Source organism: Coturnix japonica, chromosome 15, assembly GCF_054131305.1.
Source record: "Coturnix japonica strain WE chromosome 15, WE-NBRP24, whole genome shotgun sequence".
Lineage (NCBI taxonomy): Eukaryota > Metazoa > Chordata > Aves > Galliformes > Phasianidae > Coturnix > Coturnix japonica.
The window spans coordinates 14,750,546-14,861,299 of NC_140677.1; the positions used below are offsets into that span (position 1 = coordinate 14,750,546).

At 39.0% G+C, this 110,754-nt stretch overlaps 1 protein-coding gene across 2 annotated transcripts; it reads right to left on the minus strand.

The window, feature by feature from the left end:
- Nucleotides 1–8,794: 8,794 nt before the first annotated feature.
- On the minus strand, nt 8,795–52,733 carry SLC6A1 (solute carrier family 6 member 1). Of its 2 annotated transcripts, none has more exons than XM_015874826.3 (15): nt 52,615–52,733; nt 21,907–22,286; nt 21,024–21,155; nt 20,171–20,271; nt 18,927–19,036; nt 18,675–18,807; nt 17,367–17,501; nt 17,172–17,275; nt 16,724–16,848; nt 15,204–15,316; nt 14,519–14,650; nt 13,892–13,994; nt 13,166–13,266; nt 12,412–12,579; nt 8,795–11,286 (listed from the first exon to the last, which is right to left on the minus strand). In XM_015874826.3, the coding sequence occupies exons 2-15, from the start codon at nt 22,139–22,141 to the stop codon at nt 11,182–11,184; spliced, it is 1,797 nt and encodes a 598-aa protein (XP_015730312.1). In that variant the 5' UTR covers nt 22,142–22,286; nt 52,615–52,733; the 3' UTR covers nt 8,795–11,181. The 2 variants fall into 2 exon arrangements, with proteins under 2 accessions (XP_015730312.1, XP_085373104.1); XM_085516978.1 differs by lacking the exon at nt 52,615–52,733 and adding an exon at nt 50,910–51,124.
- Nucleotides 52,734–110,754: the final 58,021 nt, after the last annotated feature.

The window sequence follows — 110,754 nt, forward strand, 5'->3', positions numbered from 1 at the left end:
AGATGAGACCATGTGATAACATACCTGCATTTTACACTATCTTTTACGCTATCTGAAGCAGTTTCTCTCATAAACAGTTGTAAGAATGGGAACTGTGTCAATTGAGATACCAGAAAAGCAAACATTTAGTCTAGGGTGTATCTTCTAATTTAAAATCAGCCAACAGATCCTGCTGCCTACTAGTTTTCTTTAGCAAATTTAGCTCTCTGTTTGCTCATTAGTGCACTAATTTTGAGTTCTATAAATACACACATTGTTTTTAATCAGTACAAACTTGAATGAAAACATTCCAGGATTCCAACAGATTTTGATAGTTCTGTGATAAAATATCACTGAAAATGAATAATTCACTCATAGGCATAATTAACATTCAATTAGAGCCAAGGAAAACCAATGAGCTGTGCTCTGTGCAAAAATTTAATAGGCATTGCTATTACTTTCCTCTTTTATCTTGCAAGCTTATGATTTGTTTACGATCTTTGAGGCACACAAATATTGGTCTTGTGTTTTGTAAACATTTTTTCTTCTGAATGTGGATATATATTTTGTCTTTCTTCCAAATGTTCTCCTGTACTTGTAAATCAGAGATTCCTCACCTTTGTGCTGTGCTGTTTGGTGCTGCATGTGGCCTGCACATGCCCCCAAAGAAATTTCATAGTGATGGTGACAAGCTAAGCAAGCTTGATGGCAGCAGAGGTGTTGGTGAGAGAATCAGAGGCAGAGACAAAAGCAAGGGACATGGAGCACTGAGACATGCATTTAGTGCTCTTGACAGAGCTGAGTTTTAGCTTTATACCATTTGTTTCTGGGCTGTCTTATGGCCTGAAGCAGCTTTGACTTAAAACAGAACTGCATCAGGTGGGTAACTGCACGTGCACAGTGGCGTTTCTCCTGTCCCATTCCCATTGTGTGCGTAACAAACTGTCAACACCAGGGTTTGTGCCAACAGTGCTGTGAAGCACCCGGGCAAATTACTGCCCTCGGATTCTTGTACACAAGAAGAAATCCTCAGGTGCCTTCTAAATAGCAGTTATGTTGGTTTCAGTGCAAATCTGTAAGTGCTCGTCTTGTCAGCCCCGTGGGCTATGGACAGAAACAGCTGCAACTGCCTGATGCCTGAGGTACCTACAGAGCACAGCACAGCCTGGCGCTGAGTAATGGCTGCGGTTCCCAGCTGCTGCTGAAGTGCAAATTCAGTATGTCCAGCCTGCATTTCTTATTTCATTTATACGTTTTTTAAATACAATAATTCTTCATAGCAACTTTAGTTCTAAAAAAATCCAAAAACGTAGTCTGAATACATTACTTCTTATTATTAAGTACAATTCTGCTAAAAAAATCAAAATCTTGAACTCAAAAGAGGGCATAGATTGATGTCTCTCATCTCTTGAAAGGCTTCCTTTAGCCTGTTAATTTTTTTAATAACCTCATAATGTTTCTTTGAACATAATCTCTCATGTCCCAAGGCAACTGTACTTAATGTTCAGCAGCAAATTGAATTTAACATGTTAAAACCACAGTCTAATCAGGTGTGTGACAGATGGAAGACAGCATAAAACACTCTAAAAGTCACAGCAATGTTTTTAGAATTCAATAATATTAGTCAATATATTTTCTCGTTTGATGGGAGAAGAACGCACACCTAATTTATTTGTAACATTTCTGGTGTGGATTCCTTCTTTGCTTCTCTTTCTCATTTTCCCCAGAAACAAACCATTGTCTATCTTAAAAACTTAAGATATTAACTAGTCTTACCAAACCTCGTGGTGTGTTTTTCAGAGGGGAAGTGGACAGGATGTTTACACTGGGTCCTGGTGTTGAGCATATTTTACTTCTCAGCAAATCAGTAACTCCACACATAGAGCATCTTTCTGGAGGTGGCTAACATCTATGTGGGCTATATTTGATATTTTCTTTACCAGAACTCCTATTGCTTTCTTGAAGCCTTTTTTTCTTTTTTTTCTTTTTCTTTTCTTTTTCTTTTCTTTTTCTTTTCTTTTTCTTTTTCTTTTTCTTTTTCTTTTTCTTTTTCTTTTTCTTTTTCTTTTTCTTTTTCTTTTTCTTTTTCTTTTTCTTTTTCTTTTTCTTTTTCTTTTTTTCCTGTGGATCTGGGCTGGGACTGTCCATCCCAGGCCATAGGGAAACAAGCTGGCCCTCAGACACAAGCTACAGGTTGTGGGCCTCCCCACTTTCCAGCATACGTACTTGTTACAGATTTTAAGGAGACCACATTTTCTTCTTTTTTCTTCTCTTACTTGCATCAGTCACTAAAAAAAATGTACATGGCTCATTTGAAGACTCAGCCAGATTTGGCATTTGTACTTACACTGACAAAATGCTGGCCTGTGCAGAGCATTGGAGGAACATTGTTCTGACAGCCCATTGAGTTTTACATTTCCAAACTTTCCTGGTTAATTTAACATGGACCGCACTCTGCTCCCCATGCCTTCCAACCCCGTGCTGACGCCATGGACCTTGGAGCCACTGGCAGTCAGCACACGTGCCCAAGGAGCAAGCTTCACTGCTGATACCTCTGTGCTAGGGAGCTGTGCTAGTAACAGTGCTAGGAAAAGTGAAAACAAAAAGCCCAGTGAAGGAGGTTTCATATATTTCTCATCCTGGTGCTAAAAGGAGCTTAGTGATGCGCTGATGTTCTGAGAGCAGTGTGATGGTTCAATGGCACTCTTGAGTTTTTATGGTAATGCAAGCTGCTAATGACACTATTCCTACAGCAATCATTTATCTCTGAAAAAAGAAATTATTTCCTGAAAAGCCATCAGTAAATAAAATGACTGATTTTATTTTATATAAAATCAGACCCCAATATAGACCCCATCCACTAGTCCTAGTTTCATAATCTTGGGGAATTCAGTTTCGTGAGATAAAGAAAATCAAAGAGAAATGTGGAAATACAAAATGAGCCTCTGGAGAAGACAGTGAGAGTTACAAAGGAAAATCAGGAGCAGAAAATAAACCATCTCATAAAATATTTAAAGTTAAGTAATACACAGAATGTAAAGAACTAAGAAAAAAACTTTTCTGAGCATACTTGTGGCTGCTTTTTTTTTTTTTTTTTTTAAATTAAAAAAGCAAACAAAAGCAACTCACACAATGTCTCATACTGACAGTTGTATAACTTTCAATGGCAGCGGCTTTACAGCTGCTGCAGAAGCTCCAGTGGAACCACCTGGCAAGCGTGTACTTGGCTAACTCGAGGCACCGGAAGAAATAAAATATAGCACATACTACTGTCAGATCTCAGTTACTGGCAGACTTACCTTAGTGCGTGAGCTGTGCAACATAACACTGCTGAACTGTGGCAGTGATGAGGCAATCTAATAATAGAAACAAAACAATTCAACAGAGGTGATGGAGTAAACGTGTGGTGAGCACAAACCCAGCTGTCACTGTGAGTGCAGCGATAGCCATGAGGAACTATCCCATGTATAAATTGTGACGGAAGGTTCAGCTATGTACAAAACAACTTTTCTTTCTAAGCTTCTTCTCAGCCTGGACTTACTGATCTCAGAATGGGATGTTGGGCTCAATCAATCACTGGGATCGGTTTCAGGAAGCTCAGTGTCTTCAGTGAAAAATAGAATAAAAGGAGTGCTTTGTTTTGTTTGGCTAGTATGAGAGGGTTGAAATGGAATGCTTTTTTAAGTCTAATTGAGTGATTTTTAAGGGGATGTTGACTGGCAACTCCTGTCCCAATACAGCCTGTTAACAGCAGCAGCAACCAGGCTGGGAAAGGTCAGCCCCATCGCCCCTAGACTAGGGGTAAACCTGTGCAAAGATCAGCAGTAAAGGTCATGTGTTGCTGATGTATGACAGTTGGTAAAGAGCAGGTTAAAAATGCTGAGCTCTGTCCCTTTTAGGGCAAAGTCAGTTGCCTACAGTGTGAGCTGGTGTTTCTCTCCAATGTTTGGATTAATTATTTTGGTCATTCATTCAGTGCAGTATTTGCAGTGCAGCGCAGTGAACTGAAATGACCTAGAAATAATTCCCTAACAGAACCTGACGCCCTGGCTCATATCCAGAGATTTACCATTTTACTCATAGAAGATCTTCATCAAAATGCTCCTCAGTCATTTCAGGGCAGCTGCTTCAATTTCTACAATACCAGGTAGCTTTATACACACAAACAAACACTTAGCTGCTCTCTGCTTTGGAGTTCAGTTGAAAAGCTCCCAGAGACCCACACACACTGCCTGGGGAGGCACAGTCCCGGCAGAAGGAACTGCAGCTGTTCTTTGGGAATCCACTCTGGCAACATCAGGACCTAAGGACTGACCACATGCTGCTACTGATGCTGATCACCCCTTGTGCTGCTCTGAAGGGATTGCTCTTTGGGAGGATGGGCTTACAAAGAAATAGATTCCTAGGTGTAGCCAAAAATACCCAGCCTGGAAATCCACTCTTCTGCTCCTCCTTGTTTTTTGGGCCCTGGATGCCTGCTGTCTAGCCTGTTTGCCCCATTGAAACCCTCAGACATTCACTTGGTAGAAGTACCCATGCACTCAGAAACGACCCTTTTTGTGTCGTTGTAATTTGCCTTCTAAAGGGTCACATTCGGAAGTGCCAGTCCGATAACAGAGGAGGAGAGGCTGCTGCCTCCCCTGTGCTGCCAGCCACAGGGTTAGCTGGGTGCACAGTCCTGTCTGCTGTGAGGCTCTGCAGGGCAGAGTCAGGTGTAAAAGGAACTATATGTTCCTTTTGCCATTTTCTACTCAGTGTTCCTTTAAAATGTTTATCAGTGCCTCTTAGCTACTTATCTCTGAAGTCATGTAAGGCAGATATTCTAATAAGACTAAAGTGCCATTGCTAGCAAAACACATTAATTTTTTGTCTCTGTGACAATGCCTCATCCATCTTGTCCTTCTCTAAGGCAGTGTTGGACACATTTAGCACCACCATGTACTTATGACTCACAAATAACTCACCACATTATTTCAGCCTGGTTTAAAATGATAACTAAATATTTGCCACTAATCTTAATGAGATACCATTTACAAACCATGAAAAAAAAAATCAGGTATTAACAAAAAATAGTGAATAGTGTAAGTCCTCCCACATGTGAGTTCAAACTATGTCCATGTCTGTACAGCATGGGGTTGGCAAGTGGGGATTATACATTCCCTTTGCTGTAACCTACTTGGTGAATAATGCTCTTTTAAGGTGAGCTTGTGAGCTGTAAGGCTGCTAGAGCTAATGACCCAGGTGTTTGGTCAGAAAATGGAACAAAATACAAAATACAGACCGGCAGCCCTGAAAATAAAACGGATTTCCTAGAAAATAAAAGAAAGTTTCTCAGCGTCCATAAAATATCAGCAGGAAAGAATGGCCTCAACTTGTCTGTGAGCAGAGGAAGACAAAAAGTGACAGTACTTACATCAACTTGGTAAGAAGACTAAACTCTACACAGCAACTAATATGTTTTGCTTTACCTTCTTTAATTCCTCTGTTTTCTGATTCTTCTGATCTCTCTCTCCCTCTCACTTTTATTTTTACTTCACAAGGAGAGATGAAGTGAGATAGATATAAACTGAGGGAAAAAAAATGGGAAAAAGCTGCATGTAGGTAGAAAAAATGCCTTTCTTATCTGCCTTCTTTCAGACAGGCTCAGTCAGTGCCACTTGTCATGAAGATAATCTTGACTGATGCTCTTCTTCCTTGTCATCATGTCCTGAAGGGCTTCTTAGTCTGCCTGGAAGAGAACTGAATTGCACCTGCCTCTATCACAGCCACTGCACTGTTACTGTGGCTACAGGAGAGGATATGAAGAATTAGTGGAGCTATGGGTGGCGATCCGACGGTAGTGCAACAATTGCTACTGTCCATTCTGGACCATTGCTCCCTTGAGAGCCGTTCACGTTGCAGAAGGGAGAAGTAGGCCAGTTTAGCTTGATCTTTCTGTGTACCAAAGCTGTAGTGAGGCAGGGCATTCAGGTCCAGGAACTGCAGTGCTCACAGCTCTGAGCTCATCAGCCCATATTCCCAGGGGATAAGCTTTTTGCATTGTTGCTTTCCTTATTGAGTCTGTTTGTAGGTAACTGTCAAATGGATTTCAGACTTCTCTTCGTTGTCACCATTTCCTAAAGTGGAAGGGACAAGATGTGACTGTCTGTCTGTTTAACTCCAACCCACTTCTGCTCCTGGCTTGGTCTGATGGCAGCTGCCAAATGTAGCCACAACCATGATGTGGTTTTGGCAGGCTTAGAAGCCTAAGGTAAACCTGAGATTGTATGTGCCTGGATGCATAGCCTTGCGACTGGGCTGTAGCTCCAGGGCTGCCAGCCTGCCTCAGTCCCTCCCCTCTTGAGAACCAACCAACTGTGGCGTTGTGTGATTTTAATAGTTAATTGTAATAATTCTATTTTGGCCTGAACAGAGCAGAACAGAAATAATCAGGCTTAAAACAAACAAAAAACCCAAGAGCAACATAGAGTTATTTTAGAATAAAAGCACACGTAGCTGAACTAATACTCCTGACGAACAAGGACATGGCTTTCTCTCAGGGCATCCTGCAGTCCTGTAGGGAAGATGTGACCTTATTTGCATTCTTCTTGTTGAATTGCTGTTGGGATTTCTGCAGCATGGCAAGAGAAAATTCCTCCGGGAGAGCATGGAAATATCACAGCACTAACACAATATCCTTCAACTAGGTTCCTTTCCTCAGCCACGTTTTGCCCCTTGCATTGCTCTCTGGCCAACCACCCAGCACTAAATGCATCCCCCCAGTCTCTCAAATACAACTCTCATCCTTTTTCTTACAACACAGCCCAAAAGCAGCGGATGACGAATGCAACACATAATGCTGATGAAATAAACTTTAAAGATGGTTTAATTTTTTCCGTGGATTTCAAAACCACTGAAGTTGCTCCTTCCCCCATTTCCAGAAATAAAAATCTGTGATCTGCCTTACATGCTCCTGCCCTTCCTCCCCAGCCTTTTTAAAAAAAGCAGAACAAGGACTGGCCCTTCCCTTGTACTTGCACATTTGAGTGCTCCTTTCCAAGGGCAGCACTTTGAATTTGAAGTTTATGATTTTGGATGCTTCTATCAGAAGCATTTTCAGTTCTAATAATGTTCTCTAAATTGCTTAGACTCTTTCCCAGCATGACATCGTGCTCCAATTTTCTACTTAGATAATTAAATTCAGAGCACAGGAGCATTCAGCCCCTCAGCAGAGGTATCACATTAGACCTAGGTGTAAGACAAACTGCTGTGGAATTCACATGACATTGTCTCTGTTGTCAACCAATAGAGAGAAAAAAAATGGCTTTTGTAGCCACAGCTCTATAGTTGGTTTGACTTTGGCTTTGCTTCAGTCGAGGGTTAGAAATCAGTGAATTCAGGTGCTGCAGCTCTTGCCCCAGTGTCTCAGCAGAAAGGTACCTGATGAAGCGTTATTTAAAGTCCTTTTTATTTTGGCTGGTCAGAGGTCCTGGTCTGCCACCTTCCTACAGGAGCGTTACAGAAGCAGGATACCAGGCAGCACTATTAACTTGAGGTCGCGTCTTCAAAAGCATCAGTTTGAGTTCCACAAAAGCAGGTGAAGAAAAGCCTTTTTGTGGGAGGAATGAATGTTTATCTTCTGCTCCCACCTCCTGTGTTGTCCTGGTGAGGTTGTAGTGTGCAGCTCCAAATTTCTTGACTGCGGCAGACCTTATGGACAGGAATGGATGTAGGCATAGGGTGTAAGTGCTCAGCAGTCCTTCTCCCAGTAGGAAAGGCAGTGGCAAGAGCAGATAGATGCAGGTGTTCCACAAGACTCCCCAGCCCAGCATGCTGTCAGTTGGCCACCTGCAGAGCTCACTATTAAATGCTGCATTTCCTCCAGCGTCATGGTTAAACAGGTTCCGCTCCAGTCTGAAACACACCAGCTACCATTCTGCTTGTAGGAATTTTCATGGTAAACAAGTAACTCTTAAAGCTTGAATCTGATGAGTTATTTATCTAGTTGTACCACATAGCTTCCACTTTTGGTATTTTAGCCATTTTTGTTTCTCCGACTAGCAGCACCTCCAGGCTGGAGATTTGTCTATGCCAGCTGCCCCAATCCCAATCCTGCCTGCCCCTCTCAACCTCATGCATATCCTGTGGAGCATCCAACTTAATCTTCTTGAGACAGCAAGGCAGACACACTGTGTATTCCTACAGACTGTATTCAGAAGTTTTGCAAATGGTAGATTTCTCAGAAAAAGGACAATTTCAAGACTTTTTTCCTTGTTGCCTGTTGGAATAATATACATGGATCTGGATACCCAGACCATAGGTCTTAATTCATCAGAAGTCAAAAACCAGCTGGAATTCTTATCTGCCACATGGAATTTAGCACTTTTGAACATACACTCATATCTTCCAGACAAAAAGGCAAATCTGGCAAGTTTCAAAGTTACCTTTTGTTGGATGAATTGGTAAAATAACCTATACATTTGTTTTGGTTTTGTTGTCAAACTGTAGAGTACTAAATCACAGAGTGTCCCTTTTCAGTTAGAGCCTGGTGAGAGACAGAGATGCAACTCCAAGATAAGTATCACATTGCTTGCTCTTCTGCTACAGACTACGCTTACCGTAATCAGGAACCCTGTTACCTTTTCAGCTTACTGTATAATGCATGCATGAACAAACTGAATTATAGCAATATCATCATGGATTAAATATAAACATTACAAGCTTGATACAGCCTTCCAATATTTGAAAATAATAACCAAAACATTTAGAACTTACCTCAGAGAAAATAATTTAACACTGGTTCATTTTGTCCAATGAAAGATTGCATCATTCTGTATTTAATGTATAATATAACCTTTATTCTTTTTCCTCTAAACTCTTGGAAACTTACATAACAATCGTGCTTTAATTATGACACCATTTATAGACATTTAAAATGCATCTTAATTTATAAATATTTTACATTTGGTCCATAGAACAGGTTGCAATTTACTAAATAATACTGTACTCTTTTAAACAGGCTCTGTATATATTTTTGAATATGTATATATTACATATATATTTTTATATAGAGATAGATTTGCTTGGTGTTCAGATAACTCCTTATTGCAAAAAGCATATATGATCATACAATAATCTTTCTTTCAGGGCAAGTACTACAAAAAGGATACAGCTATTCACAGTTTACACACAGTAGTTCTACAACACTATTTTGTGCTATGTGGTACGTTTGTACAGCTTTTTGCTAAAGAGCAGGTCTGTCAAACATCTGTCAATTGTTTACAATCAAACATTAAATACTGCATTTTTCTTAGGACAACATGGGACTTGATTACATTAAACGATAAAGAGAAAGTTGGAATTTTAATCCTTAGTCTAATGAAATCCACAATTATAATGTGCATGTATCATGTATAATGTGTGTGTAGGATGTATACTTTTCCTCTAAATCCCAAAGACTTACAGGACTCTTGCATTTCAGCTATAGCCATTTAGGATGTAGCTTAGATATCATCATATTTTACAGTTGATCTATGTATGAAACAGATTAGAATCTACTGAACATACTCTGAGATTTTATGATGTAGTTTGAAATACATGTGTATTATATATATATTATTTCTACAATAATGTGCTTGACATTCTGAGAATAATACCTTATTGCAAGAACATGTTTGTCACCTTCAGACAAAAAACAACGAAAAACCCAACATTCACAGTTAACGTTTTTCACGTAGTAGTTCTACATAAATTGTGCTATCTAACATTGTACGTTGCACAAAAAATTGCTGAAAAGCATGTTTCATTGCACAGTTCTGTCACAGTCATTTACAATCAAACATCAAATACTGCATTTTCCATAAACCTTTGTGTCTGTCATATAGCTGCCAAACAAGAAATGCCATACAGGGCTAACTACTGCATTTTCCACATGGAAAAGAACTTCCATTAGCTGAATGGGGTTTTCAGCTATGTGGCAAATGCAGATGGAGCCCGGAGTGGGAAATTTTTATATTACTGAAATAGCTTTCTCTCCTGCCTTCATCACCACAAATAATATGTAAATAAAAATAAAACTGTTTTCAAAGTGCTCGTGATCCATATTTTATAATTTGCTTATTTGAAACCGTTAAAGTTGTTTAATGGATTATAAAGAACAGTTGTGAAATTAAACTCTAAATTAGAATTACAAGGATAAGCTTCAATCTTTAAGCCATTGTTTTGGTTTCTATTTTGGTGGCAATGCAATAATAGCGTGATAATAACAGCATAACAAAAGCTCAAGTACTCTGAGCTTGAATTGCAAATACCCTGTATTTCTCTCTTTTTTTTGTCCTTTTTCTTTTTTCCTGGGAATATTTAAGAGCTCTTAAGAATTGGATGTTACTTCTCATCTTACTAAAAAAAAGGTTAGAAGTCACATTTTTGCCCCTACATCTGTGATTCATGTAGTGCTGCTTCACAGAGATGAGTTCTTTTTCTAAGATAGAGAAAATGCTTTTAAAAAAGAAATTCACAATCTCGTGTGAAAATTATCCTGAAAGGTTAAGAACAGGTAGTGTTTACAGCTATGTTATGCCGCATTACTACATGTAGCCGTATAGTAACTTCATTTGTAATAGGAATGTTAATAAAGGCTATGCCTACTGTGACTCTAAGTTAACTCAAAGAAGTCTCTCCCTGCTCAAATGGCCTTGACTGGAACAAATTTTAAGGGCAGACTTCTTCACTGGAGATCACTTGGTTACAAAATGCATCACTCTTTTGTACAAAACAATTCCAAACTTAATTTCACTCCTGCAAAGTCAGAAATAACAGTCTTGGGATTCAGTGGTAAGAAGTACTGATAAACTACTAAAAATCAGTAGCACAAAACTTCAAATAGTTGTGCTAAAAGGTAGATTAAAAATGTTTTGCGCATCAATTTACAAATTCCAAGATATGCAACTATTGTTCTGAAAGGATAAAAACATTAACAGTCTGTGGATTGCCAGAGAACACAAAATACTGTCAGCATCTGAGCTCGCACAATGGTTGGATCAGACCTATGGCGATTCCCTTATAATGCAGGTGACCTTTTATCTTATTTTTTTTCTTTTTTTCTTTTTTTTTTTTTTTTGCCACTAGAGGTAGGTAATTATATTCTCAGACAAATTTGTGGTCATACTCAACCATATTTTTTGTTTTTCTGGAGTAGGATTTGTACTTTTGTAATACAGAAGTTTAGATGTAGGCTTCTTTGTTTGCAGAGTTGCTCTGTTGTGCCTGATCTGGCCCATTTTCAGGATGACTGATGTCTTCACTTGGCTGAATCATTACTTGGATGCGCTGTTTAAAGAACAACAAAAAACGTGAGGCTGTCAAAAACTGATTCTATGTTTTTTATTTACTTGTTTGTTTTAGACAATCACTGGCCAGATATCAGAGCTAAGATGAAAAAATTCTGTCCGTCTCCCAGAGTCCTAATGAAGAAGTCTCATACATTAAAAAACATTATAAAAAATACTATTGATACTGAGCATGTCACAAAATAGCCCACTATGGTCCAATAAGAAAATCTGCTTATGTTAGGTAAGGTTATTCTTAAACGGCTCACGTACTGGGATTTGAACAAAGACTCTTAAGAGCCCTTTGCTCCGTCAGTTTAGTGGAATGGGAGAAAAACCAGTCACCTGCCTTGCTCTGTTGGTGAGAACATTTGTCAATGCTCTCAAAAGTTGAAAATAATTCAAATGTTTTCAAAAATGGAACCTTAATCTACAGGAAGACTGAACTGAAGAACTTTTACTTTGGTCTTTTACAATCCTGGCAAGGAAGGAATTATTGATATAAGGGCAACAATTCTCCATTTACACAAAAACATTTCCATGAGATTAAGATAAAGATACTGAATAAGTAGGAGTAAGAAAAAGCATACATCAGTAATAACAGAAAACGTTTTACAGAAATCTCTGAAGGATTGCTAAGTCTTCTAAAATTTTCTGGAGAGAAATATTTGGATACAGGTCTGAGCAACTCATGAGCCATTACCCATCAATTCTGCTTACAATCATCTGTCTCTTTGCAAGGATGGCTCTGTCAGTTGATTTTAGAATATTCCAGAAATACTGACAAAATCATTTTGACACACAGTCATGGAGGACAGAGTAGTGTGTTTCAACTGCTGAAGTGTCTCCTATACACAGAATGAGACTATTGCCTGGGGAGAAAGAACTAAGGATGCACACACTTCAAAAAATTAAGGAGGTCAATTGACAATTAAAGAGCGTACTGGTCAGTAACCCTGTTAGCATTTCACACTGTCAGCAGCACGTCCCTGAGGATCTTAAGATGGATTTAAGCTATAAGAAGCCTTTGTCACATGGGAAGCATCACCTCCTTTTTAACAGATGGAAACAGTATGCATAGGTTTTGCAAGATTCAGTCACGCAGACAGGAAAACGAGATACTTACCTGTTTCAAAGAGCCTTTCAGGGTAAGAAACATATATGCCATATAGCCTGGTATCAGCACCATAGAAGACAAAGCCATGAACCAGCCAACCCCTTGGCCCCATTTTGGAAAAACATAACTTCCCATTGTGAGAGGAGTCATTTGGACAGCACTGAAGATAAATACTCCCTGTAAAATAGAGCAGGGATGCGAAAGGGAGAGAGAAGATTTGGATGAGTATTTCATGTTCATGTTCAGATGTTTTTCTGGATTGACTTGTTTCTACATCCAGGCACAGAGAAAAGGGCTCCTTAGTTCCTGGATATAGTGTAGCAGGCACTAGATTGTTGCCTGCAGGTCAGTCTTCCAGATAGACACATCAGGAAACAGACAGATGTCAGCAGGGTGTAACTAACTGATTCCTTGCTTGCTTATTCTCAAGTTTGCAAATTTGTAAATATCTGAATTGTAATTCTGCAACTATTAAGTTTCTGGTTTATGCTACATTTCTTATTGTTTCAGTACAGCTCCATTGCACAGGTCAGCAATGGACTCCTGTATTACAAAGGTTTCTTAAAGCCTTCTTCCCTCAGTGCACAGGCTTCCTCTAAAGACAAGGGGCTTTGCCTATTGCCTTCAATGGAATTGCTCACATCCTTAAGTAAAGGATGAGGTCAAGCCTAGTATGAAACTATGGGGGATGGCAATGACAATAGAAAGTACATAGTTCACCCTGTTTATCCCTTAAACCATATAATAAAAGTTTGTTTCTTACTGCCACAATGATTGGAGTAAAAAATGACCAGCAGAGTTTCCACCAGATGCAGGGTCTGTATCCCACCATCTCTTGGATGTTGTCATAAAATCTATTAACACCTAGATATAAAAATAAGAAACAACATAGAAAAATATCACATAACTGATTCAGTTGAAAGCTCAATGCTTTTGAGAGAGACTGGCACAAATAAAGCAGTATATTTGGAAGCTCTATACAGACCTCAATCAACATAACATTTCACCTTCTGTAATGGAAAATAAGCGTGCAAACTCATAAGAACCAAAGTAATTTTTCCCCTCATTTTTAATGCCACAATTAATCTACTACCATTTAAATTGTTCCATTGTAAAGATAGAGTAATCTGAATATTCTGAATATTTTAAAGCAATTATGCAAGACAGATTTAACCAAGGAGCCCGCCTCTCCCTCCAAGATCCTAAAGTATCATCCAGAATCACTTCTGGAAAAGAAACATTAGAAGGTAGATGAGACCCAAGCCATTACACAGAGAGGGAAACAAAAGTAAATGAAAAGAGATGTCACTTAGTGTCACTGAAACACCTGGCATCCAATCACTTTAATTAGGGTGTCTTAAAGAGGCAGGAGTACCTCATGCCAGCCACCTTCGAGTCCTCACTAGAGTTATATTTACAGAATGCAAGGCCAGTTTTAATTCCAGCCTCAAATGTGGAAAAAAAACAAAAAACAAACAAACTTGTTTACCATAGCACCAAGATATGGAGATGCACTCAAAGAATACAAGGAACAAGAGACTCATCCCACTGGCAGAGTAGTAGTCAAAAAGCTTAAACACATAGATTCCACCCTAAAACACATAAGAAGGAAGTGTTAGAGTAAGTATTAAGGACTCCAATCTCAAGTTGGATTAAAATACAAGCTGAAAACCAACAGTGGAGCACAGGTTACAATGTAAATTAATTAATTTCAACAGCTTAGAAGTCTGCTAATGCATGAGGTCAATACTGACAAGAATTAGATTAGTGCTAGAATTCAATTAACTGGTTTGATTTCACTTCACTCCTTTTTGTTCAATAATTCAGTCACTTCCCTCAATCTGTCTGCAATCTACTATATCACAGGGAGCAATGGAGAACATCTCTGGTTACCACTTCCTGAACTGTAAGAGGGATTGTGGATACGTGTATTTTCTTCTCACACAAACTGCTCAGCAGACCTCACTGTATCCAGGGCAAACAGAAAACGTACCCCTGCAAGATGATATCCTCTTCCTGAAGCCTTTCCAATGATTCTAGGTGAGAATGGCAGAGGAGGGAAATAAAGCAGATATGGTACAGCAGAAATAAGAACACATTCTTCTACTGAACGTACCTGAGTAATGTTGGACAGCCCTATCAGATAGGAAACAATGCACACAACAGCAATGAAGATTTCCCTTCGGTTGCGCAATAGCTTTGGAAATTCATCCACCAAAGCTGTTATGAATCCTTCGACAGTGCAGAACTGCAAGTAAATTTAGAAATAACATATAATGTGATGCACTGCAACTGCAGGATTGGGTTTAGGGGAGGAGTTTTTAATAACACTCATCATTGGCCTAAGGCCGCATCCATTAAATGATAAAGGAAAATTCATTTGACTTCAGAGGAAGCAGTGCTTCTGAATATCCTTGTTTCTGTCTGAAACGATCTATGCAAAAAGATTTCCAGCTTGAAAAGCATTCAGAATTCTAAAGTATGACCTATAGCATGTGCTTAACACGATAAAGTGCTCTTTCTTGTGATGGAAGCCTGCAGTTGGAGGCTTTGGTCCACAGATCCGACAAAAGCCTAGACTTCTATTATTTACTTACATATATGAAACACAATAGACTCAAAAAGTCTGGTCAGATTCATGCTTTGGAGTAAAGACTAGAGACACGAGATTGATTCTAAAATGTTAAAAGCAGTGCACCAATAACAGCCAGCAATGCAGAAAGCACAGAGCAAAGTCAACACTGTACCATATGGCTGCAGAAAATTCATCTTATTATTAATAATTTTTACACCAATATTACCTGACTGTCAATTCCAAGCATCAGCAACATGGAGAAGAAGAGTATTGCCCACAAAGGAGAAATTGGTAACTGTGTCACTGCTTCTGGATAAGCTAAAAATGCCAGTCCAGGACCTGGTAGGAGAAAAAGGATAGAACGTGTCAGTGCGGTTGACTGGGTTCTGGGATTATCAACTCCTGTTGATACATAGGTTTCTCTGAATGACTTAGTCATGGATGCAGCATCTGTCCAGTGATTTCAGCGTAAATGGTGTTCGTTGTGCAATCACTGCACACATCTTGCATTACAAAACAACCGAAAAAAAAAAAAAAGACAACAAAACCCAAAAAACCCAGACTAACCAAGGAAAATGCTAGATAAAGTTCAGAAGTCGCCTCTACAGTGAACAGGGAGTGTTATCCTTAGCTAGGAATATATCTTCAGTTAAGGACCAGCTTTCTCTTCCTCTGAAGTAATGACTGATAGCTTTAATCTTCTGCTCTACATCAAGTCAGTCAGAGGAGAAACAGAAATGGAGAAGACACTTAGAATAAAAAATTCTTTCGTAACATCTCATCTAAATCTCCCCTCATTTAGTTTAAAAAACAGTGACAACAATGTATGCCACAACATTTTTTTGCTATTTTTTAATTTTTTAAATGAAGACTATTTTTGGTGCTTAAATTCTCTAATTTCCTAAGAGAATATTTCATCAGTGATATTTGTTTGCTAGTATAATAATACACGTTTTGTCCACCAGACTTCCAAACAAGCTTTCTGTTATCAGAACCCTCCTTGTGGCCAAAAGTGCTAAATGAGTATTTGGTACACCAGCTGGGTGAAGGTAACCATCTGCTCTGCTTCTGTAAGCTTCTTCATCTGGAAGAAAGGCAAAGATTCTGTATACTTTGCAGTTCTATCCATAGATCTATTGTACCACCCTACATAAAATTACTTTTCTAATAAAGGGTCCCATAAAATTGGCTCATAGCTGTAGTTTAAACAGTGACAGACTGATCTGCCTTAAAGGGTCTGACCTCAAGAAAGAGAAGAAGGAATTTAAAAACCTAACCAAATTTGAGAATATCTGGTCCTAAAAATGTCGACCATAATTCCTCCTTTCAGATTGTTTTTAAGAATTTCAGTAGCAAGAGGCTCTTAATCTGATATCACAGCCAAGCACTCAAACAGCTAACTGTGCTGCCATCTCTTATAAATGCAATCCCTGTAAGCATATTCATTAGTATTCACTGCATCAACCCAGTATGCTTTCTGGCTGACCACTCTCCAGCACTGAAGCTTTGCAAGCACTGAAGGCAGGCAGCCTGGTAAATGTGAAATGATTTTGCTGGTGATGCCTCAAGAGGTTTTGAACACTGGTTGCAAGAGGAAGAGCGTTAAATGCTACTGAAATCACAGGGAGCAGAGGAATGCTTTGAAGGAGAGATTTTAAACAAACTTGTGAAGCAGTTGGGATGCACTATAAAAACAAAAAAATAACTGATGTCTCTGAAGGACATAGAGAAAAATATATTATATACCTGATGCTGCAACATCTGCAATGGGCCTCTTTGTGACATTAGCCATGAATCCAACAATGGAGAAGATGACAAAGCCTGCAAACATGCTTGTGCATGAGTTTATGCAGCACACTATGATGGAGTCCCTGAAATAAAGATAAGGTGTTTTAAGCAGCAAGTAAAGTAATGCTAATGCTCAGCGTATTACCATTTCATACTTTGGAAAGGTTTTGTGGATACATTTCATGATTTTAGATTTCCTAGCATGGGTTCCGTTTCACCCTGGACAAGTCATATCTCTCTCACCAGTGTAAACACAGTTCTACATCTCATTCCTATGTAGGTATAACATTTAATATTTATTTCAGAGATTATATGTTAATTCAAAGATATAGGACCAAGAAAGACAGAATCCAACTCCACTTGAGAGAGAAAAGTGCCACTGCAATATGTGCAGTCATCTGCTTACCTGTAAACATTATTGTGGAAAGGGTTGTAACTTCCAAGGGCAATCAGAGAACCAAGACCCAAGCCATAGGAGAAGAAAATCTGTGTGGCAGCATCCAGCCAAACCTGATGGCAAAAAATATTTTTTTAATTTCTTTAACGTCTGGAAGGTGGAAGACGGTAGTGAAACTTCTGTTTACAAAGACTAGATATTTACCTCAGAGTCTGAAAGCTTACTGAAGTTGGGAGTTATATAGAACAAAATGCCTTCCTTTGCTCCAGGCAGTGTAACACCACGGAAGAACAAGATAAGCAGCATAACATAGGGATAAGTAGCAGAGAAATACACCACCTGATTTGAAGAAGAAAAGTCATTTTAAGTGTGAAAAAAAGAATCATCTATTTATTTAGACATTTGTTCCAAAAAAAAATACAGTAGCAGCAGGTAAAGCTGAAGCATTTATCAATCACAGAATCAATTGTAGAATCATTAAGGTTGCGGAAGACCACAAAGATCATCTAGTCTAACTGCCAACCCACTAAACCATGTCCCTTCATGCCACATCTAACAGCATCATTCAATCATCAGATGCCACACAATGTCTGACACCATGCAGACATCATCCCATGTTTATAACGGCCAAGGAAAAGCCTAGAGTGCAAAGGGTAGAGCCTAATGCTGAACATCCTAAACACTGTGTCCTCACTTCAGGCACCTGTTGCCAACTTTCCAGGGTGGTCTGGAAGCCTTCTGCACCAGGGGCTTGTGCTGCTCTTTCTTGTGTTCAACAAGGAAGTTCCACAAACCACAAGACCCATGGCTTCAGTACTCCTACTCTGCATGTAAAATATCATCATTTTATTTCTCAAACAGCTACTTGAACATTTTTAACATTCTCATTTCATCTTTATAACTGCCCTTTAGTGTCCAGCTCTCAAATGCTGTTACTGTTTCATTCCTGGAGAAAGTTCTCCCACAACAAACTTCCTTTAATTCAGTTTTGTACTTACAAACCGATCAGACTCCAAGAAGTATAGCATACAAGCATGCCTGTGGCCAGAACCATGTCAGGCTCTTGTTCAACGTAAGGAGGGAAAAGGTCTGGCATATACTTTCAACAGTTACATATCCAAGTCCATCAAGAGTCATTTAATAAATATATACTTGTTACTGAAGCCAAAACACTGCATCCTGACTCTACTACAATCCAAATTAGCTAGAATATTCTCTTCAGGAGCAGGCAGACAGATATTTAGGCATTTTTCTACCTGGCAAAGATAGGAAGTCTGTAAATGAACACCCTAACCAAGATGGTCAGAGCAAGCTGTGGAGGAACAAGGCCTTTCAAAAAAAATAAATAAAAATTTTGCGCTATGAATTCAAATAGGACAGAAATGCAGTGTTTAACAGAACTGTCCCAGAAAACTGTCCAGTGTGTCTTACCTCATAAATTTTCAAAATATTCAAGTAAAATAAATATTTTTAATAAAAGCATATTTACAGTATATATTTTTTTAATCTTACCTTTCCAGTCCAGCCCACCCCCTTCCAGATACAAAAATAAACCAGAATCCAGGCAATTGCCAGAGTAATTGCTAGCGGCCATCGGATCTGCCCTGGTTTTTCCAATCCATCAGTCATTTGGTGCATGTTGCGTCTAGAAAAAGCAAGCAGAAAGGTGTATTTGACAATCAGTTCAGAAGACGGCATATGAAACATAACGAGCTAATTCTTGCATATGCACAGAAATGGCATAGAGAAACATTCTCAGCTTACTCCCAGAATTCAACCACAGCACTCGTCATGTTGGTGGTGTTTGCTAAGGTATAATTGGAGAAGCAGCGGTCAGTGTTCCATGGGTTCTCACAGTGCTTCCAAGGAAGAGTCTATTTACAAAAGAGAACAAGAGAAAATCCTAAACAGTCAAGCAATTTTTAAGTAAGCATTACCCCAAATATCTCATTTTACAAAAAAGGAATAGAGAACTAATACACTTTGACTTCTGCAATGCACTCATCCCCGAGTCTGCCACATAAGTTACTTAATTTGATATCAATTACATGAATCAGACGTGAAAATATTTCCTCCTTTCTTTACTATACCTGCTGAAATGCTTTGGAGTTGGCTATGTCTCTCAGCATGTTAGAGTACACTGAGCATGCTACAAGAAACAAGAGCAGCGCAAAGGACCTCCAGGAGGTCCAGTTACTCTAGTTGCATTACACGTAATAAAAATATCATGATTTCTTATCGGAGTAAAATTATCTCCTTTGGCCAAGGAACCATTAGCAAAATGGACACATAGAAAACAAAATGTACATTACATCGTAATCTTTCTGAAATTCTAATAGACAAAGTCTATTTACACGTGTTATGTAATAGAATGAGTCTGATATAAATACAACAGATTTTCTTGGGGTGGCCAATCTTGGTAAACATTTCTCACATTTTAAAAAAAGAAAAACAAAAACCAGAAGAAAACACATACACAAAAACCTAACCTTTTACACACTAGAATTTTTCTCAGAGGAATGACTGGTTGCCTCTTTGTTGAAAGACAAGGTGATACTAGCACTCTTGTTAGCATTGCCAGGACTAGCAGTCACAAGCCTGAGCACAGATTCTCTGCATCTGCCTGGTAGAGAAGAAAGCAGGCATGCTTGTGATTGAATGGCAGACAGGTAATAATGTGAAACTAAAAGGGCACACATGAAAGACTTGCGGCTCTGAAGATCAGGATCAGAAAATTTAAACAAATAAGTAAGAACAGGAAGCCTAAGGCTCCAAAACAAGCCTTTATTGTGTTTCCCCATTCACATTCAGTTTTCTATTCTGTATTTCTCATGAAAGAAAAAAAGAGAACTTTAAAAAGTATGTCTTGAATAAAAAAAAATCTTATCCTACTGATTTTTATGCATTTTGTGTAATCTCTCACCTTCACAGTGAGATAGTTCAATCAACTAACTACATCAATTTGCTTTCCCTTGAACAAAATCTCTCCACCTCTACCCAATACTTACAGTTGTAAAGGAATTATACAGGTAATAAAGGGCCCATGAAATAATCACAATGTAGTAAATATTTAGCCAAAAGGAAAGGACTGCAGCAGCTAGTCCCACACCTGTCAAAGAAGAAACAAAAGAAGGTAACTTTCTGTAATGGTCGTACAAGTATCTGAAACAGCAGTACCAGGGCAAATTCTGGCACACAAATTGTGTACTAATTTATAACTTAGTCTATAACTTGCTCCTTTTTTACTCCACAAGCCAATTCAGGAGCTCTCAAGCATCAAATGATTTAGAATTAGTGGATGGAAAGCATGGTATGCAAGGCTTGTGGGTCCGTACAGAACCTAGACTAAAATCTTAAGGTTCTAGCACCAAGAAAACCAACCAGCTGAAAATCTAAGCAGGGAATGAATTTTATGCAGTTCTTTTATGCAGTTCAGACTGGAATTGCTAACTTTGAAGAGTCTGGCCTTTGCATTTCAGTACAAAACAAAAGGAGATACAAACCTTCATGACCTGGAATAGAAACTTGGTTAGAAATAGAAAAATGCTGTGAACTGAGGAACCTGTTTTTTTTCTTTACCTGCTCAGACAGGTCGCCAGATTTTGAACCATCATTGTATGTTCCTAACAAAAATGAGTTTTTAAATTTCACAAAATCAGTCTGTTGATGCCCTAATTTGAACAGGAAACGAATAATATCCTAGCCTGTTTCAAAATTGCCAGTTACACCTCATAAAATCAGGAGCTGCTGTAAAATATGACAAATTAAGTAAAAACGTTAATTAATTAAGTAAGAAATGTCCATGCCACTTCATGCAACGTGGAAAAAGAAGAACAGAAAGAAATACAAATTAAATTGTACCTTTGAACATTGGAGCAAGCTTCCACACTCCAAGGCCTCCTATGGATGTGTATTGACCAAGGGAACACTCCAGAAGAAACAGTGGCACTCCAGCAAAAATTAGAGTTAGGAAATAGGGAATCAGGAATGCACCTAAAAAGAAAAAAGAAAAAGCTTATTACAGAACAGAAAGCCACTACTGTTTCTAGTTTTTCCATCCCTATTAGATCTGAAAAAGAAACACACATTTTTTTCCGCTGAGGTGTAGCTTGCTAAAATAGCTAGTGAGAAGCTATGCTCTGAACCAGTATCTCAAGAGGTTTTGCTAAGTGGAAAAATGTCTCTCCCCATCATGTAAACACTTTCTATTTAAGTAAAAACAAAATACAAAGGACCATGCATTTTGTTTTCTTCATCTATAAGAGCAGCACACATACGGTATAAAGGCTTTAACCAGGACTGGCTGCTTTCCAGCTGAAGCCAGCCTTTGATGATAAGCTCTGAGTAAGAGTTACAAGCCTTATGCAATCCTCTCAAACACTCAATCCAAAAGAGGGTTCTGAAGGGTTGGAGGGGAACGTGCTTCAATTCTTCTCTAATACTTTATGGTCTTTTATAAGCACTTGCCAGTGAGACATTAGAATAAACTCAAGGGCACAGCAGACTTCAAAGCAGAGCGCCCTGCTCTGAGAAGCTTCCAACCCTCATGATCTAGTTTAAAGCAAAGCAAAAAAAAAAAAAAAAAAAGAAAAAACAACAAACAAACAAAAACCCAACAACCCTAAAAGCACACATACAGAGATGGAAACAGAAAACTCTATTGAACCATATTGCTAATAATTTTTATGGTGAATACTAACATGCAGTCATATAAAAAGTTGTACAAAATAGAGAGCAAGCATACCTCCACCATTCTTGCCACAGAGGTATGGAAATCGCCACACATTCCCTAAACCAATGGCATAACCTACACAGGACATAAGAAAGTCAAATTTTCCTTTCCAGGTATCTCGGTCTGGAAGATCCGTCTTCTTCTTCTGCACTTTTACTACCAAAGTTTTAGGCTTGTCATTGGTGATCGAAGCATCAACTTCTGTGGAGATCTGTCCATCGGCCACTTTCGTTCCATTTGTTGCCATGTCTCGGGGCTTGGCGGGGGAGGCTCTGGTGGCCGCCGGACGAGGGACTTCAGCTCCGGTCCACGTGGACAGCAGCTTTGCGGCTCACTGTGGCCCGGCCGTGTGTCAGCCCTGGGCAGCGGGCGGTATGCAGCTCTGGGATGCTCTGCAAGGCACAAGAGGGGCACTCAGTAGGGCCCTACCAACAGCTGCTGCACTGGGCATTGCTTCCCACTGAGTCAGTGGGAAGAGATTGGAGCAAATGCTGTTCTCGAAACAAATGCCAAGCCACCATTACTTATTTTTCATTTCCATATAGTCTGCAGGAACTACAGTCCCTGAGTCTACAGATAATTAATTCTAATATGCCCCTAATGTGTTCTTTCAACTTCATAGGGTCAAACACATATCGCTCTTCCTAGTGAAATAGAGTCAGTGATGAGTTTTCTCTTTAACAGCTCAAAATTTTTACACTGAAAGCATTCATTTAATCATCCTGCATTAAAAAGCTAGAGGATAATTCCCATGAGCATAAAGTTCCATTAAGCATAGGCAGGTGCTACTATGGTTATGGTCATCAATGAATACCTACAAATAACAGAGAGTTGTAAAGGTTAGGAACTATGCATGTTTCTCTAAACACCTTAATATGAGATCCTCCCAAAGGGATTAAAAAATAAACCAGATTAAGCAACAGAGCTTAATATTGGATAATGACGTTGGGTCTTCTATGTGGTTATAATTAGTCATTAATTAAATACAATGTTCTACTAAGTTTAATATGTATGTGCTTCAGTACAAGACTGTAATAAGCACACCTCAGTTTAGTAATTCTTTCACCTGCCAGTACTGCAACTACGCAATTTTTGAAGTTTAAATAAGGGAAAAATCAAGGAAGCAAATGTGCATTAAGCAAAAGAACACAAGGTATTCCAATCAGCTCAGAAGTATGTGTAGGCTTCCGTTTCATTAAGACAAAAACACAGTGAGCTACTCTGTTGTTGCATGTCTACCATATGCCCATGCATGAGAGGTTTCTTTAGGCAGTCCCCCTTTCTCAGCTCCTTTTACCATTTGGCAGTCATCACTCCTCAAAACAGACACTTCAGCAAATGAAATACCTTCCTGTGTGAAGCTCCATGTTATGGCAACGCTGGACATAAGCGCCTGCAAAGATTAACTTTTATTTATAGATTTACGGAAAGGTAGATCAAGACTATTAGTCATTCACTTCTAATAGTAAATTATGTCAAAAAGAAAAATAAATGACACAAAGGATTTCCCACTAAAAGTGTTTTTCTTCAACTTCCCATTTCAGATTGCTGTATTAAAACGCTTCTTACTCCTCCACAAACACAAGGACATACCTGGCAATTAAAAAGGACTTCAGTTGGAAGCTGAGGAGGAATCACCTGTTACATTTGCTGGGGTGAGGATCATGCTTATAAACTTCCTCTCTGTTCTACATTAAGATTGATTGCAAAGGCGGAAAATTACTACAAGTATTTTCCTATCCTCACAAGTCCTTCTGTGTATAGACATCTTTCCCTTCCCTTTCCCGTAGGCTTAGTTTTCCATATTTGTATGCAAGCTTATCTAATTTTGCATACCAAATGCCATTTCTGTCTACAGTCTAGGTTATTCTTAACATCTACTTGTCAGGAAACTTCCTTCTTGTGAGATACGGTTGGCACTACATCTCTATCATAGATAAAAGGTACCCATATCTGAGATGATGAAGTAGAAAAGGCTCCTATTTCAGAACTGCCATCTTGAGGTGAGGGAGAACGTGAGATGCCAACCCATATCTCATCCCCCAACTCCCTCAGATTGATCCATGCTCTTAAAGAGAATGACATCATGCCTACAATAAAAAAAGGGCTATGACTGATCAGAGCTTAGCTTCTCAAAGTTCTCAAAAATAGGACAGAATTAATCCAAGCAAATGTCAGAACTGCCAGCACAGAGCTCTTTACCCGAGTTAGTTGCTTCAGGCTTCCCTTGTGCCCAGAGAAGGCCCTCGTGTCAGCAAGGTCCATCTGACCTAAGCATGAGTTCTCCACACTGATTATAGAGCCAGGGCACATAGCTGACGCACATCTGCACAGCAAGTGTTTCCAGCTGGGTGAGCTGAAACCCATCCTTGCTAACCAAGTCTTAATCTCAGCTGCAGCATGTAGCAGACTGATGAAGCATTCAGAGCAGTAATTGCAATTACATCCCCTCAAAAAGTACCACAGAGTATGATTCTCCCACAAGTAATTCACCAAATCCTGAACCGCACCCTTCAATGCAAAAACTTAAGTCCATGCTTACTGGCTTTATAATTGATTTCTGCTACACCTCAATCAGAAAAGCAAAAACAACTGCTCACAGAAAGTTTGAGCAATTCTGGTAGCCATTCAGAAGCCCAACAACCTTCACATAAGGCAACACAGACCAACATTTTATGGACAAAACTGTGTTTCCGTTCTGAGGCTGGATTGAGATCGCATTGCAATTTTGACCTTCCCACCCAAGTTTGTAAGATTAAGGCACAACCTCTGGAGCACAAACAAATGCGCGGCTAGCCAGCACCACCTACTGATAAAGATGCAGAACTGAAAGTGTTTCTTTCTGGCCAAAAGAGGCTGCTAAAGTCATCAGGGTGTTCTAGTACTTTTGTAAACCGGTCTCATAGATCTTTATTTATTTGGCACTTAATTTGTACTCAGCATCAGCAGGAGATCCCAAATATTGGAGAAAGCTGCATGTTGACGAGTAGAAAAAAATACCACCCCAAAGAAAACCAACCAACCAACAACAAAACTGCAAAAAGAAAACTCAAAGAACAGTATGTGTGTGTGTTGTTTATGGTTGATAATGCGGGAGAAGTGTTGGAGGAAACTCATCCTTACACTGGCCCTCCAGGTTATGGAAAATAACCTCCCCCAAGCCTAAGAAATAATAAATTACAACAAAAGTAGTAGCCCCTGGTCTACAATGTACCCTCACCACCCACTTTTATATATGGTAGTTCTCCACAAAGTATGAGCTGCATACAACAATCCAGAACAAGAGTGGGTGACAAAGATACTTGGCACACACCCTCTGATTAATTGGGCATTCTCTCACATCATTGGGATTGGAATTTAAAATGAGTTTAACATGGAATGGCACAGAAATATTCTTACGTAAGCCCTGTGGCTCAGCTTGGTCAAAAGGAAAGACAAATTGCAATTGTCAGCCAGCAGAGCAGGTAGGACACTCGCAATTCAGCATTTCAGTTTGTGGGAAGAAGCTGGAGAGATCCTTTAAATAAGTCAGCCTTTGCTCCCGCAGCACCTCTGTGCCAACACTGAGTGTACTAGGAAGGGTATGGTAGCTTCCCACCACATTCCTCAATGCACAATAGAGCTTCCTTGACTTCAGTTACTAAGGTTGCTCAGCCAAGAGGAGAAAGCTCTCTAAAATAGGGATTTAGATACCACGTGGTTGTCCCGCATCACCACCGCATTAGAGAAGAATGAGTCAAGAGAGCCAAGCACACATAACAGCCAAGGTAATAAGCACAGCCAGGGAAACCAGAACAAAGAGAGTGCCACTTCATTAATAAAAGCATTTTTCTCTCTTCTGGCCTGGTTAAAATTGGATTTGAAAAGTTTAGAACTGGTTGCATAAAATCAAAGTCCACAGCAATATTCCTATCATCTTTCACAAGTGATATCAAAAGGCAAAAAAGGAACAGTGCAGAAGCTGTGCAGCAGGAAACTGCCATTCCTACAGAACCTGTAACCTCTGCCTCATTCAAAGTGGAGCACCCCCTCCCCTCCAATCCATTGTGCTCCTCCTTCCCCAGAGCGCAGCAGCTCTGAGGGCTCCACACAAGGCAAGATTACAGCAGCTCCATACAATAAATTCTGAAGAAACACCATTATATAAAGTGCCACATCACTTTCATAAAACTTGGAAGGTATTATTGCTCTGACCTTAACGGGACTCCAGTTGAGCCCATTTCTGCCAAGAGTTACTTTCACTTACATTTCTATTTGTATTGGTCAGTCAAGTCAAGAGAACACCACACATACTAAGTTTCATAGCAAAACAGTTCATGTCAGCAGTGTCCTGGAGGGTATGAAATGGGTCTGAAATACAGAAAGCGCTGTTCTTATTGGGAAGAAATTTTTCCTTTATGGGCAATTTTTATTTACATGTAAGCATGTAAATAAAAACAAACAAGAAACAAAATGGACTATTATTAATAATTAATAGTAATTATTAATAATAATTAAATAGTTTCCTAAAAATACTGCTCCATCTGCTCTTTGGTTGTGCAAGTACTTCTACAGCACTTACCCAACTCTCATTGGACATTTGAGGTCACCCGAGGATACAGGCCAGTGGTCAGGCACTCCATGTATATCTTTGACTTAATCTCGATCCCAAACCACAAGTATTTACTCTTCAAGCCCAACTTCAGTTCAGCACTGAGAAGAGCTTCATTTTCAGAGCATACAGAACTCCCCAATGTGAAATTCAATCTTAGTGTAGTAGATAATAAGATCTAATTTGCATAGAAAGCTTATCTGTCATATAGCCTCACTATCAGAATGTGTAATGGAGAGATCCTTAAGCAGATATATATCCCTTAATCCTTCACAAAAATGCCTCCCATTTCTTTCTGAAGTGAGTAACCAACAACAAATGAAGAATCATGAGAAGCATAATGCATAACAAAGTGCTTTTTGATGAGGAGAGGTGAGGGACTTCTTAAAAAATGATATTTTTCAACAATGAATTCTATTATTGTTGTTATCATTAGAGCTAAGCAAATGAAAAAAACCCACAAATATCATAAGTGCAAAGGCATTCTGGCAATCCTAGGAGACAGCTTGCAGCCTGTTTAAAGAATAGCAGCATTTTTCCTATAAATCCTGTAGTATCCTGTAAAATAAAATCTCAGTGTAATTATCTGGAGGTAGCGTTGGTCTTCTAGTTTTTACCAACATGGTAAATCAGGGGTTATTTCTCAGCCCAAACTAGAGAATATTCTGATCTGCTATAGACATGTTTGTTGGCAAATAACATTCCAAGTCTTCCATATGATTTGTTATATAAATTGAGGCTTTGATTCACACAAATGACAAGAGCCAAAAAAGACCTCTGCTACACTAGTTCTGAAACAGTGCCCACAGAAAAAGAGCGTGAAGTGGCTACACCCCAGGCACAATTCAGACTCCAGCTAAGGTGTTTGTGCTCTTTCCCTATTCACACTCCCACAGCCAACAGCTGAAGGTTACAAATAACTGTTAGAAGCCTGCAAAATTTGGCAGCTCGCCTATTTCACTGGCAGCTGCTCCATCCCCAAAGATACACATATTTCCTTTAGTGAAAACATGATACAAAACACTCCGCTTTCCTTCTGTGTGTGCTGAACAAGACTCTTGAGATTTTGATTTGTCTGAGGTCTGCAAGAATATCCCGTCTGTCAGCGTGTAATACTTTTTTTCTTTGAAGCATTGTTGTTTGTGCAAGACTTGCTAGAAACATATTGCTTTACGTGCCAGAATACATCAGGAGGAGTGCCATTCATGCCAGAAGTAACCCATATTTAGTACAGGTGCTGTTGATCACCACCCTATGAATATCTCCTGTTTCATGTCAAAACTCGCACTGCTGTACTGCCTGCTGAAAGGGGGAGCTGCAGCAAAGGCATTGCCTTTGCCTTTGTCATAGAATTGAAAGGTAAGGGACTCAAGAGTTGGCTGACATTCAAGTACCACTCCTTTCAATATCAGTGCACCCCTGAGAGAAAGAGATCAGGCAAAAGTAGCAGGAGATGGATGAGCAAGGAGCTCACTGAAACTCAAATGGAAGAAGGAAGTTATGTGGAAGATGGATTTGGCCACTTGGGAGGAATACAGGAATGTTGTCAGCGCTTGCAGGGATACAAGGAAGGCTAATGCCCACTTGGAGTTGAAATCTGGTGAGGGAAGTCAAGGACAAGAAAGGTTTCTTTAAGCACATCAATAGCAAAAGGAAGACAAGGGAAAATGCTGATCTACTGCTGAATGAGGTGGGCGCCCTGGTAACGGAGGACACCAAGAAGGCAGATACTGAATGCATTAAATTGCTTTGGTCTTAACTTCTAACTTTGCCACTCAGGAATCCCAGGTACTGGAGATAAGAGAAAGAGTATGGAGAAAGGAAGGCTTCAATTTGGTTGAGGAAGATCTGGACAGAGACTGTCTTGGCAAACTAAATGCACAGAAATCTATGAGCAAAATGGCATGCAACCATGAGAGCTGAGGGAGCTGGCGGAAGTAACTGCTGAGCTGCTTTCTATCACGTTTAATAGATTATTAAGAATGGAAGAGGTGCCTGAGGACTGAAGAAAAGCAAACATCTCTCCCAGTGACAAAAAGAGCAAGCAGAAAGTGCTGAGAGATCTGAATAGGGTGTGGGAAGAGCGATCTTAGTGTTTATGAGCTTTTATTAGCCTTAAAAATAACAAAATGTTTCATTTCTGTTTTACTCTGAAGCCAAAAGGACAAAAAAATACTATGGAAATAATCACAAATTATGAAAGCTGTTGTTTAATAGAACATCAGCCTTTTGGCAATGAAAAGATTATGTTTTTGTCCTGGATGCTTCCCCCTCTGGTTTGTGTCTTCCTTCAGCCACCTCAGGTTTCTAAATTTTGTGTTATTTGGGTTTGTCTTAAATCTGAAAACACTGCCTAAAAGTGTCACGGACAAGTTCTTCACAGGATGACATCTTGGCACATCTGAGATCAGATTTTCTCTGTGTCAGTGGGCAAGTCACTTTAGATGACATCCAGAAAGATAAGTTGTCTAAAACTTTGAGAGCCACCTAAAAGACAGGATCCACAAAGTTCCACGCATCAGGTTTGGGGGTAGAAATACAGTCTGACAAACAGAGGTAATAGTTTGTATTTTTCGATTTCTAGATGCTATCTTTATGCAAGGCAAGCTTCCTGTAATCTGCAGCACTTTAATGCAATTCATATTTTCTCCCCCACAACACTCAGAAAAACTCTTAGCCAATTTTAGCAGCCACACACAACATCGGACTGAACTTCCCCAAGCCTGGTGAAGAGGAGGCAGCTATGGCAGATGCTGTACGTCCAATTTCCAAGCCTATTGACTGACAATAGCAGCTGCCAACACTGCTAATTCCAATGATTCTATTTTGAGTGCTGCCTCCAGATTCTAGATCATAGCTTATTTTAAATAGCCCTATTTTCAGCCTAAATAAAAGGCTTTACAGTTGATACATTTGATTTGATGCAGTTATACTGCAAACCATTAAAAAAAAAAAAAAAAAAAAGACTGCAGGCACACACACATTAATGCAGTTAAGCCTCTTTCAGGAAAAACTAAAGGAAATATCCTTTTTGGAGGATAAGGAAGGAGTGGGAAGAGAGAAAGAAAAGAAAGCCCTGAATTTGAGGTTAGCTTTTTCAGATGCAGCTCCAAGCTAAAGCCACTTCTTCTTTCTGCTCTATTTTCTTTGATCCGCAAACTTCAGTCCAAACCTTTAATTTTAAATGGCATTTCATTCTGAACATAAAGCTATTTAATTCACAACAAGAATTTCTCCACCCTCCTGAATCTGAAGCTGCAATACTGAAGTGACCAGCAAATCCATAAAATTTTGTCTTTAATCGATATGGACAATCAGGAAGCTGACGCAGAGTAGAAGATAAATAGAACGTTTTGCTTTCTTTTCACTTATAACATAAAGAAAAAAAAAATACAGAAAGAAGCTTAAGGTATATTTGACATTTTTGCAAATAAAAACCTTTTGTTGTTAATTGATGGCTTAATAGCACTGCAATATCAACAAGGCAAGGTTTCATTCCTGCCCCAAGTCATTTTGGGTCCACATTGGAACAGTTGAGATAGATTCTGCTCTAAAAAATGCGGCACCGCTCTGAACAAAACAAAAATGCATTTTGTGTGATTTGAAGCTACATCCCTAAGTCCTAGATTCTTTAATGACAGGAGAGCAGAATCTCAGACTAAGCTTTCAGTAGCTAAATATCTTTGAGAGATGCAAAACCTTTTCTTATATTCTCCATACTCTCATGGTAGTAAGTCTACAGTGCTGTAATGGGATCATATTTATACTTGGCAAGGTACCATTAGGGTACCACAAGGTAGGCTGGTTCCTACCTTATGAAAGGACTTTTAAAAAATTAAAAAAAACATCACAAAACATTTTTTTTACACTAAGTTTACTAAAACATATCCATACACCAGCACCTACATTACTCATAACTGAAAGCCGACTGTTGCTTTGTATCATTAATTAAAGCCTGTCACCTGTCACTATTATCAAACAGAAAGACAAGACACCATCTGGAGAATATCCACTTTTCAAGGAGAGAGCAGGACAATTCAGATCCAGAGACTAATGCTGCCACCTAAAAACTATAGTCTGTATCTGGGACATTTTCCCCCTCAAAGTCAATAACACAGAACTAGTGCTTGCCAGCTTGGCTTGAAAGACCCATCAGTGACACACTTGATGCAGTACTTAACTAGGGTAATTAAGCTGATCAGAAGTCCAGACCAACAAGAAGTAGCAAATTTGCATGTTCCAGACAAAACTATGCCATCTGGATAAGTTTCTTTTTTGCGAAGACCAGGCAAATGGGTCTCGTAATGCAGCCATTAGAGGAACGCTGTCAGTAAGCCAAACCTTGCCAAAGAGAGTTAAATTTTCCAGCTTCAACCCACTGTCCACTTACGTTGTAAAAGGAAAGCTGTTCATGCAAAGGCATATATTTGTTTAGTATCAGGAAGTACAATACATGATTTTTCTTTATATCCGGGAGTCTAACAATTTTTCAGCATAAAGTCCAGCCTAGACTGTCAGAAGGCAAACACCTGCTTGAGGAGGCGAAGGAGTGGGTTATCGCTTATACTTTCACCAGCTCTTTTTATAATAAGCCACCTGAACGAAGTATTATTCATAGGAGATATGATTTTGCTTATTTTTGCCTGCAGATTAAGTTAAACTTGACCTTTCCCAAAGGTACATCTACTATCAGGAAAAAGTTTAAAAAAGGAAGAAAAAATGTTTTCATATCAGCTACTTGCACATGTGGCTGCTTCTGTTCTCCAAACGGATGAGTCCTGGAGCCTGCACCAGTCTGCAAGGTTGCTAGATTTATTTATTTCTCACTGACCTGAACAATAACAGATCAAGAAACATCTCTCCAGACCCACACCTGGTGGTTTGAACACTTGTACTGATTCCACCTTAATCCCATCTGACAGGAAAGATAAAAATCAGTTCTATGTATTTAATTATTCCAGACAAAAATCTTATTTGCTGCAGCAAATAATTCAGTGTGATTTTTTTCCTGTAGGAAATTTCTTTCTTCCCATTCCCTCCTCAGACTTTTACAGCCAAACAATCTCAGCACTTGCCACGGGTGTATAAATCTAATTTGCTAATTCAACCATCATTTGCAAACTAATGACTCTAAGCACGTATAAGAACTACATTAAGATACCCAGAACACAAGCCAGGTTGATGAATACTTTCTCAGAGAGGAAATAAAATCACCTTTCAACTCTAGAAAAATAAAACTTGTGTATACTTTTGATTAAAGAATTTAGTCCTTGTCCGGATAATAATTCAGTTATTGATACAATTAACTGCAAATCAAACAGAGCTCAAACTTCCTCCCTAGCTGGATAGCTCCAAGAACTCCAGCTATAACCAAAATGTTGGTTAAGTCAGCAATAGCTGTCTCAGCCCATCCTGTACAACAGGAATTGCCAGAAGCCACCTACTCCTCAGTCAGTGACATCCATTTCAGCCGCTCTCAAAAATTAATATTTTTCTGCTTATCTGAAATTTCTGAACCATATGAATTCTAACCCAGGTGAAAGAGCACACCTGGATGGGATTAGTAGAGTGAGAAGAACCAAACCATACAAGCAAAAAAAACAAAACAGCTCCCAAACCAGCAAACCAAATAAGAAAACCAATGGTGTAATGTGAGCCACCAGCTGCAGCAGCAGCCATGGAATACTCGATTCTGCATTCAAACACCAATTTTGGTCCAACCCACAAGCATAACAACTCCTAAAACAATCAGGAATTCAGTTTTAGGTGTGATCTTAAAGCACACCTGGAAATCCAAGTCTTAATCACCTGTATAGCATGCCTGTCACTCTGCTCTGAGCTGGCTGAGAGGACCCTCACTGGAAGAAGTTGTACATATATACACTATCGGACACATTTCTGGCATTCACGTGTTAATGAATGACCCCTATTTTCAGCACATTCAAATTAGATTATTGTGCCAGAATTTCCTCAAATGGTGATCTGAAAGAAGTGTCCTTAGGCAATCACAGATGCATAATACTGTCTCTTAATTTATTTGGGAAAATAGCCTGAAAATTGGGATAGTTATATTTTCTTGCCAACCAAGTACTCTCAGCTGCTTATGGATAATAGATGAGCAAAGTTATTTATCAGCAGGCTTCCAGACTCCTGAAGTTATTTTGGCTGGATCCATTCCACTGCTGCCATACACTAGCATATGTTCTATTCCACTCTCCTTTTCAAAGATTTCACTTAATCCTCCTCAAGATCAATGCATTCCACTTCACTTATCAGCACTGTCCAGACAATCTTTCAAAGCAGAAGCAGATTTCTAGGTAAAATGTGCAACAGATCTTAGCAAAGCACGTATTTGCTCACTGGATCAACCTATGGAAATACTGGTCCTGCACAATAACTCAAGAGTTCTCTTACCAAGAGCAACTCCTTATTATAACATTGAATGTAACAGATTTAAACACAAAAAATCAATATACAGTCATTTTTCTATTTTACAGTGATATGTAAAGAAATAAGACGGCCACAATCATCCAAAAGAATCACAGAGTCATCACAGATGAGGTTGAAAGGGACCTTCGGCGACCATGAGGTCCAACCTCCCTGCACATGCAAGATCACCCAGAGCTGCTTGCCAAGGCCACCAGGAACTGATCATAACAAAGGATAAACAAACTGATCATAACCAGGTACATTTCCTAAAACTTGAGGATCAGATGTTCGACTGGCTAGAAACATTTCAGAGTGCAACCTCTTTGTATACAGAGGTCAGTCAGCAGGTAAAGGAGTAGAGTAAGTTTTCAAAGTTCACTAACTATGAACTCCAGAGAAATGAGTTTATAAAACACCTGTCTTTTGCCACTCACAATGAGAGCACAATTTGCAGTACCCAAAAGAGTTGGCTAACAGATTTCCATTTATTTGAAGGAACACTAAGTAATAATTGGGTATCCAGAATTCTGCACATAAAATATGATGCCTGACACCCGTGGGGTATTTTTTTTACCTTGGCTGGGCATCTGCCTCATAAACCCAACACACTCTCCAAGGATTTCCCTCCTCGCATGTAGAGTTTGATCACAAGAATGGCAGGGTAGGAGTAACCCAAAATCTGAATGAGACCCTGTGTGATAAAACTAGCTCATTCCAGATCTGGGTACAGGTGTAAAATGCAAAAGAAAAGACTTGGCTTTTGTTTCAACTGTTAAAATCATAACTTCTGCTTGAGAGCAGACTGAAGCCAGGATGGCACCATTTCAGATTACTTTATTATGTTTATGCACAGATGAGAGGAATTCAGGGTGCTAGTGGTAATTCCATGCATCACATAATTTAGCACAAACTATAGAACACGTCAACACTAAATGATTCAGTCCAGCACCAAGACAGTTAAAATGGCTCTGAAAAAGCTATCTCACTGCTGGATGCAGCCCATTCAAGTAAGCTCATCAGCTAACCCACTGTAGCATGTCTAGTACCCAAGCTCATCTGCTGAGTTAGCTGTATTTGCTCAACTACATTGGCACTGGTAATTTCAATGTCATTTGCTGTATGCAGCTTCTGTTGCCCTCAATTAGTCTTTGCCAGTTTGTCATCATGGTGTTACAGTTTAGCATACTTCAGCAACACAAATGGCACGCTGCTGAAAAAGAATACAGTGCACTACATTAATATACTCATCCAAAAAGAAAATTAAACTTCCTAACCTGTGCTCTTCAAGTAAAGGGAGACCATATGACCTTTGCTCAGCAAGATCTGGCATTGCTTCTTATGGCATTATTGTGCCAACTTCAAACACCTTCTCTGTGTTCACCCTCCCTCCCCCCGATTTTTGCATTTCCATTTTCACTAGCTCCAGCCCTACAGAGAAATGACTGCTGAAGTAGTGAGGCAGAAATAGGGAAGGAAATAAAGGGTTTTCTCTGGCAAAAGGGCTACGAAGGTGATCAAGCAGCTGGAGTGCCTCTCTTGTGAAGAAAGGCTCTCCAACCATTTTATGATTCTGTGAAAATCAAAGCTGAGAACTCCTATTATAGCTCCAGAAACTATCCTGCTTTTATTATTTTAAATCTTTTAAGTCCATCGTGTACTCTCTCCTAACTCACATACTTGACATTTCTCTGAATTTACTTTTTCCCCCAAAATACCGTGCCTTTCTAAGCTGCCTTGAGAGGATGTACATTTGAGATGGTGAGAGACAAAAGCATGAAGAATATTTTTCTTCTCCCTTCTGTCCATTACGTCATATAGGAATGACACATTATGCATGCTACTTGTTGTAATGTATAGTTTTGACTTAGCTTTTTCTCTCTACTATGTAAGCCTAAAAAGGACTCTAAATGTTTTCCTCCACTTCAGCTGATGGTTCTTGTTGTCCCATAGCCCACTGTCTCCAAAATTTATCCAGTCTCATCCACTGTAGTTAGTCTGATCCACTTGATTGAAAAGATTTACCAAGGCCCAAAAGTAGGAACTCTTTGTTAGTATCTGATAAAGAGCGGACAGCCATGACAAAGAAACTTGGTTCCCCTATTGAATTTGAAAACTAAACTAGCAATGCTGAAAAGCTAAGTAAGTATTCTGCTAAGAATGGCTTCGTATTTATCCAACAATTGCATTAACTCTATGTCATAAAACTGGATGTACTACTGTAATTATATACATACAAAACACTACTTAAAAATCTGCAATGAATGTGTTCATTTTATTCTTCATTGCCTCACCTTTTCAGATTATTTCCTTTTAAAAGCAACATCAAGTATTATGTTCAGACTACGAGAAGTGAGGAAGAAGGCAAAATGCCTCTAAAACCCAGATATCCTAAATATCCCTCATAAAACAGCACTTTCAGATCCCACCAAGCTGAGAGCAACTTAATTCTTGCAATTGCAGTTCCAGCCACTGCAAGTCATTCACAGTCCTCCCATGAAAGCATTAAAAGTTAAGACTTAATTAGCATCCCTGATTAAATAGCAATTCATACAGCCATTGTATCTTCCATCTAGGGAGTGCAGCTCTCAGAAGCAGCAACAAAAGGGGGATTGAAACAAAGCAAAAACATATCCTCTCCCCTAAATTCCCCCAAAATTACATCTGCTGTCCCTTGGGAATCCTGAGCTGATAGAGAAAATGCAAGTAAGGGCAATACTATGAGGTCAAGCATCTACTAAGTTTGCAGAGGACAACCGTGGCAGCAGAGTTCACTTCATGTTGTAATAGGAAAGAGCTTGTGTTTTGTGGTGCAGGAAATCCTTCAACTTCTGGATTTCCAGCTCCTGCATATTCTCATTCTGGTATTGGTTCTGTTTAAAAAGTTTCCAGCTTCCCTCTCCTGGCTGGATGTGGGACAATCTCCAAATGAAAAGGAGCAGTGTCAGAACACACGCAGCAGATAGCAAATAAAAAACAACAACCCATCTCCATACTGCTCACACACTGGCTGCGTTCTCTCTGACTGGAAGGACCACCTCAGCCCTTTGTGAAGCCTGAGAAAATGCCTGCTTTCAGTTGCCATGTCAAGAGGGAACATTTTCCAAGAAGCAGTGAGAAAACACCACCACCAAAAGAAGACTGCAGAAAGGGAAAAAGTCACTTAGGTGTTCATGTTCAGTAACAATGAAAGAAAAAGATTTTAAAAGCATTGGAAGCACACGTGCAAGGGTTACCAGGATGGTTCTTCTACTGTAGTGTAGGTCAGAATTTCTCAAATCCTGCAGACAAATGACTTTGGCTTTCAATGATACGTCACAGAATCAAGAGAAGATTTATGAAGAGGTTCCAGGCTACTGTCCTAGCAACACTAGGGAATCACATTATCATTTTGGAAGCATCTCAGATAGCAGAGAACTACACTGCATCATTATGTCTTCACTCATCCACAACAGAAGCCTTAGATAAGGGAAATAAGCCTGTGATGAGGATAAACACACTATCATATGATAAGATTCCAGGAGCTTATCTCAACAGCCAGAACAATGACTGACAGGATATATGAAAAGAACGAGTTTCTGTATTTACTGTCTGAAATAACATTTGGATGGCGTTTATTTCTTGTGTGCTCTCCAGGATTTTCCAAGTTCTGTTCCTCTGACCTTCAGACAAGCAGAGAAACATATCAAAATCTGAATGAATATTAAGATTTGAGCATTTCTGAATGAATACTAAGTTTTGAGCATTTCTTACCTTCTGGTAAAAGAAACAAACAAATAAACCTTATTCTTCATTACATTTTTTGGAAAACATCTGTCCATTGCAGCATAGCCCAACAGTCCATCCATTACACACTATGCTCAATCCTCTGCTGCTTCTAGCATTTCTTGTTCCTGCCTCTCAACTTTTTCAAGTATTTTTTTCTTTAGAGACCTTAGATACATTCCTCTAGAACTGCCTTAAAAATAAAGTCAAGACTCAAAGTATTTCTTGCTTCATGATGCTCAAAAGCTTCTTTGTCTGTTATTTCTTCTAGCTTAGGCAATGTTCTATCCAAGAAATTGAAAAACCAAGAGTTTTAGAAGAAAACCTTAACAGAGCCAAACAACACAAAGCTATAAAATATGGAGTACCATTGGGCACGCAAATTAATTTACAGATGAGTCCAAAGCAGTTTCACTTATTTGCAGTGTAATACATGGCTGCTCAGTTGAAGAAATAAACTTGGAACAACAGGCAGTGCTAATTACCTATATCCTCCTGTAACCAACACTTGTCCTTTTCAGACTATTTATCTAAATTGCTTGGTGGCTCAGCTGTCTCTCTCCCTTCTCCTGAGAAATACTATCACATGAAGTATGGCACGCAGAAGCGATTTACACTGCAGGCAAATTATTTCTGCAGCAGTGTTCCTCATAATGTGCTCATAGTTGCACATTATGCATCCCATTGAAAAGGTAAGCGTCAAAATTTGTGACTGTTATAGGAGTCTTCCTTGACACTTTTAGAGAAATATAACCAGAATCATGGCAAAGTTTCAGCTTTGGTAATTGCATTCTGTGCATCTGTAGTTCTTTTCTAACAGCTGATGAATTCTACCTTATATGTGACTGAGGCCATCAAAAAAAAATTAAAAATTATCTGACACGCATGAGAACTGATACAAAAATACCACTAAGTGACATAAACAGCCTTCTATGCTTGGGACAATTTAATACAGAGTACAGTGTGCTATGAGAAGCACTCCTTTAAACAAAGGAAAACAATACCTGCATCATTATGAGGTACTGCCTTCATTGTATGCCAATAGAATGTGTTTGCTCAGTTTATCAACTTTCAAAAAAGCCCCAAACATGACATTAGCAGCAGCAACTCTGCAAGCTGAGACCTGAACAACTCATCACTTGCTCAAGGCTGCAGGGTGAGCGCTTGTCATAGTGTCAGGAATTGAAAGGCTGGCAATTTGCTGCAGACTTGAGTGCTGGATGTACTACAGCCATCATCTCAAGTTTTTCTTATTTTCAGAAAACAATTTTCTAGGTCATTTAGTTGGAATTGTCATCACTCAAACATGAAGCAAATAACACTGCTCTAAGAGCATCACTTCTACTTCTATTAAACATAGATGGTAGTAATGGCAAATAAAACACTATTTTTACATCACATCATAAAACGTGTAAGATTTACTTTAAACCATTGAGATTCAATCACATGTTGGAAATTAAATTAATGCTGAAGAAGTTTAACATAACTGAATTGGGGTATTTCAAGGTAAAGTTGCTCTGGCCAGTAGGACTGAGGTTCAGGAGGTGCGCTTATCCCTGTTCTGTGTTCCTTAACACAAGTTCTAGATGTCCATGTTACTCAGCCTAATTTCCTTTTTGCTCTTGTCTGTTTGAACAAAGCAAACAAAAAGCTGAGTATTTAAACTGCTAAAAAGCCAAGAGTGGTCCTTTTGGGGAATGCAGTGTTAACCTGGGAAGGGTAAGCATTCAAAAATACACATAACTGTCCCAAAACCAATACCGACCTATATAATATAATAGGTTTTGTTTACTGAGGCATGAATTTAAGTTCTGATTTAAGTGAATAGGCTCAGAGCCAAAGCTATCAATGGAATTATATCTGCTTATGCTGCTGGGAAGTTCTGCTCTTTGCACAGCAATCAGTGAGTTGTAAAATGAGGACTTAATGTTACTTGCTTGGACTCATTTCAAAAGCAATTGCTGCACCTGTTCGTACCAAAGCACACACACAACAATTTCCCTTATTTTTCCCAGTAACCAGCACAATAAAACCTGGATTTAAATAATAAAGCTTTGATTTACATTCCTTATCATTTCTTTATTCTTTAATAATCCCTTGCTTTCCAAAAGGCATCATTTTCCTAAAGTGAAATACAAAAAATAAAAGATCTGTTTCTGCTTCATAGACAACAGCTGATTCCTTGCATCTTCTCTCCAGAAAAATAGAAACCTTTCTGGGTTGCACAGTACTGAATATGAGCAACACATCCAAACTCATCTGAAGCATTATGTTCCAGCAGATACCCAGGAAGCAAGGTCTCCCAAAGAATAATGCATAGTAGTTACGCTCAAGCAGTCCCAATTGAGTACATAATTAAAATAAGAGTGGCAGAACAAACCAGATTTACTCGCAGGCAAATATTGGTTCTTATCTGCATAGCACAGATACAGTCTCCTTTCCTTCTTCAGTTTAGCTCTAAACTAATCTAACTAATCTAAGTCAGCTGGAATGGACGTGATCCAAATACACTTGCAAATTGAAGGCTTAGTTCTATTAAGTGGTGACTACTCTCAGCACTCACTGATGCGATCACATCACATTACTGTGGAGAAAAAGAACAGTTTAAGAAAGCCTACAGGAAGTGCCACAAAGTTCTTACAGTAAGGACAGAAATATTTATCTCTGCACAGTTAAAAAAAAAATTGCTTGCAATGACAAAATTGGAAGAAGCAGAGAAAGTGAACAACCCATGTAACGTACATAGAACTCCTTCATTTGTTCAAATCTTTCTAAAAGTCATTTAAACATAGATATAACCATACTCCCAGTGCACATGAATGGGCCAGATTGCTGCCACAAGTCCTTCCCAATCTAAATTTTATTTGACTGTGTTCCATGAGGTCCCATGTTCCCCCCCACATCTCTGAAGGTGGCACAATGCTTGGAGATACTACAGAAGGAGGAAACGTGAAACCCAAGCATGGCAGCTTCTTTTGCTTGATCCTTCAGGTGTCCTTGCAGTCTTGCTAAGTAATTTTAACAGGTTTAGATTTACTCAAGGAAAATGTACCTTGCACCATCAAAAGCCTACTCTGCCCTTAATATCTTTAATATATGAGAAATGAACAATTACAGTATTGCCACATATTGTTTTAAAAATAACATCCCTCATTCATTCGTGACTTTCATGAAGGCAATACCAAAGAGGTATATGCCATTAAGAGAATAACCAAAAGAGCACCACTGGATTACATTAAATAATGGCTGATTTTTCTTTAATAAAGAAACCAAAATAGATATGCACAGATCTCAGTGGGATTATGGTATCTATCTTCCTTCTAAGGAAAAATAGTACCTTGAATGATTTACATCTCCTTTGGTTCTGACAGACTAGATTTAATTATGTTTTGGTCTAATGGCTGGCACAGATTAGGAAAAGAAAGATGCAGAGCAGGGTGGGAAAGGGATTATGCCTGCCAATCATATCCACAAATAGCACTACACTTCTTAAGATCTACTGGACCAAATCTTGCAGCCTTCTATTAGCAATTCCCCTTAACTGAGAATGTTCCACACAAGACAGCATTCCATACCTCACATAATTCAGCTGCTGAATACAAACTACCATTTCTAACTCTTGCAGTGATTTTTATTATGCATAACACACTCCAGTGCATACAACAGCTCTTTTTAGGGCTTATCACTGACAGATGACAAAGTGTCAACTTTAAGCTACCCTTGAAGATTCCCTGTAAAGATGCCAATCTAAGATTCCACAAGCAAAGGCATGTTCGTGTTCTATTACATGTCAGCAGCTATAAACAACTGCCTGAAGGATGTTCCCCACCACCCCCTCCTGTAAACAAAGCAAGCTCTTTATTTCTGTAGTAGTAGATCTTTCACAAAAACTGTGAACGCTGACTGTTAGACAGCAGCGATAACTCAAGCTCCTGCTAAATAAAGTTCCCTAGAAATAAACTGCGATGTTGAAGACATTTGTTTTCAAGACAGTTCAGACATCCTCAAACACAAATCATTCAGAATATTCCTGTTATGTATTTTTCAGATTCCTCTACATGTCCAACCACTGATAGTTTCACCTCTGATTTTAAAGAAGCTGCCACCATCGTTCAAATGAATCACAGAGCCTTGTTCTAAACTGAATGCAAGTTCTTTTATTTTGCCATTTGAGAAGTGACAAAGATTTGTGGCAGCAACAGCAGTACAATGTAACAGGGAGTGAATTAGTCTTATGAAAAAATAATTATAATGGGAAGCAGCATTCTTTCGTAATAGCCACCTTCCCCCAGACAGAGCAATGCTCCTGGTGAAATAAGGAACATCCCCTTAGAAAGCCACGGCAGCACAGCTGTTACTGAGTCACTATTTTGTGCTCCCCATAACCATGTCTGAATGCACAGAACTCTGACAGTAACTACTCTTAAGTGTACTGAGGCCAGAAGAGTTACAGCTTTCTGCAAAGGTCCCTGGGCTTTTCCTTTAACAACATTACCAGACCCCAGCTAAACCCTGGAAAAGCACTCATTTCTACTGGCTACGAGTAAACCCTCCATCCTAAAGATAGAAAAGTCATGAAGAAACACTGCTGGACAACTGACATCTTGTTCAACCAAACACTTCAGAAATACAAACACTTCTCACAAATCCTGCAAATGCCTTCCTGCTCTCCTCCAATTATTCACTGTAGCCCAGTAGAATAAAACCACAGGTTAATGTAGCAAATCAGCAGATAGACTCACATAACGCTTTGCATAGAAATCAACTCAGCGTAACAAGTGATAACATAAGTACAGCAGAATGCAAGGTACCCACATAAATCTTATACTGCCATCCCTGTTGAAGTGCATGAAGGCAACACTGATGAAAACATCCATAGACAGCAATGTATTTTGCTCTCAGACACAAGATAGGCTGACATACAAGAGTGTAATGATCTCTTCTGTTGCGCAGTATCAAGCAACAACTCCATTTCTTTCTGATATTTGTCTTTCGTGTGGTGGGTTGTTATTTTTCTATTTTTAATTATCCTTTTGTTGTTTGTTTTAATGGCTGCAGCATTCATCAACTCAGATTTTATTTCTTTTTTTCTGGCTTATGCTCCTAATCCAGAAACAAGCAAAAAAAACCAGCAACAAATGTGACATGCTGCACTTCAGGGCAGCTACCTGCTGCTACTCAAAGCTCTCCAGTTTCAAGCTCTTGTCTCAGAGCTAACCTCTTCAAGGAGAGCAGCGTCAGACTCCTCACCTGCTGGGAAAGGCTTGATCTGTTACAGCAGACTGCCTTTTTACTATACTGTCAAAGAGTGGGAGACCGAGTAGAACAAAACAGTAGATGAAAGATGAAAAGTGCCCAGTTATATTCCTTGGCTGTTCCTTAAAGCCAAAAGGTCCAAAAAAGAGCAATCTCTCTTGCAGCAGCAAGCAGCAACCACTCCAGCATCAATCTGCATTGCTTCCTCCCATGCGACCCAAAGGCCCCACAAGCAGCAAGGCAAGCACGGAGCTGGGCCTTGATAGTTTCAATCAGTTTTTCCAAAGAGGACACGAGAGGGTAGGTAACGTTACCCTCATCGGGGCCATTCCTTTGTAGTGTCATTAATTATATGTCATTCTACCCAGAAGGGAAGTACAACAGATACATCAACATGCATACCCCTGTCACCCACGGGAATAAAACTGCCCATAAATCTCCTGCATATTTCTTTTTTTGCCATACTGTGTTTTCAGTGTTACCCACTACTGGTGCAATTTCTGTTTGAATGGAGTGAGGGAACAGCTAATCTTGACTGCAATATGGAAACGTGATTAAACCCCATCATACACTGTGTCAAAAATAAGCTGCAATAGCTTTTCAGGGAGCCTTAATACAATACGCTTCAGGGCAACATCTTTATTACCTATAAAGAAGGAATATTATTCTCCCTACCTCACCTCCACTATAATGGAAACCACAGTACATCCATAAATGGATTTGCAGCCACAGTACACGTGGCTTTTCACTAGCCCATATGAGTATTTACATACTTAGCTGCCATATTTTAGGCATCTCACTTTTCTTTAACCACTGGAAGCAAAGCACCATATAAGCAGCTCTGCCCTTGCAATGCATTTCTGTTGCATATCTTTTTCCCCCGAAGCGTCAAAAATAGCAGTAAAGGAAAACATAATGGTCTCATGAAATGAAACCAATCATACAGGATTCACTCAGACAGCATTTGTCCCTCAGAAAGAAAAAAGCTTTTGTGCTACCCAAAAGACAAGGCAGCAAGTCCTTCTATAAAGGACAAAGGAACAAATGAATGGGGTTGCCTTTCTAATAATGCCAGTGCTGGCACAGACGTGATCTGCAAACAGTTGTGTTAGAGAAGGGGGGGGGGCGAAAAAAAGACACTAAAATTTTTATCTTCCTGGAGTTTTTCATAGGCCCACCTGGGCCACGAACAAGCCTGCAGTTATCCACTAACAAACTGTTTTGGCTAAGATTTATACGCTCTTATATATTAAAAGAGTAATCATTAAGCAATTTTCATTTAACACTCCCACCTCCCCCAACACGTTTATCTTCATCAACTACCTATTTATTCTCATCCTGCCTGCTTCACCACAAAGATTGACAGAATTGAAATACAGTGACGAAGCTCATTTTTAATTTGGAAAAAGCATAGAGCTGTAATAAACATCACTAGCCACAGTTCGATTCCCTTTTGTAAGAGAAACTACATCAAGACAAACCACAATGTTTCTTGGCCTAATATGCTTTTTGACACTGCCCTTGAACAATTCTTTTTTATTTATATCAAATCAGATTCCCATTGAGACTGCACTGGCAGTAAGTCATCAGTCTGTAAATCTGTCAGGTCCCTCGGAGGCCCTTGGCAACTGCTCTTGTAAATGTAGCGCCTCCTTGGAAACTCTTCTTGTGTAAAATGAAAATCATCCTCAGAGGAAATTGATACACTTGGAGTAGCTGAATGCAAATATGGGAAAATTATCTTCCTTAAGCAGCCCCCTGAGCATAACTGCAAAGCAGAATCAATCTTCTTTTACATTCAGGCATGAAGATGAAATTCTGTCACGTGTGTCTATGCCTGATCAGGTATTACTGCTTCCTCTTGAAGGCTTAATGGCTGGTAGCAGCCCTCGAAGAGGGAGTTCTGGACTATAAACCCAAGACAGTCTCCATTTGCTCATATGTGTATAAAGAGCAGAACCCTGCCCCTGCTCCTTAGAGGCCCAGACACTGGGGATCAAACTACAGGCCAAACTACCGTTGTTCCATCAAAGACCCCAGTCCTCTTAAGGCACGGGCTTGGCTTGCTTTCCCATTCTTCAGAACTATTTATTCTCATTCCCTTCTAAATTACTCATGCTGATTATTGGGGCATTCACATATTCAATCCACCAACCATCTTGCATGCCAGAGATTTCTGTGTGTTTAGGTGGGTCAGAGAAGGGCAGCTGCATTTCTAAACAGACCTGCACCCATAGAATCCAAGTGCATTAATTTGTTGTAGTTCAAGCAAGTCACCTACTATTAAGTTAATGTAATGTTAGCATCAACTTAATATACTAGGCAATCAAGATGACTACAGCAGATCCTGTCTCTCATGTTTGTAGTGCAGCCTCCCAATGCTTTTACTCAGGGAGGAAAAAAAAAAAAATGTTGAAAAGATACCACACTATAACCTCAGCTCTTGCCTTCTTTAAAAGCAACACAGTCTTGAAACTGGGAATTTGTGTGACCAACACAATAGACTTACAGACACCAACACCATAAGACACCGCAAAGAAGCGGAAGGGTATTCACCAGTATTCTTGGTAGGCTGCATCAAAAGCAGCAGTCAGTAAGGCAAGATCTCGTCCCTCTGCACTGAAAGATCTCATCCAGTGTAATGCATCAAGATGTGGAGTCCTCAGTACAGGAGAGATATGGACCTGCTAAAGCACATCCAGAGGAGGACCACAAAAATGATTTAAGTGAAGGCAAATTACAAACTATCAAAATGCAGGACAGTCTCAGCATACTGGCGGGCTTCCTGGCCCTGTAGACAGCAACGCAGTGACACTGCACACAAGGTGCACGCATCTGCCTGGGGCCTTCTGGTGTCACTCCTCACTCAGGACACTCACCCTGAGAGCCTCATTTCCATGACTTGGTTAACTCCAGTTTAACACCACAGTTTTGACATCAACTTCATGACGAAAAGCTGTTGAAGCACTAAGTATCTGTGACCTTCTCTCCTCATGTAAAGAGTCAACTTTTTATTTCAAATAAGCAAAATCTCTCTGGATTCAATCTAGCTGCTAAGCTTCCCTCACTCGCTGGGTGGAACACAGTGCAAAGCAAAAAATGAAAAAGAAATCCAAGAAATCTTGCAATCAATATGCAGCACAGATCTCTGCACCACAGCAGTTACATTATCTTGTGTGGCACATGCACTGTTCCCATGGCGACCAGCATCCTTCATCCTGCTCCATTATTATGGCTATTTGAAGCTTTCAGAATCTCTGGTGTCCAAGCCATGGCTCAAAGCTACTTTGTGCTAATAAGCCTGAAGAACAGATACAAGAAGAAAAGCAGAAAATACAGCAAAGCCTATTTTGCTAATCTATAAGCAACATGGAAAGCAAGAAGTGGCATGGGAAATACAATTCAATCAGCTAAGGGGAAGCAACTCTTATATAACCGTATTCATTAAGTGAGGCAAACACAGTGCCAGTTCACTATAGCCTTTTAATTCCAAAAAAAAAGTCAGCTCAGTAACTCTGCTGATGAAGAATGGCTTTGGAGTAGGTCATCTTACTGTACATGTATTGCAATATTAATTACTTTGATACCATATGTATGTAGTTAAAATGATTGCATTTGTAACTACCTTAAGAAAAGTTTAAGAAAATAATTTGACTACCAGTTTTTATTACGTCCAAAATTAAAGTTCTAAGGAACTATCATCAAAATTTACAGTCTTCACATTACAATCTGTATTTAGTTGATATAAAACCATCCCTGGATACTTTCAGGAAGCTCTTTCAGTCAATATTAGCACTCCCTCCACCTTTTATTTTTTAAAAACAGTTGCTGCTGTGGAGTGTGGGGGGAATGTATGTAGGCATTTCCACATCAAAGCACTACAGCAACTTCATTATGCTCTGCACAGCTTAATACAAAGTTCCCATTGGTCACCAACCAGGGAATTTCAGGCAGAAGTAAATAACCTAGTTTATTAAAACGACCCTTGACGAATCTTCCATAAGTTGCTAGCAAGAGTCTGATCCCCCTGAAATACACATAGGTCAGTGCAAACAGAAATGCTTTGAAACTGGAGGGTTTCAGGGCTCCTAAGAAGAAACATTAAAGGCACATCATAAGCTTCCTTATGATTGACAGAAATCATCAGGCCACAGAACACAGTTTACACAGCTACACTTTAGCTTAACATTCTCAGAAAGGAAGATTTAAGTGTCTTGAACACAATCTGTCCTTAACTACACCAGCCACCTTTAGTGCCAGGTCTGGGACAACTGCTGCTTTTGAAGGCACACAAGGTCAGAAGCAAGATCAGACTCCAGAATGGACATCTCAGGGAGATGCACGATGCCAGCTGATACTGCTCCAACAACCCCTGTCTATACAGAAAACATCCACACTTTGAGATCAGCAAAGCCCAGTTTCACGAAGCCTCTTTCAGCAGAAGAAACAGCAGGTCTCAAGAAGCTCACTGCTGCTGGAAACTCCCCCTTCCCTTGCTGCCATACTCCAGCTTCCAAGTTAACATTGCATCCCAAGCAGAGAAGCACAAGAGAAGCCCAGCAGGTTTCTGTTCTTCTGGGCTGCAGGGCAGTGTCTCAGGAAGAACTGATGTCACTTTTAAGGGATTTTAAAGTATATGTGATGAGTATTTTAGATTCTACAAAAAACAAAACTTCCACCAGTATTAAACGAATATGCTGAACACTAAGGAAAGTTACTGAATGTTTATAGCTACCATTACAATAGGAGCACAGCACTGTTTGCCACCTGAAAGCCTCCTGAGCTGCACACACAGCTCATGCCCTCAACTAGTAATTCCTTCAGCTATCAGGTGCAACGAGAGAGATTCATGAGGAACGATATTCTTTCAGAATGTAAAAGCACAGTTGAGATTAATTTTAATTCCAGAGGTTAGGAAATGTAATTGAATAATTAAAGCATCTGTGTCACTGTCTATCCCTTCCTGCTACATGTAGCATTTACAGAAGGCAATAAAGATGCAGCACGTACCAAAAAAATCTCCACTATCAAGGCTCATCATCAGTGCAATGATAGGGATTTGTGCTAGTGTGGCTTATGAACTCATCTCCTTAGGCTTTCATTAGCCTTTAAAAACAATGGAGAAGGAAAGAAGAATACTAAACAGTGCCCCCTTGTTGCAACCACAACTGGAGGCCATGTTTATTCCTGTGATATTTGTTTTTAAAACAGCTGCCTCATTTCATCTCAGTTTCACTGAGAAAACAGTCATGCAGTGAGGAAACAGTTGTCGTAGCCTGAAATTAAGAGATGTGTTAAAGAGCAATATCACATAGACAGAGAATAATATTTTCTCTCCAAGCAGCATATCAATTGTCAGACCGAATCTCTGCTACACTGTGGTCAGGCAAAAAATAGCCCTGACCAACCAACCTCTCCCACACACACACACCACCTCCACAGGAAACCACTGATGCAAGAAGAAAGTGCATCCCCCTGAGCTACACCCCCACAGAACCCCCAGATTAAGCAATTCCAGGATTCAGCCTGATGAAGGGGTGCTGGCCGATAGGTGCCCTTGATCTTCAAGGGCAAATTGCAATTTACATTTTAGAAGCAAGGTGACTGCACAAACTGTGCAAACTTTGTCCCTCCTCTCCAACAACTGCACCGACACGATAAATATGCTGAGAGAACTTCCCTGAGATACACCTACTTGTTATTTATCTTCAGAGGGAGGAACAAACAGTAATTTCTGGCACAAGCAAAATTCAAGATCAGGCAGACAATTTACTGAAGAATTTTTAGCTTGTACAGAAAGGAACACATTGATCAGTAGCCAAAAAGGTACATTGAAAATTTTGAGATGTATTTATTGATTTGGTTTTCCCTTCCTGTTCTGGTAGATGTTGATCTTGTTGCACAGTTCTGTAAAGTTACAGAATGAACCTCAACATGTGCAGGCACTGCTTGGAAAGCAAATGAATACAGCTACCCTCAGAAGTGCTGATTTTACACTCTGAGCTTTTATTATAGGAGGGCTTGTGTTGGAAGGGACCTCAAAGACACCCAGGGCAGGGATAATTATTTTAATGTCTAATTAGCGATGTTATAATCCAGAAAAATGCTTCACGCAATGATGATTGTAAGACAGCACTTCAGACTAAAATCATCATTAATTTTGCTAACAATACATCACAACTCTTTAAATATAGAAATATGAAGATATTAATTATGATCCTCCAACTTCAAATAATCAATCATTCTGAAGTATTGCCTATTTTTGGACAATGTATTTTCAGAGCAATTAAAATCCAGATATGCTTAATTTAAAGCTGTCCATATCTAATATACAGTGCTAGCCACCAGAACATAAGGCTGATACCTGCTGTTTATTTTATTGCCTTTAGATTTTTGCAGGCAACAGCAGCCCATTGGAATTCCTACAGTGTAAGACAAACACAGGACTTCTGAGACACCAAAGCGATTACTCAAAGCAGTGCGGCAATTACAGCTTAAGTCAAAGGACTTGCACCTGTTATGCCCTGTGCATTCCCCATAGCATCTTTCGTAATGAAAAGCACTAATTAACTCAATACAATGCAGAATTACTGTTGAGAAAGTCGCATTTTCTGAATGTTTAAGTCCGATCAGAGAAGCGAAGTGGAAATACCAGAATTTAAATGCAAATGGTTTGCATTTGTTCCTGGAGTAAATCCAAAGCATGACCACCCATGCCAGCATTGTTTCAGCTTCAGTACTGCAACTGACAGCAACATTTAGTACTTGCTTTGCAGATTATATCAGCTCTGTTGTGGATGTGGTCATCATCTGCATCCACAAGCTTATGTATTGGTCAGATCTTGGACAATTAAAATAACTGCAAAATACATCCAAGGGAAAAGCCTAAGGGTTCCTTCCTGGAAACTAGCAATTTGTTTTCATGTTATACTATGTGTTTTTTCTTCTTCAAATTCCTTCAGAACTGAGAACACGTATACAAAGATGCTCTTTTGAAAACAGTTTTATTTCTTTTCATATCAGGGAGCAAATCCTGTTTGCATTCTTGAAACAGCACTTTCTATACAGCTGGCAGAAATCATTCACTGGTAAAGGAGATCCAGGTGTCGATGAATTTGCTCATCAGGACGCCTTTTAAATAAATAGAACAAAACACATTTCAAATATCCAACTGCTGGTTCTGCCCTTAGAGAAGGCTCACAATTAGCCTGAGGAGGTCGTGGATTTAATATGCGCATTACTGTCTTCTAAAACAGAAAACAAAAAAGGCAGTAATCCACTTGGTATTTCAGCCCATTCTCACACAGAGCTTATGACAAAAGCAGACATCAGGGCTGAAATACCGGCTATCCTTACACTGACAACCAAAGGACATTCTTCTTGAAGCAGAGGAGCAAGACATTGCACTACAGTCACTAGGAGTTCTGTTGTTTCATCGAGACAGACATCAAACACTTCACCTGTGATCTGAACACAGCTTAGAATAGACAGAAGTCTGAGGACTGAGTTTCCTATTGCTTTCTGTACAATAAAAGACATCGTCGCCTCATCCACTACTTGAAGAGCCACTACAGTGACTGACCTTGTCTTTTATAACGAGATCGGTCACGACAGTGAAAGCGTTTGCTGCCTTTCTCTATTTGGCCTCATCTGTGCTGTCATCGCCTGTTCAAAGAGGTCAGGACTGCAGCATCAACCTTCCAGTATAAGCATTCAGAAAGGCTTTGAGGTGCACAGTTTTCTGCATTTTATGTAACCAAATATGTCACCGCATTAAAAGCACAACCATGCAAATGTCACAGATGACCATCGAACGTGCAGTTGGAAGGCACAGATATGTCCTCAAGTCCAAATTCATTTTTCGTTTCCAACATTCAATGCAAGCTTGAGTTAAAAGAAATCACGGTAAGGAGAAAATCTTAAGATAACTTGAAAAGAAATTGTCACCATGGATTCTCTTCAGAGATAATATTTTTTTCCAAATCACTTGTTCATACTTGAGTCATCCCAGCAAGCATCTAAAGCTCATGGAAATTTGTCACTGCAGATAGGACGATGAGTGCAGAATTCTTACACATTATTTAGAAATTTCCTTTTGGCATCCGTAGCTTGGCTTGCACTTACGCATGACGAATAGAGGCAAAAATCTCTTCCCCCCAATACCTTCCTGCTTCACTTGTTCACGGTGCTCTGTTTAATTAGTACTCCCCCATACTTAGCAGTGCCATCAGTGCTGCGGTACTTCAGCAATAATAGAAGCTTCACATCAGCAATCAATACCTTCAGCAAATACATTAACCATCAATTTGCTTGCTAAGAAATTAGTGTTTACTTCCGCAGTATGCTTATTGTGACCCACAGCATTCAGGAAACAAATGAGATTAGTGCAGCCTCTGAATATAAGCAGCAGACTCGGTGTTTAACTTCACCCGAAACTATATGTTCAATAAGACAGACATGACAATTGTTTTACCCCTTTTCCACACACATCAAACACTGAGATTCACACAGCCCTATCTAGAATATTTCAAACTCACTGGGCACAAATAAGTCAATTACCACAATACGGCTACTTATCACAAACACAGCTGCCTAACACTTGGGCAGACCCAGGCTCACATGAACACATACATGATAAAGACAAACTGCAAAAACCCCTGATCAACACCAAATGACATAATTCATACCGTTAACCTCAGAAGACACACGGAACATCAGATTCTCACATATTAAACATACTGTAGAGATTTAGAACTCCATCACAAGGAGTCTTCTATGACAGCAATGTTTATACTATAACACCTCAAAACACGGCCATTTCATTGAACTCACCTTTGTACCCTCATAAGTGAGATTTATTTTAGCAACTGAAGGGAGATAACAGCTTATACTTTCCTGCTTCCCCCACCCCATCTAAAGCATCTATCTTTACATACATTCAGTAACTTGATTCTGAGAAGGGTTGAACTCCACATACCCAATTAAAGTCAATTTGAACGAGCCAAGCACCTGAAATTCAAATTCCTTTAGCACTTGCACATTAACTTAATAACTCCAGGTTTTCTACTGCTGTCCTTCATTTCTAGAGTTCCACATTGAAAGCATAAGCTGCCAAGTTCCTCAGATTTTGAAATGACCAGAATCAGCCACTGTCCCTTTAACGTTCAGTTCAGTCTCCAGAGCAATGTCTTTTTACTAGAGCTCAGTGTGATTCATTGGAATCTGCCAGGCAGGTCAGGAAATCCCCTGGAGCAGAGGAAGAATATTAAAGAGATGGGACATGTATATCAAATCTCATTACTGTTCTCTTATGAGAATCAATCAAGTGAAAGGACGTGGTGATGTCATTATGACATCATTTACTTTGGGATTAGAAATCATAGCTACTTAGCAACCCAAACTGGCCAATACAGGAGAAGAGGTCTAACGGAAGATGTTATCTTCTGACCCATTTACTCCAAGATAAATATTTGTCAGTTCTTGTTTGAAGACTTTAGGTGATGGTCAATAACTTAAGAATTCCATTGTTTCCAGTACAGAATGAGATATAAAACATTCTCCCTGTATATATATATATTTTAAATATATATATACACACATCCAAGCACATTATTTTCCCCTAAACAGCTGCTATGGATGCTTCCTGACAGCCATCATCTTCTGCACGAATTGAAGCCTTACAAAAGCACAAAGGAAAAGCTCGTGCTAAGCAGAGTTCGTTATTTTAAGACCTACTACAGTCCCCACCAGAAATTCAGACCTTTTAGTCCAGGGTACCTAATGCCATCACATTAGAAACCAGATTTTTTTCATTAAACTAAGCTAAAACCACCTCGATGAGCCCAGGAATCGCAGTGAGAAGTACAAACCAGAGAGACCCGGAGCAGAGAGAACGGAACGGGTCACGCTACTTCTGGGGCTATTTCTGGGACCTGAAAGGGGTTTGATGCCCGCAATCTATGCCTGACCCCATTTCCTTTAAAGTTCACTCGTCTCTGTTGAAAACACAGTCGAACCGAGTTCTAAAGCAACTGAGCAAAGATAATACGTGCACTGGAATTATAACTAGGTCCTCAAATCCATTTCCAACAAGCCAGAAACACAGTGGCAGACCGGCACTTCGTCTCTGCAAATCCAGGGCTGTGTTACAGACGGAGAGCATAGAAAAATTAAACATCAAACGAAAGAAACTCAAACACTCCACCTCCTAGAAATAACTTTTATTAGGATAAGGTCGAGGTCTCCGGTGAAACAAGGGCTCCTCATTCTGCGAGCAAAAGCGCTTTAGAGACCCCCGCGCTCGACACAGACCTCCGCTCTGCCTTTCCGACCGCGGAGACGGCGTGCACAATTGCAAGCTCGCGAATATCAAACCGTAACGACCTCGGCGCGTTCACAAAGGCACGAAGCACCCGAACGCCTCCAGCGCAGCGGCAACAGGCGGCGGAGCGCAGCGCTGCCCGCGGGATCAGCTTCCCACCCCGCGCTGCGCAGCGTTCCCCAGGGCGGCAGCAGTAGCAGCAATAGCAGCAGCAATAGCAACAACCTGCCCACCCTCCTGCAGCCCCCTCCTGCTTGCAACCTGCGCGGGGCTTCGCTGCATCCCACCGCCTCGCTCAGCGTGCGCCCGCGGACCGCGCGCGAGGATGGCTGTAAGTTGGCACGCAGCGCGCACACCCTACCTGCCGCGGAGGCGGAGGAAGAAGAAGATGAGAGTGAAGAGCTGCTGCTGCTGCCGCCGCTAACGCCGCCAATCGGCCCGAGCCACCGGCGCTGCCCACCCCGAGCGATAGTAATGTTCATTTAAAGCTCGGCGCCCGCCGCTCCGCCGCGCCCTCCCCGCGCAGCAGCGGGGCCGACCGCGCACCGCCCCTCCCCGCCCCCTGCCCGCCCCTGAGCAGCGATGTGGGGTCGGTGGCTGCGTCCCCTCACGGAGCGGGGGCGGCACCTCCGAGCAGGAGCTGCCAGGTGAGGCCGGAGGGGTCAGGTGGTCCCATCCTGAGTTACTATAAATTGAAATGCAAAGTTAGGAACTGCAGCCTGGGGGAAATGCTACACAAACGAACTGTCGTCTGACCCGTGTGTCAGTGCTGCACTTTTCTGCCTGGGAGGTTGTTTTCAACAGGGCTTAGACCTGTTTTGAAAGTACTGAAATAGTCGTTTCCCAAAGTTCTTCACAAACCTCAAATCGTATGAAACTCATGGCTTGGATGCACACCTTGGAGGAAGCAAAGCTGAAAGCATCCCTTTCAGCCTGAACTTTTCTCTCTGTGGAGCACCCAGCCAGAAGCCCTCAGCCATCTTGATGCCACCACAGCACAGGGGAACAACTTTACTTCATCTCAGGGCCCTCAGATTGGGTGCCCTTCCATGTTATGGTGCTTCTCCACAGCACAGGGAGCCACTCAGTGTTAGCAACTAGAACTGAAAAGATTGGTGGTAGACTACAGCGAGCAAGCAGAGGTGACAGCCGGTCTGACTGAACTGAAAGAATGGCCTCCAGAGCATCCTACAGCTGGATTTTCTGTCTGCAGGATGGAAGTGCCCATTTTTGCTGCACAACAGTCAATCCCATGTCCTCTCTTCTATAGATGACTGCATTATAAGACAACCTCTACAGTTCAGAATGCAAGGTAATGCTCAATACTTCTGCTAGCACCTGTTGGCTAATGATACACATGGTAACAAAGACAGCACTACACCTTGTACTGTTGTATGCTTGTCATAGCAGGAAGATCTAGTCCCCTAACACTATAATATGATGGAAAGTACAGTAATAACAGCAGGGTGGCGTGGTCTTCGGCTGCAACAAACAAGGGCAAGCCCAAATAAAGTAGCCAGAAATGCAGAAATAAAGGAAAAGTACTACTTACTTTTGGAAAGCCTCAGGCAGACAGGTTTCTCCAGCAGGACCCCCTTGCTTCTACTGCCAACCCTTAAATGAGGTCTGAGAATGGATGGATCCAGGCTCCACCCCTTCAGTCACTCAGGTACACTGCATGCACCTGAGCTCGCCTGGCTGGCCCTGCCTTCCCACCATGTGTTTCATCACACCATGTGCAGCCTGTAAAAGGTAATAGCTAAGGATAGTCTAGCTGTCTAATTTATACAGTAACAAGGAATAACTACTGCTCTGGCATTTCTACTACTACTTCAGGGTTACATATTTCGTTACTAATTAGCACTTAATTAGCCCTTGTCTTCATCACAGTCCCATTGTCCTTGTATTTAGACTAAGTATTGGTTCCAATTCACCAGGTTTTTTAAAAATATAGGATATATTCAGTTGTTGAGACAAAGAGCATTACCCAGAATAATACTGTCTGACTATTCAGTTCACCTGAGAGTGGTTCTTCAAGAGGAGAGCTACCTTTCTCTGGGCACAGATGTGCCCTATCTGCTGAATGGTTCAGAAGAGACTACAGCCCACTCCACTGGCATTGTCTGGCATGGTTATCTGCTACGTTGCATCCATGTGGCTGACTAGGCTTCCTCTGCACTGGTTACAATGCACTGGGATTTAAACATCTTTTGCCTGCAGGACAAATTTTTTTTTTTCAAATTTAATTTTTATTTATTTATTTATTTATTTATTTTTGTGAGGTCAAACTGCCATCTGAAAAGGATCTACATAAACTGGACATTTGCAGCTACCAAGTAGAAGACCAAGTATTAGGGAAAAAATTTTGTGATAAATTCCACTAACAGCCAACATTGTGCAGAGCAAACTCTAGCCCAGCAGTTTCCAAACTGTGGCTCATGAACTGGTCACTGCATGTGATCTGCATTTCAGCAGTACATCTGTATTAAAGCAGGAGATCTCGAGATCACCTCAATTCAGTTTGTTCAGACTGTGATCCGTGAGAGTTTTGGAAAGGTAATTTTAACTAACCCATTCTGTTCGGTAATCAGTCATGAAGTATCACAGAGCTAAAATGCTAACCCATGCTTCCTTCCTTCCTGCCTCAGCCTTCCCCTTTACAGCTTTCCTGACTATCTTTTGAAAGAGAGAAACCTGTGACCCCGTGATTCTTTTTGGAGGCAGTGTCATAATCTCTAACTAGTTAAGATTTAGTTGCTAGGTAAGCTATGACAGGGTCCAGTGGAAAGTTCTGCTTAAAATTGGATGTCATGCTATGGTTCATTGACTTGAAAAAGCCTGCTACTGTTCCATCATAACAGGGGGGATGCAATTGTACTGATTTTTAAAGCGTGCAGAGCTGTCCAAGGTAACATTGAAGTAGTAAGTTTAATCTACACAGCTGGAAGATACTATGGATTTCAGCATACCCTGCTCAAGGTTGTGGTGCTCTTGACACATTAGTATCTCTACTGTTCTTGGTACTCCATGTAAAGACGTCTAGCTCTTCATTGAACTTACTACCTGATTCATAATGATGTTGTCTAGATGATCTGGAGGTATTTTCCAATCTTCATTTGACTCCTTCTTGAGTCTTGCCATTTTTCATTGCGTGTAACATGTTCTGATGAGGAGGTGCTGTGCTCACTCTTGAAGAGGCCACACTGAAGAGGTTAAAGAAGGGACACCCTCATTTGAACTCAGCTGCATGAGTGTGATTATGCACAATGCCTGGCCAGTGTTTTATCAAGAGGTGCTGAAGCCTTTGGAGTAAAATGTGCTATTATGATTTGCTAGTCATTATCTGTTGATTAAAACCAGCAGGAATATGTGACTACTAAAACTACAGAAATCCAGCTTTTTACAGGGTCTAACAGCATACAAAAATTTATATCGTTTCAACTAAATTTGCTTCAATTTGGAAATATTTAGCTGTTTCTATTTAATTTGTGCTCCTTATGCCTTATTGAAGAATGAACAGGAGAGGTTGTGAAAATACAAACATCTTTCTTATGTTGTTCAGAAAGTTGCTGTCCAAACTGTAATGCAATTCTGGCCTTAGATATCAACGGTCACTGCTTGAATGATCCTCAAGCATGAATCACAAGACCTATCAGCTTCACTCAACTGTTAAAATGACAGAAAGGCACACAGAATCCTGGATATAACACAGGAAAAGACAGCTATTTTAAAATATCTCCTTGGTAAAAATTCCCCAGGTAGTACTATGGAGTTTGCTGTCTTGAAGTCTCTATATCAACAGCAACCTCAGTGTTGTGAGTGTTGGCTTTGAAGGATCAAACAGAGCTTCTGCAAGTGCACACAGTTCAGGGCCTCATCCAAAGTACCCAGAACTCAGTGTGAAAAACTTTCTCATTGACTTTGATGATGGTGTTTGGAGCAGGTCCCTGACAATAATTACATTGGAGCTTAGCCATGGTGACTGCTATTAGAGCTAGGATTTGGACTTGACAGATGAAGATAAATAATCTAATGATTATTATAGCACTTATTTTTTGCATTTCTATAGCATTAAAATGCATTCATAATGTTTCATTATATTTTTACATCTCAAAGAATGAAAGTTGGCTTGAATTGTGTTTTAAAAAATAGCTTGCATCTGTCTTGGCTCTCAAGAACAGTTATTGGACTTCGATAACATCTGGAAAGGAAAGAAAACTACTGCATATAAGGGCAGATGCTAAGTATAGCAGAGACAAAAAGATCTGACTCCCTCATCACAGCGTTTAAATAAAGGAAAAAAGAGACTATAGAAGCTTTGTATGGATGAGGAAGTACCAAGAGCCATCAGGGACAATAGGTGGCATCAGGAAAGATGGCAGTGCCAACATTTCCTGTCACCCAAAAGAGTTTTCAAAATGTCTTTCTTCCTTCAAAACAGCACACTGCAAACCATCAGAGATCCTAGAATTAAGACTGATCTCCATAGTTTATTGATATCAGCTAAAGAGACTCCCACAAAACCGGGTTATCTCATATAGCCTTGCTACGCAGTGATATTTCTCATTTCTCCTGTGCCACTATGCTGCAGAAGCACAAATTCCTATGAGAGATGCTAGTTTGCAGTCTGTATGGGCGAAGTACAATGTGTTCTCACTTCCATATGCTATGAGAAGAAAAGAAACAGTTCTTCATGGGGTCTTTTCACCTCTAACCTGCTACTTAAGTTAACAGAGAAAAGCAAAAAGTAACTAGTGAAGCCTTAGCACTGGAACAGGCTCGTGGAGTGTCCTTTTCTGGAGACAGGCAAAACACACCTGGATGCTTTCCTGTGCTACCAGTTCTAGGGAACCTGGCTTAGCAGGTGGGTTGAACTAGGTGATCTCCAGAGGTCACTTCCGACCTCTGTGACTGTGATTCAGCGAAAACACACTGCTTGAAATACATGGTTATCTTATTGCAGAGCACCTGTGCAAGGGAGTTGGCTTGTGCATACCATTCTAGGCTACTGTAATTTTTTTTTTTCTCCTTTTAAAAGTATCTTTAAGAATTGATTGCTTCAGATTCTTAGAATCTGAGAAATCCAAAGGGCTTCATACTCAATGATTGTTGCACTCTTGGGGGCTGCTAGATCTGGTTTGTGAGAAATGTGCTTAGAAATGCACTAAGTCAGTCGAGTGAGTTCTTCCATACTGCTTAATTGAAACTCATCAGCATGTTTCTCCTGTTTGTGCAACTGTGTTCTTGCTGTGTTGAGGCAGTGTGAGTTGCTGAGTAGAATCTTAAGCTTAGTTTATAATGCGGTTTGAAAGAGGTTTGTTTTCTCACTTGTACAGGGTGGAATCAAGCCCTGAAAAGCTGACTGTATAAGCATAATATCCATCTTCCATGTGGTTTTGAACAGGTTTAGAAAGACACAAGTAGCGTCACTGCACTTCTACTCTGTGAGGAAATACGTACTTCTCAATTAGAATTGCTTACACATCATACGCTTCTACCTATGGTATTCATTCACAGTATTCTTTGAAGATAAAGCTAATATTTTGCCAATACATCATCTGAGGTGAGTTCTGTTATACACCAAAACCAAACATCCATCTTTCTCTGCAAAGACAGATGGATTGCTTTAAGGTAATACTATCTGTCCTTATCTCCACCTTAACATAATCACTCTCATCAGGAAGTTTTAAAAGAAACTTTGGAAAGGATTGACAGCTTTCATCATTGAAAGGACAATCTATTTATTTTTTTTCTCCCACCAAATACCCCATTTACTATGTGGTATAATCTTGTTAAGGTGAAAGACTTGATAATATCCAAAGTAATACTAGACATTCATATGAGCAGTAAAAACGTTCAGTTACAAAGCTAAAAATACAAGTATATGTGTTTTCAAAGATATTAAGAGCTGTTGGCGATTTAGGTCTGGCTGTAGCTTTGAATTATCCAGACAAAATCTTCCATATTGAAAGTTCAGACACCTTCTTCTGATAAATGAGTACATTAGTTTCTGAGCTGGGATGCTTTTATCCATGTGTTGGGCATAATATCAGTTCAAAAAATACATTAAAATTATAACTGTAATTTTATTATGCAGAGCTATTTACTGGGCTTAACATCAAAGTGTACCAACATTTTGCATTTTCTCCTGACACTTTCACTATACTCAGTTGTATGTTTGTAATGCCAGCTCAGAATACTTAGGCAAATTAATTCTAGCTTCAATATTATAATGCTTTTTTTTTTTTTTTCATTTCCTCTCATGTGCTTTCTCCACTAGTAAGACATTCAGATAACTTCTAGAGCCACCTGAAGAACCTGAATTCTCAAAAGCCACTTGCTTCAGTGAAACTGTGCTTTACAGTTTGAAAGTGTGTCCCTTTAAATTAAAAAGGAGGTTTCGCTTTCACTTCAAAACTGATTTGGCTCTTTCCTCAGCCTTCATACCAGGTTCATTACACATTAAATGGCATTGGGGACCAGTTCCCTTGGAGCAATACTATCCTGAAGCCACCACAGTGCTGGGAACTGTGCTGTGGGAGGTGCTGTAGTTCAGATAAAGCAGAACTTAAGAGTTTGGCTGTTGTGGCTCAAGTATTTTTTTGTTGTTCCTTTCACAAGAGTAAGACAGAACATTAGGCCCCAGTGTTCTGGCCATATTCCAACCTGCACAATTACATTCTGCCTGCCCTATGTTTCCCCTGCAGCTGTAATTGCTCACCATTTCTACACAAAAGGAGTTGTGTGTTGTTGCTCTAGCTGATGAAAATTGCCTTGCTCATTCCCCAGAGTGGGCAACTGTAATGGTGACAGTAAGATAATCCAAATTTACTGTGAATCTGAGTTGTAGAACCATGCTGGGTTCTTGCAAGATGGAGAATGGCAGAAATGTGTAGAGACATAAGTAAATATCCAGTGTGGGCTTGTACAGCCTGTTGAAGAGAAAGCTCTGGTAAGACCTCACTGTTGCCTTCCAGTACTTGAGGGGAACTTACAAACAGGAGGAAGATCTATTTTTTACATGGTCTGATATTGACAGAACAAGGGAAAATGGCTTTAAACTAAAAGAGGGGAGATCTGGATTAGATGTCAGGAAGAAATTTTATGCTCAGAGGGTGGTGAGGTACTGGAACAGATTGCCCAGAAAAGCTGTGGATGCCCCATCTTTGCAGGCATTCAAATGCCTGGTTGGATGGTGCCCTGGGCAGCATGGTCTGGTGGGTGACAGAGGTGGGTCCAGAGCAGGGTTGTTGCAACTAAAGAATCTTCATGGTCCCTCCAACCTAAGCCATTCTATAGTTCTATTATATTTTTCCTCCCATGTGTGTGATCTCAGTATACAAAGTCACAATAACTAGGGCTATAGAAAGCACAACAGAAGTAAGAGCAGACAGTGCCACTTCATTCAGCTTAGAAGAACAGCTGTCCAGTTAACACAAATTTGAATTTGAGATTTGATTTATGTGAGAAAAATCCACAAGGGAGGAAGAGAACTTCAGCAGCTGGAAATATATTTTGATTGCATTCTGATTAATTTCCTGGAGAGAGGGTAATACACTGTCATTTTGCAAAAATATACTCAAAATTTTTTTGTCCTCTTATGAAGCTTTTAAAGCTGTATCTTTGCAAAGATACAGAAGTCCTCCATAATGAGTTTTGTGATTCAATTTATATTGCAGACTAACTCCAGATAAGACATTTGTAGCCCATGGGAAAAAAAAACATTTTATAAACAGTCTGGGTGTTCTGATATTCTTTTCAGTTGTCTGTAAATGCCTGATAAAAAAGGGGACCCCTTGCAAAAGCTGTTCTAAAGTCAGTTCAACTGGCAGAACAGGAAAAGGGTCAATTAAGCAGCTAAAAGAAGTTGATTTTCTCTAGGAGAACAAGCAGATATTCATTCCTGGTTTTTCTTGGGTTTTACTGATGATGGCAATTGCATATTCCTATTAGCACAGTCCTTCACATTTTGCTATTTCACTTATGTCTATATAAAGTCATCCAAACTAGATCTAATATGTCTTAAAAATACTTTTTTTTTTTCTTTTTTTCTTTTTTGTATAAAATATCCTGAGTTCACCTCAGAGCAAGGAATTGTTTGGATACCAATAAAACCTTAAATTTCACTAAATAAACTCTTTGATGAAAGATATCACAGGCTTTTAACTAAGGTTGCTGAATGCCCCTCCCTATGGAAGCCTGTCCTGCATCTAGGTACACCCATGACCAGTATCTGTGGTAAGGAATGGCACTAAGTTAGTGAAGTCACATTTTGGCCAAGGTCACCACAAATATCCTGTTCTGTCTGTTGCCACTAAGAAGTGCAGTTTCAATTCTGACACCCTGCTTAGCATCCTTTACTTTGCCATCGTATCAGTCAAGTACCTTTAGATAAGAAATTTGGGACTGGAGATACTTAATTCCATTTCTTCTTCAGAGATACTTAATTCTATTTCCCCTTCTCTGACCTCAGCAGCTGCACACAGAAATGCACTTGTACATGCAAGCGTGACGGGAAAACAAATGTGGTAAGATGGTAGTTTCAAAGAAACATCATCAAGGTTGATAGTGTTTTTACTGAATGTCAGAAGCTTGTGAATTCCTCCCCAGGTACCTTGGCACTTGGAAAAATGAAATAAATAAGCTGACAGGTAAGAAATGTTTTAAGCAAAGTAAATGGTTGGAACATTAGACTGCAAGAATAGTACCAGGAAAAAAAAAACCAAACAAACCAAAAAAAAACAGAAAAGAGAGAAAAAGAAAAGATAGACTCAGTGTGACCTATCTGAGGGTTGTAAGTAAAAGCAAGGGAACATCAAAGTACTTTGAATTACTGTAGTAAGAAAATATCGTGGAGGAGGAGGAGGAGACAAGACATAATAACATATTATATGGTACTGACAGTCACTGTCATTTCAAACAATAGCAATCATAAGCTTTCTATCTGAAGATGTTTTAAAAAAGCACGGGTCATGTCTGTATTTGTGGTACTTTCTGTATCACACCTGTAAAGAAGCTTTGCTGATAATTGCACTTTAACAATGTTCCTCATGCAGAGTATGCAACCAAGAGTATGCAAGCACTTGCATGTTCATGAGGATGGTATCCTTCTAATAGCACTGATATGGAAATGATGCTTTTTGTTCAGGTGCTTCAGCAGTACATGGATTCCCCCGAGAGGCCATTCTCTAGTTAGCATGTCCTGGAAAAAATACAGAGCCATGCAATTAGATTACAGGTTAGAGAAATACACGTCCTAAATGCAGTGTCTTTTGAGTCTTTTGCAGAAATGGTGATGATATTCTGATTTAGGTATGATAAGATACATGAGATTAGATTAAAATAAATGCTTTTCCATTCAAATATAAATACTGAAATAAAAACTTGAATTTTTCAAAGCTTTCAGAGAAAAGCAGTAGGCCATCTACTATTTACATTAATGGATTTATTTAGTTGAGTTTTGTTTTTTTTTTGTTTCTTTTAAGTAGATTATGTAACTAACTATCACAACACAAAGACAAGAAAGCTAGTCATGCTTTACTCACTGCATTTTGTACAATCAAGTGTCCAAAAGACAATCTGTCATTCGAAATCCACTACAAAATCCCATTTTAAATTTAAATCACTGAGCTATTAGTACTCAGTGATATGGGCTGAGCCTCTTTAGAAAAGGAGACAGTCCGTGATTTATTTCAGGCAGGGCGAGTTCATGGACATTTTGCCTTCAAAAGAACTAATTTCCTAGGATCTAGACTGTCAGGTAACTTAGCAACAAATTTGGCCTTTATAGGAGATGGTAATAGTTGAAACAGTGAACTCTGAAAAGAAGGTGGAGTTTCCCACAATGTATCAGACATAGGTGATAGGTGTTCACTAGAGGAAGAGTTACTTCAATGTTGTTCTTGTGGATTGCTTTGTACTATTGGTTGCAGCATGCAGGGTGAAAGCCATAGCCCTTTGCCTGAGGAGCTTGGTAGAATTCAGCTTATAGACAGAAGAAAGTGACTGAACTAGAGTAGTCAGTTTTGCCTCTGCTGATGCATCTAATATATCCAAGACACCCTCACCAAGGGCCAGTAGAGGGAAACAGACCCAAACCTGTTTGTACCCATCTTTCAGATCAATTTCCAGCCTATTGAAGTTTATTCTAAATGAAAGCTATCATCACATTTTACCAATGTTTATGTGTTATTTTAGAACACTGATAATTTTTGCTAAATTTAATTGTTATACAGCATATGAAAGGCTGTGCCTGCTGAAGAAGATAGTTTGAAAAAAACCATCCCTTTTCTTGAATGATGTTTTGATGAAAGAAGTACTAACACTGTGCAAATGTCATTTTTGTACAGAAATATCCCCTTATTACTGTTTGTTGTAGCAGAAGAGGCCTAAACACATGAATAAGGCAAAGCATTCTGGGAGACAATATCTTTTATTAGACCAGATGATGCATCTGGAAAGGAGTCAAAGACTACTTCTGATTCAGACCTGAAGCAGAAGCTGCCTGGCCCAAACCTGACTTGTTTACTAGTAATAGCATTTGGTATCATAAAATTGACTGCCTTTTCCTCTAAACGTTGCCTAGATTTTTATTTTGCAATTTGCAATGACTCGCTGCTTTGAATTCTTACTAATTCTTGAGTTCAAGGTAATAGACATTTTTCAAAAGCCAAATTCAAAATTTGAGTATTTAGTTCCACTTACAAATGAAGTCACTGAAGTCTCATTGTCCTTCAGAACTTAAAATCCAAGTCCTCCTTTCACCTCATGACCTGATGTTTTAGTAGGAGAATCTCTAATAACACCTTAGATAAATCTTCACTGGCACTGGGTCTGGTAAAGAATCCTAAGGGTCTAGCTTGTAGATAACACTCTGTTAAAAGTGTGTTTCATCGTTGTGTAGGTGTTATGACCCTCACTCACCTAGAAGAAAAATTCTTATTCCGGGTGATCAGAGCAGCCATGGAAGAGTTCTAGGAACAGCAAAGTGGACAGTGAGACCTTTGAACATAGTGACCCAAGCTTACCTATAGTTACTGATAGTTGTTCCACAATGAGTAGTGTAACAAAGTCAGTCAGACCCTTTGAAGCAGAGAATGATGACGGAAGGATGTTGGAGGAGCTTTAAAGAAAAACAACTCAAAAACAAAAATAACCACCATTTTAGGCCTGTTTAATTTGGCAACACTTTCTTAAACTTACCACTTACTGAGAGAGTTTGTTGACACGTTATTGTATAACGAACTTGTAATGCAGTGGTGGGATGCTGCGTTTGAAACGATGAGATGCTGCATGGTAATGAAAGGATGCTTATGCCATGGCAGGAGACTTGTTTATGTAATGGTGAGAAGACAGAGACACTATTTGCTTAATAGTAGGGTGCTGCTTGTATACTGATATAACTGTTTTGACAATGGAAGAGAATGCAGAGTGCTGGCAAGATTTAAGAAACCCCAGCTGCCAAATGACTTTGTTTTTACTCTCATTCTTTTTACTGAGGCATGGAGTGAGAAGGTCTAACCTTTTGTTCCCGGTGCATTTTTTACATTTTATGTTGTTTTGTATTATGTTTAACAAACTGCTGGCATCTGGAGTCACAGCAGTCCTTGGCCCTGAAGCATTGTTTCCATTACAGCTTAGGCCCCCTTCTTTGCCTTTTTATTTAAACAACACCCTAATTCTGCATCTGTCTGTGCAATAGCTTAATCTCACAAAACGACAATCACCATGTCCTACCCAGTTATCTGGTCGTTTAATTTATTTTGCTATATGCATAATGCTTTGAAAAGATGTTTATGATAATATCTTAAAGTTTTCCATTGGTTTCTGCTTTTTTAAAGACTGATTCAGCAGTTCAACATATATTGAATCATAGAAGAATTTGAGTTGGAAGGAATCTCTGTGTGCTCCTGCAGATCAGAGATACGAAGTCCAGAAAAAATTGCTTTCCATGCATGAATCAAAACTCTTCCTCAGTTTCCTCCAGAACCCACAGAATGATTCAAAGAGGAAAATGAGTAAAGCAGTTTTGTTAATTGAGAGGATGCGTGGTTCATATTATCTGGATTGTTTTCCTCTTTCCTGAGGTGATGTAGCACCCAGAAAGACCCAGCCATTAGTATGAAGTGACTGAATTAGTCCTCCCCATTAGTTCCTTTGGAAGCTGTAAGTTACTGTGCCCTTGTCATTGGCATAAATTGATTCATAACTTCTTTATTCATTGCAGATAGAACTAGAGTCAGATTTTAATAATAAATTCAGTATTTTAATTTCTCCCAGTTCTAACAGCAAGAGTAGTTTTTGCATTTTCTTTGTTGGACTGATGAATACATATTTTATAGCCCAAGGTAAATCACGTTTGCTCTAAATACAAGTGAGTAATGCAGCAGTTAGATGATATAACGCTCCCAGGTTGGAAATGGTGACACAGTCAGAGTAAACTAAAATAAATGAGAGCAAAGTTCAAACATACATCAAAGTATTGTGCTCAGCCCTGCTAGATAGTAACCAAAGATACAGGTCTTTTCAAAGGGTAAACCACCGTGCATGTTCCCCAACAAAAACAACTCTCAAAATCTTACCATTTCCTTCTTTTTTTGCATTCTTCCTCCCAAACCCCAGCTACATTTTGTGAATAGTTCTGAGTTCATCTTAGAAATTCATAATATATTCCTCTAATTTGGCCCTGCTAGGCAGGGGGGTTGGAACTACATGATCCTTGAAGTCCCTTCCAACCCAGGTCATTCTGTGATTCTGATTCTGTAATTGCACCTGTAGTTCCAGAATCTCTCAGTTTCCTACAGGCAACTTTATTGTGTGGTAAATACATCTTCTCTAAGAAGAGTTAGTTTATTTAATTTTAAACCTCACGGATGAGGGCATAATCAATGAATAAAATCTAAAATTATATATGAGATAATCATAATTTATTGGACTGAAGGGACTATTTAGTTGTATTTTCAAACCAATGACAAGAACATAACACAGCAGGATTCTCACATTTGATCTGCATAAAGGAAGACATAAAAAGACACACCGACTGCTACATCTGAGAAACTGCTTTTCAGTACTAATTGCACTGGAAAACAGGGAGAGTAAAATACTGCTTATATTGTTGAACTTTTCAAATCAGGTAATACATTTTGGGGTTTACGCATTGCTATTTTTAGCAGAGGAATACTTATAAACACAAACAATATTATTCTTCTTTCTGTTTCTTTCATTCACTATTCTTTTTCTGTAGAGTAAAAGTCATCATCTTTTTTTCCTCCAGAATGAAATGCAGGTGAGCAAGAGCACTTATTTATGTACCTTTTGGTACATAAATAGCTGCCCTTTTTTCAGATCTGCTAGGGCTTTAAGTATAGAATTTCACACTCAGATTGTTACTGACAGAAATTAAACAATAAATTCAGCTGAAAATACTTTTTTTTTTCTTTTTTTTTCCCAGTGAAGAAAATACTGTAATCTTGATCTATTTTTATGTCTATTGGTTCTGATCTGCTCACACTACAATATCTGCCAGACATACTTACACTCACATCTAATCAGTTGAATGTGTAGAAACAAAATCCAACCAACTAAAAAAAACACCCAAAGAAAATCAAGCTGGAACAGGGGTCATGAATAACAGCAGCAACAACTGCAAAGCAAAATTTTCTCTAATTGTGTCATTATCATTTGTAAGTATTATGAAATTGCACCTTATAGAAATCATCTTTGGTTGGATGCAGGATTTTTTTTCTGGATTTTTTTTCTTTTTTTTTTTTTTGAGCTGATGAGTTATGAGTATTTTTTTCTGAAATAATGACAGATGGCAAACAAATGAGGGATAAACTAACCTGCTCAATATTATGACATGAAATTTAGCATTTAAATTCCCATCTGGAATGCCTCTACACTCAAATAGTCTTCTGGGGTTTGGGTGTGGATTTACTTGAAGTGCTGCACATTTCTGAGTCTGTAATGTAATTTCAAGTCCCAGGCAATATGCTGAGGCACACACGATTGCTCAACTGATACCAAAACCTTAGGGACCACAGAAGGTAGCAATTACATACTCTCATAGGGTGCTCAATGCCTGGGGGTTTTAGACAGTATTACTGCAGAAAACCAGCACAGTACACTGCTTAATAGCCATTTCCTGAAAACTATCAGCATTGATATTGTTATCATATACTGATTTCAGTTCTCCCTGAAATTTTATGACTTCCAACTCCCTTTTCCTTTACTGTGAGCAATTTAGATGCAGTTTATAATAACACAAATCCCGGCTAGTCTTCCAATCAATCCATTATCTTCCAAGCTAATCTAATCAATATGTATATTGACATATATTAACTTACAAACTCACAAAGATTTTCAGGGACAATTTTTTTTTTTTAAAGATATTAAACTAGTTTCAAAAATGCATTTCAAAACCCATTTAACCATGATTTTCCCATTATCAGCCAGCATTACATAGATATGCAAATGATAGATTTTTGTTGCAGCAGTACCTTCATTTTGGTATTTTATGCATACATTTTAATCATACTTGTAAATTCTTGAAGGTGTTTGTGGCTTTCACTCTCTCCTTAGTGCTTCTGTGACATTACTCATGACAGTATTTGTACCATACTCAAAGACAAAGGAAAGATAAAGAAATATACAAAGAAAGACCAGACTTCTAACCTGTTACACAACTGCCACTGAAAAGAGACAATAATTTTACACCATTACTTTCTTAACATCAGATCCTGGTTCCAATGTCTATTTTTTACTAAGTTAAGGCTGACTCAAATTATTCTGTTTATATTTTGATCTTAGTTTATCTTTCCTCCTCCCACCACCCCCAATCTCCCTAACTCCTCTCCCTTAGTTGCAGTTTCCCACACAGCAGCTGGTGTAAAACACAGCTGTATTGTCTTTAATGACGACAGAGAATTCCCTAGGGCCAACTCTTTCCCACATTGACTATTGAGGCAAACACTTGTCTTTAGGTTTCCTATTATTTATCTACAAATCAGATGTATAAACAAATGGAATACACTATTTCTGTCTGTGGAAGAAATTCTTACTAAAGAATAAAATTAGGGTAATAGAGATGCTATACTTGGGGACTAACGGAGGACTTCTTCATATTATAGAGACCAAACACCTGAGGAATATAACTGTACGAAGTGTTATGGTTATGTGTTGCATATGAGGCTAATTATCAGTGCCAGCTCTCAGTTCTGTTAGCATTCTGCCATCAATCAATGGAGAGGCTTGGACAGACCAATGAATGTGACCACATCTGGAATACTGTGTCAATTCAAGGACAGGGAACTGCTTAAGGGAGCCCAGTGCAGAGCCACAAAGATGTTTAAGGGAGTGGAGCATCTCCTCTACGAGGAAAGGCCGAGGGAGCTGAGTCTCTTTAGACTGGAAAAGAGAAGACTGAGGGGAGACCTCAAAAATGCTTATAAATATGTAAATGTTGAGAGTCAGCAGGTTGGGGAAGGCTCTTCTTGGTGACTTCCAATGATGGGGACAAGGGGCAATGAGTGCAAGCTGGAGCATAGGAGGTTCCATATAAATATGAGTAAAAACTTCACAGAGAGGGTAATGGAACACTGGAACAGACTGCCCAGAGAGGTTGTGGGGTCTCATCTGGAGACATTCAAAACCTCATGTATGCATTCCTGTGTGACCTAGTCTAGGTTTTCCTGTACCAGCGGGAAGATTGGACTAGCTGATCTTTTGACATTTCTTCCAATCCCTGAGACTCTGTGATTCCGTGACTCAGTTTTCAGAGCTGGGAAATAGAGATTTCATACCTGTTCACCTTCCTCACAGGGAATTCCTCAGTTTCCAAAAGTGATATCCTATAAAGCATTAATTAATGTAGGTAGGAATTAATACAATTATCACTTTCTGGAGTAAACTCCACTAAGTTACAACACTAGTGCAAAACAACCTGCCATATGTCCTGTCCCAGCTGTTTCTGAGATAAGTCTCTGCCATACATTTTTCCAGAGCTTCTATGAAGAGTGACTCTGAGTCAGTTTATTGCTATGTTGAACAGCTCTCTTGAAACCACTCTAGCACACTGCATAATGCCTGCTGAGTTTTGAGAGCCCTTGTTTATTCCCATGAGATAACTGTGATTTTTATATCTACTTCAAGAACCTAATTTGTGAATATCAAAGCCATGCTAACTACCGTGATTTAGATTCTCCCCCAGTTAAATCCTCTGACTTCAAGGAAACTGTGTCAAGTTACAGCTGATAAGCTCTATGCCCCATTAAATCAGAAACTTTCTGAGAAATTGTTCCATAAAGGTGAACATCTCTGTAAGCAGAAAGTGGTTAAAAGGCTCATGTACAACTATACTTAGACACAAGCACTGAAATCTTTTTTTGCTTAGATTTTAGTATAGAATGTGACACCAAAAACAGCTATGCCTGAAATAGGATGAACAAAGGGAAAAGGACAGGTTTGGCAGTTAGCTCAGTAGGACCAAGATGCTGCTACCTACCTGGCCAAGACACATGAGATAGCAAGTCACTCAAGAGAAGTAGCACTTCCTGTGGGATGTGATGGCTGTAGGTCTTGTATTCCCAGTTCAGTCATAAGCACCTTCTAAGAACAAGAGAAGAATATCGTTGACCTCCTGGTTTAAGAACCATCTATAATCTTTGATTTGTTACTTGCACTAGTAAGGCATAGTAACTCTGACTTATAGACAGCAACAAAAAGGTAGCTTTTAAATCTGCCTCCTGCTGTTCTCCTTGGTTGCCCCTTGCTTACATGAAGAAAATGCACATTTATTCTCTCAGCTTATTTCCATACCCATCTGTGATTTTAGTTGTGTATCATCCTCCTTCCCAGTTGTCTCTTTTTCTGAGGGGCTTGTCCTCACACAGAAGCCAAGCCGTATTTTCCATAACCCTTGTCATGTCGTTTTAGTTGTTGATTATGTTAAATGGCATGAGATTTATCAGGACTTATATGAACAAGACAGCTTCTCTTAAAGTCACTCCATAGCTCAAGCTAGAGATGTACACGTGGCAAGAATCAGATTAAGCCTCAGATCCCAAGTGACTTGAAGCACAAGAGCAAGAATGTAAGAATTTGAAGAGCTTTTTGCTAACAACATCCCTCATTTTTCCATTAGATGCCAACTAAACTGTATCTCAAGTTTGAGTGAATTAGAGTACATTTGTAATCCTGTTAAAGGTGAGATCAGGGAAGCCCCACTGAGCACTTCCACAGACTGCTCCACAGTCATCATTGGACTCAAGTTGTTTTCTCTGCAGTTTCAGTCTTCACAGCATATGACAACAAGAATGACAAAAGCTGCACCAAATGACCTCCACGACCCCTGAATGTTTCAGCATCATTTGGAAGCAATCACATTAAAATAAGCCATATTGGTACTCTAGCTCATTATCTGCTTATGATTTGAAATTAATTCAGCCTAGAAATTGAAAATCTCAATATAGGATTTTTGAATTATCCACCTTGCAAGCAGAACAGGCTTTTATGCCTGAGTCACCAGATCTTTCTGGCCCTCTGCTGTCCAAAGCTAAAGCCTTTCAACTATCCCTACTATGCTATGAGCATCAGAACACAGCTTAAATTTTAAAGCCACTCCACTGTGGCACAAACGGCTCATTCCTGTGCCACTACTCACTGCTCATTGGAGCCACACAGTGCTGTGATCTCTCATGCTCACAGGAAGTGCATCCCTGTCACCCACTACAATTTTATCCGGGCAGTTTCAGCCCCTTTTTCTGTAGTGACATTTCCCCCTTCCTAGTTCAGCTGGGGTCAAAATTAACAAAATGCCTTACAAACTGAACCAGACTACAGGGAAATAAGCCAGGATAGCCATGATTCACATTAAATCTCTTGTAGCTGGGTTGTGACTTAAAGAAAAAAGACTTCTGTATTTTTTTTTCCCCCTATAGAAAATGAGTTCATTAGGGTTAAACATTTTTTCTCCTTTATTTATTTATTTTTATTCCCTGCCCCCAGATTGGCTCATCCATCACTAGAATCAATATAAATGCAAAGATTTTGGAGGATTTGTTGTCATGGAAACTACTTCTGCTCTCTGATATCCCTTACAGGCTTTCCAGACCTTTTCTTGCCTTTTAAATTACTATTCTGTCCTACATTCTGAACACACTGTATTTTAATTCCACATTGTAAACTTGATTTGAAAGCAAACTGTTCACAATCACAGCAAAAGCAACTGCCAAAAGATAAAACAGTCCCTGCTGAAGACAGAAGTAAATGTTTGAGTGCAATACCAACTGCAGTCCCAAAATGGCTGCTTAGGAAAGCAAACCTAAAAGCTCTTTCCCTCGGAAGGCTCAGTAAGCAAGTTATGAGTTCTGTGAGATAGGCTTTATGTTTCTCTCCTCTCTTTAAGTTCCTCTTTTCTCTCTGGAGCTCCTTTGTTACCCAGAGAAAGGCTTATTTTGTGATTAAGGCAGTAAGGCATGAAATTAGGATCCAGACCAGTTAGAGTTACTCACATAAATAAGTCTGCAGGATGCAATCTTTGGAGTCCCTTCTCCTATGTCTAGTTTTTTCAATCTGTTAGTCAAATCAGTTAACTTTTTGCTAGCTTGGTTGGTTGTACAGAACATGGATATAGACAGCTGTCAGGAGTACTATACTATAGCTTGTAGAGAGAGTTTTCTACCTTGTCTAAAATTTCACTAAGTACAGATTAGATGATTAGGCCTGATCACCAGCTGCCTGAGAACTGCCATGCTGTGGGGTTGTGGCTTAAGGACCCTGTTTTGTGTCCTTATTTATACACTCCTAAAATAGTCACTACTGAAAAATAACAATAAGAAGGATCTACCCTAGGACCTTTAGAGGTTTAGTGACAGTGTGACTTTGGAGAATGTTTAGACTCTAGGTCATTATCTTTTAAATGGTTGAAATCAGAAGACTAGTTAGACTGTTAATCCTCTGACTTAATATTTTAGGAGAAAGAAACAAGCCACAGCTAGCAAGTCAGCAAGAACCTTTCCCTCCCTTTTCCCCCCTTTTGAAATTAATGATACATTAGTTTCAAATGCCTTTTCATGGCCTTATGTTCAGTACTTGTTTTGTCAGTGCTTCTTAAGGGGTAGTAATTTCAAACTGAAGGAAAATGGGTTTGGTTCTTTCACTCCATAAAGAATATAAAGATGAAAAAGCCCCGCTCGCATTTCTTATAAACTTACTGGTTGATGGATAAGTGACGACAAAGAACATTCAAAGTACTGCTAAGAAAATTTTAAAAAGAAAAAAAGGAAAAAAAAAAAAAAAGATCCTAGGAAGGGAAAACATCAGAGCAGAAAATGCAAAAGATAATTCTCCAAATAGAAGACAAAGTCTGTTCCAGTTATTTTTGTAAAGGATTGATTGCAATTTGCATCCTGCTCAACTAGCATCTGCCATCAGCATCACTCAGTAGTCCTTTTATTTACTTTGTATTTTGCCTGTGAATGTTTCTTGATGACATTTCCTTCCCAAATCTTTGCGCAGTGATCATCCACCCTTTTTCTTAATCTGAACGTACCTTGCTACAATCTATGGCTGATTTTCCAACCATCACACAATTAGGAGCCTAGGTCACCTAACCAGAGTTGTCATGTTGGCACCTCAGCATGCTGGGACAGATTACAATTCATAAATCGTATTTGCCAGGGAATACATTTGGGATGTGGGGGTTCTGTGATACAGGATAGCATCTTGTGTTATCCTCTGTGAAAGAGGAAGAGAGCAGGAAAAAAAAGACAACTTTGAATCACAGTTTGCTTCTCCTCCTTATACCAAGCTTGCAGAGATACATCTGGAGATATCAGAGAACAAAACACTGTTGTGAGACAGCCTGCCAAAAATACCCTTAAGCGCTTCATGGTGAAGGGGACATTATTAAATGGAAACTGCACTCATACAAACAAACAAAAATACAGATTTTGAGTGAAAGTGATGTTTTCCTTTTCCATTCACCATTGTCAAGCAATAGCATTCCCACAGTGACTTAAATTGTCAGGAAACTGTCTCTTTGTTTGGCAAACAGGGACAGAAAAGCCTCATCCTGCCAATAGCCCTGATGTTCCTGTGCAGTGTTTTTTTAAACTCTTCTTGATTCCATATATAATTAGATACAGATGTTGTTTGTGTTTATCCAGTTGCCTTTTAGTCCAACTCAAAGTATTTTGATAACTGACACAGGAATTTTCATATTTTATCAGCCATTTACCATCAGTTTCAAAGCGAACCTGTAGCTTATTTTCCCATAACCCTCAACATGAGGTGCAATGTGCAGAAATATCCTTTGTCCACTTCCATTTCTCAAAAGCCAAAGGATTCCATTTGGAGAACATCTGAGAACCTTCACAGATTTATCTGAAGAATCATTTCACTAAAAATTTATATCACCTTGAAATTACTGTCAAGAAAACCACAGTCTGTGTAAACCAGCAGGTACTAGGACAGTCCTTAATCTTAGAATAAAATGATACCCTTGAACCACTTGCAATGCTAGCTGCAAATTAGAGAGATGGAGCTGAATTAGGTAAATTCTGCACAGAAGTGGTTATCCAAAGATAAAACCTGAAAAACCTGCTGCACTCTGTTAAAAGTCAATTAGGAAAAGTACTGATAGCTAGAACACAGTCTAGAACTAATCGCAATTATTTACAGTCAGGTAATGACCTAGCTGTTTGTATTTATTTTAAACGGTAGCTGAATATGTGAACAATTCTGATATCCTGCACATTTAAATTATATCTGCTGGTGGGCAAACACGTCTTTTTTTTTCAAAAGAAAGAGCACAGGAGATAAAAGCAGGTCAGGAAGGGGGGGATACGCAGTATTAGAAAGAATAACTGGCAGTATGACAGCGGGGGTTTTGCTAATGTAAGCAGCATATTGTGTCAAAAGAAGATAGCAGAAATCTCATGCAAGCCTGCAGGTTCAGCTGACTACAAGCATACATAGCTGCAAATTCAATTTAACTATAGCTAAAAAGCTACTAGGCTAAGTTTTGGAATGCTGAGAGTTTATGGATGGAAAGATTCATAAGGACAGAACAAATTGCACCTTGGTGGGAAATGACTCTGTGGTGTAAGTTCTCCATTAGCATTAATGAGATTCATATGTCTAATTTCACACACACCGAGACAGTGCAGTTGAAGAAAGAGATAGTACTTGTAACTGGTTTTCCCAGTAGCAGTAAAAAAAAGAAGTAAAAGAACATTGTTAAGCCTCACACAAGACACAGAAGCCTCCCTTATCCAAAGGGAAGGAAGACAAAGGTAAATTAATCTGGATTTAAATAAAGAAAATTAATTATCAAGAACAGTTAAGTTTCTGGAAAGTCTAGCATTGAAAATAAATTTAACTTGTGTTCCAGTACATATATTTAAAACTGCATTTCACTTAAATTATGTACTAAAAGTAAGTACCACTTGTCAAGTCTTGTGTCAACTCAGCTGCAAACAGGAGTGGTAAAGAAGTAACTGTAAAAGAACTTACATTCTGCCCTGAGCAATGGCTTACATCTTTACTATAACACAGACGCAGATAGCAACTGGAATAATCAGTATTTAGCACAGCCAACTAACTCTTCCAGGCATAGTTAAGGAAAGCACAAAAATACCATGAGTAAGTCTTACAGGTTTCTGGATCAAACTGTCTTTCAGACGGTTGTTTTCTAAGGGTAGAGATGACCTTGGTTAGCATGTCTTCTGTTTGATCTCCTGGAAATCACAGGCACATCTAGAGTCAAATTGATAGCACTATTCATAGCATATCAGATGTTTCTCTGCTTTACAGAGATGAAAGCTTTAACTTTTGTTTCGATGCATTCCTTGAGCATCCTCTCCAATCTAGCCTATATACCTTTCCATGCCTCAATGGATGGTTCAGGCACAAGTATTTAAGGAGCAAACAAGGGGTGAATGTGCCGGTTGGTGTTCCCTTTAGTGTCAGTCATTCTTATATGTGACTAACTAGTGTTAGCAGCTGAATATAGTTTAGGTTAATGAGCCATTCTGTGAGAAGCAGCTTTCCAGTTTGTTGGGTTGATGAATTAATCACCACTACTTAAAGCTCATTTTTTACATTGGAAGGCTGCCTGCTGCCAGTACAGAATCTGGATAGTTGTTCTGCATCGTGTCATGGCTCCAAGTTACATCCCAGGAATAGACAGATACATGTGAACTACTGATACACACCAGCTCACATCTATCAAACAGAACATAAATTCTCATTTAAGCTATCTTTCTAGAAAACTTCTGAAATCACTATGTAAGGCTTACCAACATAGATTCAAATTTGGTATAGTACTCTTTCCAGTAGTTCTTTGTCATATCATCCAGCTCAGATACATTATAAACATCTACACTATTCAGAAGAATTTCCGGAGTTTCTTTCTTTTGCTGTTGTGGGACACAAAAAAATCTCAAAAAAGATGGAACTAAAACAAACCAATCATGCAAATTGAGCTGTTTTCAATTATGTATGCTCTTAACTGAAACTTCCTAGTTTCCACATAGTTATTCTAGAAAGACTTTTCATTTTAATAAATACTCTACTAGAAATTTTTGTGCATAAATCTTACCTTTCCCTTTCTTCTGTTACACAGAGATAACATTCAAACAGAATGGGAGAAACCCATGGGGATATTACAGCCAGCACAACAGAACCTCAGCACCCAGAGACTAACTCCACAGTACTCAAGGAGGCAGACTTACAGATGGCAGCCAGGCTCAATCAACAGATCAGGTCATCAGGTGAGTTCAGAGCGATGAAACACATGGGCTTACAAGTAGAGATCAATCAGTCAGTCAGAGACGTGGCTGCGACTAAACCAGAGACGAATGCTACTACAAACTGCAGCTCCCATCCTTACACTACATTTAAATGGGATTCCTGGTCCAATGGGAAAAGGATGTATGTGGAGGCCATTTGGGGCTGATCAGGGCCATTAAGTCTTAGAGGCCCCAGGAAATTATGTCTCTTTTTCTTTCTCTACCTGGCTGAAAAAAAAAATATATATATATGTATGTATATATATATATATATATATTGTAAATCTGTTACTTAACTCAGATTAAAATCTAAATGTTACTTTATGTTAATCATAGAACCATAGAATAACCTAAGTTGGAAGGAACCTGTAGGGATCATTGAGTCCAACTCCTGTCTCCACACAAAACCACCCAGAAATCAGATCATGTGTTCAAGAGTATTGTTCAGACACTTCTTGAACTCCATCAAGTTTAGTGCCTTGAACACTTCCCCAGGGAGGCTGTTCCAGTGCCTGATCCCATTCTTGCTGAATAACATTACCCTGATATCCAGCACGAGCCTTTCCAGTTGCAGCTTCATGCCATTTACTTGGGCTCTATCACTGGTCACCAGAGAGAGGATGTATGATATAATGGGTGATACAAGGTATGATACAATTCCAAAACAAAACTTTCTAATATGGGAACATTGTATTTGCTGACTTGACAACTATTTAGAGACAGGCAGTGAAAAATCATATGTTCTGTAGGAGACTAGGGAGGGTACAAGAGAAAGTTCCAACAAAAGTTCCATTGGAGAATCAGCTAAAATGAAAAAACAAACAAACAAACAAACTTGAAAAATCTGTGTTTTAAACTGGTATTAAATCCTCCTGTTCCTTATGGACTGTAAACTGTGAAGGGATAAGGGCTTTTTGTTTGTTTGAATTTTATAATATATTGTTCAAGTTGTCACAAGATGAACTTAAACTGAACTTTTAGTGACTATAGGGTACTTTAAGAGATACTGTACTACATGCTGAACTCTGAATGTGGTCAGAGATAATAGAATCAGTGCTGCCTGGGGTAAGGCTGTTTTTCATGGCATGAAACAATCATTCTTATGGTTTCCATTTTTCAGTACGATTTTCCCATCTTCCATAAAGGCTCTCGTGAACACATTCAGGCTCTGAGCAAAGTCATGAAATAGAGTTACAGAGGGCAGGATCTCAAATTAAGTAAGTGACCTTTGTTCTCTAAGAGCGGGATGTGCATTTCCTGGAAGCAGCCATGACAATTGCAAAGGCAGATTTCATCAGTCAAAATACTAAAGGCAGTAGGCTGTTATTCATGCATCTGTAGATCATTTGTTCTTTAGTGGTTTCTGTTTGTTTGTTTTTGTTTTCATACCATCTGGGGATCACGGAAATCACACAGAAAGAAAGAATCAATCTTGTATCTGTCATGGCAGCTCAGTTCTGACTTAATCCACACCAAAGCTATTTCTTTTCTCTTTCATATACGTAGCAAAGGGAATTTGAGTTGCTTCTTTCTCTCTCAAAACTATTGAGACAAATAATGGGATTTATCTGACTAAATGATAGAATCATAGAATACCCCAGGTTGGAAGGGACATTCAAAAATGATCCTCCCCCACACACTCCCCAGCTGCCCACAGAAATCTTCATTCATTCTCTGAAGAATACTACTTGAAGGATAGTGTTGCATACCAAAACGATAAACCTCGAACACACACATGGGAAAACATTCTAAACTGGATGAGTGCTATCAAACTGTGGTACACAGATAAATCAACTGCCCAATATAGAGAATATTTCTTGCTGGAGACCATAAAAATTGTCTTTATAAGCAATAGAAGTGGCATCTGAAAGCTACCCAAGTTGTTCTTTTCTCACTAGACTAGCAAAGATTCCTGCCTGCTTTGTTGCTTATATTTGCAAGTTTCACGATAGTTATATGGAATTTTAAAAAATGTGTATACATACACACACACTGATGCACACACCATGTCTGTTTTACACACATGCCCAGATACTGCTTCAAAGATACACTCATACAGGTCTAACCACAAACTGCCCTTTCTGCCATTGCTGCTGTAGCTAGAAGGTCTAAACAAGCACTGAGCTGGAATGGGGTATAACTGCTTCTAGCAGAAGAAATGAAACAGATTTTGAAAACTCAAGAAAGCTGAAGGCACAACCACTACTCATTTGATACACTGTATGTCAGCTAGCACAGAAAGCATTGCAAATTATTGGAAAAACAGAAAGATTCCTCTAGTGTATTATTTTCTCAGGATTACTTGTGCTTGACACTGCCGTTTGCACGGTGTAATGGTGGGGAGATATATGGCTTGTTTGTTTTTCTATCTTTTCTCTTTATTTGCTAAGTCAAAGAAGCAGAGCTTGGGGCATCATCTTAAGGGTGTTCTTTGTATAAAAGATAAGCCTTTAGAATGCCCTTCTCAAATGTGTGTCTAAGTGAGATGCTCTGTGTTACTCTGAGTTACTGCTAGTCCTGCTAGTCTCAGACCCAGAGATTGTATGCGTGCCTTATTGTTTCCTTGAAGAACCGTTGTCACATTAGGTACACTGCACTGATATGACTTACAAATACTCTTGTGAGATTCAAATAGAGAAAAAGATTCCCCATTTACTTTAGTTTAAGTAGTCATGATTTTTAAGTGCCTGTAAACCAAAAATTCTCACTCAATCCAAGATCCACTTCTTCAGAGGGCTCTGTGAACAAATTCCTTTATATGCATATAGGCATGGATGCAACCTGACTCTGCCTGTAAAACTGCAGCATCCTGGGCTATTTAATTCAACAGGAGGTAAATAAGTCATTTTCCACCCTTCAGATTCTAGCTTAAAAGCCAACTTCAGCACCACAGCTTTCTTAACATATCAAAGAGAAACCACAACAGTGCAACCTCTTATTTTAGAGAAGGGATTGAACTGCAGCAGAAACTGAAGCAACAGGAGTGCCCCTTGTCTATGCGCAGTTTACCTGAGCAGTCTAATGACTGTGATATTCCTCTGACCTATTCACATGAAGGACAACATGGAAATTACTTATTCTATTCACATCACAGATTAAATTACAGACTGTTTTAGTTATTTAAAAACAAACAAAAAATCTCACAGAATATGATTGGAATGCAGCTTTCTTAAGTTTTTTGTTGGATTGGTTGGTTGGTTGTTTTTTTAAGGACTAATAGTTTTTATTATTTTTCCCATGGCAAAAAGAGAAGCTTACTTATAAAGCAAAATTTTCAGTAGGAAAACATGCGTGTGCATAATGCACACAAGCCTGCACACATTTGTATGTATTCATACATACATATGCATGCACATTCATGGAAATAATTGCTCAAAGCATGAAAAAATGGATTTAATTATGTAAAAATCTCAACATCCACTGAAATTACTGAGAATCTGTAACTTCCGTTTGCCTTCAAGAGGAAAATAAAGATATTCAGCAGCTGCATGTAGGATGCAGCCTGCTTCCACTGCTGCAGAAAGCTCTGAGAAATGTGCCGATATACAGATCTCACAGTTTCTGCTTAAAGTGGTGAGAAAATCAATTGCAGACCAAAATGGCCAGAGGCAAAAAGATAAGATGAAATGTGACTGACAGAAAGACAGCATCCAGTAATGCTCAGTCAAGTGAAAAGGCAAAAGAACACAGGAATAGTAAAACCTATCCATTTTTCTTTTAATTGGGAGGGGATATAGCAGGCAGTTTTGGTGCTCTAGGCAGTCCCTGCTAGGCAAAGCCTATAAATGTTAACTGTTCTATTCTGAAGCAAAACATGCAAAACATATATAGGTCTCTTTATATCTTACACTATGCCACAGTCAAATTGGACTGTGATTTCCAGTGACATTAGGGTGAAATGAGGTTGTCAAATCATGTCAGAATGAAGCAGCACAGAAATATTCTTGTGCTTTCTGGTGCTAAAATAGTTTAATTCAGCCTCTGCCATGCCTCTTTCTCCCTGTTGCCCCACTGTTTGTGGTCTTCAGTATTGCAAACACAAAGTACCCCAGCAGTGTTTTTCCCCTCTGTCTACTTCATGCTCTGAAAAGGACTGAAAGTCACAGAACAGAGCAGGAACCTAAAATACTGGCGTTATAATCTCAGCAATACAGCTTGCTTCCCTTTTGCACTGCTTCAGTTTACCCATCCATGAAACACATTGTCTGTGGCATCCCCTAAAGGCTTATAAGAGATTTGAGGATTTAATGCACACTAATGTATTTGGCTGAAATAACTCCATAATTATAAACTATTGTTACTGAAAGAATCAAAGTTGAAGCATTTGAAAATCATGTGAGACAGAATTGGAGACCATTTTTTGGTATTAATTTTTCAGTAATTTCAGCAGTTAGAAGGGACAGAGGAAAAAGAACAAATGATGAGGATTTAATTGCTATTAGAAAAGATCAAGCTGAAGAAGAAAAAAATACTGACCCATCCTGCACTGTAGAAAATCTATGTTTCTTGGGGCACTGTAGCACAGTACCTGGCTTCTGACAGTTAATGGTCAAAACATTTTGGTGCTTCTGTTTTTTCTATTCTTTCAGTTTTTTAATCATGTTTGCTTGTGATAACATGAGGGAGGAAATCCCTCTCTCCTGCCTGATAGCAATGAGGTTGGTTCCTTAGTAAAAGCTGCACTTTAAGATAGTGCCTATTCTTTATGATTCCTGAAGCTCTGGGACAGCTTCTCTCCTATGCAGATGAAGGCCAGAACAGCAAAGGAAAGAATTAGGAAAGCTTCAGTATTAGTGATGCAAGATGGAGAGAGTTGGAAGCAAAGCCAGAACTACTTAGAAGGCAGGCAGCAGCAGAGAAAGCTTTGAAAGGAAATCGTGTTAACTTTTACAGTAGGGGCAGTGGCCCATTACATAGGAATTAGGAAAGGAAATACTTCCTAAGGGCTGGTTTTCACAGAAATCTCCCTGTCTGTATGTTAATTAATTGTTCTGGGGATCACTTGATTAGGGCTTTACTCCATGATCTTTGAAATCATATACCTAATAGGCATTCATTGACTTAGGAATAGGAAATACACAAACAAAATGAAAAGATTTAGAGATTTACACAAGAGATCTAATTTCTTTGTAACCATTTGCTTGTAACAAACAAACAGAACCTGTCTCCATGGGTTCCACAGTCTGACTCAGTAAGACAATCTTGTGGGACACTTGCAACTGCCACTGAAAGCACCGCTGTATTTCAGAAACTCAGAAAGCACTGTCCTCAATCCAGTCCAATCCTGAAGATAAATATTCCTTTAGGTAAGCTGAAAAATAATCAGAATTTTCTTTGCTGCCTTGAGCTCTGGGCAGAAGTTGCTTCTTCTGTCTACAGATTAGACAGACAAAAGCTCTTTCATCCTGTCTTGCTTGGGTATAACCATATAAGGATTAAAAAATGCCACGGAAAAATTAAAAAAAAAGAAAAGAAAAAAAAAGATATTGAATGATGAGAAAAGACATTAGTTTGTGGAAAACACCAAAACTAGAATTGTACAGGCAGTTTGATGTATGACTGAACTGTAGAGCACACTTGTCCTTACAGGGCTCTGGTAGTCCTTGCTTTCATTGCCACAAGCTAGTACTGCTGTGCTTCTTGATTGATGTTTTTCCCTACATTTGTTTTCATGGCAGTCATAAGAGGACAGGAGAATCTAGCAACAATTTTTGTTTATTAATGGCCTGAAACATTAGAACACTTAATGGAAATCCAGTAAACATTTATCAAGCCAGTAGTTAAGGGCAAATGAAGTTGAAATGTAGAAAGAAATGAATTAATATTGGTGTAGCCATTAAAAATATTGCTGATGCCCTTGAAAACCATACAGCGGCATTATTTCCACTAAAGTATTAGCATCAGGTTCTGAGTCAGTCTTTGAGCTTTAAATCATGCCCACCAAATTTTCTCCTATTGCTTGAGCTAGATAGGTTAGATATTAGTTCTTTCTTTGAACAGGTCTTATCAAAAACGTCTGCAAATAGAAGCTATTGTTCTCCAAATGTTTGTCCTTAAAGCAGTAAGGAGAAAGCCACTGTTGGGGTGCAGTTTAATGAGATGTTAATATAGCAGTGGGGGAAGATATGTGTAAGTGCAGCTGAGGTTGTGCTGAGGAGTTCACTTGACAAAAGCACTGTTAAAATGTGGAGAACTCTGAACTAAACCACAAGTTGAAATCAAAACTTTTCTTCAGCGAGGAAGTTCTTGTTAAATAGCCATGGTTTCAAATATGTGCTTTCTGTGGAGAATAACGTCCTGCTCTCTGTTCTGCAGTGACAGAACTCCATAGTCACAGAGAAAAAGGATGAGGTGAAAAAAAAATTTTGTGTGACATTGAAAGGCTGGGGTAGGAGAATAAATTAGGATATTATGCGACTTTATAAAGCAGCTTGTCACTTCATTTAATGCAAACTGAAGTGAAAAGCAGAGCAATATAAAAAGGAAGAAGAGTTACCCTAGTAAAACAGAAAAACAAACAAATGAGGAAAAAAAAACAACAGAGAAATAGGTTTGGATAACAAGCTTGCTCCTGTACAACTGCCGTACTGTTCTGATATCAAACTTTCCAGCCTCCATTAAACTATGAGCAAATTGGATAACTGCGCAAATACACTCTCATTCTGACACAGCTCATCTACTGTTTCCATACCCTTACTCATTCATACTGGAAGTTGCCACAGCAAACATGTAGAGTATGTAGAAGGTCATAGATTTACCTTTAGGAGCTGTTAGGCACATATAGGGGACTTTGGTGATGCTAGCGCTGCTGTGATGTCAGGGACTTGATGCAATCCTGGGACCAGTGCTGCCTTACTTGCTTCACTCTGATAGTGTAGCACTGATGCTCTCATGCCTTCTGAAGATTTCAGAACAGCCTAAACAAGAATCTGTCTATAAGCTTTATTTATTCATTCATTCACTCATTCATTCAAGGGAAATTGTAGACTGCAACTATGAAATATCACAGTTTTCCAAGAACTATAAAAAGGGACATTGATCTGAAGAAGAAATTAATGTTGAGTAAGATACCCAAGCTTGATAATCAGCCAGTACTTGTAATAAAATGGGAACTGCTCTAACACCTTCATTGTGGTAGTATCCTCTTTTGTGGTACAACTACGTAGGATGCATCTCAAGGTTTGAGCCAAATGGCGCCTACGACCCTGAATCTTCTGACTGTATATTACATATGTAAGCACCACTGTGTCCCCCAGCCCTGCCCTAACAGTGATGGTGCATGCCATGCCATCTGTTCCTGTGGGCCACCAAACAAATTTCCAGTGTTCTCACCTGACTCGGGTGACATAGGGATGTCTGCAGTAATTGTTCTTCCTGCAGAGCAAAGCTTAGTGAGTTCACGGTGAAGGTGGCAGAGGTTACCCTTCCTGGGAATCATACTTCTTTTCCTCCAGGGAAAATATCTGCAGTGGTGGGTCTGCATGGGGCACACACAGCTGTAGTCTCAGCAAGGACAAACGTCTGAATGAGAAAACAAACACAGAATAAAGCTGGATAAAATGGCAACTGACACCACATGAAGCTAATCACCCTTTGCAGCTGTTGTGGGTTTGGAAGGCAACCAAATAAAAAGCTTTCAGGATATTTTACTTTTGGCTTATTTCTCCTCTAACACTAACCTGCTTCTGAAAGGAGGTCCCTATACTCTGACAATCATAAGCAAAAAATAGGTCCATCAGTGTATGTGCAAAGCAGGTATCTAATTTACATGAAAAATCAATGTAATTGCAAATGCAAATTGAATCATTTCTGCCAAAGGCGGCTGAATTTAGTCATTTGTATACATATATAAATACGCGTGATTTTGGCAAAATCAGTACAGTGCCAGCACCCAGTCTGACGTTTTGAATATAATATGAGACCCCATATCCTCACTATCACTTTGCTCTGAGAATGGCAACCCACAGCAGACCTATGTACATAACAACACACACCCTAAATATCCTCATGTGCTTTGCTACCCAGAGTTGGGCTAAAAATCACTTTAATTTGGTGGATATTTAAGGCAGATGCTAAAATCAGTTTTGCATATATTAAACTGAAGGTTGCCTACAGAACACAGAGCAATACTGCAAGAGACTGCTCAAGTCAAGGCTCTTCTCTTTCAAGCTGTTTTGCCCAGTCAGAAACTCATCTGCTGGTATGTCTGCCCTGCCTTTTGTGAGGAAACAGGCCGATGTGTTGCTACTGCATAGAGCCACAGGAAGGCAAAAGTAGCTTAGATCTGAAAGCTGTGCAATTGCATTAGCACAGCACAGGGCTGGAGATAATAAGCCCAATGCTTGGCAAGTCTAATGAACTTGGATCAATGCCATGCTAACAGCAGTGACTCAGATTGCAGTTACATCGTGGTGTTTGCCTCAAAGTCCGCCCAAATGTGCCTGTGTTGTCAAACTCTGCCTTAGGTGGTTCAGGGAAGACCAGCTCTTGGTATCTGTTTTGGTTTCCAAAATATTTTTAATGCTAGAGCTTGTAGAAGTTTATAATCAGTACTTTGTCCACTGCTTCTGGCTCTCCCACTTATTTCCACCAATTGTAATAAATCATTTGGCAAAGTACAGGGTAACAATAAGGTGGTCATCACACACAGTAATATAACTGCAGTCAGGGGAAGGAGGAAAAATTATACCTCTGGTAGAGGTGCAACCTCCACATTAGGAGTATCGGTTTGCTTTATTAGTTTGGAGATAACCAGGAGAACTGAGGCACTGCTTCAGAGAGCTGGGTGAATTTCTTCTCCCAGGATGAGTTATTAGGAACACAGATGTAATCAGTGGTTAGCCCGATGGATCATGGCCTGGCAGCAAGGTAAACTGGCTCTGGAAAAACAAACACACCCATTTGAACTTCCCTTCCGTTAGTTTTTCAAAAATGAATGGACCAAAAGTTAAGTGTAGTGGCCAGCTCTCCCTCAAGCTGTCTCACATCTTCTTTACTGTCAAACATGCTCCTGGAGGAAGCAGTTTTTAGGGATTTCACATCCACAGAATCACTTTGAAAGCATCAAAAATGGCATTTTCCTAGTCAAGTCTCATTGAACTCTGAGCCAGATTCTTATCTTGTTCTTGGAAGATTATTTCTGTGCTCAGAGACATTTGTATCTTTCTCAGTTTGCCACAAGCAATGCAGTTCTCTACTTCTTCTCATCTTGGAAGTCACTACTGAGACACAGCAGGATAAAGATATATTTGCAAGAATTGACAGGAAGGAAGGCCAGATAACCAAACAAACATCATTCCAGATTGAAATATGTTCTGTGTAGAAAAATATTCACTCTGAAAGTATTTAAACCAGATCATACTCATGCCTAAAACAAATAAAGGCAAATTCAGAAAGCTCTAACCTGCAAATAGATGTGTCCACAGACAGGCCCAGTTTCATGTAATTACTATGAAAGCTCAGATACAGAAGCAGATATATTGAACAACATTAAGGACTCAGATTTTTCTCATCTAGCAGCTGCTAATGTGAAAGGTGTTTTAATGTGATAGATGGTTTTCTTCATTATTAATTTTCCACATTGGTGTTATTGCAAATAGAATAAAAAAATTTAATATACAAATCAAATGTTAGTGCTGAACATGCAAATTTAAGCTAGATTTGAACTTTCTGTGAACGAAATCAGACTCTGCTGCCTTTTTACACTCAATACTTTGAACCCGAAGATCAGACCAAGTCAAATTCTTCTTCTTTGTACTGTGCAAGAGTGCTTTGGTGTTAAACTGAAAGCACATGTTCATATTTCTTCATCACATCTTTGGTTTATTTGTTTTTACAAATGCTTTTAGATTTCTATTATGTAATCTATTTTACAAAGGACAGACTTCAGATGCTCTGAGCAAAAGATAGGAAAGGAAACAGTGCTGATTCCCATCTGTAAAACACAAGTGACCTTACCCTCATACTTTAGAGAAAACTTCAATAGCAAACAGCTGGAACACAGAAACAGGATTAAGAGTAAGGGATTCTTATTCAAGCATAATCAAATAGATCTTCATGCAGTCAGAACATATAAACTGCACACCATATTTGTGCATGTGAGTGAATCCAAATATTTAGAATCATAGAATAGTTTGGGTTGGAAGGGACCTTAAAGATGATCTAGTTCCAACTCCCTGCCATAGGCAGGGCTGCCCCCAGCTAAATCAGGCACTAGATCAGGCTGCCTGGGGTCCTATCTAACCAGCCTTGTGCAGCTCCAGGGATGGGGCATCTACAGCTTCTCTGGGCAGCCTGTGCCAGTGCATCAGCACCCTCTGAGTGAAAAGACACTGGAACAGGCTGGGTTAGGAAAATTACAAATAAGTTACCTGCATCAGCTGGATAATGTTTGAGAAAACTGGTTTTCTCAAATCCAAAATGTTAAAGAAATAATTAAATAATCCATAACAAATAAATAATTAAATAATCCGCAAGGGTGGTCAGAGCTGATAGTTCAGTTATTTCCTAGGGATATTTTTAGAACATAATATTGAGACATTTTATAGAAACAAACTCTCACAGTGAGTTTAGTTTCATTTGCAATCATGCTGTGTTGCTATCTCAGGAGAGACAATCCCTCTTATGTTTAGCTTAGCTCTTCTCCTAATAAAACTGAAAATTAGAGCCTGCATCACATGACAGCAGAAAGGTTTTAACTCCGTTGTTACAAATCCAAGTGCATTAGCAATTTCTTTTTATAGGGTTGTTTCAGAATTAAACATTTAGAAAAAGAAGATAGCCCTGTAAAGTTTTTAATTAAGAAGCCAAAGCATGAAAAAGAAGACTGGAAAACAGATTTTGCTGAGCTCTTTGAAAAAAAAAAAAAGGGTAGGAGGTACACAGCCTCAACAAAACTATCAAAGCAAAAAGGAGCCACTCTTCTTCTGCCGTCTATTCTGAATTTTCAAAACACCAGTTTCTCTAGTACTGAGGTCAGTCTGGCAGGCCTATAATTTCCTGGATACTCCTTTCTGCCCCTGTTATAGATTGAAGTCACATTTGCCACCCTCTAGTCAACTGGGACCTCCTTGGTCATCCAGGACTGATAAACTACTGAATATGGCTCAGTATGCACTTTAATCAGCTCCTTCTGCACTTTCAGATGAATCTCATCTGGCACCACAGACTTCTAAATGTTCAAATGATGTGGGAAGTCACAGTTTCCCATTAAATTGTAGGATATTTATTTCCCTCTCTATCACCATCTTCCAACTCAGAGGGCTGGGTACCCATAGAACAATTAGCCTTACTAATAAAGACTAAAGCAAAGAAGGCTTTAAGTACCACAGCCTTATACTCATTTTCATCACTAAGTTTATCCTCACATTTAGTAAATGATGAAAATTCTCCCTCCTACTCCTTCTGATTATACCAGTGCTTCTCTTGAACCCAGGGAAAGAAATCAAGAATAACTTTTCTTTCAGTTTCCAATTAGCTGATCCATGCCGCTCTGCAGAGCTCCTCTACTTCAAAATACTGGAATACATTCCCTTTTTAATCAATTTCAAGTGTATCCACAACTTCCTGCATATCCACTAATGTCAGCTTCAGATGCTGTACTGCCAGTGGTATTATATCTAGTCTTATTAATGACACATATATAATTAACCTCCAGGGTAGGAAAGGACCTACATTTCTTCCCCCCTCCATACACAGGCTCCTTTGAGCATAACTTAAGAGAACATCTATTCAAACCTGCCATGTATTAACTCCTAAAAACCTCACAATCAATTTCATGAATTCTGCAAATCTTTTAAAGGCTGATGTATCCCATTTAGAATACAAAGTGCTGTCCTTCATTTGGCATGGATAAAAAGCTTTTCAAATGATGATTAATTAGCACATTGAACTTACATCTGGGGATGATCAAGTGAGCCACAGAACCTGCATAGAGGATTTTCACAGTACAAGTCTTCTCTAAGCATTACCAAAATCTCCTGCCAGTGAATTCAATGGGAATTCAATCAGTGCCTTCAGATCTCCTGATCACTTTACAGTGATTTATCCTTTTTTAGGTTGTTTGTATCAACAGATAGAACCCACTACATTAGGTATTTGCTAGCATTTACCTTGCCAGAGAAGCATCAGTTTGATTATACCTATCCTTGTATAATTCATATTCAAGGAACTGTTTGAATTCTGCTGAAAAGTCAAAGCTCAAATGCTAAGAAAGTTAATTATGTTCGTTTATTAACATTTAGTAACTGGCCACAAGTTCAGGGAGCTCACTCGGACACTTCTTTCAGACTCAAGGTAGTGTTATGCCAGGGAAAAGTTCTCCTTTTAGACTCAAAGGAAGCCAGGCACAAATTCCTATGGGCAGAAGAGACAAAGGACTACACAGATATTGATGTTTAATACGTTATGTAGAGCACTCAGCATATTCTTAATATTAGTCTGGGCTTCTTGGACCATGATTTTGAGTTAGCAGATATTCAGATAAGCATTGTAAGCACATGAGAAGTTGAATCAGTGGAATTCACACTGCATATATTCAGTAATTTTTTGAAATCACTAGCACAGTGCTTATTAATCCACAGAAATCATCCCAGTCCATTGTTTTTATAGGAACTATAACAAAGGGGATTTCATTCTAGCTCTGAATATGGACGTGTAACGCTGTATTACTTGAGAATGGTATGTTAAGGCATGAGACATTTGGAATTGTTTATGGGGTGAAATGAACATAAGGTTCATTGTCCTTTATTTCTGCCTTTTGCTCAGTCATTTGAATTACTTCTCTGATACTTTTCTGCTTGCTTCAAGATCCTTTGAGAGGAAGAACATTGTTAGAATATACCAGATAATAATAGAACCACAAGCAACGCTCAGTGAAGAGGGTGAGTGTGGGCAGGAATAGAAAAATCCCATTGTCTAATTATTAAATCTATTCAATAGACTTGGGAAAATGTCAGAATACTTAAACAACCTTCATCCTAACAGCTGTGCTATAATTAGGGAGCTGCTTTAAGAACTGGAGAGAGAAGATGACAAAATGAGAATCACAGATATTAGTGGTAGAAAGATCCATTTAGGTAACCAAAATACTTTTCTCTACTGTTCTCTAGTTAGTCTTCACAACTGCATAGATGGGGGCATTTGCAGAATGGACAGAGAGAATTCATACAAAAAGCATAAAAAGAACATAGTTTGTTGAATTTAGGTGGAGCTCAAGTTGTTTCAGAGAGAAAGTCAGGAGGAGGCAGAGCACTGTATTAAGTTTTGTGTGAGCAGAAGTAGTTCCTCAGACAAGTTTCTTCTGTGCTGCCACTGAAGTTAGATTCTTCCAGCAAAGAGATAAAGATAAGATTAATCACTATCAATCAGTTCATCTGTGATCTCTGATTAATTCTGAAACCTTACCAGTCTTCATGGTATATCATGAGTTTTGCATTTACAGAATATTCTTAAAGCCCAGCTACTGAAACTAAGTGATTACATGGGAATTTCAGCTTTCATTAAAGACTCAGAATGAATTTCTAACCATGGTAATTGCAATTAAATAAATGTGAAAGCATGATCTTTAAAAGCCACACCCCTAACAAGTCAAATATTATTTTCACAATTATTAGAATCTACTTTCTGAGACACACATTTTGGGGAATGTTCAGTTCACTATCTTGAAATTCAAAAACACTGATGTTCTTTGGCAGTAATACCCAGTCTGAGAGGATCTATTTTTGGTCTATGTCTAAATGTATTTTAAATTACAAAATAGCAATTATTGACTTTATCCTCATTTTGAAAACAGTTTTGTGCTTATAAGTCCATAAAAAATGCTTAAAGCTACATATAAATCAAAGAACCTTTTATAATTTATAGATTACTGTGATTTTCTATAGCTGAACAGAATGCATTAGAATATTACACTGAGTGCAGAGAATAGAGTGTCCTAACACAAACAAAAATGGCGGCTGGATGACTTAAGACTGAAATTTGGCTTCCAGGTCCAACAGATTACTATTGTAAGAATGAACAAACTGCTTCTCTTCCTTCATTTTAAAGTGGAGATCATAATCTCTTGCTTACTACTTATTTTTTATTGTTAATTTGTGCAAATTCTGGGAGAAGTATTTTCATCTGTCCATATATAGCAGTAAAACAGTATTTAGTCCTTTGCACTGTCATACAAATAAGAGCTATTTCTCAGATCTGAAAATTCAGATTCATGCATAATTTTGGCTGAAGGCAAAAAAAAGAATATTGGGGGAAAGGTAGATAGTGCTTCAGGAGGACATTCCTTTAATATTAGCTGTGACTTTTGAATGATGTTCTTACAGCCTTCCAGAACTTTGTTTGCTATTCTTTAGAGCAAATATTTGCAGTAATAATAGCAAGATCTGTTGAGAAAAGCACAAATTACTCTCAGCACGATACTGCAAGAGCAGTAAGATCTTCCTCAAAGCATCTTTGTATCTCCCTCCAGCTAAAGACAGATTGTTTACACTGGAAAGAGCCTAATTTAGGATTTCAAAGAAACCTCATCATCACAAGGCAATGCAGACTCACTTTAGCCTTCAATAAGCCAGCAACTGTCTACCTGTGTATGTTTAGGAGAGAATACCGTGCTGCACCATTCAGAAGGGTGGTAGCCAATTCATAACCCATAGGAGAAACATTTATATGGTAGTTTGGGCTATATATATATATATATACATATATATATATACACACACACGTATATAATTCCACTTTCTTGACAACTGCTCCAGTATTTCAGGGGAACTCACTATTACCCTGCAACCAAGTTATATTTCACATGACCTCATGAGGCACAGGAAAGTGTTACCAGACAGCTCTGAAAGCACAGTGAAGTTAACACAAGTTCCAAGATGTAGTTTTATGGACAGTTTTCCTTCCTGCTACAGTCAACACTGTATACCACTTTTGAGGCCAGAATGCAGGCAAGCAAGTTACCAGGTTTGACAATTTTTTTTTAATCTACGTTTCAATTCCTATTCCACCTACTAGTTATTCCAATTAAAGAACAGATCCCATCTCCTTTTCATTTGTGCCCTAAATTAGTTACATGCTCATGATGCGTGAAGTAATTAGGCTGGAAATGTTGCATTATATTTTGTGAGCCCCAGCCTCTAAGGGTGAGAGTTACTGAAACTCCCTAGCACAGTACATTTGGCAGAACACAAGGTCCAGCGCTTTATGGATGGTATTTGAGCACAGAGGCTTCAGACAGCATGCATAGTTGTACAGTCATTAAATATAGCTCTTTGATACACCAAACAGAAAATGAGAGAACACCTATGCATCTCCCTGAAAGTGGCAGAGAAGGTGGGGCCTGTTGTGCACTGATTATGATAATTTATTAGACTGAATTATTAATATTTTTTAAGACAATGATTATCATCAAGTTGACAGTTTCTAACTTCATTAGAAGTAGCAGCTGCTGCTATCATTATTCTGATTAGTTACCTCGAATTGCTTTGCAAAAGACAATTATCATTACAGCTTCTCTATCACAAGGAGGAAGTGGCTTCTACTGGCAGAACTGAATTAGAAAACAAACTAGAGCATGAAATAAGGGAAAGAGAATGAGCGTGTCAGACACTAGAGAGCTGATCACACCTTCCTGGACTTGAGTATTTTAAATAGAGGCTATCACTATGAAAGGCAGGAAACAGTGGAACGGATGATGCAAGTAACCACTAATTGATGCTACTGCTAATCAAGTCAAATGATCCTGTAGCTGTTGAAAATGGTTTGTTTCTTATAAATTATCCTGGTTCTGAAACCCCTCAGAATTGGTAGGTGCCTATACCAGAGCCTACTGATGAATGCAATTCCTTAGTATTGTCAGGCTTTTTTAGCTGATGCCTTTTCAGTTGGATCTTCATTAAAGAAAATGAAAGTTTATGGCATTATTATTACTCTACTTTCAACAGCTACAAGCCTTATTAATGAAGACTACCTCACCCAATGACATTACAACAAGTAGCATTCAGACTGCAAAGTCAAGCACTAAACAAATAGGAAGTGTTGGAATTCAACCTGTCTGTAAAACCTTAATTTGGCCATTTTGTGCAATGGGATATAGACTTTAATTACACTAACAGACTATTTTTTCCCCATCTAAATGCATAGATGAGCAAATTCTCTAGCAGTTGACTTGATTACAAGTATGCATAATATAAAAGTTCAACAGTCTATTGATATTTACTCAAATTGCAGAAATTCCACATACTCATTGAGGCAGCTGACTATATTAGGATACTATGCCAAGAGCTGAACAAATGAAATCAGAGTACGGCAAATGACAAGGAACAAATAGCCAGGAAAAAAGATTTAAAAAGAAAAAAAAAAAAAAAGAGGGATCACAGGAAAAGAAGCCCATCATGGTAAAGACAAACACATTTGGATCTGCTGAAACAGAACAAAACTACTGCCACAAATGTTTAATCTTTCCTACAGTCCCAGTTAAACAGTCTAATCAGTACAGTGGCCACTTCATATTGGATAACTTCAAAGACTAAACCATAAAAGTGGGACAAAGTCTATGTTTGAAATACACACAAAAAATTAAAGGCGACATCTTGGCCTGTAGGTGGTCTTCCAGCTGAAGAAAAAAATAGAAAAAGGTTAATTTCAAGGTTAGAACTAACCTTGTTCTATTTTTTTTTCCCCAGAGCCCAAAGCAGAGCTCATGGCCAACATGTCACTTCCAATATTCTTTGCTATCTCAGCTCTGAGTTTAATATTAACCTTTTCCCTTAAATTCTGTAGTCTGAAGGCTAATGCACTGTGGATTTTGTTGCAGTGTGAAAAAGCTTAGCCTGATCTTCTGTAATCACTAATTAACCAAGCATAGAGGCTGGCAAATGTTGATAGCAACGTAACCACTCTTTCGCACTTCACAGAGAATAAATCAGGATAAAAGGAAATCATGGTAGAGGTGCACTGATAAGATAACTTTGGACACTATCAACAGCAGGGAAATAATTTATACTCATTTATACATACATTTAATACCTGAGGGAAATACTTGGATTTACAGAAGCATTTTTAATTACTATCTGATAAATTGAGAGAGTTGCCCTATGCCAGATACAGCAGGTACTAATGCAAAACTCTGGCCCTCACTCACTTTACTGGAGAAAAATTTAGAGAACAGACCCAAAGGCTTTCTTGATAAACTCTGTTTATTGCATGTGCTGTATAGATTGCATTAAAAATAGAATAAGACTGTTTGAACCCCCAGTCCAATTTGAAACAAATCACTTTTTCCTCTACAATATTCCTCTCCTTTTACATCTTTTTTTTCTAATTCTCCTCTCCAGCTTGACCTGTTCACCCCCACTTACCCTCATTACTGAAAGAAGAGTTTCAGAAAAGTGCTCTACTTGCCTGACAAATCACTGCATACAACTTTCCTATGCAAATGCTTGCCATCTTTGTATTTTCACCTACCAGTAAAAATTTATGTGAGAAACTCTGAAGTAATAAGGCAAAGCATTGCACATGGCTTGTCATGTAGGATGTAGGAGTATCAGCTCAGCTGCTTGCAGAGAAGCAGAAGAAGCTCTACTTACTAGTTCTATAGGCAAAATGAAAGAGTACAGCAGGTTCTACCTGCATGCTGGTGTGAGACATTAGTGAGAACAAAGATTACATAATCAGTGCAGATATGTACAGTATAAAAACACTGTAGAGGAGCAAGAAGAGCACCGAAGGTTAAAACTGTCTGTATGGTATATGAATACTGCTAAAAATGAACTCTGGCTCATTAAATCCATGTCAATACATAGAAGTTCTTATTCTTTGTTTTTCACTCTGGTTATGTCATGATAAATTAAGTTATGAAATGCAGCGTCACTTTTCCTGCTGTTGATCCAAAATAGTCTGAAACGCCAGGGGGAAAAAAAAAAAAAAGATGTTTATGTTCTAGCTTAAGTGGCTCATTTAATTTCACATGCTGTCTACATAATCTCCACACCAAAATTTCATCATAACTTATCAGATAACCTGAAGAAAACATCTCCATATATGCCTTTATACCCTACTAAACCATGGTGAAGATGTGGGGGTGCGGGGGAAAGCCTCTGGGCAGCCCAGAAGAGTTGATGAAAGTTTTACTCACATGAAAATCTAGCAGTGGTTTTGAGTATAGGTCTGCTGTGCTTTACTTAAGGTTTCTTCTATACCAATATCTTCATGAAGAGAAAGCATGAGAGTCTTAGTTTGCATTTTATGCACAAATTTCCCCATATTTCATCTCATTCAATATCTGATATTCAGAGGGTGTTCCATTTAAAAGCTTAACATCACTGAAACTTCCTCTTTAAGACTGTTGGGATTATTTGCAGTGGCATCTTGTAGCACATCACACTGGCCCGCAGGTTTTCTTGAGCCAATACCACTCATCTTTCATCAATCTCTAAGTATTCTGTGCTGCAGGATACAAAAATACAGCACAGCTTACGTGCTTGCACCAAACAGCTTGTTTAAGACTCCTGCCTGACTTTTCTCACAGTATAGCATGGGATACTCATATTGCTACAATGAGTCTTTTGCTAATTTTCCTGTCATATAAGAAAGTCAAGGATAATTTTGTATTGCAAATACTTCTCATGGCTCACAGACGAGAGTGTACAAATATAGTCCACAGAAAAAATCCTACAGGGCAAAGCTGTCAAAAGCAGTGTCACTCCCTTGTTAGTAGTGAAGCCATGTATAGTGAATGCCACAAGCATAGCTGGGCATTTATTTGCTGCTGGGGCATTTTATCTGGTGCAATTAAAGCCAGGGAAAAAAAAAAGTGATGAAGGTCAAGGAAGGTCTTGTACAGAAAAATTTAATTTCTGTCCTTGTGAAATCTTACAGCTACATTCTATTCTGAAATATGATTTATTGGGAAGAGCAGCATAAATCAGCTAATAGTAATCTATTCACTTTTTTTTTTTAATGGTTTTATGTTGATGTTTGATAGGCAGCAAAGCAAGAGCAGTTCAGGGGAAAAGAAAATCACAGAAAAAATATAAATAGGTAAAAGAACAAACATATTTGTGATATTTACACAAAGCTAGAATGGATCCATTAGCTGTCCTATACCTGTGGGTTCCCATGGTTTGAACAACACTTTATGGCCCTTGGAAGGATTCTAATTTACTATTTTTTTTAAAGGGAATGCAATGAAGGCTTTCCTCAAATTACTGAGGAGGTGATGATTGCAGGATTTTGTAACAAGTGTAAAGCTGCAAATCTAAGAGGTAACTGAATGTTCATGATGATGATCTTCAGCATTCAACAGACAGATCTGCTTCAGTTAGAAGCGATACTCTGATCACTAACAAAGATTATTGCTACCCTACTTTTTGCTGCAGTCTCACTGAAGATCCACAGGAGCAAGCAAGCTGGCTACAGTCTCACATCACAAGCTCTCATCAATGACATTCCAAATACTTACTAGTCCTAGTTCCAAAGCACAAGCCTTAACACAAAAACAAATACAAATTCATAGTCATTATGATTGGAAAAAATTCTTTAAGATCATCTACTCCAAACGTCCACCATCAATATTGCCCACTAAGCCATGCCTCCAAGTACTACATCTACCCTTTCCTTAAACACTCCAGGGACAGTGACTCCCTTTATTACTGTTCCAAGATAGTAGCTCACATGTTTTCTTAATGTACGTTACTCTTGTATAAATAGAAAGTAGGCTGCAGTCATTGCCTACAGTATAGACTTCATGAGATTAGTAAAAGTTGCTATGTTACAGAGCTAAATCACAGTTTTGCTATCACCTAGCATGTCTGTTTGGAATAACCTCCTTCAAGAAGAATACATCTAGCACAAGCATACCATATATAATTTGGTGAGAAGGGCACTGTGACACAAACCAGTGGAAATACTTTTTGAAGCATTTAGTTTTGAAAGCAGCAAGGACACATCAAGGGCTACGTAGCAATCAGCTTCTCTACAAAATGATGCTAAACGCTCACAATGTTTCCAAGCTTTGTATTTAGCTGCAGTGTATATTAGAAAAGTCTCATTACCTCTCCCACAAAATGCAACAAATATGTTCAATATTTTTTCTAAAGAAAGCAGCAACTCTGATTTCTATTCCAATCATATCACAGTACCAAGTGCCTTAAAGCTAATGTGCAGGGTTGCTTAGCAACAGTGCTAGGCCTGCTCTCATCATCCTGCTACTGGTTTTTGTGATATTTTGGTTCCTAAGGATGCTTTATAATAATGAAAGACACCAAATCAAACCTATTTTCTTTCCTTAGAATTTAATTACTATTATTGGTGTGAATGTTGCTTCTTTACAAAATATCTAACTATGCTGTTAGTTCAATTTTGAAATTTGGGAGCTGTACATAGGCCCATCATTAGAATCACAAGTTCCAAACAGACAGCACCTGGAGATATTACTGACCCTCTTAAATCCACACAAACATCATTATTTGCAATGAAATTAGCTCTCGATGTGGATTCTGAGTTCACAGAACGGTAACAACTACATACAGTTTCTGCTGATGAATTTTTGAAAGTCTACATGAATGATGTCATGAATAATACTCATGTTCTACATTTACTGGTTAAATGGAATACTTTAAGAAAGAATTATCCCAACTTATGGTATAAAAAAACATAAATAAATCAAACACAAATGGAACTCATTGGAAATCAAAAAAGACTATTCAGAAGACTACATGCTAGTAAGCATTTCAGGCTTACTCGTTTAGTTCCAAAGATACCTAAACTCAATTAGCTAGACAGTGTCTGAGATGCTATGCAGTTAGAAGACTCTTTACAGAACTTCAGCACGATGGGCCAAATCAGGGGCCATCCATGATCTTAAACTTGAATCACAGATGCTGAAGTTGTGGTCTCCTCAGTTCTCAATGTACCTTTCAGGCTTCCTCTCCTGAAATCCGGAGTGTCACAGCAGGTTTCTACTTGGTGTTCATATGTGGCTATTAGGTACTCTATTACAGAACTTCACACTTAACTGTGAGGAATCTCCCAGGTTGCAGTCTGCAGTCCAAAGGAATCAGCTGGCATCGTTCCCTCTATTTTCATAACAGAAGCAGCTTTAACAAATCAATTCCAAACAGAATAAGCTGTTTGATGACTATCACTTTGAACAAATATTTTCAGCCACGTGCAAAACACCGTGGACAAAAAAAAAGCAAACTCTCAATAAACAGAAAATAGATTATTGTTCCTAAATGACAGCTTTCACGCTGTTTATTCCAAAAGATCCTTAAAGCTTATGTAGTATGAAATAAAATTGCCACTGGTTAAAAATGTAAATTCTTTAAATACATAAAGCCCTAATGAAAGGGCTTCTAACATTTCCCTTTTCCTGATTTTCACTCTTCTCTTTTTATCTTCCTAGAAGAAGACATTGATTATAATTACAGTGGAGACTAAAATGTATATTTGGTTTTGGGTTGAAAAAAAGTTATTTGGAAAGTAAAATGGGCTCTTAGTTGTGTGTGTGTGTGATTGGGCATGTATGTATATTTCTACGCATGCAGACGTGATACGAATTTCTTTATGGTTGTTAAAGAATTTTCTCTTACTGCACCAAGTATATTTGATTTTTAAATGTAGGTATTTGTAGAAAGCACACAAAAAAGGCTGCCTATGGAGATGAGAAAGAAATGCTGCTTTGACATTCCATCACCTCGTTAATGCTTTCAAGATGCACAGTAATACAAAACACAGGGACTGACTCTGTCTTCCTTATAAAGCAATGAGGACTGCAGGACTGGTGCCACAGCCACTCTCTGCTAACAGTTAGAAGGAGCTTGTGATCGTCACTGCAGGGTCAGCTGTTGTCAGGTTAGAGTACACTACAGCTAACACTCAGTCTCCACTGCCCCTGAAGCTGCAGCATGCAACAAACTGAACAAACACATTGTAGCACAAAGATCAGACTTGCGATGGGAGCGTTTGCTTGCTGAGCAGACTGATTGTGGATGATGTCTGAATATCTTGTTTTTTAATTATGGCTTCCGATTTAGCATATTGGACATGGAAAAGAGGAAGTAATAGTGCTGATGTAGATATCAGTTCGCCTGGGTTGGAGCTGGGTGAACAGGTGGCATTACAGCCCCTCCCACATCTGTCCTTCATATCTAAACAAACAGCTCCCCACTTTAGTTTATAAAGCACCTCTACCTGTGCAAATTGAACATAGTTCATAGTTCTGTAATAAAATTTCTCTGTATTTCAGTATATTCTGTAATACAATTTCTGTACTTGATGCTCAATTTTTATTAGGTTAGGCTACTTATTTTCAGGAGCCTTATAGTAACTTAAAGGTCTTTAGCCTTTTTTTCCTCTATCAAGTCTATTTGAACTTTACTGAGTACAAAGATTGCTAAGGGCACTAAGAGAACACAAGCATCAAAATGCAATAACACATATTTCTGCAGGAACTTAAGATGAAAGTAAGTTTTCCAGCATTTTTAGATAAAACCCTGGTCAGGGAGCTTTGGAGTATACAACTTCACAGGCTTGTCTCCAGGCTCAACTGGGAACTATTGATGCAGTGTTTCTCTTGCTCTCTCCCCTCTTCCTACATCTTATTGTTTCTGTGCCAAAATAAAAGAACCAGAAGTCTATTTTTATAGTAAGTTGTTCTGGATTACATCTATCATCATCTGAAGAGATGCTATTATGTGGGTGAACCTTCTCTTTTCATTCTAAACTGGGCTGTATTTTGCAAATTCAGTTTGCAATTCAGCTGAGCAGAGACCAGCAAACCTGCTACTCAGCATTCATCAGCGACTGCCAGATGCACACTAGGTACTTAAAAGGCTTTAAGCTGCCTCACTTACCCCTCCAGATTCTTTCTAGCGTGGATTCAGAAAAGATACTGAAGTCTGCAGCCTGCTACTGCTCGGAAGTTTTTCCACAATAGCTTTGTCCAAGTTATTTCTGTTAAAATCATCTATAAATAGCTTGCATAACAACTTGAGTGTGTTATGGAATTACTGGGAATTTTGCCTGATTAGGAGAAATAAGTAAAAGCTTTGAGAAAGGAGCTCAAGATTTTACACAGTAATAAAGAACATCACTTGAAGAGCTGTGTTCATGGGCTTATAATTGTGAAATACTCAAGTGTTTTTCTCAGCTGGAAACACACTCTCTAAAGTAATTTCAGTCCTTATTTCCTCAATAAAAGATGACCACAAAGTATTTAATCACACAGTTCATGTTAGATCAGAACATACTACTGTAATTTATTCACCATTTTTCTCACAACAGGTATATTTTTTTCAGGGTTTGGTTTCCCTTCCTTTCCACACTCAAGAAACAATTTCTCAGTGGTTGTCCAGAGAAAAAGATAAGGCTGTTCTATACTAGAGTCTGAACTACATCATCCTTGAAACAAGAGATACCTCAAATGATAACTTACAGGTTTTGTGCACTTCCATGCTTAACATCCTAGTGATGGATATAGGGTCGTGTGTAGCTCTACAGCAGCAGCTGCTCCTGCTTAGCCATCACATGAAGTGCCTCGATTTACCAGCTGAACAGCAATTGGTATGCATACCTGAAGGGCAAGAAGATAACAGTGGGGATCATTCCTCTTGTCAAAGTTGTGTCTTGATCCTTTGCAACTAGCATAAACCAGAATGAATGACAACTTCATTGGAAATTGCTTGCGCATTGAGGTCAAGAGTTCAGGAATGCCCTATACTTCATATGGAGCATGGAAACAGAGCTATCATCTTGCACAAATAAATTATGGCCCTCCTTCACAGCGCTCTTACTGGTTCATTTGGTGTGCATATACTTTGGACTCATGGCAGGCTTTTGAAAAGAATTTACCTAGCACTAAAAGTTTATAGCTTCATATATTCCTTCTTTCTCAACTGTGTCTGGTGCTACAGAATGATTTTTCAACAGTTTAAGATGAAAGGATTAGATGAATCTCACATCCAAGTCCCAGAGTCTTTTGAAGCAAATTAAGAACAACATTAGGGACTTTTGTCATGTTGGGTACTGAGCTGTCCTGTTTGTGATGTAAATTATACTAGCTGTAGGTAAGATGGCTGTCTATTGTAATAGTTTCAGAAATTACCGTTTTGAATGCAAAACGTTCTCTCAGCTGAAAAGATCTTTGCTAAAACCCACAGACCTTTTGTAAATGAGAGTCCCTCAGGAAGAGCTGACCTAGTGCCCTCTAAAGTCACTGAACGACTCGTGTGGTCTTTAATACATATTTAATAAGATCAGCAATGGCATAGCTGTCATACAAAGATGAAGATCTACCATCAAACACATTGATGCAGGGAGATGATGCTGTACTATCATATTCCACGGATGATAGTGTGGGCATTACTTTCTTTCTATGGCCATAGATGCTCCAAATGATTGAGTTAATTTAAGCTAGTGAAAGTCATTAAAAAACAATGAAATCTGAAGAATGCATTGTCTTAATTTACTTATTAAGGGAGGAACAAATGACTGTCCATCACTCAGCTATGACCCATTAGAATTTAAACACATTTGAGCAGTTTAACATCATCATGGCAAGTGAAAGTTCTCATACTTTGTATGAGGCTCAGTCTCGAAGCTGGAGTTCAAGAGCTAAAAATCTCATAGTTCCAGTGTCCACTGGCTTCGCCTGGCACCTAGGACTTATTTGGGGAGATGTGCAAAACCAGCAGCAAACCCCTCAGAACTGCATCCCTCCCACTCAAGGAAAAACAACTGTGTGGTTGCTTAATTTCAACATAAAAAGTGTGGTATTATAAAATATCTTGAGCAACACACAAAATATTTTGTTTTCAGAGCAGATTTTTGCTTTTCTCACTATTAAACTCTATGTAATGTCTGTCCAAGGACACTGTGCCTAAGTCAGCAGTTTCCTCCAGCCAGACAATCAAGCTGCTTCCAGTCACTTGAGAAGTGAACATCTGTTACTTAGCAACTGGGGAGGCAATTTGGGAGCATACACCGCACTTGCCGCTCTCTTCTAGCAAGGCTGTCACAGACCCAGCTACTCTGTGCAAGTAATCCTTTCCACCAAGGCAGAAGGCTAACGTGAGAAGATTATACATTTCCAGAAATAAACTTTACTTCAACTATTCTTCAAACTGTAGTTAGAGAATGTTTAGCATATAATTTCCTCCACAACCATTGGATACTTAACAAAACAACCAGTCAGTCAGACTCTGTTTCTAGGTCAGAGACAAAGCCTTGGGTAAAGTATTTAAGTAAATTCATTTCTTGGTTAAGAGCTGGCCTGCTTGCTTTCACAGTTCTGATATATCAGGTATCTACATGAAGTTTTGTTCTGTTTGAGAAACTGCCAAGTATCTCAAAAGCTGAAGTCTCACACAGACTGCAAGATCTCCATGGACTTTGCTGGAGAGAGCTGGGAAGACAACTGACCATGGTGCACAAAAAAACCCCAAACCAACCAATCTACAACTACAACAAAAGCACCACACAAAATGTTTGCTTGTAAGCATTTATAGATGATCCCACACAACAGTCTCCTAAATGTTTTTGTGTTACTGGCTGTTCTACATTTAACCTATAGGTTATAGACTGAAATGGATCGGTAGAACTACATCTTATGCTTAAAGATGTACAAATATTAAGCTTATTTTGTTAATTCTTTCTTTAGAAATGACACAGTGGAATTTTAGAAAAGGAATCTTCCCAGCTATACAGCTAGTGGCAAGAACTGAGTTGAAATGAGAGGAAGCAAAAGCTTAGAATATTATTTCCTCTTAGCTTCTCCACTGCCACCTTGAATCTACTTGGATAAATCCTTAAAGCTTGTCTAGCATGTAAATGAATTGTGTGGATGATAGCTCACCATCAGCAATGCTTTGAGTCTTCTAAACACATTATTAACAGTTAATGATTTCTAATTATGGTTTCTGCAGCAATTAAGTTACTGGCTCGTTTTCAAGTATTAAATCAGAATTTTTGCTTCTCCCTGCAATGCTCACATTGGAATACTGCTAGGTAGCAATGACAGTAACAGTCATTTATACATACAGAATGGCGCCTGCAGCACAACCTGCATGTACTGATGAAGTAAAAATATTTCTTGCTGGAAAACTATCAGGATTAGTTTTCTGTAAAGCCTGCCACAAATCAGGTCACTTCATCTAAACTCAATTGCAATCTGAAATCTCAATGATTTGAGGGGAAAAAAAAATAAAAATCAATACTTAAAACAGCAAGGAAATCTGATGTGAAAAGGACTTTAAACAGCTGTAAATGCTCTTTTCTATAATTAGAATGTGATATGTAGCCACAACCATTCTACATTACACTCTAAAATTATAACAGCCTAATCAATTGTTGGAATAGCTCAGCAGGGAAGTAAGAAACACATTATCATTTGAAACCTTTAAATCAAGCTCACCATCTTTTTAAGTCACACATTACAAGTTACCAGATTTACAGCAGAACTTGCTACATAAAATAATTGGTTTTTGATGGGCAGAGGCCAAACAATGACTGCAATAGCCTATTTCTGCAAAGCTCATAGAAGATTTACTATTTGAAGGAAATAAATCGCTTCAGTAAGAGTTTCCAGTGCAAACTGCATAGGTAACTGTTTACACAGCAAAGCAATATTGACACTATCCTAGGCTGTTTCTGTAACCAGGAGCTACTACCTTTATCTATAAAATTGGAGTTTACAGATTGGTACAAATCTTGGAATTCAGACATTAAACTAAAGCAAGTTATGGATCTAGATTCTACCATTGTGCACCTTGATTTTCATGGAAACTTTTTGTACTGTTTGCATAGCATTGTCTACAACAGGTTCTTAGTCTATGGCTGTGATTGGATTATACATGAACCTGCACTTAAATTTGTAAAAGCAATTGCTGACCTTTTAACTACACAGGCTGAGGCCTGAGTTTATATCTTCACCTACATCTAGAAGAACCCTCACTTCAAAGATTTCTCAGCTCACTACAGGTAAAAGAAATAAAAAAGGAAAAAAATTAAAAAAAAAAGCTCTAAAGAACGATCTCACCACTTTGCCTTAATAATAATGCTAGATTATTAAGCAGGAAGGTTTTCTTGAAATCCCTTAAGCAGATTTTCATGAAGTCACAAGAATATATCCTAGAAATTTTTAATGGAAAGCCTTTGACTACTCATCACCCAAATTTCTTTTTAGGAGATTCATTCATTAGGATTTATGAGAGTTATGAAAATACATATATGCATGCAGACAGGCACTGCTAATGCAGTGAACAAATCTATTTCTTAAAGCAGAAAGTAGCCTCAGCTTGACAAGAATCTTGGCTTCTACCTGTCTGTTATCACAATTTGGGATGTTTATACATATAGAAACCAGTTTAGATGAAGATAAAGTGGTTTAAAGCTACTAACACAGGCCCAAATCTTGAGTATGATTGTAAAGACTTTTTTGTTTGTTTGTTTAAGGTGACTAGATAAATCTTGCCCAGTACTAGACAACCTGTAAAAATCATCCTGATTTACACTAGAGATAGAGCAGTTTTCCAGCCTAATGGATTTAGCAGATTGTATTTCACATGCATAGACTAGACCCGAGAAGACCAAATCTCAAGCAAGCGCTCCATTTCTCTTGGATCACTAAGACTTTGGGCAGAGCTACATCCCACAAAGAACAGCATGTAGCCTTAAAAATACTGCATGTCTGGAATGACAGTGCAAGCAGTTATCCCCTTCTCTAAAAGGGTTTTTGTGTGTTTCTTTTTCTTTGTAAAGATTATTACATCAGTCTAGATAGCTTCCTTAAGCAGCACCACACAGCCATGAGCTAGCAGAAGACAAGCAAAGAGAAAGAATATTAAATCTCACTGTGATTCTTTTCAAAATAGCATATAAACTCTATCTTCAATGACACCTTTATCCATGCAATAGGGGAGAGAGGAGTTGCTAGTTTTGCCTGGGTCTGCCTTGCATTTGTATTAATAAGGCTCTAAAAATGCTTAAGAGGACTGTTTTTCTGCAGGCTTAAGTGAACACTCAAGAGCCATATGGGGAAAACAAAAGACCACTCCTGACATTTATTAAAAGGGTTGAGCTATTTATGTGTCATCAGGGAAACATTCATTGATTTCACAGAGATGAGCTGGGTAATGGGATTCAGAGCTTTACAGTTGTAGCCAGTAAGTCAACTGCAGGTCATTAAAGGCAAAAAGAATCACCTAGTTTCTTTACCACTGCATGTGAAGCTAGGTTACTTCACTAATGCAAATCTCACCATGACCCCATTTTTCAGTCACCTCTTCCAGAAGTGCCTCAGACTGCTGTATCTAGGAGGTCCGTCCCTCTGAGCTTCCTACTAGTATCAAAAGATATTAGAAATAATAACGCAAATAATGCTATAAAAATATAAAAAAATATATAAAGAAATAGTTATCTATATGCCAAAGTCTGTAGTGGGGTTCAAGTTAAAGGAGAAAAAGTTGTGTAGACTCAGCAGGTTCTTGTAGCTAAAACTTTCTGTAGCACTTTGACATTCTGCTCTGCTGCATGACACATGAAAGTTAACTTGCTATAGCTCAGGCTTGATTAGTACTTGCTGGATTTTCTAGCTATGTGTATTTGATGTTAAATATGTCTCTTTCACAGGCCAGCTAAAAATGCAACTTGGATATTATTTTGCCCTCCTTTTGCTGTGGAATCCAGAGCTCTGCAGACTGTACATTATGTTTTATACAGAATGCGTGAGCATTTGTACTTTTGAAGTAATCTGAACATTGAGGGAGGGTCATCCAGTGGCATAAGGTTAACCCAATTGTGGCAACATACCGCAGATAAATCTATTTGCATGCTTCCAATTTATAAGATGTCTCTCTCCACAACCCTGTAAGTAATGTTGACATTTAAAAGAAATTTATTAACTGAAGTTTTCAGACTGGGAAGTCTAAAGTAGAATATTTAAACTGATTTAAATTAGCTACACAGCCAACCTGCCAGTGCCGAGAAAAGCTGAACTCTGTGATGGAATTTGTGGATGCCTAAAAATTCAAGGATGCAAATCTAGCAGCTATGAAAATCCCAGTTTGTTGGCTTCAGAGATCACTTCAGGACAGCCATCTTGCTGAACTCCTGAATGTACCTATTGGCAAAATAACTGGATGCTCTCCTGGAAGTTGCACCAGCTCAAAACAAATCTCTTCAGTGAGGCATATAGTACTTCAGGCCCCTCAATTAATAGTGATTTCATTTGATATGTGCTCTTTCTGCCCTTGTAGGGCTCAGTCTTTAGGAGAAACTGACACAAACTAGATCACAAAAAAAAAGTCTCACTGGTGTAGTTTTATTTTTTTTTAAATGAGGACTAATGGAACCAGAGTAACTACAGGCATAAGATATATATAAACACATTCATATAATTATCCAGAATTAGTTTTTCAGTAATTTTAGTATAAGTCAAGACATCAAACTACACAAGTTTCTACTGCATTCCACTAGCACACATCATGATTGTTTGGAACAATGCAGTTGCAGAGGCATCATTTTCTTTCTATGTTGGCCTCCAATTGCTTGTCAGGCAACTAGAAAAACCAAAATGAGTCCTAAACTTAGAACAAGGGTCCAGTTTTAGCATCATGATAGAAAATGAGATGAAACAAATCCAATTACACATTGGTAGCATCTGGGCATTCAGTCTACCATACCAGAGGACTGACACATGTGCTAGACTGTCTGGTGCTACTGAGAGTGAGGTCACTGGAGATCTAATTCTTAATTCAAGGAAGAAGGAAGGGAAGAAGTATTCATACGTGGTGAGCCCTGGGCAAAACAAGTGCACATCAGGCAGAAGTGAAAGCTGCCTGTGCTGAGCATCATCCCTTCTAAAAAAGATCCACTGTAGTAGCAAGGCAGAGCTTGTATCAGAGGCAAGACTGGTGAGATCCGGAAAAGTAACAGCAAGACACGCCAACATATTTCTCCATCCCCTCTTCTCTACCATGTTCTTGGCACAACATAAGGGGGAAAAAGTGGAACAGATATTTAGGGGAACAATAAAACCATTCTTTTTACTGATAAATGTGGTTAAAAAAAGGGGGAACAGAAAAGAGTATTTAAAAAAGAATAAGGTCATCACTGTTAACTACCCTATTTATTTATAATTTACTGCTCCTGACCTGCTCATATTCACATCTCATTCTCTTTGCTGCATATGTTATTCTTAACATTTACTGCATAATCTTACTCCTGATGGGAGATCACTTGAAAGAAGCCCCCAACTGTAGATCAATACCTTCATTCTCAAAAGAAAAGAAAAATATCATAAATTCAACACAAAGTTCTTGGTTCTAGAATGCCAAGGGGCAGAACTCCATGCTGCTTTCTTAGTAGAGAATGCTCTGGCTTTCAGCACATTCACAAGCAGCCTTGTGCATTCAACACACAGGCTTAAAAACCTTTTTTATATGAATTAGGATAAACTAAAGCCTCTTCTAAATAAAGAGCTATGCAGAATCCAGCAGTATCAGAAAAGCTATGGGTTTCCATGCAAATTTTCTCCCTTCACTCACATACATAAGCAATACCATTATTTACAAGTGACAGCAGAACTTGTGTTCTGTTCCCATCATTCTGCAGTAATGCTGTGTTGTGTAAGCAGAAGTGAGCACAGTGGTAAAACAGGTACAGGACAGCATTGCACAATTAATGCTCTACAGGCTCTCCTTTGTCTCCCGCTTTTCTTCTACAAGTTAGTTCAATGGTGCTAGAGATCTGAATTTCACAACATAAACATAGCTTAACATACATTAAAAATATTGCACTAAAAGACAAAATTGCCAGAGCAATTGTAAACATTTTCAAAAGCAAACGTTGCTCAGACAGACAAATCTTGTTGTGACACGCGCCCCAAAAATAACCATGGCAGGCTTAGAATTTACATCTACATAAAGAAGGTTAATGAACCAGGAAAATTGTACTGCACAGGAAGCAAATGCCAAATATTGCTCCTAGCTCTTTCTTGTGAGTCAGTGGCTGCTGTGGGAAAGGGGGTACTAAAATAAATAGTACTGCATACTTAGTGCGGTTGGAACATCCCAAAATGCCATGAAGCTGTCAGTCTGCATGTCAGAACCAACGTGCAGACTTGTCTGGAAGAAGGAAGAGTAAATTCAGAGCTTTAAATAGCTAAATAGAACCAACTTTTACAGTTGTTTATTAACATGAACAGAAGGAAGGCCTTCTTATGATTACAAATAAGACTTTTTATTCAGAACGATACCATAATTATCTCTTCATGTGAAATTTGTAAGGAATACATATTTATGTTTAACAAAAAAAATAAAAAAATAAAAACAATCCTAGTCAGAGGTGACAAAACAATTCAGCTTATTTGAATATGCTTAGGGCTCTGTCCCAGCATTAAACTTAAAGCATTAACAGTTTTTTGAGGGAGGTGGGAGAGGAGTGGAGAAAGCCAAAGAGCAGTTCTAACTGATACTGACAAATTTAACATAAGCAATGCAGCTACTTCTACCAACTTGTAACAGTTTTCTACAAGTATTCACGTGGTAACTCTAACTTAACATATTCAGCTTAAAAATAAAATGATTTTAACCTAAAAGAGAGTAGGTTTAGCTTAGATATAAGGAAAAAATTCCTCAGCATGAAAGTGGTGAGGTACTGGAACATGTTATTCAGAGAAGCTGTGCATGCCCCACATCTGGAGCTGTTCTGAGCCAGGCTGATTAGGGCCCTGGGTAGACTGGTCTATTGGGTGGTAACTAGCCCACATCAGGGGTTGGAACTGGGTGAGCTTTAGGATCCCTCCCAACCCAAGCAATTCTATGTTGCTAACTTGAAGAAAATTCAAATTAAATGAGTAACTGCATCAAAAATATTTCTTGCTGAATTCTAACAGTGCTGGGTGCAGGACAGTTTGGTTGCTCTCCTACCTTGAGTGATACAGCCTACAGTTCTTATTTCATCTAATAAGCAGAAAGCAGCAATCCTACAATAGCCATTAACCTTGCTGTAGGCATCAACAACCAGGACTATCCACGGAGACACTAGCAATCCTGAACCCAGAAATTGCTTTGGAGTATAATTACTTATGTGTAGGAGGTCATCAATTCCACATTCATTATGAGAATTTGAGGATTACAAATAATTATTTTAATTCTAAACAGCAATTTGACAGCAAAGGTCTTAAGGAAGCTTGGAAACAACCTGCTGGATCTAAGCCTAGTTAACACTTGTTGACAGCTGCAGTGTAGGTATGCCAGCCATCTCTAGTAGCATCCTTTGACAAGACACCTTCAGCAAAGGCCAGTAACCAAACAGCTCAATCACTCTGACAGACTGTGCGATTTACTTACACAGCTTGTCGCTAAGTGCCTTACCATAAATATTTACAAACACCTCCTACTGTGGCTTCAGAAGATAAAATTATCACAAGAATTCAGCTCAGATAGGCTTTAGTTGTGCTATGAGTCTGATCACCTCAGACACAGGTAAGGGCAGAACCATTTCAGAGGTGATCACACCAGCAGTGTTTCTTCAGGTATTAGGAAAGCCACATTGTAGCATTTGCTGCCTATTTCCTGTTAAATTGATTCTTTGCTCAAGATCTGTCCATTCAGTGCAGTGTTCACCACTTTATTTTTTCTTCTCTGTTTAGCACTTCATTCCAATTTAGTTTGCCCCCAAAGAAAATGACATAGATGAAATTTTGCTGGAGAAAACTAGCAGCTGCTTCAAACAATAAATCTTGCACAGAGTAATGCCCTTCTGAATCACTGAGAAAAACCCAACACTACATATCCACCTTCTTCCTACAGAACATGTTATGGGTTGTCATTCATCCCTGAAGCACACATTACTCCCCATTATTTTCAAAATGAAAACCATCGCTGTCACGCTGAGATAAGTAGCTCCACAGCAGCACCTCCATAAGACTTTGAGAGATATTTTTAGAAATAAATTGTGATATGCCTTGTCCGTAAAGAGTATAAATGTAATTCCACGTGCCTCTTAGGCTGTAAAGGAAGCTGTTTGCTCTGTGCGCCCGGTTTTGTTGCCAAGCTGAAGGGACAAGGAGATTTCTGCTGGCACGTGCTGCCACCTACCGGTATGGAAACCAGCTCTTATGGAGGAATGGGAGCTGCAACAAAACCGGGCGGAACTGCGGAAGGACCTGGCAAAACAGGATCTGAAGCGCTGCGTTTTTACTCTGAGGCAACAGATCACCCGTCAAGTATACGTAAAGAGGTAGAAAGAGCCAGCGATGGAGATCACCTCTATTTACTGCCAGCAAGTAGTATGCAAGTTGTTTTTATGCTATCTTGTAGGATCATCAGGTTTAGAACAATTCCAGCCAAAAGGTGTCCCCACTGCACCGCAGAAGTACCATTAGGAGGTACATTTCTAGAGCACCTAACAGCTGAGGAAGCTGTTAAACATTCTTATTCTAACCCCCACCAAAACAAAAGAAACCTTCCCCAGGGAACGCTTCAACATCACAATCATAGCAAAGCACCAGGGCTGCAAACTACAAAAGCTGTTTACTCGTTTCAGTTCTGAAAGTGAAGCTTCAGCTAGGAAGAAATCCAAATTTTAGGTCAAGTTAAAAAAGAAAGCAAAATCTGTTTCAGCTGGCTCGATTTGAATGAATGGTAGCTGCATTCCCAGGTGTGAGCAGTACTAACTTCACTGAGATTTAGCATTTCCTGGGCAGTTCTAGTAGTCCATGAAGGTACCTCACTAGTTTTTATTTTAATAACCAGTCTAGAGTTACAGTAGCAGATTTAGTAACCTCAATACTGTGTTTTCACTTCTTCCTACCTGTACCCAAAACAAAACTATTAACTTTCAGTACAAAATTGCCTATCATGACATTTGATTTCTTTACATACAAGAGACACAGTCTATAAAAGCACAGATAGATTAAACTCCTTCAGCTAAATACATAGCTTGAGTTTACCACATCTCTACACAGTAACTCAAAGGACATATCAGTCCATGCAGACTAATAACATGTAGCAGGATTGTACCAAGCCAAGTGTGATGGTTCCCAGCATAAACATGCAAGAGCCTCAGTATATTCAGTGGAAAGGTTTCTAAAGAGATTCAGAGTAACTTGTTCAAATGATTTAAGTAATTAGGAATTTTAAAACAGTAACAGTATTCTAGTACTTAACACAGGCTTACAGTTTGAACATTGTATGGGTGAGGTGGTGGAGAAACCTTGAGGGATTGGATTTAGCAGAGGCAGAAGTAACTGAGAAACAACCTGCATCATTCTGTTAGTCCAAATTCTACAAAAGTTTTGCCAGCTTAGATCAGCAGCACACACAAAAGCCTCCAATACAATAAGAAAACCTACAGACCAAATTTGCAAGCTACAATACCAGAAAAAGAATTGAGACAAAAGTCTGTCATCCAACTCACACTGCACAACTCCAACCTGATGCATCCTTGAGGAAAGTAGAAGTAACCACAGGCAGCGCATTCATGGTATCAGCTCCAAGTGAGAAAAAGATATGTAGCACCCAACAATCATCCTTAATATCTCACTTATACTCCTTTCCCTCTTATTCCCAAGAAGTAACATCTCCTTACCTCCTCTTCTACTGCTTTCCTTTTCTTTCTCCATCAGGGCAATCACGTGCTGTCAATTAGTTTTAATTAGTTCAAGCAGCCAGTAACCTCCAATAGCATCACTTTCTGCTGCTTCTACTGTAAAAGCAGAGAATTGCATTGATAAAAAATGTGTAGAAGGGGAACAGTGATAGCCATAGAAACAGTAGGCACTACAGTTTGGGGAGAAGTATGTACTAAAAGAACCCCAAAAAACTTTCCATAATATCTGAAGCAAAATCTTGACAGCAGGGACTTTTAAACCTATCATGGGTTGGCTTTCTGAAGAGTATCTAAAAATAGGTAGATAAATGTACTCTGCCTGAGTAGCTGTGGTTTGCTCTTTTGAGCATGGCATAGCTTAATTGCAGACAGTTTTTGGCCCTTTAGGAAGAAAAGAGGAATGATTCATTGGCATGCAGTATGATGGGTGTTTTCAATTATGTATAAAGAGATCAGCTAGAGCTCTCAGATTTCCTGATAAATTGTTTTACAATAAAGTTTAGGAAAGGATGCTATGGCTCTTTGTGTTATAGTAAGTACTGGGAGTTGGCTGACTGACTATATCAATAGCAAGCTGATAGAAATTGAAAGCATATACCGATATATTGTCACCATCTATCAATAAGAAGGGACAGCTACCTTCATGCTTCTCTTCTTTTTTAATTGAAATACCACAGTAGCCAGGACCTTCTTCCCACAAGAAACATCTTGTGGAAAATGGGCCTGACAGAGGTTTCTAGTGTATGTTATAATTGAGATTCCTCAGAACATTCAAAAAAATGTGTTTTTTGCACTTATGACAGTGCATACACTTCAGTTTACTGGTATCAAGGACAAAGCTCAAGGCAGTGCTCTTCACAGGGTGGACAAACACAGGTGATGGTCAAGGCAGATGAAGGTCGCAGGTGCACAAATTAGGTTGAAAGCCCAAGCAGAGCATTGTATAGTCAGTGTGAGCAGGGTCAGCAAACAAAACAGGTGTGACTGGAATTCAGATGAGCTGAAGGAGTGCTAGACATGGCTGACATCAGTTGCAGCTCTCAGAGAGCAAAGGTTAAAAAAGTAGAAGTTACAGATCCTTTTAAAATTAAAATACTTAA

Coding starts and splice junctions, on each gene's coding strand:
- SLC6A1 (XM_015874826.3), bottom strand. CDS start 22,141: ATGGCAACAAATGGAACGAAAGTGGCCGATGGACAGATCTCCACAGAA. Junction 18,808..18,926: donor GCTGTGGTTGAATTCTGGGA/GTAAGCTGAGAA, acceptor TGCTTTTTCTAG/ACGCAACATGCACCAAATGA. Junction 13,995..14,518: donor GGCTGTCCAACATTACTCAG/GTACGTTCAGTA, acceptor TATGTGTTTTAG/GGTGGAATCTATGTGTTTAA.